The sequence below is a fragment of the Lissotriton helveticus genome, chromosome 8 (genome assembly GCF_964261635.1).
Source record: "Lissotriton helveticus chromosome 8, aLisHel1.1, whole genome shotgun sequence".
Taxonomy (NCBI): Eukaryota; Metazoa; Chordata; class Amphibia; order Caudata; family Salamandridae; genus Lissotriton; species Lissotriton helveticus.
This window is the reverse complement of record NC_136069.1, coordinates 836,908,236-837,052,414: the sequence shown is the minus strand read 5'-3', so window position 1 is coordinate 837,052,414 and position 144,179 is coordinate 836,908,236.

Sequence of the window (144,179 nt, the reverse complement as noted above, 5' to 3'; positions counted from 1 at the left end):
GCTTTGTAAAAGCATGCGTGGTAAAAACATGCGTTGTAACAACGTACATTCATCAAATGGATATCCTGGAATTTCAAAAAAATATTTCTGAAATACCAAATAAACTATGCCTTTGCTGTAGAATAACTTATTATGTGAAACAAACTAAAATTATTGATCTGTTTGTAAAAACTGAAAATGATGACAGACTAGTGTGGAGAAAACTAGCTATTTATCTCATTCTGGAAAACAGATGTTATTTGTGATTATCTTTCTTTAAATATTTTTTTATTCAAGCTTGAAAAATACAGCATCATAATGAGAAAAAACAAAATGTATAATCATAGCTTCACATTATCAGTGCCCGAAACTTCAGAAAAAAGAGCAACAACAGAACAACAGAGAAAACAAAAGATGATAATCAATAAAGAGAAAGAGCATTTTTTGTCTTAACATAGAATTACGCATCAAGACCCTTCCACTAATCTCCAAGCCACCCCTCCAGTGGGGCCCAGATTTTCTGACCCAGCTCCCGCCTTCTTCTGCCCCACCTCTGGAAAACAGCTGACTCTAAATTGTAAAGAGCCAAAGTCCTTGCTCTCCAATTCACAAAGGTGGGAGCATCTGGACTAATCCACTCTGATGTTATACAAAGTCGCACTAGAGACATCAAAATAAAAAGGAGGGAGGATGCGTACCTTGATCTCTCCAATGCACTGTTGCCCTCACAACCAAAAATAACAAGCTCTGGGGAGAGAGCAGCCGGAATGTTAAGTCTAGTATTAATAAACAGTTCTACTTCCTGAAGGAATGAGGTGAGACTAGGACAGTCAAAAAACATATGTACATCATTGGCGGCCGCCAAGTCACACCTCGGACAACAATGAACCCCTCTTCCTCCCCATTTAGAAATTTTAACCGGAGTATAATAAAGATCAAATAATGCCATATAGCATTGAGAGCGTAGGCTTCCTGATATTAAGACACTGTTTGATCATTCGAAAGCCTGCGATATATCAAGCCCTGCCTTGCCCAACTTTAACTCCCATTTAGCATTTTGAACAGAGAGATCATCAGGGAGGCCTGCTAATAGGTGCTGATACAGTGTTCCAATTCTCGAACGCCTCAAAATCAGTTCCATAAATAAATTCTTATTAAATAAACTAGACTCTTGACCCTTCAATTTATCAATAAAACTTCAAATCTGTAAATGTTTGAAGAATTCGTGAGAGTTTAAAGAGAACTTGTCCTTTAAAAATAGGAAGGTGGCCATGGTCCCTTCATACCCTAAGCCACCCAAAGATGTTATTCCCTGCAACAACCACCTGAATGTAGTATGGTCCTGAAAGATATGGGGCAATAATCTAGCTGCAGCAAAAGGTGTATAGTAATTAAGGTTGGGGATAGACCATTTGTGCCGGATCTTACGCCAGACTGTGTACATTGCTATAACGGCCTTAAACTTAGTTTTTTTGTAATAACTAGGTTCCAAAACCCGTAGCAGAATCCCCTCGGCATCCTCCCCAAGCCCTATTTCAAATATCGAGGGACTGCAAAAAGATGGCAAAAGTGCTCTATCCCCAAACAATGGTGTAGCAAAATGCTGAAGAAAAGCTGACCAGCAATACAGCACCAGATTTGGCACAGACCATCCTCCCCGGTTGCGCGGGTGATGCATCTATTTTGCCGCCCTTCGGGGTTGACGATACCCCCAGATAAATCTATTACAGCATCTCTCAGCATAAGCTAAGCTGGTTTGGGAGAATTCCAACGGGATGGTCCTAAATAAGTACAAGAACTTCGGCAAGACCAGCATTTTCAAAACATTCCCCATACCATATATAGACAGATGCAAATTGTCTAGCCTTACCAAAGTAGTTTTAACAGAATCAATGATAGGTAGAATATTCATATCAGGAATCTTTTCAACTGTAGATGTAATTTTAACCCCAAGGTATACTGCATCCTGGACATCTGGAGCTTCAGAGGGACCCATGGCTGCTGATTGGATAACCTGGGTTTTGGTGAGGCGCTAGGGGGCGCACAGCGGAATGGCTGTGTAATCCACAGCTCCGCCGGACGACCGCAAACGCTATGGTCTGTCCCCGCTTTCAACCCCAACATTCTGCCTGATGGTCGGGTCTTCAGATGTTGGAAAGTGCCGAGCATCGGCGGGCGGAAAATGAAATAAATGCTCCCTGGTGAAGAGGTGGAAAACAGCGATTACCTTGGTGCTGGACAGCGCAGAGGACGAGATGGCGGAGTGCGGGATCACTGACCCGATCACGTCCGTGGCGGCTGCATGAGGGAGACACAGATCGCGACGGCATTAAAGGCTTGAGGGTGCAAGACACGTGTGCGGCTGCGGCGGACTGTCCTTTCCCGCACGATGGACCACAGGTGACTTTATGTTTCGTGTCCGCTGAGCCCGGCCGTGCAGTAAGCAAAATGGCGGCGCCCACAGGACTGAAGCCCGGCAAATGCATTTGTTGGCACCGCGTTATGCCAGAGGCATAAGAAATCAAATGCTGCAGCACCCTTCCTAATTATTGCACGACACTAGCGGCGATTGCACTATCGGTGAACCGATGCCGACTGCCTCATAGCAAACGACTCGAGCACTACAGGACGCAAAAAAAATACATAAATAAATAAATAAAGAATAAAAAAAAATGGAAAGTACAGGAATAAAACGGCGCAAATCTGCTGGCGAGACTGTGTTCCCCTGACACTGCGTAGGCTGAGAGGAGGATTGGTGTCATTGTTTGCCTTCGCTCCTTTGCAGATTCCACTTCTAAAGACGGTCCCCAATTGAGTTGTATAGGGGAGTCTTCTGCTCCTCCCTCACTGACCGGACAATTCCGGAGAGGTCGAGGTACTTGAATTACTCTCGCGCACAGGGACCACGGCGGTGTCCTTCACCTTCGGGGACAAAACGGCGGCGGCGGCAAGAACCACCAGGGCATCGGGACCCGCGATGAAGGCGACTACCCCACAAGCAGTGGCGATGGGGAAGCCGGACAAACAACAGCAAAAACTATCTTTTGACAATAAGAAAACAACCAAACCCTCGGAGAACATGGCGGAAAACGATGGGGCAGCAGATCCGGCGCCAAGCAGCAACATGGAGAAGATATTGTTAGCTATCCAGGCGAATTTACAAGACATTAACGGCAAGCTAGACAACTTGACCTGCAGAATGGATGGCATGGCCGCAAGGCAAGAGAAACACGGAGAACGCCTGGACACAGCCGAAACACGCCTATCAGCTGTGGAAGATGAGGCGCGTACGTCGACCACCACATGTACTGGTATGGAACGCATCCTAGAGGTGATTAAGGCGAAGGAGGAGGAATTGGAAGCGCGCTCGAGGCGCAATAATGTGCGCATCACAGGCTTACCGGAGACGACCAACACTGGGCGTATGGAACTATACGTGGAAAACCTGTGCAAGGATCTTTTCGGAGCAGAAGCGCTATCGCCAGTTTTCATTGTAGAACGTGCACACAGATCCCTGGTGCCTCGTCCGCCACCTGGGGCAACGCCGAGGCCGATAGTGGCGAGGATATTGAATTACCGCGACAGGGATACCATCCTACGACTTGCACGCGAAAAGGGGAAAATCACCCACCAAGGTAATTCTCTGGAATTTTATCCGGACCATACCGTCGCAGTACAGCAGGCTAGAAAGGAATACACGTCCGTCAAGGCCAAACTCAGGGATCTCAACATCAGTTATTCCATGCTGTACCCGGCCAGACTACGCGTTACATGGAACGACAAGGCGGTGCTGTTGCCCTCTCCTAAAGCAGCTCAAGACTTCGTCAAAAAAGTTGTACAAGAACGAAGGAACACTGATCGTGAGGGACAGCGCCAGGACTCGGACTAACTGTACCGGTAAGGACCACCAGAGATTTGCGGTAAGACTCTTCCTGCTTGCGGGACAACTGTGCGCGATTCTGGGGATCGTCATTAACAGTGAACTATGGTTTGATATGTGACAAAGGGTGTGACGAACTAATTGCGTCAGCGAACATGGCATGACCTGGGTAGCCACCTGAATCACCTCCTGGATCTAAGTATGGGGGTAACTAAATAGACTTGGGGTGACTGCCGGGAAGCCGTATCACACAATATCCCACACCTAAGATTGCTCTTGAAGGCCGCAGACACTGGAGCCCCGGCGCGCTGTTCTGGTAATTATCATTAGCCTCTTTTTTTGAACTGTACGATGCCGAGGAAAGGTCAAAGGCCTATTCTCACTCCGTTCACTAGCACGCCATGAATACGCCTTAACTATGGGTTATTGGGACGCAGTCACCTGACGGATGGGGGCTACTGTGATATAATGTACTATAACACGATTTACCTCACGTACATATATGCTCCCGACAATATATGCTGATGAATGTATGTTGTGTAGTTGACTCGATGGGTGCGATGTATTGATTATCACTGACACTGGCGAGTAGCCCCAATTTTGCTTATCGTACTACTGTGTATGTGACAAGGACTGGAAGACTGCTTTTGTACCTGCTTAAAGTCCATACTAAAGTTGATTCTAACATTGTGGGGAATTGCGGGCGAACAGACACTACAAACGTGTATATGACTTCTGTTGAGGGTGTCGTCCACACCCGATACGTTGGGTGCAGAGTTGTGCCCCAAGCGGTCCTCCACAAGGGTAACACCCAACACAAGTTCTATTGTATGGGTAATAGTTTGAATTGTTCTGGTTTGAAGGGTATGTCTTCAGAGGGAATATGGCTTCGGCAGGTTTGGGTTGCTGGAGTGGGTGGGTTGGGAGGGAACGTGGGTTTTGTTTGTATAGAGAGACCAAAAGTTTTGAGTCGTGTCATGACACTACGTCACTTGTGGCGAGGGACTGATAAATCTGAATTCTGTGATCGCATAGCGATGGGTTCTGATTTCACCTCTGATTATTGTTTGCTTCTGGATAGTTCACTACGGCCTTATAGATGACTCAGGGCACTGGACATACAGGTAGAACACACCTAAACTTCCTCACATGGAATATCAGGGGCTTCGTTCAACCGAAGAAAATAAGGCAGGTTTTTGCCTATTTAAACAGATGGGACATAGATGTAGCACTGTTGCAGGAGACTCACATTGCACCTAACACACACCAACGTATAGGTAAACGATGGGCGGAGTCGTCTTATGGAGCTTCCTATTCCTCTTATTCGAAGGGGGTACTCACACTGATCCGTAAGGGGGTAAACTTCACATCACATAAGGTTATACAAGACCCCGCTGGCAGATATGTGATAGTATCCGGCACGTTACGTGGACAGCACATAACACTCCTTAATGTCTACGGTCCAAATACGGATGCACCAGAGTTTTTTCAGGAACTATGGGGACACTTGCAAACATTCACGAACACGCATATCATATGTGGGGGAGATTGGAACGTGACGCTGATGGACGGGCTAGATCGATCCCCCAACTCTTCGGAACAGCACAAACAAGCACGGACGACACTAGGACATATGCTGAAGGATCTGTCGTTAACTGACATCTGGAGGCATCGGAATGATAACACACCAGGTGCCACCCACACCTCAGCGTTTCACAGCAGTTGGTCACGCCTGGACTACTGGTTAGGCACGGATAGTATTGCATTATGGACACGGGGAGTGCAGGTCTTACCGCGCACACTGTCAGACCACAATCCTGTCTTACTACAACTCATGCTACCACATTACACGCCCCCCCGTTTCAATGGAGGTTCAATTCCCAAGCTCTCTCTGATATTGTTTATGTAGACACAATAAAAAAGGCAATCAAGGAATATTTCCAAATAAACTCGCCGGTAATTGAGGACCCGGGCCTATTATGGGACGCCTTCAAAGCCACAACAAGGGGCGTATGCATAGGCACTACTATGGGTATCTTAAAAGACATTAGACGACAGATTAAGCGCTGCGAAACACGCATGAAGGAAATAGAACTGGCCTTTGAGGACACGCAGGATATTGCATTATTAGCAGAACTACGCCAATTGCATACAGAACATCAAACGTTTGTGGACGATGAAATAAAATACCTAGACCGCAAACACACTGCTAGAGCCTTTGGGGAGGGGGGCAGACCAGGGGGGACCTTGGCAAGGAAAATATGCGAGGGAAAGAGTCACTCGGCCATACTTCGCATTAAATCAAAAGATGGGGAACCGCAGACACAATCCACTGACATTCTAAATAGCTTTGCTGACACATTTGGTACACTTTACAAATCACATCCAATAGCGTCGTCAGACGAGATTCTTCAATACCTGGACGATGTAGCAATAGGTTGGTTGTCGGATGAACAGAGGGAGCATCTAGCGATGCCCATCAAAGTGGAGGAGGTGACTGAAGTGATTAAATCACTTCCCAACGGCAAAGCGCCTGGTCCCGATGGGTACACTAATGAATTCTATAAACACTTTTCTGATATTATTGCGCCTTACATGGTAGACATGTTTGGTACGTCTTTCGAGAAGTCCATACTCCCACCCACACTCCGCGAAGCGATGATCATTGCCCTTTTAAAACCGTCCAAGGACCCGGAGGGTTGTGACTCCTACAGACCACTATCGCTCATTAATGTTGATTCAAAAATACTCGCGAAATTACTGGCGGTTCGTCTATCCCCACTGATGACACACCTGGTCCTTCCAGACCAGACTGGATTCATCCCCACGAGATCGACGTCCCACAATACGAGGTCCTTATTTGCTCTGTCCCACTACCTACAACCATCCGTAAAAGCCGTGGCGGTCATGATCGATGCCGCCAAGGCGTTTGACTCCATTGAATGGACTTACATGATCACGATTTTGAACAGAATGGGTTTCCCCAGACGCTTTGTCCAATGGGTTTCATTACTGTACACCAAACCGTGCGCTAGAGTCCGAATAAATGGCTACGTATCTGAGCCCTTTAACGTGGAACGCGGCACCAGACAAGGTTGCCCTCTATCGCCGTTACTTTTCGCTCTAGCACTGGAACCTTTGGCATGCATAGTGCGGCAAAATTATAAACAATCCGCTCTGAGATTCAAATCGAGACCACTGCATATATCTCTGTATGCAGACGATATGTTGCTATACGTACGCGATCCCGCCATGCATCTTAACGACTTACTCAGAGAATACATAAAATTTGGTGGACATTCAGGACTGGCAATCAACTGGCCCAAATCTTTTATCATTCCCTTAACGGATACCACCACTCCCTTTGACACTGACTTCCCACTGGAATGGCAACATGATCCCATTCGTTATCTAGGGGTAATGTACCATAGGGATCCAGAAGAAGTAATAAGATCTAACTATGGGGTAGCAATATCCAAGCTAGAGGACAAAGTCCAGCGCTGGATCCAATTGCCACTGTCCTTGGCGGATCGCATAGCTGTCGTGAAGATGAATTTCTTACCCAAACTGTTGTACCTCTTTAACAACATTCCCATCACACCACCTGGAGAGGTCTTTCGCCGTGTAAAATCACTAGTCCTGAAACTAATTTGGGCGGGCAAACAGGCTCGCATAGATCTTCAGACTCTGACTCTTCCATATACACGTGGAGGATTCGGAGTGCCGGATTTCCTTCTATATTACTTATGCGCCCAAGCGCAGTATGCAGCTTACTGGTATCATGAGGTACCATACCTCACCCATACGGCTATTGAAGGGGGAGACGCAGATCCTATTCCCTTAACAGCAATCATAACACACGCTAGACCACCACTACATGCGAAGGATATCAACACCATAGACACCACCGTGAAAGCCTGGCGTAAACTTTGTCACTTGGCGCACAAGCTCCCGTTGTATGCACCAGCGATGCCTTTACACCACCATCAGGCGCTGTCAGTAACGGGCGAAAAGGTGGGTATGTCCCTCCTACAGAAAGCTGGCATAGACAAAATGGGGGATTTATTTCAAGAGGGCACATTTTTAGACATCGAACACCTAACATACATTCAGAACAAGACCCCCTTATTCCGTTTCACATACTATAGATTAACTCGCGCGCTGAAAGAACATTATCCCACATTCCCCACAGAACCAGACAGCCTGACCCCACTACAGATGATTATCACAACAAAGGACTTATCGCACTTAGTGTCTAGATTATACACGACAGCACAGGCTGAGATAGCGCAAACCGCCGAGAAGGCTAGGACACGATGGGACATGGCACTGGAGAATCCGTTAACTGATGTAGAATGGCAGCAGACCTGTGCAATGACACAAATACTCACCCCTAATGGGAACTTAAGAATCATACACTATAAATTCATCCACCAGGCATACTATACACCTGCAAAAATGCTTAAGTTCGGACTTCAAGACGAAGATAGATGCAAAAGGTGTGGCAGAGAAGGTGCAGACTTTACACATCTGGCATGGTTCTGCTCTAAGATACGAGAATACTGGGTGGACATCACTAATACGCTCACTATCATGCTAGAGGCGAAAGTGGAATGCACAATAAAAACGTGCCTACTTGGTATTGTACCACAATTCCGAGCAGCCAAACGTAGATTCTGTGTAGTATCTCTGTTACTGGCCAAACGACAGATTGCGAAATGTTGGCACAGTAGGAAAGTGCCCAAGAAGTCTACGTGGCTCCATGACATGTCCGGTTGCCGAGATAAGTTAATGACCTACGAGGAACACCTCCCTGCACGATCTAGACCTAAGAATTTTTGGTGTTTCTTAACAGACTATATAAACTCACTAGACATGGATGCAGAAGGATAGACTATCCATCCATACAGTCATCTGGAGGGAAACATCATGTGTAGGTCGAACCTCTCTACTTGTTTGTACTGTGGGAAGAACCCAAGCTGATTGCAATGTTCCCAGATCCCTATTGTGATGGTCTCCGTTTCAGGTCTCTAGGTTGAGTTACTTCTCTACTGTTTGTTATTTACAAAATTACGAAATGTAAGACTCAAGGTAATGCGCTACGCCACAAGGCCTAACGAGGTTGGATAAGGGGCGGTATAAATTGATATGCTGATAATATTGTTCTTGCTGCTTATGATTTTACTGTTGCTACATTGCAGCCGGCCCCCGGGTTGTAGGCTCATGGCTGTGTATAACTAACTAATGCTAATAAAGGTCTTACAAAAAAAAAAAAAACCTGGGTTTTGGTGACATTAAGTTTGTATCCAGATAGCTGGTCGTACTGCTCTGCTAAATTCTTAATAGCTATAAAGGCTGATGCTACGTTGCTGGTTAAAACTATGATATCATCAGCGTAAGCCAGGACCTTATATTCCACCATATTGACCCTGACTGAAAGTATGTTCAGTGAGTTCTCAATTTGACTTAAAAAGGGGTCTATATACAAGGCAAACAGCAGAGGCGAACAAGGATACCCCTGCCTAGTGCCCCGACTGATGCTGAATGATCTTGATAACAGCCCGAGACAGAAATAGCAGCCTCGGGGGCAATATAGAGTGCTTGGACTGACTGAATGAATTCGGGGCTGACACACTTCCACTGTAAGACTGCCCATAGGAACCCCCAGGCGACCCTGTCGAACGCCTTTTCGGCGTCCAACAGGATCGCACCGAGGGGAGAGTGCGTGACTTGGGCCCAATCAAGAAGTGCAATTATCCGGTGAACGTGGTCAGCCGTGTCCCTACTTTGGATAAACCCGTGCTGACGCAGGGAGACTAATGGGGAGATAACCGAAGACAATCTAGTTGCCAGGATTTTCAAGTATATTTTATTGTCTGAATTAATCAGAGATATCGGCCGAAAAGAGGATGGATCTAGTTCGGGTTTCACTTTCTTTTTAATTAAAATAATAGTGGTTTTGCTCCATGTAGGTGGTATATGGCCAAGCTGTTCCCCTCTGAAAGTTGCTAACATATCATCCTGAATCTCTGATCGAAACACCCTATAGAATTCCAAAGGAATACAATCAGGACCGGCAGCTTTCCCATTAGCTAATTAATTGAGCTAATTAATTGATTGCCAACTCGATCTCGCTCCATTCTATAGGGGCAGAAAAAACTTCATTCTGCTGAACAGTGACCTGGAGAGTGTTAAGATCCTGTAGGAAAGCCTCGGCTTCCCATTCTGAGTTAGAGTCCCTGGCTTCCTCTGTATATAAAACACAGTAGAACTGCTGGAAAACCTCCAGAACTCCCTCAGATGTGTCCAGAATATTCCCCAGAGAATCCTGAATTCTAGTAATGCGATTAGCTAACCCTCTCTGCTGGATTCTCTTAGCCAAGACCCTACCTGATTTCACCCCAAATTCAAACATCATCGAGCGGAATTGCAAGTACTTCGCAGCCAGGTCTTGGCCCAAAAACTCCAACAGAGAGGCCCTGATCCTAGCTACCTGTGACTGCCCTCTGGTTATATCTCGACCCTCCTTAATAGCACAGATGAGTTGAGCCTCTGCCAACCCCAGTTCAGCAATCCTCCTGTTAGTTTGATCCTGTATAGATCTCTGCCGGGAGTATGACAAGCTCCTCGTTTCCCCCCGAACTGCTGATTTTAGCGTATCTCAAACCATGGTACAGGTGGCAGACCCTCTGTTAATATTCAAAAAATCTACAATCCAATTTCTCATATGATCTATATATGGTTGTTCCAGTAACAGCTTCCTCTCAAATGTCCAAGTTCTTGGAACTCTTGTTATGTGAATAACAGCACATTCAATAATAAGAGGGTTATGATCTGATAAGATCATAGGAAGGACTGAGATAGATGTAGCAGCCACCAGTTGCTCAGACATGAAACAATAATCTAACCGAACATCTTGTTATGAGGTGCCGGAAATGTGTGTAGCCATCAAGATGTTTAATTGTGTTAAGACCAAAGATCTATAAGATAATGTTCTTGTACCAATACTTGGAGAGCCCTTAAAACTTTAGGCTTTTTACCAACATACTTTCACCCCCCCTAGATTAAAATCAGCAGGCAGATTAATGTTCAGGTCACCACAAAAGCAAACGGGACGGGGCCAAAGAGCCAGCTCGACATTTAAATGATGCAATACTGCCGGATCATCCAAGTTTGAAGAATAGACTGTACAAATGGTTAGGGATCTACCATTTATTTGTACCTCATTAATTACCCATCTACCACTATTGTCTTGGGCAGTCTTCCTACAGAGCCCTGAACCCCGTTTTAATAGAACCGCCACCCCTCTGATCCTAGAGGTCTGGCGAGAGCACCCAATTAAGTCATACCCCGGAATTTTCAGATAGTCACGGTCACCCCACGCCACATGCGTTTCCTGTAAACAAAGTACCTCCAAACGCAATGACTGTTCAACTCTTGAGAACAACGCCCTTTTCTTGCCATCATTCAGTCCACAGATATTCCAAGAAACTATACGTATTCTACCCTGAGCCTTCAAATCTGAAGAAAAGAAAAAGTAAGCTTAGTAGACCAGCAGTCATGCCCCCTTGACAAAGTACTGACTGAGAAAAAGAAAACAGCAGAGCAACATTAAGCCTTCCAAAAATTGACAGTCTGTTGCTGATGGCCTCATTAACCAATATCTCATAATAAAAATGTGTATTCAAACTTTTTTTTTATTTTTCCCACACAACCCCCCTTCCACCACCACCCCCCCAAACCACCCCCCTGAACTGTGCCCACCCCAAACCTACACCCCCACGACCCCCTACATTGGGCATCAGGACCTAAGTCCCTGTGAAGGAGAAGCTGTCCCAAAACACAGACCCCCCGGCGACCTCACCACCATAATCATTCGGGAGGATACAATCCGAGAGAAAAGAGGAAAAGCAACAAAAAAAATCAACAAAAAACATCAATCACAGAACCACAATCCTCTAAGCTCCAAAACCATAACCCTCCCAGTAATTGAATCCCCTAAAGACCCCCTGACATCCCTAGAAAAAGGAGAGAAAAAAGAGAGGGAAGACAGGGCTTAACAATCATCACAGTGCCTCTTACGACTTAAGAGAGTTCAAAAACTCCTTAGCCTGAATTTCAGAAGTAAAAAATCTGGTCGGGCCCTGAGAGATGATTTTCAGCTTGGATGGAAAAAGTAAATACGCTTGAGCCCCTTTTGATTGAAACGGTGCTATTAGCTGAAGGAGCTGCCACCTCCGCTCAACGGTAGCTGGACACAGATCAGGTGTAACAAAAAACTGGCAGCCCTTGCCAGTCCGTTTCTTATCCGGCCGTGCCAAGTCATAAATCCTCTCTCTGGCCAAAAAGTTGTTAAAGCATATCAGAATAGTACGTGACGTGGTTTATCATCTGTTTTGCCTGACCCTTTCCTTAAGTTGAATGGAAAACAATGGGCCCGTTGAATCTCAAGGTCCCAGTCCCACTGCTTGACCTCAGAGAATGCTTCCGTAAACAAATCGACAATTAACTTTCTGATGTCCGACCCCTCAAGCTCCTCCGGGACTCCTAAGACTCTTAAGTTATTGCGACGTGCCCTATTTTCAAGGTCCGCGAGCATCCATATAATGTCTTCCCTTTGGGTCTTAATTAAGTCAGTAACACCCTTTTGTGTGGCCATATCATCCTCAAGATTAGAAACCCTCTCTTCCACTACCCCTATCCTAGCGGCGATGTCTGAGCAAGTCTTAGCATTGGATAGAATTCTGAACCCTACGGCATGCCCCTGCGTGCAAACACTTTCTTTCCGGGTCTCCTCGCGATGGGCCATGATGGTTTCATAAATTACTGCAAGAGTCATTTCCCCTGCGGGAGAGTGGGGAGGAGCTGAGCCGTTCTCACCCCCTACAATAGGTGTAGTGGCAATGTTACTCCCCGGTCCGGGTTGAAGAGACAATGAATAATCCCAATCCAGTGATCCAGCATCATGACTAGAAGATATAGCCCCTTGATCTGCTTTTCGAACTGTACGGGGGCCAGAGTATGAAGTCATTTCATCACTAGTACGGCAGTCCCCTTTTCACTATCGTCATCAGTCCAATCATTATCCTCGCCAAGATCCTCCTCGAAAGAACCTGTGTGGTCAGAAAGGGAGTAGTACCTGTCACCTCCTGCCGCATCCTCATTAGAGTTTAACCCGCATTTCTGTAAATCTTCAAAGTCAGGTATATCCACAATTGTGCCCAAGATTAGCTCCTTTGGTGGTGGTAGCAGTGATGGCAGTACTATGGGCTCTGATTCAATAGATGCTAATGGGGTCACTACAATGTCCCCTGCAATCTGCGATTGGACTACAGGTCCCAGAATCTATTGGCCTGTACAGTGTTAACTGTGTTTTCATTAGGAATTGTGCTTGGCCCTCCTGAGTGTGGCACTACAACACTATCAGTCACAGCCACCCCTTCAATTGCTGGAGATGCCATAGTGCAAGGAGATGAAGCCCCCAAGTCCCTCGTTCCTGTACCCAGGGCCGGCACAGAGGTACTTACAGATTTTGGGGGGGTGTCTGCTGTAGCCACTTGAGTTTTCCTGATTTTGGCAATCTGATTGGCCTTATCCGGTGGTTTGTTGAACATAGTTGGCACCAGGGGCGCAACTAGGTCTTAATTTGGGGGGGGCAACATGGCAAATGAAGGGGCGTGGCTAATGTTAATCAATGGGGCGGGGCTAAAATGGCAGATAATCAGGATCGATTAATGCTCAAGTCAAGCGGAGAAAACATGCAACCCTAAAATTACCCCCTCGCACCCCAAAACCCATTACCACCCTGAACCCTGAAATCATCCCCCTAGAGCCCCAAACCCCATACCCGAGCTGATCCCTAAACTTACACCCTTACCCCCCAAAACCCATACCCACCCTGAACCCTAAAATTACCTCTGGCACCCCAAAACCGATACCCACACTGATCCCTAAAATTACACCCTTGCCCCCTCAAATCCATTACCACCCTGAACCCCAAAATTACCCCCCTAGCACCCCACAACCCATACCCACCCTGAACCCTAAAATGACCCCCCTGCAGCCCCAAAACTCATACCCGCGCTGATCCCTAAAATTACCCCCTGGCACCCCAATCCGTAACCCACCCTGAACCCTAAAATTACCCCTGGCACCCTAAAACCCATACACACTCAGAACCCTAAAATTACCCCCTGGCACCCCTATCCGTAACCCACCCTGAACATTAAAATTACACCCTGGCACCCTAAAACCCACACCCACCCTGAACCCTAGAGTTACCCAATAGCACCCCAAAAAATGGACACTACAAACTTACACTACATTTGCATATTCAGAGGGAACTCTCCTCTTTGACGTTTCCATGTATGTAAGTCAAAAACAACATTCACTTAGAGTAACCTAGATATGCAGGCAGTAGGTAATGCTGTGCTTAAGATTGCATTAAAGTTACTGAAACTTGCATAAAGAAACGGCTGCCTGCTCTTCTGACACTATTCAGTTCAGTTGGGCTGATCAGCAGCACTGTGTCCTGGCATCCAGCCCCTCCCGAAGATCTCACAGTGTGGACAGGTGTGGGTCAAATCTTTCCTGGTTTCTCCTTGCCAGGGCCTCCTCTGCTTCTGCGTCGTTGGTGCCCTCGGGTTCAAAAATAGAAAGATCCATGGCCCTGTTCACCATTTATCTGGTGAGCAGCGCCCTGGATGTGAATTCCCTCCAAGTGCACAGACAGCAGGGGGAAAGTGATGTCCAGTGCAGGGGAAGCTTTTCCTTTGTAAATTAATTCCTGCTGGGGGCATAACCCAGGGTTTGCTGTCTGTGCACTTGTATGGAATACACATCCATACAAGTGCACAGACTGCAAACCCTGGGCTATGACGCCAGCAGAAATTCCTTTACAAAGGAAAAGCGTCACCCGCACTGGCCGTCCCTTTCCACCTGCTGTGTGCATCTTCCCACTCCCACCCCATGCTGAACACATCAAGTGCTTAGGTGAAATCCCTGCCTTCAGGCAAGGATATCACCTCGGCCTAGTGAAGGAAAACAAGAGGTGGGGGCAGGGGGTTCACTGAAACTGTTCAGAGGCTGGCTGGCTCGGGCTGCTGGGCCTCTCAGAAAGCATCATAAAAATTACATTCTCAGCTCTGATGCGCAGTCATTTCAGTGCGTGTCAAATTAGACCGGGCTGAAGAAGACGACGGGGGGGGGGGCTGAAGCCCGGTGAGCCCAATGGGTGTTGCGCGCCTGGTTGGCAGAGTCCTCTTTGAGCGCACCGACCACCGCCGCATCCACAGGGGTCGTAGCAGGAGATGAAGGTCCTATACGAGAGCACTGATCCATCGTGATTGCTACCGCTTTCACCTTCGCACTCTGGAGAACAGAAGCCGGGTACCGAAGAAAACCCAGCCCGCCGCAGCAGAATCCAGCGGATGACTCGGCCTCGAGCAACAAAAGAACGCCAAAACATCCCAGTCCTCGCGGGTGAGTGAATAAAGGCCAAACTCACAGGAATGATTCAGGGGGTCACAGGGTAGAAGATTCATAACATGATGGTGCGCCGAGCCGGGAGAGAGTGCCTTAGGATGCTTGCTCGGCCGAGAGTCAGGCCGCCATCTTGCCCCGTTATTTGTGATTATCAAATACAATTTGATTACTGCATTTCAAAACTGGACCACAAATGTATGCCTTCATGCACAATTCATAACAATTTGGAAATGTATCCGATGCCCCCAGAATTAGGGAATCTAAATTTATATGAACGTATATTAATTCACACTGTACATCCTTTTCAAAACATTATTAGAGTACAACCAAAATCTGGAAAGTTACAACCTCAGGAATTAGTGCATGCACTAAATGGAAAAGTGGTTTTCCTTCCATTAGATTTTCAGAAAAAAAAGCGTACAAAACTCTTGGATTCAACCGAAATTTAAAAGAACCTTTAGTTGTATAAGTCAATGGAATACCAACAAAAGACAAACAGATTTGGCAAGAATTAATTATTATTGGAACTATCATAAACCCATTTCTTACCTTCTGAAAAACAATATACACTATAAAAATGTGGATATTGACTACTTGATTTCTGCTAGTCAGCTCCAATTTACACATTAAAAAGCAATTGAACAGTTGAAAAGATGAATCATGAAGATTAAGAGCAAATCTATGAACTCCTTACCTGACTTCACACTTGGCCCAGAGCAGCGGCAGCGGTCACAGCCTGTAACCAGGGGCTGCAACACCGGGGCAGCGAGAGCGAGGGCTTCTTTGCCGACACCGCCAAGAGTCACCACTTGTAAACTACTCGCGCCGCCACCCCAGGACTACATTTCCCGGCAGGCTAAGCCGCGGCACGCCCTTTGAACCGCAGAACAGCGTCAGGAGGCGCATTTAATCAACGCGCTCCCCGCGTCGCGGGACGCCGGGCGAAGCCCGGGCAAAGGGCGGGCAGTCTGTGGCTGTCAGAGGCTGTCCAGGGCTGGGCTGGGCCACCCCCCTTGGCTGGATATAACTTAGGAACATATCTGATACTCTCCAGCATATCAGGTCAGTGGAAAGATTTGGTTACGTCTCCCAATCCCCTGAGGTTATTGGTGATTTACAGCCAGAAGAGAGCCAGTTGTTGTATTTTGACATTGAGCACAATCTGACCACTATACATTATGGGAAAAAAAACACTGGTAGTATCTGGGCCAAAGGATAGGCAGAAGATGGCTGCAACTACCTCCACTACCCCACTGCCAAGCTTAACGGCCATAGACAAATGCTGCAGAAGACCATTGGTGTTGTGGCAACAGCCATACAGAACACTGAAAGACGTTTTTCGCTTCCACCAAGCATGCCCCCACTTATGCAGCAACAAAATTCATTTGACTATCTTCTTGCCGCATCATATGCAGGGCTTCCCGGAGCTGGCCACAATGAGCTTTGTATAACTCAGGACATTGTGCTCACAGACCATCCTTTGACAGGAAGCAGACTGTCATCAACTCCCACCATGCTCACGACAAATATGATTATGAGCCAAGACTCTTTACCATTGTCAGTAAATGACTCTGAACATTTAGAAGGCATAGATTTGTGCCCGGACCCTGATATGTCAAGTATTGATAGGGAAAAGAGTGTTTGTACACCAGTATGAACCAGGGGGCAAAAGGCCAGGTGCAAACAGAAAAACATAGTTATTGAGCCAACAACAAACAAGCAAAGAGGCAAAGGTGGGCTTAAGCAACGGAGGAGGGCTCCCGGATCTGTATGGCAGAGAGGGGACAAGGGGGAGGGACAATCCAATGACATACCTACCCAAACTATAGACGTAAGTGCAGTATTGGGGAATGAAGGTTTTTGGGGTAGGATGGAGACTTTGTTTTCTACACTATTAGGGCCCATCAGCCTACAAATTACATCTATCGAAAATAGGCTGAGAGTGATAGATGAATGTGTAGCAAAACTGGGCACAGGGCATAATCCAGGAAATAAAACTAATATGGGTACAATCAGCGGAACCAAGGCCAAAAACAACGTGGCCAACACAAAAATAGATGCCCACAATAAAGCCCCCCAACCAACACCGAGACCAAGTACAAGCAAAAACTCAGCAAATGCACAACCGCCAGCTAAACGACTTCCCAATCCTTGCGTGACAACGGTAGTTAGCCCAGAGAGTACCATCCCAACTGCTGATAAAAACAAATGGGCACCTGCTGGACAAGCCAACAAGGATGCCCATAATCCCTCAGCAGCCAAAACGGGCCAAACCCCGGTAACTAATACGAGACAGATTCCGGCCCGCATTAGTCTACCTCCAGAATGCGGGGCCTATGTTGCAGTATTAGTTAATGTCCCCAAACTAAGGAAGGATCAAGAGGAAAACTCCACAAGCCTCAAAAATAGAATCCTCCATTTGTTTAGTTGGAAATTGTAATTTTCCACTGGAAGTATCAAATGAGATTATCCAAACTCAAGGAGTGGGGTGGGTAGGCCCGTTGAGAAAAAAGTTTGAGGGCGATTGCATAATCATAAACTTTAGGTCTCCCCACTGGGCCCAGAATACCCTCGCCAATGCCCCATTGCCCTCACCCTGGGAATTTAATACTACCTTGCTCCCTCTGGGCTATTTTTATAGGCACCCAATGGATCCAAACTTTAACCCGAGGAACAATTCTACGATGTGTCAGCAGGATACAAACTACAACATTGGGAATATTAGGAATAACTCCCCACTGTATTATCAGGACCCAAACCCAAATTTTAGGAATATTCCCTCACTGTGTCACCAGACAATATACCCAGCCCAACCGATGTCTTACCCACGTTTCCCTATTCCGCCCCAGTACAATTCAAGAGAGAGACCCAACCCAAGGTTCAACCAAAACCAATATATGCCTCAGAATGAGTTAAGGTATATATATAACATTCCAACTTACAACCGGTTTGAACAAGCTTTCTCAAATTTAGAAGATCAGGACTGACTGGGGAATGGGGAAAGTTATATCACATCTGAAGAGGTAAATTATGAAAATGAGGTATACTCAATGGCCACCAAAGCTAAAATAGTTCAGGGAACAGTAGTATACGATCAGATTCCGTTAACTATAGCTACAATTGATGATGCAATTCCAATACTGTTTAAAGCAAAGATGAGCACAGATAAAGGTGTTAGGAGCAAGTTAGCCAGCTCTTTGCCTTATCCTGACCTGTCAATCATCAGCTGGAACGTTGCTGGGTTAGAATCAAGATTGTCAGACCCGCAATGGGTGCAGCTGTTGGATGACAAAGATATTATTATGTTTCAGGAGACATGGGCTAAAGGAAATTTGCACATAGAGGGCTATCATTGTTTCAGTGTGACTGCACTGAAGCCTGACTTTGGACGTGCAGTGGGTGGGTTGTTTATCGGGATTAAAATATTATCTGGTGGGACCATTAGAGATCTATCAGGAGGAAACCCGAACATACAGGTCCTTGAATTCAAAAGAAAGACCCGGATTTATTTAATACATTTTTATAATAATGATTTTTGTAGCGCTCTCTAAGACTTTACGGATCTGGAATCAAATTCAGACATAGAGGAGAAGATAGGGATCCTCATTGGGGGGGATTTTAACGCAAAAATCTCAAAGAATTATCAGTCTGAGGGAAAAAACTTAGATCAAGCAGAACAAAGGGGTATTGAACTTGAAAATATGCTAACTGAGCATATCCTTGATAACGCCTTAGATGTAGGTCATACCTCTAGCACCTATCGTGCCCCCACGTTTAGAGGTAGAGACTGCTCTTCAACCATTGATTTTATTTTCATGTCCCCTCACTTAATAGACCGAATAACAAAATCCATAGTATTGGAAACAACTTTTGGAGACCACAATCCTCTCATAGTCACCTTGCATCTAGGGCCTAACCCAGTATATGCTAATTTAAATGGTACCAGGGACATTACACCCTCGGTAGATGGCCTGCAATTAAAATGGAGGGGAGTTGACAGTGGGGCTATATTAGAAAATGTGAAAAAGGAACATTCCCACCTAATCTCCTCCTGTTTATCCTCTAATGGGAATTCCCTTAGGATAATAGCAGACTTTGGCAAATTACGTCTTGTTATAAAAACTTGTCTATCGGTCCCATTGCCAAAGAAAGAGAAAGACCCGAGGTGGTTTGTCCCCGCCTGTTCATTGGCAAATAGGGCATTACGTAAGGCACTAACCAATAAACCCAGATGCATAGTAGAGGTACAGCTGGCCAGGAAACATTATAAACTTAAAATAGCTGAACGGAAAGCTGCATTACTGACGGAGCAGTGGGAGTCACTGGTTGGAAGTGCAAATCAGAAAAGCAGTGGCCCCTTCTGGACTGCCGTCAGGAAAATGCGAGATATGGGCAAACAATTAAACTCAATTAGCTGTAATATAACCAGCAGTGTTTGGGAAGCCCACATTTCAATAATATATGCTTCACCAAGAGAGCTAACATCAAGCTTTGTTCCTCGTCAACTGTGTTGTTTGCAGTTTGGTCTCCATGAGGTAGAAATAGCCATCAACCAGAGCCTTGGCTACAAGGCTCTGGGCACTGATGGACTCCCCATTGATGTTATTAAGTTTAGTCCGGATTTATGGGCACCGATTCTTCTTAATGTTTTCAATAGTCTGCCTTTTGTGCCCATGCCTGATACTTGGTCTATGAGCACCACAGTCCCAATTTTTAAAAAGGGCGACAGATCAGACCCGGCCAATTATCGTCCTATCTCACTTTTGGACAACACTTTAAAATCCTGGGGCGAGTCCTTTATAACAGGATCTTGGAGTGGATAGAAGATAGCGACTTATTGGACCCCTGTCAGATGGGATTCAGGAGCAGGGTGGGCACGGTGGAACAATGTTTGAATTTGAAGCTAATAATCGACAAGTATAACATTCCTCGATCGTCCCCTATTTACCTTGCATTCATGATCTTTCATCCGCTTTCGATCTAGTCAATAGATCCAAACTATGGTCCATCCTTTTGTACTATGAACTGGACGAAGCCCTTGTTAATTTCCTGGCCTATCTCCATACTGACCTTAAGGCAGAGGTCAGGATTGGACAGGTAGGGAAGTATCGGGTCCTATAAAAATAGGTAGGGGGGTAAGACAGGGGTGCGTTCTAGCCCCCCTGCTTTTCATCATTTATATCAATGGCCTAGCTAAATCTCTAAAACAAGTGACTACAGATGTGCCAACTATCCAGGGACAACTATTACCTGTTTTACTATACGCAGATGATGCGGTTCTGATGAGCCGCACACCTAATGCCCTCCGTTTACTTATTAAAACTTTTGTTCACTATATGGAGGGTTTAGAACTGCGTGTAAATTAAAAAAAAACTTTTATTATGGCATGTGGGCCTGGGAGGCGGAAGCTCAATACTATACATGTGGGGACAGATAAATTAGAATCTGTGAACACCTTTCCGTACTTAGGTTTGGTTTTCGCTGCGAACGGCTCACGGAATGGGCATTTGGCCCACGCCATGGGCAAGTTCTCGAAAGCCACCAATTCTATTTTGAGCCTGTCACGCCCAAAGAAAATAGGCGCCATCAGAGCCATTTAAAAAATTTTTAGGCTACAGTGTGTACCTGTAGCAACATACGGGGCAGAGGTTTGGGGTCTAGGGACAAGTCCCAGCATCCAACGAGAGGAAAATCGGTTCTGCAGAAGAATGCTGGGCGTCCCTATCTCATCCTCTGAGCTCATTTGTCATAAGGAATTAAACCTTCCCTCTACATGTGATTTTATCAGAACTAGACCTGCTCTATTCTGGATTAGGATCTGGAGGAACAATTCAGCTGCCCTAACACAGGACATCATAAAAGATTGTCTTAAATGCGAAAAGGGCTTAGCTATCCCCTGGTTCGCGGGAGTCTCAAAGACATTGCACACCGTGGGCATGGGAGATCTTTTCTCTGACCCACCTAGGGTCGAGCCTAAAGATAAAAACGAGGTCAAACAAGCTTTATATACATTTTATAACTCAGAGAGAATGGGAAGGGAAATACTTAAACCCACTGTTGCGACATACATGGGGAATGAACTGTGTAGACAACCACTTCCATCCTACCTCACACTCCCCATGACCAACTGGGAAAGATCATTGTTATTCCGCCTCAGGGCGGGCTCTGTAAATTTTTTATTGGGATTTCCTTTGGGTTATTGTCACACAGCACATTATAACCCATGCCCGTGCGATGGTATAAGTACACAGAACGATTTGCACTTTTTATTTTTCTGCAAATTTTATTTAAAGTATATTAACTGGTTTTTAACTCCATATTTTAGAAAAAGAAGACCCCTCTCTTTAGGGGAGTCTTATTTTATGTTGCTTTCACTGGATACAGATGAACTAACCTTTCGCACAAGCACTTTCTTAAGACTGATATCTCGCGTACGCAAAATGATGGAAAATCCCTGAAAATGTGATCTATGAGAGCTGTAACAAAACATTTTCTTGATTATGATAACTGTAAATTGATCTATTTTATGAAATGGTACTGTTTGTTTTTATGCTGTACTTTTATGGATTTTATGAAATTCGAATAAAGGTCTTTTGAATTGAATTGAATTGAATATGAAGATTACAGTATACACCCACTGCACTCTAGATATATGATGGGTGATGCATTAGAGATCTATCAAATGTGAGAAGCTACATGACCGCCATTTAGTTTGTGGGAATACAGTTTACAAGCAGAATGTTACTTACATTTATTTACAACTGGGAAATCTGGGAAAGGAGGCCAATATGATGATTGTCCTGTACAAATTTCTTCTGAACACCGTGCTACAGGGTTATATTCAAATGACCCACAATTTTGACAAAACATTCCTCACATTTTTACTCTATTTTATGAAAGTGAACTACCCATTACTTCTTATGCTATTGCACATGTCATGCAAACTAGAACTGAGTTCACTAACCTAACAGCTAAATAATTTCTACAGAAGGTGCAAAGCAGTGACGAAAACCTGGACTATAACTTGATGAATATTATGGCATGAATATTGGTTTAGAAGACATGCTGAACTAGGTTGTATTCTGAGAAATTTAGGATCACTAACTTGGTTTGCGACTTTAAGTTGTTCTGAATACCTATGGGATGACTTATACACGTTTCTACTTAAAGTAAATGATAATCTTTCAAATGTTGCCTTCAAGACAACTGCTGGATTATGTTCTTTAGATCCAGCAAATGTTTGCCGATTGGAGAGGAACTTGATTTCTTCACAAGAAAAGAGTATCAAGCAAGAGGTGCACCACATACTCATATGCTTTTGTGGACTAACGATGCACCAAATTTGTATATTTAACTATTTATTTTTATTTTACTTATTTAAAGAGTTTTCTATAGATATTGCTGGCAAGACCCGAAAGTTATCAGAGTGCTTAACAGACAATTGATTGTCAGACATTGTCAAAGTCAGTGTTGGATAAACATAGGATTCAGAGCAACAATTTCTTTGAAGTCATATTGGATACAGATAACAAACTATAGAATAGAGTCTTTATAAAGCCAGATCACAGTAATTCCTGGAGAAGGATAGACAACGGACTGCCACTCAATGAGGAGGTTTCAGTTGGGATTCAGGTTGTGGGATGGGCATCAGAGGCTGAGGTGCTGATTGAGGAGAATGTCTTTTATTTGTCTTCCAAAGCTGATGAAGGAGGGATTCGTCCTGACATTTACTTGGAGGGAGTTCCAAAATTTTGGAGCATTGTCCAGGAAAGAGCATGTTAAGGTTTTTTGTTTGTGTATTTTAGGGGGGATAAGAAGCATAGTGTTGGAGCCCCTTAAGCATCATGCCTGTCCTGTCTTTGTGAGTTTGGCAGCAAGGTAGGCTGGATTCCCTATGTGAAGAGCTTTGTGAGTGAGTCAAGCACTTTTATAGTAGCAGCAGGCTTCATCCGGAGCCATTTTTTATTTTTCAGGGAGGGGGAGATGTGATCGTGGTATTTGATTTCAGTGACCATCCTTGCTGCTGCGTTGAGTGTGGCTCTTAATGGAGGTAGGAGCGATTTTGCGGTGCCAGTGAGAGTGGCTTTTCATAGTCCAGTTATGAAAGAACCAAAGCTTGCGTGGCAGTTATTAGATCATTCTGAGGGAGGAAAGGTTTGACTTTATATAGGAGTTTTAGGTTGTAGAATGCATTCTTTTCTGTATTCTTTATTTGTCAGTTTATGCTCAGCCTTGGGTCCAGGGTGATCCCCAGGGTTTTGACAGAAATGGCTGAAGTCAGTTTGCAGTTTAGAGGATCAATCTTATTTGTCCATTCTTGGACTTGGGTGGTCTGTCGCTTGTTTGTTAGGAGGAGGACTTCCATCTTGTCTTGGCTGAGTTTCAGGTGGTTGTGTGTTAACCAGTTTTGGACTTTAGTGAGTGTAGTATTTAGTTGTCTTAAGTCTTCTGGTGAGGATATTTCTAGGTAGAGCTGGTGGCTGTCAGCATAGCGGTGGTATGAGATGTTAGCTTGATTGAGCATGGGGTGAGTGTTTTCATGTAAATATTGAAAAGTGTAGGTGAGAACACTGAGCCTTGGGGGACACCCCTGGGTATGGCGGAGATCTTAGAAATTGCATTGTTTATTTGTATTTGTTGGGAGCAGTTATGTAGGTAGTAGGCAAACCATTTCAAAGTTAAGCTGTCAGCTGAGATGGGATTTTGGAAGCAGATTGTGGTTAACTGTGTCAAAGGCCGCTGACAGGTCTAGAAGGATGAGTTGGCAGCATTTATCAACGTCTAGGGATATATGTATGTCGTCTACTATATCAGAATAGCTGTTTCCATACTGCAACCCTTCCTGGAACCTGATTGGAAAGAGTGAAGAAGTTTGTTGGAGTTTATGTGTTGTCTGAGTTGGGAGAGAACCTATTTTTCAAGAATTTTTGCCATAAAGGGAAGGTTAGAGATGGTCCTGAAGTTGTTAAGGTCCTCCGGGTCAGCATATGGTTTTTTTTGCACAGGGGTGACTTGATCTACTTTGAGACAGTCAGGCATGACGCCATTATTGAGAGAACTGTTTATTATCTTAGTCCGGAGAGGGGGTAGAGTGTGGTTGAGACTTTTCGCTAGGGAGGCCGGGAGAGGGTCTATAAAGTGGGAGGAGGACTTGGTTTTTAAAGTCATCTTTGACATGTCCTCCTCTGTGAGTGGGTTGTATGTCTTCCAGGTCTTGCAAGTTGTGGGGCATCCTAGAATTTGGTTGCATTCTGCGGGTTCAGGGAAGGCGTCTGATGTTTTGGAGTTCGTAGGGAGTGAAAGGGGAGAGCTATTAGTGGTTGGCTAGAAGTGGTGGGTTAGGGAGAACGTGATCTCCGTGACTTTATCGTTGAAAAATTCTGAGATATTGTCATAGTGTTCTTTGGAGACATGAGGATTCTTTTTCCCTGGCTTATTGGATTCCTGGCTTATTGGATTGTTTTTTATGATGTTGAAGAGTTCCTTTGGACTGTTTTTTGCTTTATCCAGTACTCTGTGGAAGAATGTAGCTTTTTCCTTCGCAATGTGTCTTTTGTAGTTCCTCTCTCAGCTGTTGAAGATGGATTGTTTCTCCAAAGTCTTTCTGAAGCCCGAAGTTGTTTTCTTGAAGAGTTGAGGTCTTTGTTGAACTATGTTCTTGAGGGGGTATTTCAGATTTTTGGGAGTTTCAGAGGAGCTAATTGGTCTAGGATAGTTGTTATTGTTGAGTTATAGTGAGTTGTAAGTTCAATTGATGAAAGGGTAAGGGGAGGAAGTAGAGACGACATTCTATTTTTTAGATCAACTAGGGGAATCTGATTTATGCTGCAAGACCATTATATAGTGTTCTGGGTGCAAACTTGGGGTATTTCTGTCTGGTAGAATAAAGTCACCTAGGATTATGTTATTGTTGCAGGTTAGTGAGCAATGCGTTGTCATTTCTGATAAGTGTTCGCCGAAGGAAAGTGTGTTACCTGAAGGGTGGTCGAGGATGTGACATTTCATAATTTTGTTGTTATTTAATATTATGTTCGTGGAGAAATATTCAAAAGTGGGGTAGGTGAAGGTGTCTTATTCAAGTATGGGTATGTTTTTGTCTTGTGGATAATGACAAAGCCACCACCGGGAGAAGCCAGGAGGGACTAGTAGGTTGAGGATTGGATGTGAGGAGTCTTTTAACCAGGTTTCTGTAATGAACGCAATGTCAATGTGGTGGTTCTGGAAGGTTTCAGCCAGTTCAGTTGCATGTTTGGTAGCGGATCTGCAGTTGATAAGCATGCAGTTGATATTTCTGCTGCAGTTGTGGTTGCGATCAGGTGAGGCCAAGGGGATATTGATGTGATGTGTTGGTGGTCTAGCGATTCTTGGAGTGTTAGGGTCTCTCCTGAATCCAGTGATCACCTGAAAATCGGTGCGAATGACACCACAGGGTGCACCAGAGGGAGCTGCTTCTCAAGTTGATTGCGTTGCTGCTCGAGTAGGTTTTCTACTTGAGTGGCAGCCTTCTGATCCTGAACGGTTGCAACCACTCGCGTTGGGGAAATCTCGCAGATGTCCTTCTAGCAACCAAAAATCATGCTAGGGGATGCCAAATCTCAAGCGCGCTTAACAACTTATTGTTGGTCAACCACATGCAAGAAAAAACTCCACCATGTGGCTATTGGAGAAATTTGGCCGGAACTTCGTTATATATGTAATGCAGAGTAGCCAAAACTCTGCCTACTCTGCTGGCAAAGTGGAAGTTATTACTCACCCTTAGGAATTACGTGGCTTAGTTTAGGTTTGTCATTATCACAATGAAGAGTTCTTAAAAGCTTACCTGAAATAGAATACCTTACTCAATTTGACCGAGACTACAAAAACATTGTAAACACAAATCTGATTGGCACTTACTACCCAAATAGAAGCCCTTTGTTAGATAGTTTATCACCATATGAATTTGCTGAGTTCTACACTTATCGCAATAATTTTTCTGAAGATATCAATGCTGGTAACTGTTGTATTCAAGGTGCAAATGTATGTTTAATACGCCATTCAAAAGCAACACTAATTCATCACTTCAAACTCAGTTGTGAGACTGTAGATAAGAAAGATTTCTATTTCTTGGCACTGTACAGCCTATTAAACTATGGCGTAAAGAGGAAGACATTGTATGAATATTTGCATATTATAAAGCTGCTTTTGATGCATATAAAAATTAAATTACTGTTCCCCACTTTCAGACATACTTAGAAATGTTGGAACAAGAGATAGCACAAGAAAAGCAAATTAATACTGAACCACTGCATGATATTGGAACAAGTAATAACCCTTCCGCCTCAACACCTGCAGACCGACTGTGTCAACCAAAAATTCATAATGAGGCTACTGTTGTGATGGGTGAGGTTGAACTTGCTATGTGTGAAGTTCAGCACGATCTACACAATCTTGATTACCTCATATTAAAATTAAACTCAGAACAACTTCAAATTTACAAACACATTTAACAATCTGTAGATCATGGACTTGTGTATGACACTGGATTATGTCAATGTAGAATTATAATCCTACATTTGAATGTATTTCAGGTCAAGCTGGAACTGGGAAAAGCTTCCCAATAAAAGTAATAACTGCTTACATCCATAAATGAACCAATTCAAATTTATCATGCGTGGTTACTGCTCCAGCACGATTAGCAGTACATAATATCAAAGGAATTACATTAACTTGTCTATCACTACTATCTGTGGACCATGATAATAAACTAGAATACTTAAAATGAAATAGTGATACTTGTCAAGAACTCCGTCGAGTTCTAAAAAAATTACAAGTTTTGATTATAGATGAGGTCAGCACGGTTTCCAACTTAATGTTGGCTTTTGTTCACTAACGGATGCAAGAAGCACTAATAACATCTTATGGCCTTCTCTTTGGAGGGAAACGTTTTTGGAGACTTATTACAACTTACTCCGGTAAAAGGTTATCCAATTTTCAAAACAGTTTTCCAAGAGAAACTCAGAATTATCTTGGGAGTATAGGCAATGTTAACCTTTGCTTGCATTTCTTTCATACAGTGAAGTCACACATAATATGAGACAAGCTAATGATGAAGATTATGCTAAAAAAAGTAGAAGATTTTCACCTTGTAATTTGAACACAAGATGCTAAAACAGTTCTTTTAAAAAGAAGTATTAATACTTTATTTCCAAGCATTCAATCTCCTTCACAAGCAATCAATTACATTTTTTTCGAAGTATTACCTATAGTTTGTTTGATGCCAACTTTACCATATGTTCTGATTTAAATATGCAAATGCTACATCTCGAGATACAAGAAATTATACATCTACCTTGTAAAGATACCCTGGAACTTTCATGGAGTAAACATTCCTAAAACCTCAATCATTATCTACATAATTACTAAATAGGGAAAAATCAGTCTCATGCACAGCAAGATTGGAAAAAGACTTACATCGATCTAAAAATGGTTGGGTTCGTTTACTCCGCAAGTTAGATGTGGAACAGAGACTTGTCAATGGAGTTCTGGGGTGTGTGCTTCATTTTTTGAGATATCAATATAATAAAGCTCTTGAATTCATTGTTGTACAAATTGACCATGTAGAACAACCAACAAAAACTAGTTGTGGATCAGCAAGGTTCTTAATTATCAACGATTTATATATCCACAGAGAGCAGTTTCCACTTTGCTTAGTTTATGTTTGTACAGTTCATAATTATCAAGGACCAAACTTGGATTATGCATTAATTAGCATTGGATATAATGTTTTTAAAAATGGTATGGCTATTGTACTTTATCTCTCATTAAACAGGACTATATATTATAGACTTTGACAACACAATAATGGATGCAGACAGTTCCTGTGTTGGCAAATACAATCATTTAAGAAGAACTTACACTCCTTCTCTTGGTGAAAATCCTATCCTTTCTAAACCTAAAATGTTTTTCAAAAGGAAAAAGAATGAGGAAAACAATGACATTGAAGTAACTGAAGGACCTTCTAGGAAAATACATAAAAAATATTACATGGAAATAACTGGATACCAGTTTATAAACGACAATGGCATTAACTGTTATAGTAATGTTACAGTAAATCTACTTCTCTACTTACCATCTGTAAATTAATTAGTACAAGAACACACCCGTAAATGTTTATGCAGAATCTTAAGTACTCTTCATGCCCTACCTCAGTCACAAAAGCATGTGTGATACTCTACTAGTATTGTCAGAGATATTGTGTACAAAGAGATGTGGATACAGGTAATATTCAGTTCTCAATACATCGACAGCAAGATTATCACGAATTATGTGTGGCTGTTCTACAAATATTTGCTAATAAAATTCAGCCAAATGTAAACTTTTTTATTGCAAGTTACTTTTGGGAACATGAATGTTTACGTTGCTCGAAACCTACATATACCATAACTGAATTTGAAAGATTTGCTTTCATACTAATCCCTGATTGCAAATTAGTGCCATTTAACAGTTTAATAAGTAATGCTGTACACTCGTACATTTGTCCTAACTGTAGATTACAGGGAGTGTGCTGCTTTGTTTAACTATGGTCACACAATAGATAATTTGATGATTTAAAGAAGCTCTGTGAATAATAGAAACATGTATATGTTAAATTCTAACTTCACTGCCACACACATTTCTGTTTCTGGTCGGGCTTTTAGTTGTTGCACCATTATTTTCTATCATAATGGTGAAGCAACCCTTTCAGGTCACTATTACAATCTGTTATTTAAATGCAACAGAGGATGGACATAATATGATGACAAAAATGTAACATTTAAACACAGACTGCCCAAAAATGTAGACTACATGTACCTACTAATTCTACATCCTACATTTTTATTTCACAAACAGACTTTTTCACTAAGGTAGAAAGGTGTTCTAGAGTAAGCATTACATCATTCAATAGAAATGTAATTATGTGGCTTTGCATGGTTGATACATTTTTAAGAAATCTACAGATAATGTTAATATGCCTGTTTAGATAATATTTGTTCTTATGAATGAGTGAACATGTAAACAGTAGAAGCACAGCATTTATGCGTTTTTTCACAATCCATTATATTTGTCGTTTTCCCCAATGTGTCATGATGGCTACAATATTATGCTCATCGTTATCACTATCATTATCCTTATATAACGTTATTGTTACTCCTGTCTGAGAAACACACAAAAAATATGTTTGTTGGTATACTGTTTGAAGTAAGTTGATAAACAGCTGTTTTATGTCTGGAACCATTGAAATATCACCCATTACTTCAACCTTCTGTACTGCTTCAGAAATAAAAACACAAGGTTACCTACATTATAAATCTTACCTTTCACTCACCATTCTGTGCATTTTCTTCTCCACATATATGTCATTCCTGTGGAAAATGTGGTTAGTATTAGCACCAGCTCTTTTTTATTAGAAATATGCGGGTAGTTCTGAAAATAATCTTTTTTTCTTCTTTTATGTGTTTTTAATGTTTTTTTTCTTTCTTTTCATGTCAACAGGCAGAACAAAACAAACAGACAGTCCCTAAGTTAAAGGCAAAAAGAGAAATGTGGGGAAAAATTCAACAAGAATTAAGGGTTTTGGAGAGGACAAGTGTGAAATGACAAGTTGTCTCACAAACCTTCCTCCTGCCAGTGACGGTCACCCAATGGCAAAGCAGACAGCATGTAGCAGTACTGACAAACTGTTCCACTATGGGCCTGATTATGATGAGGTTAGGAAAGCATTCCCACCTAGGGCCTGATTCTGATGCGGTTAGGGAGGTCTCCTAATGGCATTTGCTCCTTTCTAATCGGATCGGGAACGACCCAGGGTCCAATTATGATGCGGTTAGGAACATATGCTCCCATTGAAGTAAATGGGAGTCCAACCAAATCGTATCTGGAAGCATCCGGATGCATTGTACTCCGTCGGTCGGACTCTCCCGATCCGAGTGGGTTGGAAACCATTTCCAAACCAATTCAGTCGGGAAGCTTTCCAAGCCGCATCAGAATCAGGCCCTAAATCCCTGTCCTGTGTCAACCTGTGTATAGGGATTATACTTCCAGCTGAAAGGATAGAAACCGGAGCTGAGGACGACTCTTGTGGTGGAGTAGCATTGGAGGAAGCAGAGGTAGATGGTCTTGCTGCATTCTCCTCATTAGGGGCAGATGCGGTTTGGGCAGCAAATCCCTGAATCTCCCTTTCCCTGTTCTTTGCGCTGATACCCATCATGCTGAGAGCAAGGACTTAAGGTGCCTCTTCATACCCGTTGTCTCAAACAAATATTGCTGCCTGGTTCCTCACGATGAAAGCATTTTGTGCAAACGTTAAATGTTACATGGTGGCTTTTTTTCCCCCTTGGTGACAGGTTAAAAAACTGCCACATCACTGACTCATGCAGTCTACTCCTTGTTGTCATTCTTCGTCATCGTCTGCACCCAGGACTTCCTCTTATTCCTCGCCCCTCAGATTCATGTGCCTGATCATTACAAAAAACAGTGGTCCTTGTTAAAGCAAATGATTCCAAACAAACAGTAAATATAGAACGCAGTCAATCTATACGATTTATCCAGCCGGATAGAAAATGTAATGCAAATAAACTGAATTATCTGTCATAGGACAGTAGCAATATCCAGTAGGATACAGTCCTGTATCCAAAAGAGTACATAGAACTAGTGTGACAAGGTGACAAGGTGACAATTTAAACAAAATCATAAAAACCCCAAAATGAAGTTCAAAACAATCAGGCGAAACAGAGTGTTACTAAGGGGAAAACCCCACAACCTATCAAGTATAGGGAAACAATTATTGAAAAACTAACAGGGTCATAATGGCGAGAAACAGTAAGATGTGCAAGTATGGGAGTTTTAGTGAGTGGGAATATTGAGAGACGCAGAGTGCAGGTGAAATCACAAGTGACATGTATTAACCAGACTTGAAAATGCTTCTGGAGTGGAGGACGAACATACTGAGTGATGGACTGAGAAAGAGCAATGGCTTTGCTAGAAGGAAGTGGAGAACAGGCAAGCCATGCAGGGGGTGAAAACGCCAATACATTAGTGGCAACGAGGTGCAATAATACTTGTTAGCCCATGAGGAGCTAACGCAGTAGTTCCGGGGAAGAAAAGGTTACAATTCCTAGCGTGGCCAACGCGGTGCCTGTAGGAGAGAAAAGGGAAGGTTGGGTTTCTCTAGTGAACCGCGTGAAATACGGCAAAGTGGAAGTGGCGGGGAGTCGGCAATTACCTTGGCGAATGCTACAATGAGCATTGGGGCGAAGGCTTTCCTGGATTGAAGCCTGTTGCCTGTGGAGGGAAGCGAAATTGGGCTCAGACTGAGGGCTGGTATTAAAAACGAGAGGGGTGGCAAAAGAACTGCTCCTACCTTAGGAACGCTGTGTCCAGGCTGGGCCTGTACGGCGGGGTTCCCGAGTGGCGTGTTCGGCGGGGTTACTGGGTGCCGTCGGTGAATACCACATTGTGAACGTCGGTGCCGTACGGTGACCCGCTACCAACGTGTATGCTGGGCGCGTGTCGAGGGCGCAATGACTCGGGCATCTGGGCTCAGTGGAGGAGGGTTAAATGGTTGCGGTCATGGAGGGACGGAGGAATGGAACGTACCCCGGAAGGCAGTCAGTTGGACAGGAAGTGTGTTAATGGCACCACGGCGGCCATTTTAGGTGTGGGTTGCGAGAGAGAATTTGTTTAAGGATGCATGCAAGGAGCGGGCATAACCATAAAGGTTTATTGTACAAGGGAATTTGGCATTGTTTGCGGGTCGCAGATGATTAATTGTATTAAAGAAGCATGCAAGGAGCGTGCAGAAACATTTAAAAATTATTTCCAGAAGAAGTTGACATTATTTACATTCAAGTTAAACTGATGGTTCATGACCTCATTCACAAATTGCCGTATAGTTAGGAGGGAATCATAGTACACAGCAATATTATTCTAAAATGTGGGAGAAACGTATGAAGGGGAGCCAACAGATGTAAAGATCAGGATGTTACAGAAGAGTAGTCCAATCCTCACTCCTGTTCAGGCCATTTTTTATACCTTGAGTGCGCAAAATCCGCTTGAGCTCCTCTTTGTTCAGTAGACTTCCGATGTCCGCACCTCTGGGGGAGGTTTAATCTGGTTGATAATTGCCCATTTGATATCGTTCTCGGTGTGTCCTTTGCTTAAGAAATGTTCCACCAAATGTGCATTCAGCGTTTTGCAGCGTTTTGCAGCGGACGCGGCTTCGATGTTGGCATATCCTCATGTGTGCCTTTTGAGTTGTTTGACCTATGTAAATTTTGTCACACGGACATTGTATCACATAGATTACATGACAGGAATTACAATTCGTGAAACTGTTGGATTTGATATGCACATCATTAAAAATGAAATCTTGCGCTTCAATAGCAAATTCGCAAACACTGCAGTTCCCACACTTTTTGTGCCCCATCAGGGGAGTGAGCCCCCGAAGTTTGGTTAGTGTGGCAGGTGGTTAGGTGGTGGGGAGAGCTGCCCTAACTAGGTGGTCTTTTATGATACAGCTCTTTCTAAAGGCAAACAAGGGACAATCAATATTCATGTGCCTGATCAGCCATTCTCTAGCCTCCAGAAAATACAGCACCTCATGAATCATAATAAGTCCTTCCACATATGTAAGTTGGAGACAAATGATGACATCAGGAAATAAACATCCTCTTTGCTGTTGTTTGTTGTAGTAGTATCCAATTAGAATCCTTTTTACAATCATGAAGTACAGCGGTACCATCACGGTAGCTTCTAGGTAGTATGCGGTACCAGCAGATATTAGAAACATCTCAATTGAACTGATATTTTCAGCAACAAACAATAAGACATAAGCATTACAAAAGACAGGGTTGCAAAATTCATTATACACTATATATATTTACATACATTTAAAAGTAAGCTATATTTAGATGTGGTCAACATAAATAGCCCAAAACCAACCAATTGTACATAACATTAGCTAATAAACCAAACAAATTAGAACTAATACAGTTTTTATTTTTAATATGCCTTCTATATCTCCCAGAAACATTATTTCCATACACGTATTGTACATGTTATGCAAAACAGATGTACAGATTATGTAATTCTTTATGTTTCACATACATAACACACTCAAACAATAATAGAGCTTATTCCTTCGATGTTCATAAAACACAGAAATTCCATGAAAAACAATGGTTAAGAATTCATTGTGATAACACAGACCTTGTCAGAAGTGATATAATATGTGAGGTCATAAGCAGTGCATTGTTGAGGTGTAAGACATAGTCAGCTCAAGTAACTATAACTGCTGATTTTTATGGTTTTGTAAGAGTGAAATGTGAGCTTAACTATAATGTCCCTGTAACCTTTGTTTTTTTCTGTGAATTTCTAACGTTTTTTAAGTTCTATTTCCTAAATATTAAAATCCTGTAACCTTTGGTTTGTTCAGTGAATTTCGAAGGTTTTTAAACTTTATTTCCGAACTGTAACATGTAACCTTTGAAAGTGGGTGTGTGAGTGGCTGTAAGTGTCTCTGAGTGGGAATGTGAGTAGGGTTGTGGGTGTGTGAGTGGCTGTAAAGGTCATTGAGTGACTTTATAGGTGTGTACATGGCTGTGTTAATGGGTGCAGGAGTGCGTCTCGTGATGTAGAAGCAGAGGGGAAGGGCCAAGGTAATGAATCGCTGATGCCCTCTTCCCTGTCGCTCTGTGGTAGGTTAACAAAATTGTACTCTGTCTAAGGATGATTTTTAGAATGCAAACGTGCATCCTGGCACACTGATGATTGGGGGATGAAGTCCCCTTGGCTTCAGAGGGTCCTTGCGGGCCAACAAGCCCTCCTGTTACCACCAGTAAGACCCACACAGTGGAATTGCAGTTTCTGAACACAACTACAGCCTGAATGGCTGAAGGAAATTACACCAAATTTGGCAGAAAGCTAGATGTTGGTCCAGAAAGCGTGCTTTTTGTGATTTGGTGTAAATCCGCTCAGTAGTTACAGAGATGTTCAAGTTTAAAGGATATAGATATCTGGAAATCCCAAAATCCTATTAAAGCCCTACTGAATCTTACTTTTTTTTTAAAGGTGGGGCAGGGTAGCAACACTCTGACCCCCTTGCATTTTTAGTGGGTGGAAAATTTGGCAGAAAGTTAGATGTTGGTCCAAAAAGTGTGCTTTTGTGATTTAGTGTAAATGAGCTTAGTAGTTTCAGAGATATTCAAGTTTAAAAGAAATAGATATCTGAAAATCCCAAAGTCCTATTAAAGCCCTACTGAATCTTACATTATTTTTAAAAAGGGGGGCAGGGTAGCAACACCCTGACCCCCTTGCCTTTTGGTCAGTGGGTCACTCTAGGACCCTGCAGGGCCAAACAAAGCATTTAAAAATATATATTTTGGTGGGATCCGTGGATCTGGCTGAAATGTAAAACAATAAAAGAAATCAGCCCAGGAGATGGACTGCTCAGCCCCCTCCCTTTAAATATAAAAAGAAAGAAAAAGAAAAACTGGGGAATGATTAATAATTAAAGAAGCTTGGGTATGGGGGTCATCCCCGGGGCAGAGTAAGCCCAGAAGGGGGGGCCCGTGCGCCCCCTCCTTTTTTGTAAAATGCCACCGGGACCTGGACCACCCAGAGCTGTGTTTTTTAAAAAGTTTTGGCCTGATCCATGGATACCACCAAATATTTTTTTTGTTTGGCCAAGGGGGTCAGGGTGTTTCTACACTGCCCCTTTTTTCTATAAATTTTTTGTGAGACTCGATTCAACCGAGTCCCAAGATGACAGCTAAAACTTCCTGGTCGAAGTGTTGGCAGCCAATCAAATTTCAATAGGGTTTCAGTAGGATTTTGGGCTTCCAGAGACCTATATTTTTAAAACTTAAATATCTCTGAAACTACTGAGACCATTTACAACAAATCAAAAAAAGCACACTTTCTGAAACAAAATCTAGTTTTCTGCCAAATTTGGTGTAATTCCGTTCAGCCGTTCAGGCTGTGGTTGTGTTAAAAAATGCAATCCTGCTGTGTCTGCCTTCCTGGAGGTAACAGGAGGGCTTGTTGGCCCCTAAGGACCCTCTGAAGCCAACAGGACGTAATCCACCAAACAGAGGTCTTTGGAGGTCACGTCCCCATTCTCCACCACTCTACAAAAGCGCCTCCTGGTGCACTGCTGGCTGGGGGATGAAGTCCCCTTGCCTCTTGAGGGCCTCACAACTAAAGTGGACTTCTTCCTCCAACCAGTAGTGTGCTAGAATGCTCATTTGCAGAGTGGTGAGAAAGGGGGCATTGCCTCCAACAACTTCTTAGCAATCCAGCTGTGTGGGATTTACTGAAGGTAACAGGAGGGGTAAATGACCACCAAGGACCATCAGGAGTAAAGTGGACTTCATATCCCAACCAATAGTGTGCTAGGAGGCACATTTGCAGAGTGGTGGAAAAAGGGGGAATGGCCTCCAAATACCTCTCAGCAATCCAGCTGTGTGGGACTTACTGGAGGTAACAGGAGGGGGAGTTTGCCACCAAGGACCCTCTGGAGCCAAGGGAACTTCATCCCCCAGCCAGAAGTGTGCCAGGAGATGCGTTTGCAGAGTGGCAGAGAAAGAGGGCAATGCCTCCAAAGACCTCTCAGCAATCCCACTGTATGGGTCTTGCTGGAGGCAATAGGAGGGCTTGTTGGTCCATTGGGGCCCTCTGGAGCCAAGTCCACTACTAACAGCTATAATTTTGAAATCAGCCTATGGTATTTACTTATTTTTGTCCTTTACATTGCACCAGCATAATGCTTGATGGTTACATCAGAGCACCATGCTTTGATGAGCTCAGTTCCAGGCAGGCCGTAAACTACTTTTGATGTTAGTATTGGTATAACAGGGGTTCCATCAGGAATAAGGGATCTACACTGACTTGGGTATATGATTCTGAGACTGGTTGCAATGAAACATCATCAAGAAAGGCAGGAAGATTGTGAAGAGCCGGTCTATGGTGACTGTCCATTCACTATAGTGATGTTCATACCTTTTTTTATTCTGGTTACTTCTCAGTTCCCTTAGTTCCGGAAACATCTTACCTAAATTCTGACCTGCTCTGTGGAATACAATTTAATACTGTTTGCTGAACAGTTGCCTGAACTCTGTCATGCCTCTGAATTATGTATTAGTTGCTGTGCTTGCCTTCCTTATTTCTCCATGAATTCCAGGTTTGCTATCAACATGGGATTCCACCGTTGCTGTTCACATTTCCTTTCATTTGTGTCTCAGGTTCCCTGCATCCCACAACTAGAAGACCAGGTAAGCATATTCACCAATACCACTCCTTCTCAGAGTATTTCACTGTTTATGCATCATAGTAAAACGTTGTGTTTTACTTAACTTCAGTATATGTTAGCCATTACACTTTTTTTTTTGTTTCATACTGAACTGGGGTTGAACTGTATTAATAATGTAATTAAACTTTACCCGGCCATTTTATTCCTCTCAATTTGGGGATCACTGCCACATTATTGTGGTAAACAATATTGTTGACAATAGTATTATGTAAAAAATATTGTTTACCACAATACCGTGCTCCTATACAAAACCAATTGACCTTTATTTTGGTTCATTAAAACCATAACAGAACACAATACAAATGTATAAAACACATAAAACATATAAAAACATTATAAAATCTTTAGATTAAAAGTGAAAAGTGAAAACAGTGCAATTGAAATGGGTTTAGCTTAAGAACTAGATACATCTCATAGAAATGTAATATCATACTTCTAAAGCTAAATCCCATGGACAAAAAAACCTAATTAAAAGTCCTTTAAATTGGGTTTGAACAGATCCACTATGCCATATGGGAAGTCTAAGAATTAGTTAGGGTATCTTGTGGGTCAAGTGTAACCTAAAGCACATAGTTTAAAATAGTTTATTTCGGGCGTTGCCCATGCATAGCTGTTAAAAATATAAAAACATCAATTCATTAAGGATTCAATCATCTGGACCTTCCCAAAATTGGCAACATTCTAGGCATCAGGGCAAGGGCCAGAATTCATACTAATTTAATTTAAAACGTAATTTCTGCCTTTATTTTAATTAACTATACAGCATAAAGATACCGACAAACTGTGTAAACAGTAACCTGAACCAGATCTAAATGCAAAATCCTAGAAGCCTCTCGAAGGAGTCTCAACCAAGGCGATTTCACAATGGTTTGAGCCAAGTCTGCCAGGGCCTTTAGAACCCAGGTCAAAAAAATAGAACATGTTCAATGTCTTCTCTTGCACAGTTACAAAACTGACATGCTGCTGTCATGGGCAAATGCACATTGCTTGTAAATGTATTAACTAAGAGTGAGCCTAACCGGAACTTAACCCCCGTCGGTGCTGTGCAGGAGAATTAATAGGTGGGTGGGATTTGAAAAGCCCCGGCAGTCCTCAGCACACGCCCACCGTGACGTCTGACGGCTAGGGTATGTCCTGAGCAACGAAGAGGTTAACAAAGAATGTACGGACTAAAGGTGGTTGAATATCATCTAGATAGGGTTCTTTCACCGGGAATGGTTTACGAGCTAAAAAATCCTCCAACTTACCCCAGACTTGGTCTTACGGTGATAATCAACAACATTCCTCTCCCAAAAAGCCTTTTTGGCTATACGCTTTGCATCAGTCCCTATTGTGGTGGGATTATTCCAATAATCTCCCAGGCCAAGATCTGCAAGATGGTACTTTACAGACTTGAACCAGGGAAATGATTGAACTTTACTCAGAGTTAGTACTTCTCCCAGGGTCAATCTATAATGTGAGAGCTCTTTGGAGGACCAAGCCTAACCCAATATAAAATAGGTCTCAACATTGCCAGGCCATCATCTCTTTTTAGGCCAAGGTCAAAGGGTAGAGGTAACACAGGAATACTCTGTGGCAAGGAAAAAAGAGATCTCATGAAATTATTTTCCTTTATGAGAAAGCTACTAACATTGGAAGCCCCCCATATTTCTTCCCTGAATGGAGCTGCAGCCTGGGCCTTTGCCCTGTATACCTCCACTGCACAAGCGATAGATTTGGGCGCTGTTGCCCAAACTTTCTTAATGATCACAGAGGCTGAGTGCACTAACACCAATTCCCTTTTTTTCAATGTGAGAATTCCAGGTTCTACATTTATCAATTCTGATCCCAAGGAAGTCAAATCAATCAATCAATTGCAAGGGCGCTCCTTTCATTGTAAAATTAGCTCTACAAGCTCTATGCTGGTTAAAGATTACAATCTTTGTTTTACTGGTATTGATCACAAGGCCATGGATATCACAGAATTCAGAGAACTTATTTAATACATTTTGAAAACCCCACAGTGTCTGTGACAACAAAAGAGCATCATCTGCAAAAAGCATACAAGAGCCAGCTATCCTTGGGCAATCATGGACACACTCGCTCAATATTTCAACAACACTATTTATATATAAAGAGAAGAGTGTAGGTGAAAGGACACACCCTTGCACCATTCCTCTTCTCACTGGTATGTGCTCTATCAGAGTTCCTAATGTTCCCTATCTGACATGACCATGGGCAATAGTAGTGTTATGAAGTCTTCTGAGTACATCCAATAGTTCATGGTGAATGCCCATTTTGGCCAGGATGGAACCAAAGGAGCTACCTCTAAACTAAAGCAAAGGCCATGCTTTGGTACTTGAAAGCCAAGTAAAGATGATCCCCTGCCAGCCTCCAAAATTTTGCCAGGATTAGATCAAATCGAAAGATTTGATCAATAGTACTCACCCCTGCACAGAAACCAGCCTGCATGGGAGAGAGGATCAAAGCCGCATCAATCCAATCGTGTAGTCTATCTAGTTTCTGTCTGCAAAAGATCATCTGTAGATGGTCGATTAAACTAATTGGTCAATAGTTACTAGAAATATCCCTATAACAATTTTTGCATACTGGTATGATTTCTGCATTTGACCATGTTTCTGGCAATGCCCTTCCTCTTACTATTTCATTTGTTTGTGAGTGAATTTATATATGGACCCTAGATAGAGATTTCCGAATGCTACAAATCCCCTGGGATTCCATCAGACCCTGGGACTTTGCTTGCAGGCATAGTTTTTCATGGCTCGGATGGTTTCATGAAGTGAAAAATTAAGTGAATTAGTCTCTAAATTACTATCAGATTCTGGTTCAAAGACTGTGCTCAGCCTCACCTTGGGCAAGAAATGGGGTAGCGTAAATCGCTGAAAAGTGGTCTACCCATTGCCTGGGTTGAATCACTAACTCTAGAGAGCTATTATCTTTAGGACTACCATTTACAAGAATATGCCAGAATGTCTTAGAGTCTTTACTGTTAGAAGCCTTCATAAGTTCGAACCTGTTTTCATCCATCCATCGTTGTTTGTGAGTAGAAATGAGCAATTTATATATTTTCCTAGCATTGCCGACTACCTCTTGAACTCCACTTTTAATAACCTTAATAAGTTGTCTCTTGGCTTCTTGGCATTCCTTAATAAACCACATTGGAGACTGTGGAAGGGAAGCCATTTTCCCTATGCAATCCTTGGTACAGTAATATCTTACAGTGGCAAATTGAGCTATGTGATGGGCGATTAGTGATAAATTATCATGGAAGTTATCATTTTTTGGAGACAAAAAATTGGTAAAAGCAATACAGATACCTGCTAGATTTCCCTTTTTCAGTCTCACATCTCCCCATTTAAAAATCTTCCTAGTGTTCCCTTAAACTTACGTGGATTTCTGATTTATCTCCCCAGCTGTCATATGACCAGCTAATAGACCCTTCATTCTAAGCTGCAGCCCCTTGTGATCACTGTCTCCATCAAATAATCCTAAATTCCTCTGCAAAGTGTCAGAGGTCAAGATATAGAAGAACATAATCAATACTGCTCAATGTGATTCCTCTGGCAAATGTAGGGGCACACTTCTTGTCTGATGGAAACCTTTCATTACATGCATGAATTACATAGTTCAATGCGAGGGAGAGTAGTTGTATAGCTGCTGTTGACCAGGTCAACAAGGGTTGTCTTATCTAGCACTGCAACTCATCTAGCCTTATCTTCAAAATCATAGACAGATGCTAAACCCTCAAATGGTTCATAGGTAGTATGGAAATCACCAACTATTATAAAAGGACATTTTTTGTTCTATTAACCAGATGGTGGGCAAAGTGCCATTTGGGTGATTGCAAATATGCATTGTACAATGAAAGCTTGTTCGGTGGGCAAACAAGGCCTGCAGCCAAGCTTCCATTGTAAAATGTAGGTTTTTAAACATCCCTTACTGTGCCTGTTACACGTACAGGGATGTATAGGGGACACCATTTGTGCCTCCAGTCCCAATGGCGGAGGGCAAGGGGTGGAAGGAGGACCTGCTAGGGGCACTCAATGTAATTTTCCGTCTGCCTTTTCATGGCGGGTGGACCACCATGAAAGGGCAGGTGGAAAGTGCCATCATAATACCGATGGCGGAACCAAGCCTGGCTCCGCCATCTTTAGGGGATTATGCCTGCAGCATCCTAATGCTGCGGTCGTTCCGCAGGGGCAGAAGTCGTGGGACCGACACCAATGTGCTGTCGGAGTAGGTCTCACTGACATCATAATCAGCTGAATTATGTCAAAAATCATTACCACAACATCTTGCTCCTACACTTATGTTCCAAAAAATTATTGACCCTAATATAATCAGTCAGTCAGTCAGAATATCTTTATTCGACTTATTTTAAGTCATACAAAGAAACAAAAACAATAAAACATACATGCAGAACTTATCCTGCATTTTCCTAGAGAACGACAGTCTAAAAATTCAGATATTTAAAAAAATTTTTTTTAAATAGTGTTATACATGATTAAAAAAGATATTTCATTTCATTTCAGAGAATAAATGTACATAGTAAAACCATAACTTTAAGGCGAAATTTGTCCGGCAGCTTTCGCCCTTGCAGCAGCTACCAGGAAATTAGCGATGCAGAACGTAATGCGGGGATTAGACATGAGTTGTAAGAAGAGCAAAGCCGGTCGCGCCTGTATAAAACCGGCTTCTTTCAAGATGGGGAACAAGTATTTTTTCCTCTGCTCTAAATACATACTACAAAACATGACAAAATGGATTGTGTCCTGCACAGAAAAATGGTCGCAACTACAGGGGGGGGCCAAGTCTGGCTTCTGCCAGCTCTTAAAATGACCCAATTGAAAATGTAACAAATTAAATCTAAACTTAATTAGTAAAAACCTATGATAAGGAATTGTAACAAAACTAAGATAAGTTGCGAGTGAAGATGAGCTAACCAGAAGGCTGTGTTCCCTAACCGCTGGTTTCTGCAATTTATATTCCTCACGGCATGCTTCCTTCCTTTCCCTAAATGACCTTTTTATGAAGTCAATATCCTGTACCTTAATTTTCTCTGGATGCAAGAAAAGTTCCGGACGGCCCAGGTCTGTAAATATTTTAGCTAGATACGCCAGCCATGGAATATTACTATATTTATCCAGAGATAAAACGTCATACAGAATTTTGTGATTTAAGGGGAGATCTTCGTTCAACCACATTTTCAGCCACAGGGTCAAGGGGGATAGACTCAATGTGTCTGACAGATAGGGTAGGCCCACCTCTTTGTGGATAGAATAAGTTGGGGTTGACTGTGGTACAGAAAGCAGGGATCTGATAAATCTGTTCTCTGCTCTCTGTATTAGGTCAAGATTTGCATACCCCCACAAGGCGGAACCATATGTCGCGATGGCCACAGATTTACACTTGTAGATTTTTAATAGAGCTTCCATAGGCCTTGCCCCTAGCTTACCAGCAAAGCCCATGAGGGCTGACGATGATCTAACTACAGCCAGCCTCTTCGCTCTTATCTGTGGACCCCAGGATCCTTTCTGGTCAAACAATACGCCCAAATAGGGAAATGAGGGAACCTTAGAAACAGGGACCCCCCTGCAGAAAAATGATTTTTGTCTTTTTTTGTTGCACTCACGCCCCATTACCATCGTGTGTTACTTAGAGGCATTTACCTTAAGGTCCAGGTTTTCCATAAAAGAACCAAAGGCGTCCAAGAGATGCTGAAGGCCGACACCAGTACGGGCGATCAGCACAGCGTCGTCCGCATACAGAAGTGCCGGAATTTGGACTCCTCCTGCATACGGAACGTCAGCTTCCTGGCCACGCAGGTGTGTACCCAGCCATTGATATAGATGGTAAAAAGCACGGGGGCTAGTATACAGCCTTGCCGTACCCCCTTTAGAGATTTAAACAATGGGGTACATCTACCATCGTTTGTTACGCGGACGGCTGCAAAAAGTTCCTGGTGCAAAGTGGCCATAAACGCAACCAAGGCTTCATCGATACCCATCTCCAGCAATATCCTCCACAGTTTTGACCTATTGACCAAATCAAAAGCCGAGGAGAGGTCCATGAATGCAAGAAACACGGACCCCTCCTTGGCCATGGTATACTTGGAAATGAGTAGATGCAGGTTAATGCATTGTTCAATGGTCCCTTTTCTTTCTCTGAAGCCATATTGTAATTCAGACAGCCCACCGCAACTCTCTACATTCTCCCTCAATCTAAATAGAAGTACTCTACCCAAGATCTTTATGGTTGAGTCCAAAAGGGATATGGGCCTATAGCAAGCGGGATCATCCCGCTGGCCTTTGTTTTTAAAAATAGGGACAATGGTGGATGTGGCCCATGAGGCGGGGGCAGAATTACCATTAGCTGCATTAAACACATTTGTCTAAACCTCCGCCCACAGTTTTGGTGAGTACATAAAAAAGTCAGCAGGGACGCCATCAGGACCAGGTGCCTTATGCTTTGTTGTAGCCAATAGCGCTTTTTCCACTTCCTGGAGATTAAAGGTGATAGGGTGTGCAACTGCAAAAAGCGGTGGGGCATCTTTAGATCCTTCGTCCTCACCCCCGTAGACCTTTTTAAAATGTGACAGCCATTTATCATCAGTAATCACACAATCCAAGGGTTCATTTTTAACTTCTGAGAATAAGGGCTGTTTGATAATCTCCCAAAATCTCCTGCTGTCCTTCAGTACTGCTGCTGAAAGGAGATTTTCCCATGATTCGCGTTTGATGGTGTCCTTACGATTCTTTATGGCTGCCTTGTAGTTCTTCCTTAATCTGGAAATGTCATCTTTTACCCTAGGAAGCGTTTTTAGGGCTACCAGCAGGGATCTGTGGGCTTTTGAGCATGCAGAGTCAAACCAACACTTATGTCCAGGGGTTCCCTTTTTAGGCTTGACTAAAAGATCCTTTGACACCTGACCCCATATTGCCTCATATGCCACTACTATTTCTTTACTTTGTGCGCAAGTGTTTTTACAGATCTCTATATAATCTTTAATTTTGGGGAAGTTTTTTGCGTAAAAATTTTCCGGGACCACTTTGGCCCATTTCACTCGTCTATCTTGATCAGTGGTCCTCAGGGGGTGAGCAGGTATTGCTGTTGTTGGTGGTACTCCCATCTGGGCTCCCCAGGCGACTTCGAGTAATACCGGGTTATGGCCACTATAATGGATTAAAACTGTGCGATAATCCATAGTCCGGATTAGAATGCCTTGTGAGACAAAAATGTAGTCTATCACTGATCCATGTTGGATACCAATAAAAGTTGGCATTCTCGAGCCCCAGTCTGGTTCGTACAGGTCATAGTTAGCGAGTAATTCTTCTAACTCCTGCCCCTCTGTGGTGTGTTCAAAATGCGGGCCCTGGGGACCCACATCACCGTCATCAGTGTCACTACTTCCCTTACAGGCTAAGTTACATAAATGAATGTTAAAATCGCCTAATAAAATAAACTCAAAAGCAAAATTGGTATTCTGACATGCTATATTTAAAATGCTATCCAAATTAGCAATGTTGCAACCTCTATATTCTCTATTCCCTGAATTATAGAAGTTTACATATATGGTCCTGCTAGAGTTGTTAATCACCCTTTCAACCATTAAAATGTTATGTGAGTCAGTGCTAATCTCCCTGTAGGTTCCTTTTAAATCTAAGGAGAATAGGATTACCAGGCCACCTTTGGCTCTTCCCATACGGCTAGGGACAGCAGGTTTGGTGAAGCTAGTAAAGCCATCCAACCAAAAATTGGCGGATGTGTCCCAAGTTTCTTGCAGGGCGATAATGTGATGGTTTGTGACAAAGCTCAACCAAGCATTGTCCTGACGTTTTGCATTTAGACCTGCTACGTTCCAGCTTATGATCTTGCAGGAGTCAGTGGGTTTCCTAGGTTCTTGGGCTCTCCCTAAGTCCCCTTCAGCTGGACGTGGTGGTAATAACCCCTCGTCTCGTATATTCCCACTTCAAAAGGGCTCTGTCTATTCTTGCTAAGCAAGCTCTGTGATTCACAGGCCTCCGTCTGGTTCGGTGACGGGACATGGCCACAGATTAACATCTCTTGACTCTCTAGAGCTTCCTTGTGTGTGGATTCACTGGGGACTTGAGCAATACTATGTTGGCCGCTCTTAGATAATGGCATGTTCAGTGTTTCACTTGCTGAATCAATTCCGAACTTAAGTCAATCACAATTGTTTAGGTCGGATAGGGGGCCATACCTGTTGCCCATTCCCAAACCCCAATCAAAGGGAGTAGCTACCTGACCCCATCCATTGGCTGATGTATTCCACATAGGTTGTGGGATATTTGGGCGTACCAAGGACTGATCATTTCTCATCCGGGGTATAAACCTATTTCCCCAGCCACTGAGCTCGTAGCCCGAAAATCCGGGACCCCGTCCATTTATGATGGATTCGTGTGTCATGGCGGGCCTGACGTTTGGCTCATTCGGGTAATTAAATCTTCCCATCTCAAAGTTAGTCATAGGCTGGAGGCGATCATTAATATATCGAGAACCAGTACCCCCTCCCCAGCTAATGATGTTAGTCGATCTCTTAGATCTAGGGAAGTTGGGGAAGGTGGCAAGCTGGGTCTCGCTATAGAAAAATTTAAGGGTAAGGGGAATTATAGAACCGCTTCGTCGTTGAGGTGGGAAGATATTTGACAGAATGTTTGGAAGGACCTCAGCATTAGGGAAATTTAAGATTACACAATCCCCCTTGAATTTTTTAGGCTTATTCCCAATCCATGATACCCTCCTAGTCATGACGATATCCCCTGCTAATTTGTCAGACCCTTGATATGCCATATGCATATTATTGGTGAGCCTGTGTAGCGCTTTGTCCTTCAAACCCTGGTTGGACTCTATTTTCTCTTGTGATAGGGCAGGGACGTTTGCCAACACTAGCACTACCGGTGAGGCTTCGAGAATGAATTGGGCTGAGTCTTCCTCTTGTTGTGGTCCTGGTATGACAGCAGTTGGGATGGTGGAGAGATCCCCTTCTACTTCCTGCCTAGAAGCGGGTAGTAAAGGAGATGGAAGTGGCTGCCCTTGTACCGCAATCTGTAGTAGACTATCAATTGGGGTATCCTCCACCCCTGTAGCCGCCAGATTAGTGACGAGGGAGGATAGATTCCCCACCTCTTCGGTCAACTTACTATGTGCCCCTCCCAATTTTTTAACCTCGGAAGTTAATTTGTCCAGTTTCCCGATCAAAGGCTTAACAATTGTCCTGATTTTAGTGTCTATCATATCTTGTATCCTATTAAATAGATCATCGTCAATAATGCGTCTTGACTCTGCGTCAACATCCAGCTCCTCATTTTCCCTTTCGCATCTTCGTGGTGGAGTGGACGCTTTTTTTCTGCCTTGCTGTTTCCCCCCCGTCTTGCCTGAAATTTTCTACAGGTTCTCACTGCACGTTGTGCGGGCTGCCGAGGTGATAGGACTTCATCCACTATAACTATCTGGTGGTTGGGATCAGAGGCAGCATTAACTGACAAATCTGCGGTATGATCTGAATCTTCTTCCTCATTGCCTTTATCTTGGGCAGTAGGATCTGATATGTTTATGGATGAGTTTTCTAGCGGTGTGTCAGACGCCACTATACTTAGAGCACTTGTGGTAGGGCTATCTGGAGGCAAAATTGGCGATTGGCTTAAGCCTAAAGATTGCCTTCTCTCGTTGTTTATCTTACTGACCACTGTACTAAGTAAGAATCCAAAGTATTAAGTGGCTCGATGACTGCAGGTACCAGTTTCTTCCCCATGTTTACTACAGGCTTTAGCAGACTATCAGATGTCAGAGTAGTTTACCAGGGTTTAACTTAGATAGAAACGATTAATAATAGCAGGACGGTGAGATGTGCAACACTAGCACTTTGTCATTCAGTTAGGGTTCAGGTCAGCACGTCTGACATGTGCTAGAATATATAATGGCTAGTACAGTACCTTAACGGCTACATGCAGCTGTTGTCAGGGGGGTGGCCTAACCTGGCCTTTTCCGGCCTCTGAGGGCCACAGAGGGCCTGCCCTTTGCCCGGGCTTAGCCCCGGGCGTCCCGCTCGCGTCCCGCGAGGCTGAGGGCTTGCTGATTTTAAACGCCCCTCCTGGCGCCTTGGTCTGGCGTCAGGGAACGCGCCTCCGCCGCAAAGGCTGCCGGGATTTGGAGTCCCGGAGCGGCGGTGGCGTGCCTGGTGATCGCGGTCGCTGGTCGCTGGTCTCTGCGGGTAAAGGTGCGGCGTGGCGTGGGACAACTGGATTCCCCAAGCCTCTCTTGCCCTTCAGAATGCCCTGCCAGGTAAGAATGATTTGTCGCTCCCCCCGCTCCACCGAGGGCTTGCTGATTTTAAACGCCCCTCCTGGCGCCTTGGTCTGGCGTCAGGGAACGCGCCTCCGCCGCAAAGGCTGCCGGGATTTGGAGTCCCGGAGCGGCGGTGGCGTGCCTGGTGATCGCGGTCGCTGGTCGCTGGTCTCTGCGGGTAAAGGTGCGGCGTGGCGTGGGACAACTGGATTCCCCAAGCCTCTCTTGCCCTTCAGAATGCTCCGCCAGGTAAGAATGATTTGTCGCTCCCCCCGCTCCACCGAGGGCTTGCTGATTTTAAACGCCCCTCCTGGCGCCTTGGTCTGGCGTCAGGGAACGCGCCTCCGCCGCAAAGGCTGCCGGGATTTGGAGTCCCGGAGCGGCGGTGGCGTGCCTGGTGATCGCGGTCGCTGGACGCTGGTCTCTGCGGGTAAAGGTGCGGCGTGGCGTGGGACAACTGGATTCCCCAAGCCTCTCTTGCCCTTCAGAATGCTCCGCCAGGTAAGAATGATTTGTCGCTCCCCCCGCTCCACCGAGGGCTTGCTGATTTTAAACGCCCCTCCTGGCGCCTTGGTCTGGCGTTAGGAACGCGCCTCCGCCGCAAAGGCTGCCGGGATTTGGAGTCCCGGAGCGGCGGTGGCGTGCCTGGTGATCGCGGTCGCTGGTCGCTGGTCTCTGCGGGTAAAGGTGCGGCGTGGCGTGGGACAACTGGATTCCCCAAGCCTCTCTTGCCCTTCAGAATGGTCCGCCAGGTAAGAATGATTTGTCGCTCCCCCTCCAAAATAGACAAAAATATAAATGTTCTAATATGAATAGAGTTGAAAGCTGTAAGTGTTAAATATTTCAATATATACATTTTATATCATGTACATTAAATATATTCCACTATTAGCTAATACTAATATATAAAAAAAATTATTTATATAAACACACAAACATATATGAATATGCAAAAATTCAGACAGCAGAGCACAGCACAATTAAAAGTTCCAACTGACTGACAACAGTTAGTAAACCATTTATTTCCAAACAAAGAGCAGTAGGTATAGCACAGTCTTGATCATAGGTGGATCATATAACATTTTGTTGTAATACGTGAACGTGCTTTGTCAAGTCATTCACGTACAGGTGTTATATGATATTAAAAAAAAATCCAACCCCCAAGGTGGTGCATCTGTAGGGTATGTGCCTGATAGTGTATGAGTAACAATTAGTATTGCAAATCCAGGGGGTTGCATCTGTGGGGTATTTGCTGGATAGTGTATGAGTAACAATTACTATGAAAAAGAAAGGAGTTAAAGGAGAAGGAGTCACGCACTTTCACGGTGAACGTGGAAGTAGAGAAAGTGGCGAAAGATGATTTGTGACATGTTTAGGCTTGAGAGCCTGGTTAATTATTAAATGGGGTCTGGCAGTGAAGCGCGTACTTATTCTGGAAGAAGTCTTTTGGGGTCTTGCGAAAGCAAGTCATCTTTAATAATTGCCTCTCACTGCGTGTACTTGCAAGGTCATCTGATTTGCTCGTATGTTAAAAACAGGAACTTTCTACATCTCTTTTTGATTGGTTGTGAAGCATTGTAAGAAGACGTATTACCGACCAATCCCTTTCCTTGCGCATATTTTGAAAAACATTTGATTGGCTGTTGTGTGGTTAACTCTACCTTCCTGATCATAATGTTGATTGGCTTGTTTTTTCTATGTGAGGTTACAATACCATCTCCATGTGCGTAGCCCATTTTGTGATGCACTTTATTTTACGATGCTTTTCAAGAACTAGTTATAGTAGGGTATTTTTAACTTAAACTGTGTATTCTGCTTTTTAGTTTGTTGACTGTCACAATATTTTTTATTCTATCATATTTATGCTGACTTTTCTCCTTTAGCGTGGAGTACTTTGTCCTTTCATTGAATATATAATTCTTCAAACCATCCTTAAAAGAAAAATGCACAATTTTAAAAAATAATTTTATTGAATCTTTTATGTTCATCACACGGTTGAAATGCAAAATATTTTTTTCATTCATTGGTATCACGCGTTGCACCACAATTTTTTATATTATCATAAGCACTCATTCCTTATGTTTACATTATATAAGTGTTGCCCCATAATTTTTATTTAAATGTTGGGCGTTTTTTACTTTCAGATAAAGTAGAATAGAAGTGCTACGACAAACACTTCCTCACTACTTCATCTTTCTTTTTTTATGTACACTTCAATTCATTATTACATTTAACAATCATTTTTAAAAATGGAAACAATTATTAACATTTGAAGACACAGTTATATTATTTTTTTCAAAGAAAGTGCTTGCGAAGATAATCCTCTTGTTCTTCAAGAGTGAAAATTGGGAAAAGTACTACTCAATATAAATACTTTTAGCCCATTTTGACTCTAGAAGATATAGAGTATTTTTCTTTATTTCAAAGTATTCCGTCGTTAGTTTATTTATACTACATTTTTCAATCATTAAGAAATAGTTGCATACTAAAACATAATTGATTTATTAATGTATGACATTCTCGGTTGAAAGTCATCCAACTTCAGTTGAAGGATCATAAAGTTATATATAAATTAAAATATACATTGCCAATATGATCCCTCTGTGGAAATGAAAGATACATTGAAGTTAATGGCAGCGCTGCTAATCATTACTTTGCACGTAGTAATTCCTTAATTAACCTATATTTCTTGTAATTATATTCCATTTCAACTTAATCATACCACATTCTATAATCATTTAAATATTTGTGCTTTGTTTTAAAAAAAATATCAAACATATACCCATTCAGATAATTTACCTCTCTTCGATATTCTTTCTTTCTTTCGTCAAAATTCATCTGAGTCCTCTAGAAGGAAGATAATGTTTAATGTATTTTTAAATATACATTAACAATATGTTCCCTCTGAGGAAGTGAAAGATATTCTGAAGATGCTTCTGCAGCCCCAAATCATTACTTTGCTCGTAGTTTCTTCACCCGTATTCATTCTCTAAAACAAAACTAATCATCCCAGGGATGTGCTTTATATACTTTTTGGTTACTCTATGATTCAATGTATTGCTCCTCCCACTTTTTTCACGTTTTTCAGTTGAGAGGTGTTCTCATCTCCACTGTTTTAGTGTGTCACGTGTTTATGTAAACGTGACTCTTTCCATACTTTTTAACTTTCGTATAATTTCTAAAATGCTTTATTTAAAATTGTTTTTCTCATTAAAGCATTTTTATAGGTTACTTTTTTTAATACGAGTATTAACATTCATTCCCCCTTTTTTTTTACTCGAATACTTGGAACCAGACTGCGGGGGAGCTCACCATGCCGATTCCACCGCCGGGAGTCCCTCAACACAGCCTGCAGCGCCGCCGCCGCCCCGGGACCACAACCCCTGGCAGCCCCAGCGGCGCGGCGCACACACGACGTGCTCAGCAGCACCAGGGGCGCTCATAATCCAGCGCGACCCTTGGTGGAGCGGGGGAGCTCGAATACTTGTAACCAGGCTGCGGGGGGGTTCACCATGCCAATTCCACCGCCGGGAGTCACTCAACACAGCCTGCAGTGCCGCCGCCGCCCCGGAACCACAACCCCCGGCAGCCCCAGTGGCGCGGCGCACACACGACGCTCTCAGCAGCGCCAGGAAGCACTCATAACCCAGCGCGACCCTCGGTGGAGCGAGGGAGCTTGAATACTTGGAACCAGACTGCGGGGGGGCTCACCGTGCTGATTCCACCGCCGGGAGTCACTCAACACAGCCTGCAGCGCCGGCGCCACCCCAGGACCACAACCCCCGGCAGCCCCAGCGGCGCGGCGCACACACGACGCGCTCAGCAGCTCCAGGAGGCGGTCATAACCCAGCGCGACCCTCCGCGTCGCGGGACGAGCCGGGCGAAGCCCGGGCAAAGGGCGGGCCATCTGTGGCCGTCCGGGGCCAGAGGAGGCCGGGTCGGGCCACCCCCCTAATTTCCCCTAAGTCTCATTAAGGTACTGTTGACTCTATTTATTACAAACAATGGGAAAAAGGAAAAGTATGGAAGGGGGGCCAAATGTGTTGACGAAAGGGAAAAAGCCAAGGAAGTCCAAGAAAGCCCCAAAGCATGCGGCGGAAAACTGTATCATGAGCCGTATTGAAGGTCTTGTGGAGGACTGTGGAGCTTTACGTATGCTAGATGACCCGCCAAACTGGAATGCTGCTGAAAATGTGGGGGGAGTGTCAGAAGAGCAAAGGAGGGCTGGTAAACAGTGCAGCATAGTGGTCCCTGATATGTTTTTAGGGATAAAGCAATGTAATCGCGCTCTTGATGAAGGAAATGACACTCTCAGATATAATGAGAATGGTAGCACTGACTTAGAATTGGGAGTAATTTGTCCACCAGTAATTGAGCCCACTATACTTTGTAAAAATAGGTTTTCTACGTTAGCTAACAATGAAATCCTTGATATCGAGAGTGTGGGGCAGGAAAACCAGCCACAGTCTCAAGATATCGCACTAGGAACTAGCGACTTGAAACAGAGGGGGGTTGCCGATTTTCCTACACTGTCTGTTCCCTTAGGGGGTGATAGTGCTGCCTTGACTAGTGTAGTCAACAAATTGTGTAAGTTAATTGAGGGCATGCAACTTAAGATTGAAGTCCTTACTAACACAGTAAATAGAGGTATATTGGGCAGTGGTATATGCCCAAATTGCTGTCTGGCCACTAAACCGAAGACCGATAAACCGCTACCGCGGTGTAAGGAGGTAGCTCAAAGCACTATGATTAATGGGGAGAACAGTAGTGTACAAAGAAAGGCTGGTGTATTAAATAGCGTTGTGGCGGAAGGAGGAAAGGGGCCTCCGCAAGTTGTGTCTAAAGAAACTGTTGGGTACTCAAATGTGAAATCTAGAGAAACACCTGGCGTCTCTAAACTAGCCCCTACTGCAGGTCGGCTGTTTTTGCCACCAGAAGCAAATAATTTAGTGGTTGTTCTCACTGGTGTACCACTGCTGAAAGGTAATGCAAATGAATCTACTGCGGATCTATTAAGAAAAGCGAAATATTGGCTAGATTGTAACCAGTGGGAAAATAGCTTTAAAGTATCGCCCCATATTATCATGGCAAGACGCATAGCTTGGGTAGGACCAAATCCTAAGGAAATCGAGGGCGACTGTGTGGTTGTAAATTTTGATAGAGATGATCTAGCAGGGAAGATATGTAAGACTGCTCACCTTGGGGTTCAGGGGGGCATAAAGGTTTTCCCCCTGGCCTTTTTTTACCCACCAAATAAAGGGAAAACTCACAAAACTGGGACCCCTAGGGATAAGCCAGGTTTCGGGGGTACCTCTACTAGATTCAGTCAATATGTAAACCCCTCAACTAATGGGAGAATACCATCTGGTGCTCAACTGGCAAGGAGTCTGGTAAATGTACAGGGGGGAAGTCCCAATCTTTTGATGCCAAGTGTAGAGGGACGTAATAATCAAATTGTAATTAGGTCATCACCTCCAACCACCCTGGATGAAAATGATTGACTGAATACAGTCACCTTTGACCAGAGTATTAACTCTGAGAATATTAAACCGTGTGGTTTAAGTAATCAAAATATGTCTAAGTTTGGCATCTTGAGCTGGAATATTGCTGGCTTAAATTCTAAGAAAGATGATCCTAAGTGGCTACAGTCGATTAATTCATATGATCTGGTGTGGCACCAGGAGACCTGGGACATGGAGAGGGAATGGTGGCTGGATGACTTTACAGCTTTTTCACAGCCAGCGGAATCTTCTTCCTCTGGTAGAGCCAAATGGGGGCTTCTTCTGCTATTTTCTGTTAAATTGCCGTGGATATATAAAAGGGTCAAAATGGGGACACCCCATTGCCGAGCAGTAGAACTAAGGGATCATAACTCCACTAAGCTTTTGGTAGTACATTTTTATAACTCGGCAGCTTGTTTAATTGGAAATGAAAATCTGTTAATTTTAAAATCTTTTTTAGAGGTGTATAGGGAAAATCAAACCACTTATCATCCCATTATTATTTTGGGTGATTTTAATATACATCAGTGCAGGCAGGATTGTCAGGGGAGATTGAAGAGTGGTGATTTCACAATGTATGCCGTTCCTCATTTTGAGCATAATAAACGAGGGTAATGCCTGGAAGAGGTCCTAGCAGTACTGGATCTCTATTAAGCCAGTACAATCGAATTAAATAATAGGATCCCAACTTTCACAGCCAGAGGATGTAATACTGTGATCGATTACATTTTCTTGTCCCCCCTCCTGTTGCCCTGTGTTTATTTTTATAGTGCAAAATATTCACATTTTAGTGATCACAATCCGGTCATTTTAGAACTAAATAAAGAATGTGGTTTGGGACAACCCACGAGTCATGCAAGGGTGGAGGTCAGTATCAAACCGACTGATCAGGGCAGAAGGTTGAAATGGACTAAGATTATTACCGAAATTTTTGTGGACACTCTTTTCTTGTTGGTAAATGATAGACTGGACATATGTTTAGATGTAACATCTGAGGGCATACCGGTAATTGAGGCCTTTACAGCTATCTGTAAACAAATATCCTTGAATCTAATGGCCCCAGGTAAAAGGGGGCAACAAATGGCCGAGAAATGGTTTGATTCCACATGCTCACAGGCACATAGTAAGCTAATGAGTGCTATAAAACAGATCCCACAAAATAGGACTAAATTGACCATACTTAGAAAGGACTACAAGTTAGCTGTAAGAGCGAGGAAGAAGGAAATCAGAAAGGAAGCTTGAGAGGCCTTGATGTCGGTTGATGTTCTTAAAAATAGTCGCAGTTTCTGGGAAATTGTTAATAAGCCTTTTTTCGGATAGTGGTAACACCGTGGCTGAATGTAACATCACCGAAGCACAGTGGTTAGCCTATTTCGAGGCTATATATGAGATTCCCACATCTACAGATTCTGTATCCTGTGCTGTCCCAAGAGACTTAACTCCGCCTTTGAGCTTTAATGAGTAGGAAGTAGTACTGGCCATTAAGGCTATGTCCAGCAATAAGGCGCCGGGCCCAGATGGTGTTCCAGCCGATTTGTACAAAATGTATCCCGTTTTCTGGGTAAAAGTTCTGACTAAAATTTTTAATACGGCAGCAAAGGGAAACCATCCACCTTCTTGGGCTACATCCATTATAGTTCCCATTTTTAAAAAAGGTAGTAGAGGAGATACCCGATGTTATAGACCGATCTCCCTAATCGATTCTGCTGTAAAGGTTTTGGGGAGGGTGGTCTTAGGAAAATTGATGGGATGGTTAGACGAGAACAAGGTAGTATCAAATTTTCAATATGGTTTTAGAAGTGGCAGGGGGACCCAAGACCAGTGCCTTAACTTATCCCTGTTAATTGGTAAATATACAGTAGCCAAAGAGGGAATACTCCAGCTGGCGTTTATGGATTTATCGTCAGCTTTTGACCTGGTTAACAGGTCAAAGCTTTGGCAGGTTCTCCTAGAGATGGGGATGGAAAAGAGTCTTGTTTATTTTTTAGCTGACCTGCATCAGAACCTTTCTGCACGGGTACGGATTGATCAAGATGGAAACTGCACTAAGCACTTTAGCTCTGGCCGTGGAGTCCGACAAGGTTGCATTTTAGCACCATTACTTTTTACCCTTTATATTAATAATTTAGGCAAGTTTTTAGATGTAGCTAATTTAGATGTCCCCATAATTGGTCAGGAGCGTTGCCCTGTGCTTTCTTAGGCCGATGATGCAGTTTTGATATCTCTCACATCAGTCGGCCTACAGAAGCTGCTAGAAGGATTTGGAAATTTCATGAACTCATTGGATTTAAGGGTAAATATAGCTAAATCACATGTGATGAGTATAGGTCGCCAGAGTAAAAGAAATTGCAGGCCTTTTTATTGTGAAGGATCCGAAGTTACCAGGGTAACCTCTTTTTTGTACCTGGGGGTTCTTTTTGATGAGAATGGTACATGGGTTGCTCAACAAAAAATTAAAGTTAATAGTATGGCTAGGGCAATTGTGGCCGTAAACGGGTTCTCGAAATGGCTGGGGGCGAAACCTGTAGAGGCGATGTTGAACATTTATAAATCAAAATGCATTGCAATTGCAAAATATGGTTCCTCAATTTAGCGGCATAGACCCATGGAGGGTTTGCAGATAGAGGAGAATACATTTCTACGGGGAGTATTATCGGTCCCCCAGTCAACGCCTACCTATGCTGTTCATCAGGAATTGAGGATGGGCTATACAACAGATAAACTCGGGCTGGCTCCAGTCATTTTTTGGCTTAAATTATGGCTTAATCCTGAATTAGATCTTAATCATAGACTAATTAGGGCTTGTCTTATTCTGGATTATGTACATAAGATTAGGTGGCTTGTTTATGTAAAGGAAACTTTGGCAACAGTTGATCGACAGGACCTTTTTGAAAACCCTGAGAAAATTACAATAACAGATTCTATTTGGGTGAAAAAACAGCTTTTACATCTTTGGGCCGTACAAAGAGAAGATTTGGAGTTGATAAAAGTAACGGTAAAAGCACATTATCTTTTAAAGACCTCACCCATGTTGGAACCCTATTTAAAAATTGTTACTAGGCCTTTTCACCGTATGCTTTTAACACGTTTTCGTTTTAATTTAATCTACCTTTCTTTAGGAAGCTCTAAGGGGTGGTGCAGTCTGAAAGAACTAGGGCCCTGCGGTTGCAATAACTTCTCAGTTCAGGACACAATGCACCTCATAATGTTTTGTGACTTTTATAGTGAGATCAGAAAGAGGTTCTTACTCCCAATACTAAAAAGAAAGGGTTTTATTCAAGTAAAGCCAGCCTATTGTACTTACAGTTGTTAAATGATCCGAATGAGATTTTTTATATAGCCAGTTTTCTTGTGGCAGCTGTTAGACTGAGGAATAGCCGTGAGGAAAGCCCACAACTAACGGAGTTTTAGATGACTTGCTTTTTATCCTTTTAAACTATTGTAATCATGATCAAAATTTTAATTACAGTGTATATTGTATTCTCTTGATGCACTGTCACTTTTTGCCCTAAAATGCACTATGTTTGATCAGTACTGTATTGCACCTTTTGCACATAGACTGCTGTGGCCGGATTACATTACATTACATTACATTATATTTTAGGTACTGTATTTTGTATTCTTGCACTTATATGTCTGTATGTTTGTGCTGTACTTTTATGGTTTTAATTTAACCGAATAAAGTGGTTTGATGATGATGATTATGATGATGATGACTTATTATTATAGTAACTTCCCTTTTTTTGTAAAACAATTTTTAATATTCTTCATTACCGTAAACCCCTATTTTCCCTGCCTCCCGTGCAAGAGGTACTCTCTATTAAACTTTATATGCGAGTATTCATTTATTTAATTCCATTACTCTGAGTTTTAATACATTTATTTATTTAATATTTGCAATCTTTCTTTATACACTGCAAGGGATACTGTTATTTGTGTAGAATAACACTATGAATCAGTGTCCATTTGGCAAAATTGAGAGACTGATTTGGTTAGTTGATGTGTTTGCAGTTACATAAGTATGTACACTCTTGCAGTAAGCCAGGCTTTAGGATATGCAGTGCTTCAAACTCCTATGCATTATGCATGTAGTGGTGTAACTACCTTCACATTAGTGCTTCAGGCCTACAATTCCCCAGTCAGTATCTATATACTCCAGCAAACATATTGAGAGTGCTGTTGCGATTTCAAAATGACTCTTTTGGTACCATGTAGTAATTCATTCAGTAAAGTAAAAGTGAACCAATTAAGAATTCACCCAGTGTCTTTACTTATATTAATGTAATCATTCAGTCAATAAGCATGTACTCATGCAGTGAGGCAGGCTTTAGGGAATGGAGTGATTCAAAGTGCTATGTATTATGCATGTAGCGGTGTAATAACCTTCACATTTATGGTTGAGGACTACAATTCCCCACTCACTATACATACCAGGGGTCTCTAACTAGTAGCTTGGGAGCTACTGGTATCTCACCAGTACACTGAAAGTAGCTCTCAGAGGTGAAGCCAAACCAAACCAATCTCAGAGATTCTGTGTATATTAAAGAAGGTAGCACTGCTCATTTCACTACCCTTAACAGTTACAGACAGCGAAAGCAATGGAAGGGCCTGTTCATAACACTCAAACACAAACTGTGGTGGCGTATCAATTAATCAATTAGGGATGTATAGAGCTCGCTACTCACCTGTGAGGGTTTCCAGGCACTGGGGGAGTATGTGGAGGGGATTTGTGCAGCTTTGGTCATTCGAAAAGGCAGGTGTTATGGTCTTCCTTAATCCTTTCAGTGTGGGGGTTTATCTAATGCTGAGGGGGACTTCATTCCAGGTCTTGGCCATGATGTACGAGACGGGTGTGCCTCCTGTCTGGTTATGTGAATGCAGAGGATTTTAGGCAAGCCTGGTCAGCGGAGTGGAGGTTTCTTTTGTGGGTGTAGAAGGAGATTGAGGTATTGGAGTCCGGTGTTGTGGAGGGCTTTATACATGTGTGTGAGCAGCTTGAAGGTCACTGTTTTTTTCGACGGGGAGTAAGTGGAGTGCTTGTTTATGCTGGGTAATGTGGTCTTGTCGTGGGAAGCTGAGGATGAGTCTGGCTGTGGTGTTCTGGACAGTCTGAAGTTTGTGGAGTAGAGATTTGTTGATTCCAGCATAGATGGCGTTCCTGTAGTCCAGCCCGCTGGTGATGAGTGCTTGGGTGAGGGTGTTCCTTGATTCGTGGGGTGGTCTATTTGAAGGTCTTGCTGAGTATGTGGAGGGTGTTGAAGCATGTGGAAGCTGCAGCGTTGGCCTATGGGTCTGTCACATGAAATATGGTTATGCACTTTAAATCTAAGTTGGGGAGACTTACTTTTGTGGTAATACCATTTGTGGCACCCTGCATGTGATGATTTCAATTTTACTTGATTAGAAGCATTTAATATTGATAAACGTTTCCCTAGCATTCTGCTGATAACTTCTTTTTGAATTTTTTGGGGGTTAGTACTGACAATCGTGCTTAGGGTGGTGATAAGGTAATGTAAATACATACCCCCAGCACAACCCCTACACTTCACAAACACCACTACACTACCAAATCCTAAACACGAACCTCTACAGTACATACACACCACTGTACTACTCTAAACCCTAAAACACTATACCCTAAAGTAGACACACACCACTGGACTATCCTAAACCCTAAAACACTACCTTCAGCACGACCCCCTACACTACACAAATACCAATGTACTGCCCTAAATGCTAAATGTACCATCAAAACTCTACTCTAGATAAAGACCTATGCACTACCTTAAACTCTAAATCTATCCCCAGCACAACCCGTTCATTTATTTATATAGATAGTAACTCATAGTTAGTGTTATATAATCACTAATTCAAGTATACAGTTATCCATACAGTTACTCATGCAATCACTGAGTCATATGTATACTTCTTTATATACAAGAAATGTCACATACGTTCCCTTTTATTTTTGTACTTTATTGCACATGTACTATTGAGAGATATATTTGCTCATTACGACACTCATAAAGATGTTAATTCCCCCAAACAATTGTTATAATATGTAGTCTTAACGTCATATACCTACTGAAGCAACTATTCACACATCTTTGGACAGCCACACATCCCCCACCGAGCCACTCACACATTGATTCTCCCATACATATACTTAGTTAAGTAATCAATATGTAATATAGACGTTCACGTAGCTAGTAACCAACTGGTGCAGCAGTTTACACAACAACTGACAAAGTAATAGAAATATTCAGACATTTTAGTCACTATTCAATATATTTAATGAGACAGTATAAATAAGTCAAGTAAACAATCAATCACACTGCTACTAAACCCTTTATCCAGATGTTTTTATATCAACTCATTCTTTAATGCAGATTGTCCTATATATAATACATATTTAAATAACAAACCAAACCACATTCACTGGATGCTGTCATCAGTGATGTCATAAGTGATGTCATATGAGATGTCATCAGTGATGTGATCAGTAATGTCACTAACCATGTTATGAATGATATAATATATATACGTAAAGAGCTGCGTATGAAGGGGCTGTATTTAGAAAAAAAGGAAAAGTCACGCAGGGTGACTTTTTTTTCTCTTTGTAAATATGGAGGAGCCACCGGCGCAACCAGTACATCACAAACAGTGATGTACTGGTGGCGCAGAGAGCTTGTTAATCTGTCACAAAATTTTTTCATTTCTCTTCATTTTTTCATTTAAATATATGCTACGATGCGTAGCATACATTGTAGGAGAAAAATGCCTTTACTGATTGTTTTTATGCAGGAAGGTGTGTCTTCCTGCACAAAAAAAAACTCCAGAAGAGACAGATATTCTTGTACCATGGTGCAAGGGTGCCTGTATCACCCACCACATGTATGCAGTTTAAGTAGCAATGGAGAGGGAAGGACAGACTTCCAACATATTTATGTACATATGCTGCATCTGTGTCTTTCGGAAGTAGCTGAGCACGCTGTAGCTAAAGAGATTACAGTGTCATGGTACAACACTTCCTTATAGTTCTTCAAGCAGGTTATAGTTAGGAATTAGCATTTAAAAAAACATAGAAAATCACTGAAAAAAACCTTAGGTTTCAGGGGTGTTATAGTTAGATGGACATTTCACTCATACAAAACCATTGAAATTCCTCCGTTATAGTTAGTTGTACTAACTGTAACTCTCGCGCCCGCAAACCACTGGTTATGATGTCACATATTACATCATTCATGACATGGTCAGTGACATCACTGATGACATCACTGATGACATCTCAAATGAAATCACTGATGACATCATCCACGTGATAATCAGACACTACATACTCTACACTACTCTACACATACACTACTATAATCTTTCATCACTCACTGAAAAATACAGAGTACCATATTTGAATCCATTGACACACCAATACTAAGTATGGGCGAATTTTGCAGATCTGCGGTCCGCAAATTCACGTGAAATTGCAAAAAAGTCCACAAACTCGCGGATTTTTTTGCGATTTCCAACTACTAAACTGGAGTACTTTTTAGTGGCTAATCAGTAAGTGCTACCTCGTTGGGTAAATGTATAGTACTTTTCCTACACTGCAGCTGCGTAAAGGGACAGAAGATTTGTCTCCACTGACCATGTGTGCCTGTAACTTTGCCATTTTTATTTAATTATGTTTTTTTCTTTTTTTTTTACGGAGTTTTATATAGCTTCAAAATAGCGTAGAGGTAGCACCAGGGATGAAGTCACAAAACAGCCAAATGTAACCTTTAGCAAAATTCTTTATTCTTCTTCGTAAAACTAAAGAAATGGTTTGATAACAAACATAAATCGCCTAGTACTGCAATTGATGTCCCTATGCATAGTAACTTAAATGTGAATGACATTGAAGTACTGAATATTTTAACTTCCCAATATGATCGAACAATTGATGATAATGATGTAATGGAGAATTTACAGCAGTTTCATTTGGATATGAAAGTTAACCCAGTAAGGGGGTTCAAACCCAAATCTCTATTCTTGCCGCAAATTGATTGTGATGCCATTGAGGTTTTTGAGAGGGGAGTTCTCAAGGACCTTAAAAAGATTAGGTATAAAAAAACACCTTTTTATGAGAAAAATCTATCACTCGACCAGATGGCAGCCCTGGAGAACTTAAAATCAGACACCTCCATTGTTATCCGTCAGTCCGATAAGGGAGGGAATGTTGTTGTACTTGACAAAATGCCCGAATTGATGGAAGGACGTAGACAGTTGATGGATGAGACATGTTATAGTGTTTCTGACATAGGGAAGATAACTCAATCGATTGTGAGATATGGTGAGATGCTGATAGAGTGGCGAGAGCAAGGACTGTTGGAATGGGAGGAGTATAATTATCTGAAATGCCCCATCCAAGGATACCCATTTTATATCTGCTTCCAAAACTCCATAAGGACCCTACCAATCCACCGGGAAGACCAATTGTTTCCTCAATAGGGTCCTTACTTGAGAATACTTCCCGGTTTATTGACCATTATCTAAGACCTTATGTGGTCAGTTTACCAGCGTATCTGAAAGACACTACCCACTTTTTGACTATAATTGAGGGAATACATTGGGAACCAGGTTACATCATGGTTACCCTAGATGTATATAGTTCATACACATGCATTCGACATCAATTTGGACTACAAGCTATCAAACATTTCCTTAATAGGCGTTCTATTTCACTTCTGTCACATTCCAGGATGATTCTCACTATGATAGAGTTTTGTCTCAAAAATAATTTTTTTCTATTCGATGATGTCATCTTTTGCCAATCACAGGGCAGAGCTATGGGCACCTGCTTCGCACCCAGCTATGCCAATTTGGTCATGGGCTGGTGGGAGGAGCGAGTGGCCTCCCAACTTGAAGAGTACGATCGCTGTGTCCTGTGGTTGCGCTATATAGATGACATCTTTTGAATCTGGAATGGGGACCAAGAGTCTGCTAGGTCATTTATCAAAAAGTTGAACAACAATGACTACAACTTAGTGTTCACAGAACATATGAGTGAAATTAAAATTGAATTTACAGTGTCAGTTTCTGCTGGCCGGTTCATGGAGGTTAACCCACCATGAAAAGGCCGGCAGAAAGTGACTTGGGGCCCATAGCGTGCCCCTCTTCCCCCCTGACCCTCCGATATGGGCCCTGGGGTCTCCTGTGGTGCCCTCCTACATATCCCTGCACCATGTGACAGGCACTACATGGCACCTGCCACATAGTGAAGGGATATGTGCACTGTGTTTATTTTGTACTGCGGCATCTGCTGCAGCCCGCAGCACACTCCACAATACAAAGTATACAGATTGTGACCACCTTGAAGGCGGTTGCATCCTAATCCCTATGGTGGGACCGCCAACACCTAGTCGGGTGGACGCATTTCCGAAAGGATGACTGTCGGACGAAAGTCCAACAGCCATCATAATGAGGCCCTTGATCACCCTAAAACTCTGTGCCTTTATGTCAGGCGGAATTGGGGATATCAAGAGGTGGACCATTTTGTTCATCAAGCTGATCCTGAGGAGTTCCTTTTCACATTTTGTATGTGAAATCCTGACAAGACTGCAGTAGGAATAATAATATTAACCTTTTTGCAGTTTAACACTTTCCCCACTCTTGCTCTGTTTGAAGTGGAAATAGTAAATTTCACCCCTCAGAAATCCAATGCATTCCCTACTGTTGCGGAGCCTGGAGTGGGAATAGTAAATTGTATCCCTCCAAAGTCCAACACTTTACCTACTTTTGCACTGACTGGAGAAAACTACAAAATTCCCCCCGCCAAAACCCAATGCTTTTCATACTGTTGCACGTACTGTAGTACTGTAGTGAGAATAGTGCATTTTACCACTCCTGAATACAGCACTTTCTCTACTGTTGCGCTGACTGGAATGGGAAAAGTAAATTTCAACCCTCTGAAATCCAACGCCTTTTCTACTGTTGCACAGACTGCAGTAGGAGTAGTGCATTTTACCTCTCCAAAGCCCAAAGCTTTCCCTACTGTTTGGAGTGGAATAGTACATTTCACCTCTCTGAAATGTAATGCTTTCCCTACTTTTGTCCTGTTTGGAGAAAGAATAGTAAATCTCATTCCTCCAAAATCCAATGCTTTTCCTAATGTTGTACAGGTTCTAATGGGAATAGTAAAGTTCACCCCTCAAAGGTCCAACACTTTCCCTGTGCAGGCACTGCCACCATTGTGGGATTACAGACCATCCGACGGGCTCCATGAGCCTGTCGTATTTGTGTCGGACAGTCTCTCCTTATACCGACCATCCGCCCGCGCCATCCTAATGTTGTGGGCAGTCTTGCATTGTCCGATGGGATCACCACAGAAGCACTCGCGTTGGTGGCCCCACCACCACCGTAATGAGGCCCCAAGTGAGGGAAAGGCATTGGGATAGAAACAGCAGGGAAAAGGATGAAAATCCTGAAAAGAAGAGAACAGAAGATTATTTGAGTACATAAAAACTACTATCATAAATTCTCTTTAATAGAAATGTATATTACATGTATATACCTCAGGCATTTGCAAAATTCCTTCCTCTTAAAAGAACACATCTAATCTCTGGCTACTTAAAAACTACAGAGGATAATAAACCTTCCCCACCTGTGGACAGAGAGACATATTAGCATACAAACATCCAAAGAAGAGCCACTAAGAAAAGAAACACTTGTTCCATAGTAATGTGTATGTACCATTTAAGTTAAAGAAAAACAAAACAATAAAAGAAACTCAAAATCCTATGTAGATTGGCATCGATATCTCTGTATGCTACTCCAGAGAGAAGTATCCATAACAAGTTTTGTCTCTCTTTTATCTTCCTTTATATCAGAAAACATTCTTTTCTAAACATCTTTGATTAATTCCTCACAAGCTAGCTGTTCAGTTGTCCAAAAATAAAGAGGAATAGAATGGTGCATTTGAAAATAAAGTCTTCTTCAAACACCTAAGAACACAAAAACAAAAATGAAGGTCCACAAATAGCTGTTAACACGTCTTCACAGCTAAATGCACTCTAATCAAACTACTTCCATGAAAACTGCAGCTTTAGAGTTATTTTTTGCCTTTCAAAGAATCTTTTATTTAGTAACTGAACATCCTTGTATTTCCTCCTGAAATAGCTCCCAGAAATCAAGTCAAGTGACTCTGCGTCTCAAACCCTTTACTACCTGACTTCTTACTCCTCAGCAATCGGCAGGATTATTCGAACTGTGACTGGAACAGAGCAGGGAGAGTGTCAGCTGACATTTCACCCGTGACAAAAATCAGTGGTGAGGAACAGAACAGATGCATTCATGACACCAGAGTCTTCACTCGCTGAAGACTGAATTACGCACGTCGGCAAACGTGGGAGGACGCTTAAATCCCACAGTCTTCCACAGTCCTTGGACTACAATCTCTCATTGACTCTTGGGAATTGTAGTATGGTGAACAAGGGTTCCTCAATAATCGAACCTGGGGTGAATCAGTGTTTTAAGAAGACAATGGTTCCTATGTGGCCAAAATGGTCCTAGAAAAAGATGCAGGAATTTGCGGCAGGAATGAGAACAATAGGTCTGATTTTAGGGATAAGCAATTAATGCTGGAAAACATCATGGGAATTGTAGGTACAACATCCCCAAAACATGTATGACTTATGTTTTCCTTTCTGTCAAGTAGGCACCTAGTGGATTAAATTCCTGACAAGTCTATGCAAGAGTAGGGGAAATATTTCACTTCAAACACATTGCATATATGAGTAACCACATGAATATAGAAACAATATTAAACGCTTAATTAAAAAAAAAAATAAGTATCATAAAATATATGTTCAAAAACTAATAATTTATCTATAAGAAGGGGGATCGCTCTGCACCTGCATATTACAGACCTATCAGTCTAATTGGCGCTGCCCAAAAAAAAAGTGGCAAGACTAGTGCTGGGGAAGTTCCAGGGATGGATAATTGAAGGGGACATCCTTACAGGCAGGGTTTCGGTCTCATATAGGGACTCTTGACCAGGCTTTCAGATTTGTCTTAATCTATTGGAAGGAGGTGGTTTTTTGGGGGGGTTTGCTTTTTGCCGCGTTTGTGGATTTAAAATTCGCATTTGATCTCGTTCCAAGGGAGAAATTATGGAGGGCACTATTGAAAATGGGGAAGCCTCATTGTTTGGTTGACATCTTGGTTAAATTCCATGAAACCACAGAAAGGTTTAAAGTCACTAAAGGGGTTCGACAGGGGTGTGTGGTGGCTCCCACCCTGTTTTCTTTATTTATAAACGGGGTGGTCCAGTACTTTGAAAACGACCCAACTGATGTGCCAATATTAGCTGGCATGAAAGTTCCACTGCTCATGTTCACGGACGACACCCTGCTTATTTCCAAAACGATACAGGGACTACAGCTGGCACTGTCCCGTTTTGAGGTGTTCTGCCGTGAACATGAGCTGGTGGTCAACGTAGGAAAGACAAGGTTTATGGTGCTCCACAGGTCCAAGCCAGTTAAGGCGAGTGTTTATATGGACGGCGCCTTACTGGAGCAGGCAGACGTCTTTACCTACTTGGGTGTTACATTTAATGAGAAATTAAGGTGGAAGCCCCAAGTTGAAATGCTACCTTTAAAGCATGCCCAGTTGGCCGCTACCCTGGTTAAGGAGCATAGGTTGTCCTTAACTAAACCGATAGCCCCAATTGTTAAGATATATACAACCAAAGGTAGTCCAGCCATATTATATGGTGCAGAAATTTGGGGTTTTAGCAACTTATCTCCACTTTCTCTAGCCCAAATTAAGTTTATGATATTGTTAATAGGTTTGCCGCAATGGTCCCCCCTCTTACCACTGTTTCTTGACCTTGGCTGCCTCGCACTTGTAGACGTAGCATGCTACGGACCACTTGCTTTTTGGAGGCGTCTATGGACCACCCTGGAACTTTCATTGTACGCTAAGGCTTTATTGGAAGTGAGGGGGTTGAGTCGATCACATAAGATCCCATGGTTGTCTGCAATAAGGTTCTTGTTGGCTGATATGGGGATGCAGAATCTATGGGAACACCCAGATTTTGCAGAATTTCCCTCGAAAAGGTCGTTTAGAGCAGCTTACTGGGAGGTGGTTAAAATCAAGAGATTCTCCTCTCATATCTCCCAGTCACTGTCAAGGGATTTTCTCGAATTAAAGAATGATACTCTCATGGAAGTATTCTGGGATCTTATTACGAAGCCTCATGACCGTCAATTGTAGTACCAGTTTGGAATAGGTACATTACCCCTACGGAGGTACAAAAGCTAATGGAATTCTGAAAGTAGCAATAAGGGCATATTTTGCCATGATCTCAGTGAAAGCATTGACCAATTTTTATTTGTATGCCCTGTTTATCACCAGTCGAGGAGTATTTGGTTGAAACCAGTATGCTTGACTTTGAACACAAGATCCGCAATGGTTGCTAAGAGAATATTGAAATCAGACACTACAAACCTTGTCGTAATTGGTGTAACAAAGTTTTTGAGTTGGGCATGGGCCTTATGTAATAAAATGGGGGGGGGCAAAGTAGCTGGTCAATTATGAAATATGGGACCCTTTAGTAGTGGATGTAGCTTGAATATTAATGTATTTTGTGGTTCATAAGCTGATTAGCTTTTTGTAAATTAACTGATGAAGATTAAGTCTTTTTGCCAAATAACATATTTAATCTTTTTTAAAGAACTTTTTAACATGTATTTGTATATATATTAACTTATTAATTATTGTTGTTGTGGTATAGTTTTAGACATAGAGTATGATGGTGTATTTTATAAATGAATGAAATCTGTTTTATTTTTGGAAATTCCTGTCTTTTATGATGAACTTAATGAACTGAACTGAATAATTTACATAATTACTATTCAATCAAAAATGTTAATTATTAAGTAATTGTTATTACGTTTTTAATTAATTAACTTTCCACCCTATAAGATTACAAACCTAGTATACCTAAAATAAAACCTAAAAAAAACTGTTCCATAACTTACATATTTAAAATAAAAATAATTAACAATTAATACTTAATTAATTGTTAACTATTACTTAATTACCTTTAATTACCTAAATCCAGCATCCCACAACCAAAATAAAATGAAATTAAATAAGTATTTCACAATGTACATATTTAAAATCCCATTAAACAATTTATTTACAAATAACAATTAATAGTTAATTGATAGTTATCTAATTATTACTGAATTTGCTTACCACCTGTACCCCTACAAACCTAGCATCCAGCATCTACAATATCAGTAAAATAAATTAGTAGTCCATATTTCGTATAATTAAAAATCAATCAAATAATTAGTTAAAAACTAAAAAGACATTGTTAATGAATTATTACTTATCTAATTTCCCACCCTACAACACAACAAGCCTAGCAACCTGTAATTAAAATATAAGTAATGCAAACCAGCACTCTATAAATTACATACTTAATTATCAATTAAATAAATAATTAACAATGGATATTACTTTTTAATCAATTATTACCCAATTAACTTCCCACCTATGACCCTACAACAAGCTAAGTAAAAGGTATTAAATAAGTCTTAATTCTTCATTGCCTAATTACCTTACCCATCATCCTACAAACCTAGCAACCACCTAGAACACTATGAATTACTATTAAAAATAAATAAAATATTCTAAATCACTTAAAATTACAAGCTATATTTTACAAACAATTAAAAACATTTATATAGACAGTAGTACCACATATCAATTAAAACACATTGAAATAATTAAAAAACGATATTTTAACCACTATAGAAATGATAACCATATTAAAAACATCCATGTATTACTTACCTCAAATTTTTTTTATTCTTCTTAATGATATTTGTGGATCACGATATTTGTGTGTCACAATATTTAATTTCCAATATTTGTATCTCTCTATATTTTTAAAACAATAATAAGTCCAAACTCCTCAATTTGGTCCCACACCCAAACCACACCACAGATTCTGAAAGACTGTCTCTGTCTGGACAAGGTCTATAAAATCCCATGGCTGGCATAAATAGAGGAAATACGCCATAGCCTGGGCATGCCTGAATTGTTATGCAACACTAAAAGCCTGCCCAGCTCTTTCTAGAATTGGATTAAGGCGAATTTTTAGACTCGTGCGAACTTTGAGAATGAAAAGAGAGAATAAAAAATGCTCTGTGCGCAATTACACTTTGCCCACCACCAGCCCTTTGACTTATTCTTATCTTGTTTGGATTCCAGTTATCCTAGGTATCTGCTAACACGCCTGAATTAAATCTAACACTGTGCACTTTATGGTGGCGTTTCCTATGCCTGTTTTAGACCATGCAATTTTACCTTTTTGCCCCTGTGATCATCATTCTGCCCACTTGCTCTCGCACTTCCTGTTTTTGCAAATCTTATGCATCTCTGAAACACTGCTTTTTGTTGCCCATTTTGAAATGTGCTAATCTCAGCCAATGCATGGGAGCTTTGGTTTTTAAACAGACCTTACAGACCATAGATGTATATTTTGAACTTACAGACCTTATATGTATATCTGTTGGGCGGTGGTGAAATATCTCCAGTACGCTATTAACTTAAAGAACGTACTGACTTACCTCTTTGTCGAATTGCTGAGAACGGAGTGAATGAGGAATTAATTGGTACTTGTTAATTTGACCATTATCATTTTGTATTTTGTATATTTGCTTTCATGATTGTTATGTAACAGATACATTTGTTTTTAATATGTTTCTCGATTTGTTTAGAACGTCCCATAAGGAATACATTGGTGCTTATAATTTCATTAATTTGCTACCTGTCCCTTTCATATCTATTGTGATGGTTGTTATATATTTTATAAATTAGTTTTAATGCACTTTTATGGTTGTTATCTTCGACCGAATAAAGTAATGTTGACTGACTGTCTGACTTTTGGCATTCACCTTTCAAAACGCTATTGTGAACACCTCCAGTCCAGCTATCTCATCTCTCTCTCTCGCTCCCATTTCCCCTCCTCTCCATGATTTACTTCTGTTCTTCCTGCTTGGTCATGCCCAGGTGTAGCTACGTCTTAGGCAGGGGGGTGGATTGTCTTCAGGCTCCGTCAAACAAGATACAAAAATCTTGACACATTTCTTAGAATCGATTCTGAGCCTGCTACATTTCCTTCACATTTATGTATTTACTTCGCAGGTCACATAATCCACCACCAGCTGCATAATTTCCAGATTTTTTAAATAATGTTTTAGCTCAAATAAATCGACAGCAATTAAAATAAATGCTACACATAAGTTCCTTTGCAATGCTATTTGGTAACTTTTCATTTGCGTATTCAAACAGATACTAATGAGATGACACTTTCGCCCAGACAATACTACTCTGAGCTAAAATGACAAAGCGTGAAATAACACTTGCACAGTTTGTGTATTATCACGACACTAACTTTGCATTTTGTTTCCGCATATTTTATTCTGCCCTGCCACATAATTTGGATCTTTGTTGTACATAACTTCAGTTACCCTAGCCTATGAACTATACATCCTGGTTTTAGATTCCCACACCCTCTGGCCAAGCTCCAGTGCAATGCCAACTTACGAAAATGAGACAGGAAACTTGGTGTACTTTAACTCATGGACCACATTCACATCACGAGGATGTTACATTCTGGGCAGCAATCAGTCCTATGAGATTTACAGGAGTGTTTGTTGTTAGTGACTCCAAAAACTCCTGTTACAATAAACAGACAGACAGTACAATACACGCTACAGACATATTTTAAGACTTTATAAAAATCAGCGCCCTACTCTAGTACAGATAATGTGTACAGCCATAACTATAAAACCAAGCAATATAGTGGTAATACAAGCAATTAATAAGCAAAATATTAAAATAATAGCAACATTGTAACGGTGTTTTAGGAGTTCATTACATTGAATGATGGAATCAGTCTTTCCTCACCAACCCCTGCCTCTTGGCTAAACTGCCTCCGAACCAAAAGTACCTGTCTGTTTTTTTTTGAGGTGGCTTTTCACCAGCATGCCTTAGCCAACAAAAGGCTTGTAGTTGCCAAGATGGTCACATGCTCTTTTTGTGTCTCAGTTGTGCCATTCCTACGTAAGTTGAGAAGTATTGTATTGTATTGTAATTGCACTTATATAGCCCCTACTACCCCTGAAGAGGCGTCAAATCGCTTTTCCGGCGAGTAGCACTCTACTCTGGAACCCAGGCTGGTTCTGAGAAGTCTATGGCCTTCACTGAGGATTATTACAGCTTAGCCACATGAACTAAGCTTCCCAGGAAGTGGAAGAATCCTCTTTACCTAACACTTGTCTGTTCCAAGCTTATATACACATTTCTTATTATGTGGAAAAGGACATGCCTCATAATGAATGATGTCAAATGTAAGAATTAACATGTTAATCTTGTTGCACCTTTACTTATTTCTATCAAACATTATAAATCATATGAATAATATCTATGACTAACTGTAGCACTATCAAACTATAATAAAGCAAATGTTATATGTTGTACATGTGCATTCAATACCAAATGTAAAGCAAGCCCATGTTTATAAATGAAAATATGCATTCAGATCCATGAGTATATGAAATACGATAAGGACACATTAGCAGAAAAAATCAAAGATTATGGATAGGTCATCGTACAAGTTAAAATCAGTGATCAGTAATAGAATGGTTGAGAGGTATAATGATGTTTAGGACAAATCATTAGTGTTTTTGATATAGGGTAATAAGCTATTCGGCAAAAAAAGTGGAAACAATAGTTGTTGGTTGCTGACATCAGTCATCTGGTCTTCCTGACTTACACTCACCGGAGTGGGAATAGTAATTTTTATCTCTCCGCTATCCTGCACTTTTCCTACTGTTGCACTCACTGGAGTGGGAATAGATATATTTACCCCTACGCTATCCAACACTTTCCTTACTGTTGCACACACTGGAGTGGGAATAGTCATTTTTATCCCTCCGCTATCCAGCACTTTCCCTGCTGTTGCACTCACTGGAGTGGGAATAGTAGTTTGTACCCCTCCGCTATCAAACACTTTTCCTACTGTTGCATTCACTGGAGTTGGAATAGTAATTTTTACCCCTTCACTATCCAACACTTTCCCTACCGTTGCAGTCTCTGGAGTGGGAATTGTAATTTTTACCCCCCCCTGTTGGACTTGACCCTTTTCCCGAATTTTTTCGCTTTTCACCCCTCCTATTTGAGGATGTCTCACCCATGGTAGAGAAATGTATAGGCCATGTGTGGTGTGAGATGTCATGTCAAATTTGACGCAATGGTGTACGCACCTGTATTCCCCCCATTGCCAGAATGCACCTTGGTGAAATGTCGCTTTTAAAATGGATGCTATGGCTGTGTGTGGTGCCACCTGACTGGGGTGGGTTAGCAGTCTAGTTGTTCGGTTCCCGGTCATCCCAGCTTTTGGAGGGATAGCCTGGCACCCAGGGTACTCTACTCCTCCCCCTAGAACAGTTAGAACCAGTTTCCCCAGATGCTTCTAGGAGCTTCTGGCACTGTCTGGTAGGTGGGGTGAGGGGTGTATAAGTAGGGGGGCTGTGCCACCATGTGCTCAGACAGAGCGTGGACTTGTGAGTGAGGGGACCTGCTGCCAGGGGGTGCCGCCGCATGGGCCTGTGTGCTGGCCCCTGAGCCCATCTGCACCCCTCCCCTGTCCACAGGGCCAGTGAGAGCCCGCTGCTAGAGTACAGGCTGCTGTACCAGGAGGAGTGCCACGCTACAGGGGATTATGGTTCCGAGGAGCTGCTGATGAGTACCCACTGACTTCTGACCTGGCCTAGCACTGCCTGCCGCTCTCCTGCCCTAGCGCCTCGTGAGCGCTACACCTGGGTCCTGACTGCTCCCTAGCGCCTGGAAGAGAAGAGCGCTTTATCTGACTGCTAAGGAGCACCTTTGACTGTGCCCAGAAGGAGGTGAGGAGCTCGACCGGTCGTCCCTGAAGCCCCTGGGGGGACAGAACACATCCCAAGCGCTAGATGCAAATGACCAGGGAGAAGAGGAGCACGGTCTTTTGCCCATGAAGGTGGTGGGGCTGCCTAGTGCCGTTAGGCGCTATCCTTCATTACACAGTAGTGCTGCCTGGGAGAACTGCTGATTTCAAAAGAGTGGGAGCCCACCCCGCGTAGTGGCAGCGCTTTGTGTGCTTTTCAATGAAAGCGGGTGCCTACCCCACGTTCGTGTGTTTATTTAAGCCTGCGGGAGCCTACCCCGTGGTTTTGATGTTGATCTAACGGGAGCCTATCCCGTATTTCCCCGTAAGAAGAAAATTGCCCGACATCACCGCTGCAGCCGTGCCGCCGAGAGTACCAGGAGTAGGTGCCTACCCCGCTTTGTGCATATTGAAGTGGTGGGTGCCAACCCCGCGTGGTGTTTCTACATAGGAGGGAGCCTACCCCTCATTGGCACAGTAAGAAACTCACCGATATCACCGCCACAGCCTGTGACTGCCGCGCGGGCTTCCCCGTGATGTCAGCGGAGCCACGCTGTGATTGGGTGCCGCCGGGAGCGCCTGAGGCGAAGTCCCACCCCACAACAGGAAGCAGGAAGAAGCCGGAAGGAGGCGGAGGTGTTGCGGGGCTCCCGTGGTGACAAGGGAGCCCCGTTTGTGGGGAAAGACCGGAGCGGGAGCCCACCCCGCTGGTCAGTGCCCCGCGCCGGACAGAGCAGTGGGAAGATTGCTGGTGACTGGAGGGGCCCCGGAGCGGAGCAAGAGGATTACCCGCGCGATGAGAACAGAAGGAGGAAGTCCGGTCAGAGAAGCCCTAGGAGAGCGGGTGCCTACCCCGCCTCCCTCAGCGAGAAAAGTGTCGCAAGGGACTGGCGGGGCTCCCAGGTGGTAGGGAGAGCCCCGCATGCAGTCCGTGAAGTCCCAGGCCCCCAGGAGAGGGACCCGGGGGAAGAGCAACGTCGGGAGGAGAAGGTCACCCGCAGGATCCCCGGTGAGTGGGGCTCCAGCTTTACTGGTGGGGGGTGGAGACGGGGCACATTGTTGGTGCCGCCCCCCCTGTGGCTACACAGAGGGCCCCATGGGGCCCGTGCCGGGGTTACAGCTGTCCTGCTAGAGTGTGGGGGAGATGCTACATTGTGGGCCCCATCTCTTCAATCACTGAGTCCCCGAGGGGGGGACTCCAACTTTGAGGGCCAGAAGCGTAAATAGAAAGCCCTAGAGACTGCGCTAATTCCCTTGAGGGCTCGCACCTGTGGACTGTGGAGCCCGTGGTGGGTTGTCCACACCAGCTGCCCCGCCGGACAGTGGGCAACTGCAACGGCGCAAAATCATTGTTGCGTCCAGAAGAGGGGCGTATGTCTGACCGGAATCTTGTGGGCCTTGTTGGTGCCCTGTGGCAACGTAGGGCACATTTGGTTGCAAGGCAGGGAGGGCACTACCAGGGTAGAGGTTTGTTGAGGGCCCTCCTGATGATATCTTCATGCCTCTAATGTTCTGCCTCACGATTTCTGCCTCCTGTGTCTGTGCCCACAGGTTTCTATAAGGGTTATTGATGCCCTATGACATGCCCAAGGTGTTGGTCAGGCTTTATGCACCGGGGACTTATGCTACCTGATGCCTGTGCTAATGTGATTATGCTAATGTCTTCCCTAAATGTGATACTGATTGCTAATGTCATGCTCATGGTTTAGGTGCCCCATGTTCACGCACTTATGCCAGGGAGGGTTGTACACCTAATGTGATGTATCATGGTTTATGCATATTGAGATGCCTCCTGCAAATTGCCTCAGGTCATGTGAGTGGGCCCAATGCTAATGTGTTTGCTTAAGGTGATAAGACTTTATTTGTATGCCTAATGTTTTCCACCCTAAAGTGGACACTGCTGAGATGTGTAGAAGGAGATTCCTGCACACGGGGAAGGCAGTTCTGCTTATGGGGTTGAGCCCCTACTAATGTTGTTATGCCACCTAGGTGTTGCACTCATACAATGGGATTTAGGCTTGCAGGGCTGAGTCCATGCCTAAGATCCTGTTATGCTTTTTGAATATGTTCCTGCCTAATGTGTTATGTCACTGTGATTGATGCCACAGGTTCCTAGGCCGAATATTACTGTCATGCAATGATGCTTCTGTTGCAGATGCTCCGGCCTAATGCTTAACTCCACGCCCTGATGTTTTGATTGCAGGATTGGGACTGTTGTACTTACCTTTTTCTTCTTTTTCTTTTGTTCTTCGCAATGGTTCTGGTAGAGGCCCGATTGGCCCTGCTATGTAAATAATCCCCCTGTACATTTTGCATGGCGCCAGTTGGCACAGTGGAAAGATTACTGTGATTATTATCCTGTGTTGACATAATACACAAGTTATTTTTCACTCAAACTGGTGTGGACTCTTTTTGTAGTGTGCCTTGTGTGACGCCTGTGTGTGCTGTGTGGATGCTTTGCACATGTTCTCTGGAGTTTGGCCCACCCGCTCTGCACCATGCTACCCCATTTCTAACACCCCCTCTATCCAACACTCTCCCTACTGTTGCAGTCCCTGGAATGGGACTAGTAATTTTTACCCCTCCACTATCCAGCACTTTCCCAACTGTTGCACACACTGGAGTAGGAATAGTAATCTTTACCCCTCTGGTATCCAGCACCTTCCCTACTGTTGCACTTACTGGAGTGGCAATATTAATTTTTACCCCTCCACTATCCAGCAGTTTCCCAATTATTGCACTCACTGGAGTGGGAATAGTCATTTTTACCCCAATGCTATTCATCACTTTCCCTACTGTTGCACACACTGGAGTGGGAATAGTAATTTTTACTCCTTCGCTATCCAGCACTTTCTCTACTGTTGCACTCGCTGGAGCAGGAATAATAAATTTCCCCCCTCCGCTATCCAGCACTTTCTCTACTGCTGCACACACTGGAGTGGGAATAGTAATTTTTACCCCTCTGCTATCCAGCACTTTCCCCACTGTTGCACTCGCTGGAGCAGGAATAGTACTTTTTACCCCTCCGCTATCCAGCACTTTCCCTACTGTTGCACTCACTAGAGTGGGAATAGTAATTTTTACCCCTCCGCTATCCAACACTTTATCTACTGTTGCATTCACTGAAGTTTAAAATGTAATTTTAAAGACTTTTAAATAGTTTAATGTTTTAATTTATAATATAATGTTTTTTTATTAGATTTTATATTATTGGTGTATTTATATCTATATCTATATATTTATGTATTTATTTATACATTTTTATAAATACAATTATAAAACAAATTAAAATAAATAGTTTATTAATTGTTTTAAAGTAAATATATATATGTATTACATTTTATATAGGTATGTTTAAATTGTTTAAATGACATTTATTTGTTATATTTATTAAAATGTATATTAAATCTAATTGATTTTTTAAAGTTAACTTAATTTTCTATATATTCAATTAAATTTTTTATATATATTAAAATCGATATTTTGTACAACTATATTTTTTTACATTGTTATTTTCCCCCCAATATTTTTGTACTTAAAATAATAAATATAGGATTTCGATTTATTTTTATTTTTTTATTTAAAAAAAAAATTCTTTTTTATTAAAGACAAGGAACAGATATCGTTCAACACATTCGCACACTACAATCGATTCAACACATTGTGAGTAACACAGAGACAAAGCTATTCATCGGCATTTGAGCAAACATAGCAGCATGTCTTATAACACATTATAGTTCTGCCTCTACAAGGATTTCGATATTTTTGACATCTATATTAAAAACTTGATATTTGTGTACGGGGATATTTTGGGGGTCGATATTCTGTCAGTGAACCCTGATTTTCTAATAGGGACGAGGGGTGAAAATTTTAATGTGGTGCCTGGTCTTGTTTTCGATCCTAGTCCAACTCTTGCTGCCACTGGATTTTACACTGTACAGCATCCCTGTGTGATACATGTGGCATTTGTTTTTCAGTGGGCTTTCATTGGTTCTTTGACACCTGTAATTCTCCTCTACCTACAAATGTCTCTTGAACTTCAGAAGTATATAACTCAGCGGAAATGTGATAAAAAAAAATTCTGGAGAAACCCAACCACGTAACAGGACAGGAACATACATTTAGAAATTATGGTGTAGTGATGGGGCCAATAAGCAGGGTGATATGAATAGCTATCCATCAAAATATGTTGCCTCCACCCAAAAATATGTTTTATTACAAAAAATATTTTTATGCTAATTATTTTGCAGTTTTACACTCCTTTTACCTACTCCTCTACTATAACCTGTAATTTGAACTCTTTTTCCAAATAATCTGAGAGCAAGATAACAACGCAGTCATTTTCTTACGGCGAACACACATTATTTAGACAGAACCAATATTGACTAGAGGTGGGCGAGCCTCTAAAAGCTTGCACCAAGCTTGACCATGAAGCCTGGCTCTGTCTCAGCTTGGGTTGCTATTGGAACCTCGAGCCCATAGCGGGACGAGCTTTCATGTGGCTTCTACCTACCACCCTCTGTTCTACCGAGGATATTGCATCATGGCCAGATCTGCCGACTTTGAAACTGAGTAACCAGGGAGGATTCTGGGCGTCAGCTCAATATCCTGTTATTCTGGACAAATCAGGTAATCTTCATGTGCCTAAAGAAATTAATATGTCATTGTGAGATGTAACTGATGCTTATGTAAGTACTCCAGTACCTTTGGGTCGAATTTACACTATGTACAAAATGCATAAAGAGGTAAGAACAAAGCATTATAGCACTGCACTGAAAAGCAATTATCAAAAATTATAGTTTTTAAACATGACCATAGAACAATTCCTGCCCTCAAACCTAACGCTGGTGAAAGTGCCATTAGTGAACTAAATGGAAAGGCAGTTGTCTTGTGAACCCTATTTATGGCCTGCATCGTTATAGAGCAACACTATAGTCTATTAAACCAAACAAAATAGTTTTTTGTATACTTGGTATTCTGAACTCATTATTTGAAAGTGCTTTCATGCACAATATGAAACAAGCATTTACAATGCAACGGTTTCGCCTTTGGAAAAGTTTGAGTGTGGCTCAATGGTTAGAGCGCAGGCCCTGATGCAGAGGTCTAGGCCGGGACCAGGGTTCAATTCCCCGCCTCGGCGGGTCTTGGGCTAAAAAATTCCACGGACCTGATAATTCTCGCCTCGGTGCCTATTCCAATCATGGAGTCCCACTCTGCAACTCTGGGCAATAGCTTGCTTAATCTCCACAACGGCCCCCACAACGCTAAGGATGCCTGGCCTCCACCTTGGGGGTGCCCAGGAGTGGACACCTCACAGGGAAAGCCAGGATGGGTTCCACAGCGGTATTCGTACAAGCGCCTTGAGACCCTTGCGGGTGAGTAGTGCGCTATACAAGTATCAATTTATAATGGATACGGTACTGGTATAACATCAGCCACAGAACACTGAATGTTGGAGTATTAATTCGGGACAGAAAAAGGTGGAAGCCCTGGGGCTGTAATATACACTGTTCCCCGGGGGACGCAATAGACATATACTCTAACTTCGTGCGCCCCTGGCGCAATTTGGTAATAAAGGGCTGCAATTGCTTGTGCAGCCCATTCTTTAATACAGATATCCCTAGTACATATGTATTTCCAGCACTATCATAGGAGGGTATCCCCTCATTTGCACTGGGGAGAGCAAATGAGGAAACCCCTTTGCCTCTGCGCCAGCCCTATATTATGGATGCAGGCGCGGAGGCAAACATGCCCTTAAGAGTGCATAGAAAGTACACCACAAAAAGGTGGTGCACTGTCAGCGGGCCTGTGAATGCAGCCCTCCTTTGGAGGAGAACGGAGGTCCAATGAACCTCCCAGACATCTACCTGCAGGCGGCTGCAGTCACTCACTGTACCTGCCTGCAAAGGGATCTCTCTTCAAAGTGCAGGCAGGTTGCGGCCTGCATTGTGAAACACGGAGTAGCTTTTAATCATCCCGGGGGGGACAAGAACACACTGAGAAGATAGCTTAAATTATCTTTCTGTAAAGACTTACTAAACTCCCTATTAACTGCCCTACCAAAGTGCACTGAACACTGCTAAGTTCAGTTTACAAGCAGAGGAACGCTCTGCAAATGGATGCATAAAAACAAAAAACAAAAAACAAAAATAGAGCCATATCACTCATCATATACAACCCCACCAACCTGCCTAACCCCACCACAGGGTTTGCCACGGAGAATAGATATTCAGGACAGCATACATCACTTAAAGTCCACAGTCACTTCTCTCTCCCTGACCCAACACAGATTCTCTTCTGTGGAAACAGACACTTTAAAAAACAAAAAAAGAAAGAACATACTACAGCTCAATCCTTAGGCATGATAACAAGAATGTGGAACTCGCTACTTTTTGTGCTACGGACCAACACTTTACTTGCAGCAATGAAAAAGAACCTTAACCTATTCGATTACAAAAGACTCTAAACTAGACTACAATACTATTCTCTCCCTTGAATTATCACAGTTACCCAACCCATATCTCTCTACTACAACCAAGTTGCTTTTCTCCCAATATCACTCATATATACTTTTCTTTATTGTTTACTCCTCTGTCCTTAACTTGTGGTTAGCTTTCTGTAACACCTTCTTTATCATTAACTAACATCTATTCTCACATATTGTGATTTTCTAGTTTACGTCACCGCCACTAATGTATCGCACAATTAAAGGACTGCCTTCACTTTATGTGCAGGATTTCTGTTGCTCCTGTACCTTTTCCTTCAGCTGATCATCCTGCTGTCTTTTAGAAATGTATCTGCAATTGATCTTACATATACACTTTACAGCTGCCTTATTATGTGCGTATAAAGTTCTTTCAATTGCAAAGCGCACTAGCTCCTTAGGACCATATAAAACAAACAATGCTACGTAATACGGAGAAATTAGGGTTTTAAATTAGCCTCATGTCAGGAAAAATTACTTGCGCAAAAAACGAGGTTGAAGTTTTATGTCCTACATTATCAAATCAGTATGAATGACAAAAATGAAATCTGCTGTGGGACTGATAAACATAAATTGGTATAAGTAATAATGTGTCTGGTCCCCACTTATGGTACAGCACACGAAGGGCTCATATAAACGGGAAGCAATTGGTGAACTGAATTATTCCACAATGCCACTTAAAAACAAAAGCACAGAAACAAACTATAAGCGAACCAGACAGTTAAAAGTATACCTTGACATTCACATGGAGATTTAAATAGATTGACAATGTAAAACCTCAAATTACAATTAAGGGACATACTGCAATACCCCCGACGAAGCTAGGGGCCACATTCCTTGAGCTTGCGTGCAGAAGTGGCATTAAAATTCGGACTGCAGTATCAGGTCAAGGTCGGCATTAGCGAGCAGGACACTCACTGCAAATCTCTTGAAAAACGGTGGACAGAGACCGCGAGAGCTACCATGCTAAACCTTTTACACATTCACTTAAAAGTCCCAGGTTGGTACGGTGCCCATCCTTATATACCCCCTAATGATTGTGGGCATGAGATATCATAGAACATTATAAAAACCTGAGCGCAGCGTTTAGGGCAACATGCATTTATTTGATAAAGCCGATCAACAATCCTGGATGTAAGATGCGTGTAATCGGGGCCTTAAATCGACCAGGTCCCTGGCTCAGTAGTAATTAAAAGCAAACATTGAATCGCGTCATTACAGTGACCTATAATCCTGTCCTTCCTTATGTTTAAAGATGAAAGCACTGATCGAATTCTGAACAACGAACGTACACCCATTAAATAATCCAAGTCAGAGATTTAGTTCATGTTTATACTTAACGTGTTTTACTTAATCTTCCATTCCCTAAGAGTGCTCGTTATCTCGGAGGTTGTATTTCTGTAGTTTTGCTTTATGGAGCATTTTACACGTGTAGTGAATACTTTGAAGTCGTATCAATGTATTTATAATGGAGTACGATTTAGAGTTATGTGGCGAAGGGCAGGGAGAGTTTCTTATAGTGGATGTCGGAGGGTCAAAAAGCTTTGCAGAATATATGGCCATCCACTCCTTGGCCTCTCTGAAAAGAGCACAGTGCAGTGGTCATGCATGCCAATTGTAACTGATTCTATGCAAATGTGTGCAAAGGAGATAAACAGTGGGCAAAACACTGACAAGGTATAAATAAAAAACTGAACTGCTTACAACTGAGTGGGTGTGTTGAGTGTGGTGATCTGAAGCTGATAAGTGCAAGTACATAAAAGGGAAAGTGACAAGATGGTGCTTAAGAGGAAAGGTGTAGTAAGCGATATGCAGATGAAGGGTTTCAGAAAGATGTGAAGAGAAAAGGGGCGCACGTTTCTAACAGACTGCAGGGGAACGTGGTGTGAAGGGAATGGGAGTGATTGAGACAAAAAAAATAAAATAAAATTAAGTAAGGATTAAATTACAGCCTCGTAATTTTAGAACTGAAAGATTTTCAATATTATTTACAACAATTCGTTGTTAAACATTTATCTTACACAGCTAACAAATAGCTTCATTTAGGTGCAGGTCAGTCGATGTGTTATATATCTTCATGCAATAAAAGAAAGCACAGATGCAAAACAAAACAAGAAAAACAGAAAGTCTGTTGGAAACTGATTCATATTGGCAGCCTTAATAACCAGAGAATAGTACATTAAGCGAGCGAATGCAGGAGATGAGTAACAATGGAAAAACGTGTATCGTGAAGGGGGAGAAGAAAACGTTAACTGGGCAAATGGAAGATGAGTGAATGGGGTACACAGGAGGAGTGACTATATTTAAAGGGAATGGAGTAAAAATAAAAGGGGTGCATAAGGATGGTTGAGTATGAAAAGGAATAAGGGATGGTGGGTAGGTAAAAAGAAGAGAAGGGCTGAGAGCAAAGTGGAGACTATGTTGAGAAAACAGGCAGGTGAATATTGCTGGAGAAAGAAAGGGTGGAGTGTGCTTGAGAAACACAAAGGCTTTTCCAGTGGATTCTTCCAGGAGACTCCCGAATGTTTATTTTTGGGGAGAAGGTCTTTCATTCGTCCGAGACAGTTACCCAGACGGTTCCCCTAGTAACTGCACAACCATCTGGTGCCGCCTGCCACCGATCAACCCATTGCTCTTCCAGTCCCCTGCCTCTCTCCCCGTTCTATCCCACCACTACTATGCTTCCCACCTTCTTGCAGTTCTTGCCAAGCCAGAGGCGAGCGTTGTCGAACAGGCACACAGTGTCAGAGGCCTCATAATACTTCACATTAGGGCCGCCGTCCTTCTTCCGCACCGCCATCTTCTAACGAGCGTGGCCGGGCCACAACGACACCTGGTGGGTAGCGACGGCAGCGCGAGCCCGGGGCCTGGGCCTAGCCGCTGGGTAGTATTGCCACCTACCGATAGACAAGGCAGCCGCCTCTGCAGCGCCGTCCGTCTTCTGTTTCTAGAACACACTGGTCTTTCAACACTAGACTGCTTATCTGTCACCCATTTCCACCTATCTACCGCTTAAAAAAATATAATGCTGTACATCATATTAATGTAGACAAGTTTATTTTTCCGAAGCATCAAGCTGCCTTGCATTTTTACGTTAGGTATGCGTGGCTTCTGTATTTTGGTATTTATTCATATATAGCCTTTCTTCTATGGTGCTCTGGGCCTAAGGTACGATCAGGGGGGCCATCTTGGATTGGTGTTCTCTCTATGAAAATACCCGTCTTTTCTTTCTATGTCTTCTTCCACGCCTCTTAGTTCATCAACTTGAGAGCAAATAACAGAATCAAATTTCTCTCTTGCTTGCTTTGCTAGTCTTATTGTAAAGTCATGGTAAATAACGCAGACAACCGTCAATCACAGTATATATCTGGCAGGTCACTGGAAATGAATACCTTGTTAAACAAGTCAGGTCCCGGGCTGCGCTGTGATTGGCTGACGTCACGGGGGTGTCCCAGGCGGCAGCCAATCACAGCGCGGCCCGGGAATGACGTCACGGGGGTGTCCCGGGCCGGCAGCCAATCGCAGCGCGGCCCGGGACAAAGGGGCGGGGCTTAAAAAAGCACCAGAAACGCCCCCGAATCGTGTTTTCGGGAGAAAGCGCGATTGACAGCCTCTGTCTCCCAATGGCTAGTCTCCATTTATGGAGCTAGCCAATTGGAAACAGAGGCGGTCCGAACCTCACTACTGAAAACAAAAGATTTCGATCTGGGAGGGGCTTTGCCCCTCGCCAGGTCGAAACCTAAAAAGGAGTTTTGAAGAAGTAAAATATGTGCCTAAGATCACACAATTTGAACAGGAAAGCTGTGATTTACCAAGGTTTTTTGGATATGCTTTGTAAAAATGAGCCACTAAATGGGTATCTATTTGTCTCTCCTTTTACATTAATTTTTAGTATTAATGTCAAAGCTTCCACATGTTAAAGAAATACACTTTTTGAATTTTGAAGACACTATCATATTTGATGTGATGTTTGCCATATGATTCACTATCAAACATTTTCAGGGCTCTTCTTCGGTACAGGCTCTAAGACTCAAGCAAGACCCTTGGTTCGGCCCTCAATGTTACGTTTTTGGATCACCCATCTCTAATATTGACCTATTTGACTTGGATTCTTTAACATTTAGAAACCCAAGACTGACATCAATGTTAGCACATTAGCCCTAAAAACATAACCGTGGACCTAAAAAAACCAGCTCCTTCATTCCCCACCCATATCAGATACACTTCTTGTTCATGGCAGATGCTGATTTATTTTAGGTCTAACCTATTTTTGACCCGTGAGGGTATCAGAGCACAGGATATACAGAGGAGTACAAACAACGTTAAGGTGCAGTAATATACATACAAACCTGTACAGGGGGATGGCGATGGGCCGGGGTGCAGGGAACATGGGGATACTGGTGATACACAATACTAATGCAATCATATTTAAAGTCGGCAAATAATAGGAATAAAATAGTAAACAGTAGAAGTAAAAATAAGGGACCCGAAAATTCTATGCGGGGAGAGTTGGTGGTCTAATGGAGAAGTACTAGTCTGAGAAACATCAGACTTATGGTCAGGCATATCAGGCATTAGACGAGGAATTTACCCATGAGGAAGGTTTTGGCCTCCTTCTTGAAAAGTGCGAGAGAGGGAATTCTTCTGATGTTAGGTGGGAAGGAGTTCCAGATTCTTGGGGCTGCCCCGGTGAATGCCCTATTATAGGTTCTTTTTTTCTGGAAGAAGGCGGGTTGGAGTAAGAGGTTTCTGGCGGACCGGGAATTCCTGATTCCTCCAGATATCACTATTTTTTGTGTCAGATAAGCAGGGGAGTTTGAGTAAAGAGCCTTATGTGTGATGCATGCCAGTTTCAGCTGAATTCTGGCCTCTAGGGGGAGCCAGTTCAGTGCTTTCAAATGTGGAGAGATGTGGTCGAATTTCCTGGTGCCGGTGAGTAGTCTGGCAGCTGCGTTGAGGCAAGCTTTTAAGGGTGCAAGGGAGATCTTGGGTAGATCAGTGAGGGTGGAGCAACCATATTCCAGTCTGGAGATGACTAGTGCTTGCACTGCCATTTTTAGGTCAGCATCCTCAATGAAAGGTTTCAGCTTCCAAAGATAGCTCAAGTAGAATCTAGCTGCTTTAGCCATTGAGTTGATGTGATCCCGCATGTTACAGTCTAGGTTTATGCCCAGAGATTTAGCAGAGTCCACAATGGTCAGTGGGCAGTTTAGGGCTGTGATGGCCTTGATCCACGTCTGAATCTCAGGGTTGGTTTTAGAAGGGGAGAGTAGGAGAAATTCGGTTTTCTTTGCATTGAGTTTTAGTTGGTTAGCGGCTAGCCACTGGACAGTCGTTTTCAAGGTCTCGTTCAGGGAGAGGATCTCCTCCAATGAAGAGATATTGATGTATATTTGGGTATCGTCCACGTACATGTGGTAAGAAATGTTGGCGGTACGAAGAACTTCAGTGAGTGGCTCTAAGTAAAGATTAAAGAGGGTGGGGGACAGGGTTGATCCTTGGGGGACTCCAACCGTAACCGGAGAGGGAGCTGATAGGTTGCCGTTAATGAGGAATCTCTGTGAACGATTATGGAGGAAGGACCTGAACCAATCTAGTACCACACCATCCAGACGCATCCTGAGGGGTTGAAAAAGTTTATTGTGATTGACCGTGTCGAAGGCGGAGGATAGGTCTAAAAGGATTAGCAAGCAGGTTTTGCCTTGGTCTAGGGCTTGGAGGGCATCATCCACGATGTGGAGCCTAGTGGTTTAAGTGCTATGCCCCGATCTAAACCCAGATTGGAAGTCATCAAGTAGGTGGAAGTTACTGATGTGCTGACTTAGTTGTAGCTGTACACATTTCTCAAGTACTTTGGCTAGTAGCGGGGTATTGGAGATGGGCCTGAAATTGTCCGGGGAATATGGATCCAGTGCTGTTTTTTTTAAGATGGGGAGAACTTGGCCAGCTTTCAAGGGGTCCGGAATTGATCCCTGTTGGAGAGAAGCATTTATTATTGTAGTCCAGCAAGGAACAATGAGTTGGGAGGCAGCAGTGAGGCAGTTGGAGGGTAGGGGGTCATTAAAGTGATTGTTTGGTTTTAGGGTAGAGAGGATTTTGGAGATGGAATCTTCGTCATAATATTCAAAGTCAGATCAACGGGCTTGGTTTTTAGAAGAGGCCATAGGGGGTGGAACGGGAAAAGGGGGCAGGTCAGGAGGGGGTTGTGAGTAGGAGGCGGTACTGAGTTCAGTTCCTAACGCTGTGATTTTATCCGTGAAGAAAGAGGTGAATTCCTCTGACGAAATTAGAGATTTGGGGGATTCTTTTGGTGTTTTAGCCAGTTTGTTGGATTGGTGTTTGATCAGGTCAAAAAGTTTAGGGGGTCTATTCTTGGTGTTGCCCAGTTCAGATCTGAAATATTCTTTTTTTGAATTGAGGATGTGCTTGTTGTAGGAGTTTCTCGCCTGGTGGAGAACTTTAATATGTGTCGCAGAGGGGTATTGTCTCCACTTTCTTTCACATTGCCGTAGGGACCTACGCTCCATGTTGAGGGAACCTGTGAACCAGGGATTCCTGTCTTTGACTTGTGTTGTTTTTAGCTTTAGAGGGGCAAGGTCGTCCAGAATGATTGAGATAGTTGATGAGTAATGCTCATTTAGGTCTCTGACCGCAGTTATGTGTGGAGGTGGTAGGAGGTCAAGCTTGCAGCGAGCCTCCAGTTCCATAAGGTCAAGGGTTTTAGTGTCTCTGGTCCAGCGTTTGGGGATCACTGGTTGCAAAGTCTTAGACTTGCGGGTCCCAGGCAAAATGAAGGAGATGGAGTGGTGATCAGACCAGTCACATGGGTCTATGGAGATGAGTTTGACTGAGGATTCCTTAGAAATGATCCAGTCAAGGATGGCCCCTTTTGAGTGAGTTGGCTGAGAGCAGGCTTGGGTTAGGGCTTGATCAGTTAGTCGGATTTTGATAGCGTTGACGTGGGGGTCTTCAGAGTCATTCCAGTGCAGGTTGAAATCACCCAGGAAAATCTCTTTAGCATTGGAGGAAATCTTAGTTGTGATGATTTCCAAGAGGTGATCAGTGAAGGAGTCGTTGGAGCCTGGAGGGTGGTAGAAGATGTGTAAGTTACAGAGATGTAGTGAGATGCTGCAGCTGGAGAGTGCGAGGTATTCGCAGGAGTCAGTGCAGTATGCCAAGAGTTCAGTGACAAGGAGGGAGGATCGATAGATGCAGGCATTCCCTCCACCTTTCTTGTGGGAGCGTCTGTCTAGTCTAGCGATATTGTAGTTAGGGGGAACTAAAAAGTCCAGGCAAGGGGAGGAGTATTTGTTGAGCCAAGATTCTGTTAGTATAGCTAGGTCTAAGTTTTTGTTCAGGATGAGGTCAGCAATATCAGCGGCATGCTTGACTGCTGAAGGCAATTGATTAAGAGACCAGATAAGGGGGGGTCAGGGGAGGTGACCGGGGTCTGGACGGTCAGGACTACCTGCGCGAGGTTACTTTCCATCACACTTCTGTCATGGAGGGTAGGTGGCCTGTTGGGGTTGATGGTGACCTGTGCTGATGGGGTAACCTGGACTCGTGCTCTGCGGACAAGGGATGGTAAGGGCAGAGTTTTGGTCTTGGAGGATGGCTAGGATTTCGCTTCCCGTAAGGTCAGGAGGGTTAGAAGTGTCGGTGGTAGAGGTGTAGGAGAGTCCAAGAGCACGGGATTCCTCCTCTGAGAGTTGGCCGGGATGTTTACGCAGGCAGAGATGTCTCATAGGTAGCGGGAGTGGGCACTTGGGAGGCTCGGTGATCAGTGGGGGGGGAATTATGTGACTTGAGGTTAGCAAGGGAGAGCTCGGCCAGGTGAAGGAGGTTCAAAAGGTCCTGAATGGAGCTATGGATGCTCTGGGTTAGTTTGGTCACTTTAGAGTGTAGAGTTTTAAGATCAATAAGAGCTTGAGGTGCTCGCGGGCAAAGGGGCCGAGGTTCGTGAGCACTCAAGGCGGCAAGTAAGGGTGGAGGGGAAGGTAGGTTGGTTTGAACAGATTCCGGGGGCTTTGGAGTACCTAGCTCGCGTTTTTGATGGAAAGCATTTGGGGAGGAGGTAGGAGGTCTGGCGGTTCTACTGGGGTTGCCAGTGGGCGAGCTGTACCGATGAGAGTGATCTGTGTTGGGGGTCATAGTATGGTTAGTATGGATTGCGTCTGGGGTCGGTGAGAGCGTGCTAGTCACCCCGTAGGTGGGGGGTGCTGGGAGGGCGGCAATCGGGGGTGCCAGGAATCGTCTATGGTCGAGGTCAGTGGGCATGCTAGGAAGGATGGGGAGAACTGTAGTGGAGACCCTTGGGGGGGTGTGCGGGTGGTCGGGCTCGGTGGACTGGCAGGACAATGTGTTATTGGAGTAGGTGTTAGTCGCCCTATTTGAGTAATGCACATGGTTTCTTAGGAGCATGAAAAGGTCTGCAAATTTATTGAGGTTAATGGTGGAGGCTTGGATCAGAATTATGCCATTTTTATAGAGGGTGATAGTGAGGTCCGCTTGCAGGGTGGAAGAGGGAGCAATAGTGAGTTTGGTGCCATACGGGATGTTTCTGTTAGAGCGAACGTTAAGAAGGTGTGTCAGGGTTTTGCGCCAGGCGGCTGTCCTTCTGGAGAAGAAGATGAGGTCATTTATGCACATGCCATCGCCCGCGTTAGAGCGTAGGTCAGATATCAGCGTCTCAGGGTGTCTCTTTAGGGTGGCGTGCTTGAAGGATTTTGCAGTGGTTTTGGAGGGTTTGGGGGGTAGATCAGCATGTAGGAATTTTCCCCTGTCCACGTCAAGCCAGGACGTGCCATGATCGTTGGGAATTGACACTGATGAGGGTAGAGGGGTAAAGTTCTGAAGTGCCCTGGTGTAGGCAGGGTCAGTTGAGGTAGTGATCTATACTATACACATTAGGTAAGGTTACTGGCATAGAGTGGAGGTAAAATGGTGCCCAATGGAACAGTAGAGAAGTGAGGCAGCGCCATCTTAAGGTCAGGCAATGAGGAGCGAAGTGAGAATGTCTAAGGTGGTCGCCATTTTAAAGTCAGGCATTGAGTGAGGGCAGAACGAGTAGGTAAATTTCATAATCCAACAGAGGCTTAGAGGCTAGCACTGGACCCTTACAGTGCTAAATATAAAGAGCCTAGTGCTTACCACAGAGTGATTTGCAGGTTAAAAGCAGGCGACCTCCAGAAAGCGAAACCGAAACTGCTTTCTGTGTGGGGAGGACAGGCTTTCAACCGATTCTGTGACTGCCATGTCCAGGGCATCATCGTGGAGTCAGCGGGGGGCTCAACGCCGTGGGAAGCAGGTGCCAATCTAGATTGAGGCAGGGGAAGCGGGCGCAGGTATCGTTGCAGATCCCAAGAGGGGCCCGATCATGTCTCCGGCAGCTTCATGGGGAGGGAACGGCGGGAGCTTGGCGCCGTGTGAAGCAGGCGCTGGGCCAGGCTGAGATGGACCCCCCGCAGGATCTCTATAGTTGCAGAGGAGGCTTCTGCACTGCCCCCCGCCATGCGGGCGCCAGAGCAAGAGTTCGCTGCAGGGCCGGTGCAGCCCCAGCGTGTCCCTCTGGGAGTCCGCGAAGGCAGGCGGGCGCCGGAGCAGGAGTGCACCGCAGGGCCGCTGCAGTCCCAGCGCGTCCCTCTGGGAGTCCACAAAGGTAGGCGGGCGCCGGAGCAGGAGCGCGCCACAGATGCCACTCCACCAAGCAACTCCGGTCAGCAGGGTTCAGGACCTCCACGGGGGTGCACACGGGTCACAGGGGCCGCACCAGGCCACAGGCGGTTCGGGTCCCCAAGACGGGGAGAACACAAGATGTCAGGCAGTGAGGGACAGAGGACGGCATCCCGCAAAATGGCAGCCCACAGTCCCGAATCACTCCTGGACCTCGGATCGGCGGCGGAGGATGCTTCACCTCTGGCTCCGCATATTGAAGATGTCTTGGGCAGCGAAGGAGGGACGCTGACAGGGAGCAGCAGAGGAGTTCGGCAGCAGGTAGGAAAATATGACCTGAAATCCTCTCAGTAGATGGTGTTCCTTCTTGGGTGGTGTGCAGTCGGTTCAAGAGTCGTCTGGGACCGAGGGAAGGTTTTATCGGGGATAATACCCAAACTGGCAATCCCCAAACCCGGAGCTCCAGGCGGAGGCTCCTACTCGGTGGCCATCATACCTGTTTGCCAGACCCTCGTAGTCAAATAAATGAAATAAATATTAAATACATACAGATACATGCCCAGAGATGCTTTGGGTAGACCCTTTTCAATCATTGGTCTGTTTGAGTATCATTTACGTTATGCTTCCACTCATGACAGAGTAAAGCATGGGCTAAGGTATCAGCCCATTTTGGCCATTGGCTCTGGTATACCGTGAGTGATAGCAACTTTCCTGCTCACAGGGGCACATCTGCATGAAAAGAAGTGTAGTTCAGTGACAGACTGGTGGGTCACTGTTTTGCTTTCTACATGCTCAATTTCTTTCTTTCTTTCTTTCTTTTCTTAAAACACACTCACTTTTCACAGCGTCAAGTGATCGTACAAAGAAATATTGAAGGCATAATATCTATGAGACAGAACATTGTGTCCAGAATATTGAGAGACAAATTAACAAAGAGGTAAGTGCACAGAGGGAGGTAAGATTTACTATTCTTAACTCTGCTTCTGCAGCTTGTGTGAGTTACTTATGTACTAGTTTCACTGCCTTTAACCGCATATCTAAGTTGAAAGCACTGTTATGTCTTGTTTTTATTGCATCATGATCAGAATGCAACAATAGCTTTTCTCCTGCCTGCGCAACTATCGATTATTTTAGTAACTCCCAGATACCATTGGACCGTAGATCTATCCTAGTCTTTAAATACTGTTTCCCTTGCCATCCTTCTACATAGAATCAAAAGATTTGGAATTAGGGACCAGGCTCTGCTCTAGCTTAAATCTTTTTTGATTCCACCTTTTACCTCTTCATCGAAACCTCTGGATTACGGTGTGCCCCAGGTTTCACCGTTCAGTCCCATCCTTTTTAATAGCTACCTTGAGTCATTGGTGAAACTTGTGGAGATCTGGGGGCTGCTGGTGGTCTCGTATTCGGATGACACCCAGCTCCTCATGACCTTCCATTTAAACGTTGCAGTAACCCTGAGCTCCTTCAAGATTTATTTAAAGGCAGAGGTGAATTGGATGGAGTGAAGATTCTTTAAACTGAACGCTGGAAAAACTGAGATCCTTTTCTTCAGTATCAAGTCTTTCTTGGAAAGTAGCCTCTGGTGGCCACTTGAACTGGGTCTTGCCCCCCTCCCCCAGGACTGCTGGCTAAGAACCATGGCGTGAGATTCAATTCCAACCTTACTTTTGAGCCACATATCAAGTCCTTATCTGCTACTTGCTTTGCCACCTTTAGATCTCTCAGACGGATACTTCACCTTATTCCTGAGGACAAACGGAAAACTATTGACCATGCCATGGAGGAGTGTGGCTCACTGATTAGAGTGGCAGACTCTGATGCAGAGGTCTGGCCCGGGACCAGGGTTCAATTCCCGACGCGGCAGGGTCCTGAGCCCAAAATGTCCACGGACTCGATAATTCTCGCCTCGGTGCCTATTCTAATCTTGGGGTCCCACGCTGCAACTCTGGGCAATAGTTGCCTAATCTCCACTACGGCGGCCCACCCGCTGCGGGATGCCTGGCTTTCACCCTGGGGATACCCAGTAGGGGTTATCTCACAGGGAAAAGCCAGGACGGGTTCCTAAGGCAAGCGCCTTGATGCCTTCGGGTGACACGTGTGCTATATAAGTCACAATACATTTACATTTACATGCCCTTGTTATGGCCAAACTGGACTACCCCAAAAGATTATATTTGGGCTTGTCAGCTTTCTTAATCCAATGCTCCAAATAATCCAGAATTCCACCTGACACCCACCTGACACCTAATCTTGAAAATTGCCCCCTGCTCACCAGTATCACCTTCGGGATCATTACTGGCTCCCTGTCACCAAGAGGATCCAATTTGAGGCACTTACCTTCTGTCAGGATCGTCAATAGCACAAGATAATATCAACGCCACTAACCTTTTCCTTGGGGCCAGCGGGGAGGATGGTAGCTGACATTTCCCCCAGTTCCCTAGAACACAACCCCCAACAGAGGAAGAGAAAACCTACTGTGCGAGGTCGTGCCCGGAGGAAAAGGGAAAGGGAGAAAATAATAAACTAGACTGCAGGTGCTCTTTTCATTCTCTGGCCTGGTCTATGAGCCCGGAATGCGCCCTTCTGGATTGCACCTATGTAGGACAGGAAAGAACACAACAGGTATAAAGAGCCACTCTCAGTAGACATATGTAAAGTTTCCGCACTCACTCTGTTGTAAGCACAGCAATATATAACAATCCCACCTTGTAGCACCGATCTCCGGACACCACGAGGCTGCTGCAAAAGGAATACCCAGTACTTCAAATCATGCTGCGTGGGGAGAAATAAATACTGTGAAACAGAAACAATATCTCCAGATAGCAGTACTAAGCATGCTACTAGTCAGTGCTTATGTTCGGCTGTTTGTCCACTTCAAAATGGTGTACACAAAATCCCTCCAGTAACTAATAGCGGTAACTTGTACACTGTGCTAAACAACCGGGAAAAGCTTGAAGAGGGGATGATTGCTCTCAGCTATCTACTAAGGTGCAAATAAATAAACATTGGAAGAAAGCGCTCCAGGGCGTCTTCCTGATTCACGAATCGGAAATAAACTATGCAAATGCGCCGCTTTGCAAAGAAGCGCTATGGCGTTCTCAAGAGATTTGCTGGCGCGGAAAAGAACACACAGTACGAACAACATAGGGAAGCGCTCCTGCGCTCCTTCCGAATACCTGCGCCTTTCCTAACTTCACGGCCTGAGGCATTACTGACACAATATCGAGGGAAAAAATATCGACCTACACAAAAATCGACGTTGGAAAATCGGACGCAAGAATATCGACAGCCTATCTACAAAATTGTAAGTACAAAAATATCGAAACAAAAATATCGAAGTTAAAAATATTGTAATTAAAAAATATTTTTTTATTCCAACTCCAGAGGGGACAACAGTAGGGAAAGCATTGGACAGCGTAGGGGTAAAAATTACTATTCCAACTCCAGAGGGTGCTACAGTAGGGAAAGCGTTGGATAGCGTAGGGGTAAAAATTAATATTCCAACTCCAGAGGGTGCTACTGTAGGGAAAGTGTTGGATAGCGTAGGGGTAAAAATTACTATTCCAACTCCAGAGGGGGCAACAGTAGGGAAAGCGTTGGATAGCGTAGGGGTAAAAATTACTATTCCAATTCCAGAGAGGGCAAGTAGAGAAAGCGTTGAATAGTGTAGAGGTAAAGATTACTATTCCAACTCCAGAGGGGGCAACAGTAGGGAAAGCGTTGGATAGCGTAGGGGTAAAAATTACTATTCCAACTCCAGAGGGTGCTACAGTAGGGAAAATATTGGATAGCGTAGGGGTAAAAATTTATATTCCAATTCCAGAGAGGGCAACAGTAGGGAAAGCGTTGGATAGCGTAGGGGTACAAATTACTATTCCAACTCCAGAGGGTGCAACAGTAGGGAAAACGTTGGATAGCGTGGGGGTAAAAACTACTATTTCAACTCCAAAGGTTGTACAGTAGGGAAAGCATTGGATAGCGTAGGGGTTAGAATTACTATTCCAACTCCACAGGGTGCAACAGTAGGGAAAGCATTGGATAGCGTAGGGATAAAAATTACTATTCCAACTCCAGAGAGTGAAACAGTAGGGAAAACATTGGATAGCGTAGAATTTAAATATAACATACTTATAAAAAAATTGTATTTAAAATAATAAATAATTTACTTTTTTAATAACTCTACATCATTTACGAATACCCATTAATAATTATTAAAAACATAATTACAAATGAATAATTAATTAACAATAAATTAACAATAAATACCAATAAATATTAACTAATAAATAATAGTCACCAAATAATAAATGTTGAACAATAAAATATTTTTCATTGCAAAAAATAACCAATTATTTAAAATTAATACACAATTAAAAAATATTAAACAATAAAAATATTTTTCATACCAAATAATACTTTTTATGAAACATTGATTACCAATTAATTAAAAATAATTTCCAATTAATAAAAAATAATTACCAATTAAAAAAATTACCAATTAAAACAATTATTTACCAATTAAAAACATTAATTACCAAATAAAAAAATGAATTATCAAATAAAATAATTAATTGCCAATTAATAATTAATGAAAAATAAAATATTTACCCATTTCAATAAATAAAAATAAATCATTAATTAATTATAATTAAATTACTTTCCACCCAATTCCCCTATAAACCCACAACCCGCTACAGAAATAAACACAAACATTAATTAAAACTAATATATAATTCCTAAAAATTAATAATTAATTTATTATATTTAAATTACTTCCCACCCTATTCCCCTATAAACCCACAACCCGCTCCGGTACTAAAACATAAAATTTACTCAAAAATAACATTATTCATATATAAAAATAATACACATATAATTTAAAACAAGTAAAATACTTAACAAAAAAAATATTACACATACATAATAAAAAACATAACAATAATACAAATATCGATATTAGTAACTACGATATTACTTACATCGATATAACAAAAATAGATATTACTTACCTTAGGGTCGATATTCTGTCCAACGATATTCTTGACCTCGATATTATGAACCTTCGATATTTCCAACACGATATTTTTGTAGGTCGATATTTCAAACTCGATATTTAGACGGTGCACCCGGCCTGAGTCCTGGATCGGGGGTCGGTTCCTTCGGCGCTTCTCACGGCAAGGAACGGGCTGGAATCGCGGCAAGTGCTTCAAGCTGAATTCCGGCGGGGAGCACCTTCCGCCATCTTCATCCTTCGGACACGGATTGTCAAGCACCTTCCTCATGAGGAGGAGGTGCTTATGTATGGGCTGCCCCTGAACTGTTTCTATCGCGCCCCACTGCCTGCTGGGAGTTGTAGGATCTCCACCTTTTTCTCAGCCGCCACCCGGGTGAGTAAACACAAAAGCGGCGTGGATGAGCCTGTCGGGTTCATACCTGATGGGTGATTGCTACACCTTCACTTTTAGCGCCTTCACTCATAAAGGTCCTCTTTACATGAGGAACATTTTCAGGCACTATCTTCAACCCAGAGCTCTGAGGTCTAATAATCTCGAACTGCTCCAAGTCCCCTGTATAAACAAAGTTAGAAGGGGTGGGTGCCCTTTCACTTACCTGCCCTCCATGTTGTAAAATGCACTGCCAGTCAGTTTGCTGCAGTCCTTTGGAATCTACTTTGCATCATAGCTTCAAGAGTCTTCTTTTTGACACTTGTCTCATGGGTGTATAATCCAATAGCTTTCCCTCTTCACTTCTGAGCCAGCCACTAGCACCGGGACACCTCTTCAGAGGTAGCTGTGCACTCTATAAGTGCCATGAATAGAAGTGAATAGAATCTTCTTGATACAATCCGTTTTTTTCTGCATTCAGCTTTCAATTGCTTTTGTCACAAAAACAAGTGAAGCATTTTATTTACTGTCACCCATAACTGGCTCCACTACAGTAAATGAAAGGTATGATGTTAAACCTCCATACACCTTCCTTCTTTATTTGTTTGACGGTCCTGTGTTGTGTGCATAGCATTAGTGTGTGAACTGGTATGTGCTAGAAGCCTCCCATGGCTGTGCTGCTGCAACCCTGTTCGCGTTAGAAGCAGTGCCTCACAGTTTCATAGCAGCACAGCAGACGCTGTGTAACACTCATTCAAGGGTATAACACAGGACCCTGCAGGCCCTGTAGCACAGACCCCATCCCTTTAGGGGGCCCCCATCCCATTTAAAAGGCCCCAATTGAGCCCAAGACCAATGTATATCTGTGAGATATGGGAGACTCAGGGGGAATTTCTTTCAGAATAAGGTCCTCTACTGCAGGTAGTAGTTCAAGGAGCAATATGCCACTCAAAGGTTTAAAAACCGATAGGGGTCTGAGACCATTCCGGTTGGAAACCCCTGTATATGGGTTTTTACAAAAGAAAAGATTCAAGACATCATTTTCTAAAGAATTGAAATAGTTCCATTTTCATGCTAATTAAAAAAAAAAAATCTTCAGGAACGTGGGACAGACCTTTCCTTAATAAGGCGATTTCAGTATTTGATAGTGCATGATTGGAAAGATTAAAGATAGGTATTGTCTCAGGTTTAGTAGGCATAATATTGGTCACTTAGAGTTCCCTAATTGTTGTGGGCCCCATTTGTTAATAGTCTGTTTTGTCAAAAGTTCTCCAGACTGAAAGTTTGGTGTTTGGCCTTGACCTCATCTCCTCCTCATGTCTGGGTGACCCTTTTCTAAAAAAGAGGTGTTGTTGCTACTGAGGATTTATTGACCTGTGTTGGAGCCGTAAACAAGGTCGGACTCATCCAGAGAGCCCCTTGAGGAATCTGGAAATGTCACAAATTTTAGTTTTTTCTATCTAGTCTAGGATCTCTATGATGATGTATCCGTTTTTGTTGAGTTTACAACTTGTCAAGCAGATAAAGGTTTGTTCTTTCTTTTGAGTAATTTGTAATATTCTTTTGAATTTTATTAATCCTTTTATTCTGTTCAAGTATGTTGAAATGTGCAATAATCTCGTTGAGTTTCTCTATTGCTGCCTTAGGACCAGCAGTGGTATCATTTTGTAGAATATGTTTCTCTGGCTGGCATTAATTTACAGTTATGTTTTGCTATATTCCACTCACTTATCAAATCCTAACATTAGCCAGTGTAAAAAGGAGATTACTGTCATGAGATCTTATCTCTTTATCTACTTTCTGTATGCTTTTGTATATCACTATCTTTAGTTATAAAGCCCTCTTTAGTGTATCAAATTGTTTCAGCCATGGTCCTCAAAATGTTCCCTATGCCCACATTCTTGGAGTGGGTAATCAAGTGATACCCAACTGGGACTGCAGGTTGGAGTTAATAATAGCTGCTCATGAGGGTTTGGCAGCTGCCCATGCTGGTGTGGCAGTTAGTGTATTTATTGCAGAAACAATATTGGCAGCAGGGTCTTTATAAACAGACTAATTAATGTGTCCTCTGTTATGACATTTGTCAGCAAATTAAAAGTTACACAGTTGCATACCCACCGCAGTCACCACTTTTAGTTTCAATTTACCCATTACAATACGTCTATTAGGATCATTGTGTACAATTTCATACCAATGGTGCCTTTAAATATATCTTAGCAGCTGTTGATTCTTGTTCTTGGTTTCTATGGGTGTAGCCACAGCAGTCAGTTGACCCTCGTATTGTTATTAAAGCGCTGCAAGTCTTTATCAGTACATATTCTGTAGCTGCATTCCACGCGGACCAGGGACTGGATTTCGCGTCTATGGTTTACCGGGATACTATGAGTACCCAGGGTGACATAAAGCAGTCTTTAACAGACAGATATTAGGTTCAGGGCGTAGCTGGATTCATTACCTATATGGTGTTCAGAGAGCTTTAAATAATATGCCTAGATGGTTGTTGGGTGCAGGGACTCTATATGAGATATTATACGGAGTTCCAATATTTGTCCCAGATCATGATCATACTTCTCTGGAACTAGTAGCTGTGGTGCTTATGCCTTATACTTCATCACATAAGGTCCAAAGAGACTTGTCCCTTGTGATCATAACTTCATTCCCTGTTTATGATGGCATTTAATAGTATAAGGTTCCCTATGATATTCCTGGTCCTACAGAAACATTGCAAATTCTATATGTATTGAAAGTTGCTATGGATGACATTGTTACCCTAGGTTCTATTTCTGATGAATGGGATGTTGTAACTGTTCCTAATATGCTATCTGAATTAGAATCATACACTGTGGTTGAAAATGAAGATTTGTATTTGAATACTGCAAATTATGGTGAAATGTTTTTCTATCATCATTATGCCTAGCACTTTTCACATGCAGCTAATACTCCATGTTTTGTTTTTAATTATACACAGTGGGAACACTTTCTGAATCCTCCTGTAGGGAGTTCAAATACATATTTGAAGATGTTCCCTTATTTTTCCAGTCATATCCCTAAAGGCTCGGTTTAAAATTTGTATAAACGTATACCTTCCCCACTTAAGTAAAACATGCTAACGTAAATCAAATTGATTTGACTTCATTTATTTTACAACTCTCCCTACAGGGTTATGAGTATTGGAAAGATGATGTTGACACAGAAGGGCATGTGGTAGTTCCATTTCCATTTGGCCTCACTGCGGTACAATTAACTTTGAAAAAATATATATTGGGCTACATTGGGCTAAATATATGTTAGAGCCCAAATGTAGCCCAATGTAGCCCAATGTAGCCCAAAGATGGCCACCAGAGACAAAAAAAAACAAATGTAGCCCAAATATCAGCCAGATGTAGCCCAACTATAGCCCAATGACAGAATGTCCCAGAGTGTTCTAAAGAACAACTAGAGCGCTAACAGTCTTACTTATGACAAAAGTATGGCACACCTCAAGTCATCTTGATTGGAATAAAGTGGTAACACTTAATACATTTAATTTGAAAAGGAACAAAATGAGGTGTTTCATTTTGCCATAGAAATTATGATTAGTGCTGAAGAAAGAAAAATTAGGGCACATTTTGAGTGACTTCTTTTTTTTCGTTTTTCACGGGGGGAGCACCGGGTACACGCACCAGGGAGCGTACCGGGGAGCGTACCATGGGGAAAAATAGTGAAAAAAATTATATAATCATAATAATAAATAATAAAATAATAATTTTGAGTGATTACAGGTAGGGTAGCTCTGAAAAGAGCTTTTGGTTCTGTGGCTGTTTTAGGTACCTACAAGTACGTCCCACACACAGCCACACGCACTCAACCCCACACCTCCACACCCACACACTCCCCACACACACCTCACACACGCACACCTCCACCCACACCCAAACACCCCACACCCCCACACCGACACCTTACACATCCACACCCACACCCACACATCCCACACACACTCACTCACACACACACCTCACCCCCCCAACACACACACACGCACACACAGATACCTCACAGACACACCTCACAGACACACCTCACACATCCCACACACACACCTCCCCCCCCCCCACACACACACACACCTCACAGACACACCCACACATCCAACACATACACACACATCCTACACACATACCCCCCACACCCACACACACCCCACACACACCTCACACACCCATACCCCCACCTACACCCAAACACCCCATACACCCACACCCACACCTTACACATCCACATCCCCACCCACACCCACATACCCCACACACCTACACACACCTATGCACCTCATCCCCCCTCAGACACACACACACACCTCACAGGCACACCCCACACATCCCCCACACACACCTCACCCCTTCCACACACACACACACACCTCTGACACACACCTCACACTCACACACACACGCACACACACGCACACACACACACCACACACACCTCACACACACACACACACACACTCCTCTCACACACACAACCACCCCCCCCACACACACCCACACACACACCCCACACACACACCCACACATCCTACACACACACATCCCACACACATACCCCCCACACACACGCCCCACACCCACCCCCCCCCACACACACCACACACACACTCATTATTTTTTTTATTTTTTTGAGGGGGCACCACACACATACCCCTACACCCCCCCACACCCCCCCACCATACCTCATACACCCACACCTCCACCCACACCCGAACACCCCCACACACCCACACACACCATACACCCCCACACCCCCACCTACACCCACACACCCCCCAAACCCCCACCCACACACACCTCACTCCCCCCCACACACACATGCACCTCACAGACACACCCCACACATCTCCCACACACACCTCACCCCCCCCACACAAACACACCTCTGACACACATCCCACACACACACACACACACACCCCACACACACACCTCACACACACACACCCACACCCACACACACACACATTCCTCACCCCCACACACACCCACACACACCCCCCCCACACACACACACACCCACACACACACACACCCCACACACACACCCACACATCCTACACACACACACCCCACACACATACCCCCCCACACACACACCCCAAACCCACCCCCCCACACACACACACCACGCACACACACACTCATTTTATTTTTATTTTTTGAGGGGGTGCGCGCCCCGGTACACGTATCGGTACACGTACCGGTACGCGTACCCTGGAGAAAAAAAGAAAGACAGAGTTTTTTAAAAATGTAGCATTTTTATATAAATTGGAGGTAGTTCTGAAAAGAACTGTTTTTTTATTCTTATTGTTGTTTCATATTTTTTTATTGTTTTTTTTGTACCCCGCGACTTTAAATTATTATTATTTTTTATTTATTTTGCCTTGGGGGTCCTTGTGGGACCCCCTGAGCAGGCCTAGGGGGTCAGGGTGTTTCTACTCTGGCCCCTTTGCGAGTTTCACACCTTTGTTTCACTGCTTTCTTGTGCCTTGGTTCGAACAAGGCACAAGATGGCTGCCAGGGACACCCAGTATGCAAGGGGAATTAGTTCCCCCCCTTCAAACATGCACGGGGACTGCGTTGCAGAGAGGTGTAAAAAAGGGTGTGGCCTCATTACACCTCTATGCAATGCAGCCATCTGGCGCATACTGGAGGCTCCTGGTGGGCTAGTTGGCCCCCAGGGACCCCCATTATGCAAGGGGAATTAGTTCCCCCTCTGCAACCGCACCAGGCGGCTGCGTTGCAGAGAGGTGTAACAAGGGGCATAGCCTCTTTACACCTCTGCAATGCAGCCCCCTGGCGCATACTGGAGGTTCCAGGTGGGCTAGTTGGCCCCCAGGGGCCCCCAGTATGCAGGGGGAATGAGTTCCCCCTCTTCAAACATGCACGGGGGCTGCGTTGCAGAGAGGTGTAAAAAGGGCCGTGGCTTAATTACACCTCTCTGCAATGCAGTCCCCTGGTGCATACTGGAGATTCCTGGTGGGCTTTCAGGTCTTATATAGTTAGGAATTAGCATTAAAAAAAACTTTGAAATTCACTGAAAAAAACATAGGTTTCAGGCCTTATATAGTTAGGAATTAGCATTTAAAAAACCTTTGAAATTCACTGAAAAAACCATAGGTTTCAGGCCTTATATAGTTAGGAATTAGCATTTAAAAAACCTTAAGTATATGTTTCAATAAGTAAGGTTATGTGTGTATAACTGTGTAGATGAGGAAATGGGAGTGTGATTGATTCTTTGCATAACTGATTAGGTTTGTGAGTAACTCCATGCATGAGTGGCACTGTGTGAGTGTCTGTATAGGTGTATGAGTGCATATGATAGTGTTGTATTGATGAGTGTCTGTATGTATGAGTGATTGTATGGGTGAATGAGTGGATGTGTGTGTAGACTTAGGAATCAGTGAGTGTGTATGTAGTAAATGGTATTGGTGTGTCAATGGTTTCAGGAATGGTAGTCTGTATTCAACACTGGATGTATCAAGGTTAGATTAGAGTGTGAGGAGGTGCATTATATTATAATATGGATGATGACATCAGTGATGTCATCAGAGATGTAATTTGAGATGCCATCAGTGATGTCACTGACCATGTCATGAATGATGTAATATGTGACATCATCAGCAGTGGATTGCGGGTGCGCGAGTTATAGTGAGTCCAACTAACAATAACGTGGGATTTTCATTGGTTTTGTATGAGTAAAATGTTTAGCTAACTATAACTGGTGTGAAACCTATGGTTTTTTCAGTGAATTTCAAAGGTTTTTTAAATGCTAATTCCTAACTATAACAAATGTAAAACCTATGGTTTTTTTCAGTGAATTTCAAAGGTTTTTTAAATGCTAATTCCTAACTATAACGATTGTGAAACCTATGGTTTTTTCAGTGAATTTCAAAGGTTTTTTAAATGCTATCTACTAACTATAACGATTGTGAAACCTATGGTTTTTTCAGTGAATTTAAAAGGTTTTTTAAAAGCTAATTCCTTTGTATATCGAGTTTGTAACCTACGATTTTTAAAGTGTTTTTTTATTAGTTGTTTTTTATAACTATTAATTATTATTATTTTTTTTTTCAAAAGTTATTTTTTCAATGTATTTATCATGTTTTTTTTTTTTTTATCATTTTGTCTCGGAGCGCTCAGGGTGCGCGCACCGGTAAGCTCACCCGAGAGCGCAGCGAGAGCGCTATTTCCGCGGGCGTAAAAAAAATGATGTATTTAAACTAAATAATAATGCGACATTCAGTACCATACTTATAAAAGTAGTATTTTTGATTTTCTGAATTAAAATTATTTAGCATTACCGAAAAGCTAGCAAAACGTCATTTAGGCGCGCCGCGTAAGCGCCCCCGGAAGCGCCTACGTTTGCGCCGCGTAAGCGCCCCAGGAAGTGCTACGGTGCGCGCAGTGTAAGCGCGTCAAGTCATGTGACCTTCAAATAACTCTTTTCATTGGTTGTTAACAGTTTTTTTTTACAAATAATGAAAACCCCACCCATTTCCTTCACTTCTTCTTTCACTTTGGAGACAGCAAGACCTGTTATTTTCTGTTCTTCATTTTTGTGATTAGAATGGCTGCTAGACCCACCAGTAGCAGTGAGGACTCAGATGAGTTCATTCAGGAAGAGGCTCCTCAGCCCAAGGTAAAGGAGCACTTCATTTGGAAGTTTTTTACCATACCACAAAATGAAAAAAAGGTTAATGCTCCAAAGGTGGAGTGTAAAATCTGCCAAACTGTGCTTTCTCGGGGAGATCCTAGAAGGAAGTATAGTTTTGGCAACTCAACGATGATTCAGCATGTTCAGAGGAGGCACCCCCAGAACTATGCCCGGGAGAGTGTCAGGGCCCTGGCACGAAATGCCCCAAGGGATGGTGCTTCACCATGTACTGGAGGACCAACTACATCATCCGTGAGAGGGAGACCTGAGCAGCTGATTCCTAACATTCAGCCTGTTTTTGATGGCATTAGTATAAAATGTAAGGACTGTGATGAACTCCTTTGTTACGGAGAACAAAGTATCATGAACATTGTACGTACAAGAGAAAACCACCGCTGCCGTCCCCAGCCCTAATTTTACTCTTTTTTTTGCTCCTGTAGAGCAGTTTGACATTCCCTGTTTTTGTTTTTGTTCACAAAGAAAACCTAAAAAAGAAGAAAAAAAACAGTTCTTTTTAGAACTACCTCCAATTCTCAAAAAAGAGCTGTATTCTTAACAAATTCAAAAGGAGTGAGTGAAGTGGAGTGCAGTGAGAGAGGAAAGGAAAATGAGTGAGGGAGCAAAAAAAGGGACAAGAGGGGAAGGGAAGTGAAGTAGGGGGATTGAAAGAAGGTGAGTATGGGAGTATGGCTGAGTTATAGGGTGTGAGCGTGACAGAAGAGGAGTGAGAAACTAAGGGGACGGAGAGAATGAGGCTAATAGAGAGAGAATGAGTGTAGAACTAAGAGGACAGAGGGAGTAAGACAAGGAGTTAGCAAAGTAGAGTAAGGAGAGTAAGGGAAGGGAAAAGAGTGAAGGAGTGAAAGAAGGGAAGAGAGAGGAAGGAAAGTAAAGGAGAAGGTTTGAAAGAAGGTGAGTGTGGGAGTGTAGCTGAGTTATAGGGAGTGAGCGTGACAGAAGCGGAGTGACAGACTAAGAGGACGGAGAGAATGAGGCTAACAGAGAGAGAAAGAGGGAAGGGGAGTGTAGATGTAAGAGGACAGAGGGAGTAAGAGAAGGAGTTAATGAAGTGGAGTAAGAAGAGTAAGGGAGGGGAAAAGAGTGAAAGAGCGAAAGAAGGGAAGAGACAGAAAGTAAAGTAAAGGAGAAGGTTAGAAAGAAGGTGAGTGTGGGAGTGTAGCTGAGTTATAGGGAGTGAGCGTGACAGATGAGGTGTGAGAGACTAAGGGGACGGAGAGAATGAGGCTAACAAAGAGAGAATGAGGGAAGGGGAGTGTAGAAGTAAGAGGACAGAGGGAAGGAGTTAGTGAAGTGGAGTAAGGAGAGTAAGTGAAAGGAAAAGAGTAAAGAAATGAAGTAAGTGAAGAGAGAGGAAGGAAACTAAAGGAGAAAGTCTGAAAGAAGGTGAGTGTGGGAGTGTGGCTGAGTTGTAGGGAGTGAGCGTGACAGAAGAGGAGTGACAGACTAAGGGGACGGGGAGAATGAGGCTAACAGAGAAAGAATGAGGGAAGGGGAGTGTAGAACTAAGAGGACAGAGGGAGTAAGGGAAGGAGTTAGTTCAGTGGAGTAAGGAGAGTAAGGAAAGGGAAAAGAGTGAAAGAGCGAAACAAGGGAAGAGAGAGGAAGGAAAGTAAAGGAGAAGGTCTGTAAGAAGGTGAGTGTGGGAGTATTGCTGTGTTATAGGGAGTGAGCGTGATAGAAAAGGAGTGAGAGACTAAAGGGACGGAGAGAATGAGGCTAACAGAGAGAGAATGAGGGAAGGAAAGTGTAGAACTAACAGGACAGAGGTAGTAAGAGAAGGAGTTAATGAAGTGGAGTAAGGAGAATAAAGGGAAGGGAAAAGAGTGAAGGAGCAAAAGAAAGGAAGAGAGTAGAAGAAAAGTAAAAGAGAAGGTTTGAAAGAAGGTGAGTGTTGGATTGTAGCTGAGTTTTAGGGAGTGAGTGTGACAGAAGAGGTATGAGAGACTAAGGGAATGGAGAGAATGAGGCTAACAGAGAGAGAATGAGGGAAGAGGAATGTAGAAGAAAGAGGATAGAGGGTGTACGAGAAAGAGTTAGTGAAGTGGAGTAAAGAGAATAAGGGAAGGGAAAAGAGTAAAGGAATGAAGTAAGAGAAGAGAGAGGAAGGAAAGTAAAGGAGAAGGTCTGAAAGAAGGTGAGTGTGGGAGTATGGCCAAGTTATAGGGAGTGTGCCTGACAGAAGAGGAGTGAGAGACTAAGGGGACGGAGAGAATGAGGCTAACAGAGAAAGAATGAGGGAAGGGGAGTGTAGAACTAAGAGGACAGAGGGAGTAAGAGAAGGAGTTAATGAAGTGGAGTAAGGAGAGTAAGGGAAGGGAAAAGAGTGAAGGAGCAAAGAAGGGAAGAGAGTGGAAGAAAAAGTAAAGGAGAAGGTCTGTAAGAAGGTGAGTGTAGGAGTATTGCTGTGTTATAGGGAGTGAGCGTGATAGAAGCGGAGTGAGAGACTAAAGGGATGGAGAGAATGAGGCTAACAGAGAGAGAATGAGGGAAGGAAAGTGTAGAACTAACAGGACAGAGGCAGTAAGAGAAGGAGTTAATGAAGTGGAGTAAGGAGAGTAAGGGAAGGGAAAAGAGTGAAGGAGCAAAAGAAGGGAAGAGAGTGGAAGAAAAGTAAAGGAGAAGGTTTGAAAGAAGGTGAGTGTGGGGGTATGGCTGAGTTATAAGGAGTGAGCGTGATAGAAGAGGTGTGAGAGACTAAGGAAATGGAGAGAATGAGGCTAACAGACAGAGAATGAGGGAAGGGGAGTGTAGAAGTAAGAGGACAGAGGGAGTAAGAGAAGGAGTTAGTGAAGTGGAGTAAGGAGAGTAAGGGAAGTGAAAAGAGTAAAGGAATGAAGTAAGAGAAGAGAGAGGAAAGAAAGGAAAGGAGAAGGTCTGAAACAAGGTGATTGTGAGAGAGGAGTGAGGAAAAGGGGAGTAAACGTAGGGATTCAGAATAAGTGAGGCAAGCGCAATAAGGGAACAGAGGTGTAGGAGCATCAGAGAAGAGTAGTGAGATTAAGGAAAAGAGTATAGTGAAAGTAAATTTTGTACATCAAACTTACCTTATAAGTAATGTAAACTTAATTACATATTATCATTAAAATGTATATCTGTAAAAGACAAAAAAAGTTAGAATATTTATAATATATATATTTTACAATACAAGAGACAAAGTAGGAGATTAAAAGTCATAAAAGGTTAGTAAGAGATAAAGTAGAAGTGAAGGACTCAGAAAGAAAAACAAAGGAATGGTGAAGGTCAGAGAGAGTTAAAAAGAAAAAGAGAGAGAGCAAATTATTAAAATGATAATGACATGGATACATTCAGTGACAGTGAACAAGAGCAGGAGAGAGAAATAAACTGAAGGTGAGTAAGATCCTAAAGGAATATGCATTAGGAAAACTAAAGGCAGAAAGGGGAGTTATGAAAGGGGAGTGAGTCACAGAGAAGCAGGAGTGAACAACGGTGGATTAATGACAATGAGGCATGGAAGGTGAGTGATGGTGAATGTAGGGTTGTAAGACAGTGAGGAGACAATGGGAGTAAAGGTAACAGAGAGGGAGTGAGGGAAGACAAGTGAGAATATGAGAGAACAGAGGTGAGTCAGAGAAAGAGTGACTAAACGGCAGTAAGGTGACTAAAGGAAGGAGAATGACTGAGGGAGCAAAGGAAGAGAAGAAAGGGAAGAAAAGTGAAAAAAAAAGGACTGGGAAAAGGTGAGTGCGTGACGAGAGAAAGAGGAAGGGTAGTTAAAGATGATGAATGAGGATAACTGAAGGAACTGAAGTAAGGGAACAAGGGTGAGGGAGGGTGAGTGAAGGAGAGTGAGGTTGATGAAAAATGGAAAATAAAAAGAGGATAAAAGCAAGTGAGCTTGACACAAAGGAAATGAAGGAGTGAGAACATAGAGGTAGTGAAGGAAAGAGTGGCAGAAAGGAACTGAGTAAGAGAGCAAAGAAAAGTAAGTAAGGGAGTGTGGGTGAGTTATAGGGAGTAAGCGTGACGGAAGAGGAGTGAGAGAGTGAGAGGATCGAGAGACTGAAGCTAAGAGACAGGGAGTGAGGGAAAGGGAGTGAGGATGTGAGAGGACAGAGGAAGTGAGAGAAGGAGTGAGTGAAGTGTAATAAGGTGAGTGAGAGAAGGGGAATTATTGAGGGAACAAAGAAAGGAAACAAGGGGAAAGGGAGTGAAGTAGAGTGACTGACAGCTGGAAAGTAGTGGATGGAAGAGAGGGAAAGGGCCGTGAAGGAGTGGTTAATGAGAATAAGTGAGGAAAGTGGAATAAGGGAAGGGAGGTGAGGGAGAGTGAAAAAAGGCCAGTGAGGGTGAGTTAAGAGAAGTGATAGAGGGTGGAAATAGGTAAGTGAGAATGGGAAAATAATATATATTTAATAATACAAAATACAAAATAATTTCAACAACATGTTACATGGTTTATTTTTGCTGTTCTCAGAATATATTGAATTTCACTTAAAACAGTGACTTCAATAGTACTCATCATATAACAGCTGGCAAAAAAAAACACAATCAAAATGATTGTGTTTAAAAAAAAAACATAAAATCTTTTCTTAAATAATGTAAAATTTTGAAAAAACATATCTTAACTCACTTTTGATCCATCCACTTTTACACAAGGCCAAATAGTATATGGAAAGTCCTTTTCTTTGGAAATTAGTCCAGAGTATTCTTAATTTCTCATTTACCCGACTTTCTGAAAGAAAAGCTCCAACATCTTTTACAATATGAAACAAGAGTTTTATTTCCACCTCTAGCTTACTTTTTATAAATATTTTGTATAATACTCACAGCACACAATATATGATATACATATACTATCTCTATGAGAACTACATGTTTTTTATTATCTTCATCACTCTCATTCAGAAAGTAATTTTGAACAGCAAACTAAGTTACATTAACTGCTGCAATCTTCATAGGCCAATTACCTTCCCTAAAATTTCGGTTGTAAGAACACTAGGTAAGAATTTAGTACGTCAGAAGGCAAACGTTGTTTGAAAGTCAATTGAGTATCATTACAGTGTTTCCAACCTTTTTGACATTTTAAATAAGCTGTGTAATGTCCTGATGTTGTTGAAGGACCATCATGATAAATAATTGCTGCAGTTGTAAAGGTTCTTCCTGAAATTGATAATTGAGAAGCCACAATTTTTTTTATTAATGTTGTCAATTTAGTTCCATCAGGTCTACATCGTTAGAACATTAAAATAACATACTGTCCATATCTTTGTAAAAATAAAGTTGATAGCATTGCTGATTTACATTGACTGCAGACCATGTTTTGATATGCTTGTCCTACTAGATTATTAAATGACACTCATTTGCAGTCTGGTAAAGTCAAATATATAAATCTTTCAGTGTCTATTGTAGTACTACTTGAAAAGGAGCAATTGTCACAGTCATGCTGCCATTTATAAGAAAGGCCAAAAAGATTTTCTACATCTATACCTTCATCTTGCAAAACAACAAGCATATACATTAGAAATTCCTGGCAATCTTGCTGAATATTCTGTGAAAATTGATTTAGACCAGAACATGTCTAAAACATTTCGAATTTCAGAAACACTTTGTATTTTTGTTCTATCACTGCTACATTTCTCTAACACAGAATTTAATAAACAACAAAATGTTTGAGCACGATTTTCAGCAATCTGTTCTTGTACAGTTTGGAGAAAAAAAACCATTAACCACTACATTAGCATAGCAGTTGACACCAGAACTATTTTCAAACTGAAATCCAACAACATCTTTATCTGAATCAATTTTGTTTCTGCTTACAATTACTGGTTCATCTTTGCTACAACTTCACTACAATTTTTCTCATTTCTTCTTTTTCGGCCTCCCACACGCTTTTCAAATAGAGGATATTGAGGTAAATTTGGAGCATACTCTCTTCTTAACCTATTATATTCTTTTACACAATTTAGATCTGCATTAATCTTTGTCTCATCAAAATCAATCAAGTACAATCCTGATAAAGTTCTGACTCGAGATAAAGCAACATATGCCATACCCTCCTTGAACACAGAATTTCCAATATTCACCAAAGCACTATCAACACTTAAGCCTTGAGATTTATGAATAGTCACTGCATATGCCAAAGAAACAGGAAACTGTTTTCTGCGGACATATAAATCTTTCACAAGCAAAAATCGGGCAGAACAACGACTGATTTGTTGTACTTCTTCAATACCATCAAATTTAATTTTTATAAATTCAATTCCATCTCTATTTCGGTAATTCACAAAATCCACAACATGACCCATTGCTCCATTTACTAAACCTCTTTTCACATGTAAATTACGTCATAACATTATACGACAATTTAAAGATGCATACAGAGTATTTTCCATACCAGCAGTTTTAGATATTGTCTTCTCTAAAGAATCCAATTTAGATTTCAACTTTTCTGACAAAATAATAGTTACTCCTTCATGTTCAATTTTATCAATAGCTTCCAGTTTTACAATCTCTTGATTTTCCAACTTTAACATTTTGTTGTTGAAGATTGAACATTCTTGCAGAGTTGGCATCAAGCATATGACAGATTTGTTTTCAGGAATTTTCTTAAAAATATTCTCTGGGAGAATATTTTCATTTGGAAACAAATTTGAAATTAATCGTCCATGTAAGGCTTCTTTGCCATGCTCAGCTAGTTTTCCAATTCTTACATCTTGTACAATATTTTTATAATCTTCATCCTTTGCCTGTCGCATATTTTGAAGCAGTTCTGCATATTTGAAATTTAACCATATGTTAACATTTCCAATGCTTCCTAAGCACTTCCTGGTATCTTCATGCGTAAGCATTTTAAATACTGGCTTCCTTTCACTGGAGTTAGTTGCAGTAGATCTCCAAAAACAATGATGTGTTTGCCTCCAAATAACACATCATAGTCTGTTTTAAGAATTTCTTGCATTCCAAAATGCACAAAAGCAAGCCTTACATTTGACACCATGCTTACCTCATCAATGATAAGAAGTTTCATTTTCTTTAGGACTCTTGAAACTTCACAACAAGCTTCTCCAGATAGCTTGTGGTATTGTAATTTGTTATCATGCTCCACTGGCAGCATCAAAAAGCGATGTAAAGTAATCCCTTTAATGTTGTGTGCTGCCAACCCAGTTGGAGCAGTAACAACACAAGAGAGCGATGACTCCGTTGTTTTCTGCAAATATGTCGCAATCGCTTTAATCAGGAAACTTTTCCCAGTTCCTGCTTCTCCACTCACATATAGTCAGACAGGTACAAATGATGTACATGAGCACTCTTTTTTCTCATGAGATAAACCATGCTCAATGTGTTCTGTGACTTCGTCATATATTTGTCTCTGCTCAACGTTTAGTTCTTTTTCCAAATCTTCTAAGTCAACTCCATCCTCCTGAGCTTGTTCCATGGCTCTTTCAACTTCCTCCATGACAGTGGCAGCTTCATTTTGTATAATTGGTCCTCCTAGTAGATCCTGACTCAATGAAGCGGAACTCTGACTATCTTGAGAACTGTCTCTAGCAATCTCTGCTGCAATTGTAGCTTCTTGCTGTATTTCCTCGTTCAACATTTGCAGATAATTTGAAAAAACAGGACATTCTATCGTATCCTTGGTTGCATTGAACGAATCTTCATAAGTAAGAAAATCTCCAAGTAGTTCCTCTTCTGTACGCCAAGGCTTAAAGAGTTGCAAAAGAGCTAAGTAATAACATTCCCTTTTGTCTGGAGAATCACAACTCAATTTTCGATGATTAATCAAATGGCCTTTTCTTTGTTTCACTAGACAGCCTTCACAACCAATTACAGCATATACACCTTTATTGATGTCTTCTGTGACGTTCTTTTTAAAAATATAAGTTTGCAGAACTTCATAGAGACAAACGTTCTAAAGGTGAGTATTTCTATTTGGATAGTATGTATCCAACATGTTTGTCTTCAAAATATCTGTACTGTCTGGTTCTTTCACCGCCAAATACTCTATTTCTTGTACAGATTTTAAAACTCGGTTTTGTGTTGCAGCAAGACCAAGACTCACCCAAATGATGGTTCTAGATTTGGCATATAGACTTGCTGATGACAACCGATCAGAACATTCATATGCTCCAATTTCTTGATGCGACAACATCTTCAGACTGTAACTGTATAATTTGTTGCTTAGACTCTTTTCATGTGAAATTTCCTCCCACATTTCCTTCAGTTCCGTCTTTTCTGATTTTGTGATGTAAGACGTCACATATCGAGCCACAGCAATAGAGTTGTCAGCCACATATTGAATATCCATGTTCGTATTCCACATGAACAAAATGACTGGGTTGTAGTCATTTATGAATTTGGGTTCCTCATTTCTTCTTAGGTTGTATGTATTTTTGGGTGATTTTCTTGTCACAGTATGTCGCAGAGAAGACATAAAATTGTTGACTCTTCCTTTCGACGTTACTGGACGTGGAAATGCAAAACGACATTTCGTGTAGAACTTGTCCTTGGATTTGTATTTTCGACGACAGTATTTCCCACAACGATGGGTTTGAAAGCGTAAAACTTGATGTCTTAAATTGTTTTCTTCTGTACTTTTCGGAGCAGCACATGTAGAATACTGCTCAATGAAACTCATCACTTTCTCATCTGAATCTGTTCTAAATTTTGGTGCATCTTTAATCCATAGCGGCATATGTATATGAGGAGCACCTCTTGCTTGATACTCCTTTCTCCAAAAGAAATCCAACACCTCTCCAAGCGGAGGATTTTTTTTGTTTGTAATAAAAGACATCATAGCTTCAAACCTATGATTGAAATACCTGCATACATTAACTGGATCCAAAGAGCAAAGTTCTCCAGGTGTCTTGTATTCAATATTTTAAATGTTTTTATTTGCCTCTCGTAGAAATTCAAGTAAGTCTTCCCAAGCATACTCAGCACAGCTAAGAGTGAGGAACCATGAAGGAGTTCCTAAGTTTCTTAGCATACATTTCAATTCCCCATGACGACGGTACCAATACTCGTTAGTACCACGCTGACATGCCATGAGATTATATAGCTGAGATTCCAAAACACTGTCTTGCAATTTTACTTTATCCATAAAATCCCTTGCCGAAACATTTTGTAGATGTGTTCCACTTTTCAGTATATGGTTTACTGCATAGGAAAGTCCAGACAAGTCACTATCAAACAGTAGATGGAACAAATATGGAATGCATTGATGAAGCCTTGGATCTTCTGCATATAATATTGAAGTCAGGTATTCAGATGCAGTAATTTGAACAGGTCGGTCGTCATATCGTCCACCTTCACCTGTTGGAAATATTTGTGGAAAACAACGAGCTTCCAAACTTTCTTCCCATACACTAATGGGACTTCCTTTGGCTTTTTTCATCTGAAACAAGTCAATAGCATTCCCCATTACTTCTTTGGAATGCAATGGATGAACACTATAATGTTAATACATTTCTTCACTTCTAGAGACATCAACTTTTTCTATTTGCCCAGCAAAGACATCAGTGTTGTCTTGTACAGTTGTTTCCTCTTCTCCCACATACACATTTTTATAGTACTGATTATTTTTTATCAAATACAACGTTGCCTTTTTGACTTTCCTAACATCCACTAATTCTTGCCAGATTTTCTTACTTTTTGTCGGAACACCATTAACTAGAATAACCAGAGGTTCCTCTTCTACTTTTTCGACACCAATTGTATCAATATTTTTCTTAAAATCTAGAGGCAAATAAACAACTCTTCCCTTTAATCCTCTCAGTAAATCTGAAGGAGGCAATTTCCCTGTCTTAGGCTCCATGCGAACAATAGCCTGAAAAGGATGCACACATTGAATCAGAATAGACTCATAGGTATTTAAATCCATCAATTCAGAAGTAATGTCTACCAACTCCAGATTATTATGAACAGCTCTAGCAGGCATTCTGTTTTCATTTAATTTATTATAACAATATTTACAAATACGTTGATCAGAGCCCAAATCAAAACAATTTTCAACCAACAAATAAGTTGCAAAATCCTTCTACTCATTATTATTTATCTTTTCGCTTTTTACATATAAATCAACTAATCTAGTCTGATGCTTATAATGAGTTTGTCGACAACACACACAAGAAAAATTAGGCCTTTCACTTGAATTGACCTTAAACTTTGTAATTTCATTTTCAAATTTTTCTGTATTCAAAATCTCTACAGTCTCTTCTACATTACCTTCTATTACTGTATCAATTTCTGCACTGACCTCTTTTTCACCAAAGTAACAAAACTCAATTTCATCACAAATGTTTTTGACATCTAATACAGTTCCATGCAAAAGAGCACTGTTTAACAGTTTTAGTTTAAGTGCTGGACTTTTTGCATAATACAACCTTCTCACTAATTTCCTCACTTTATTATGATGCACTGCTAACATCCTAAAATGGTGAAAAACACTCTGACATACCTTTCTTGAAAGGCAAGCCAGTGTATGCCCTTGCAAACCTGTTTTTCTCTCACTCTACAAGGATCTAACTCTTGTAAAATGTTCATTTTTTGTTTCACACTTTTCTTAGTATATGTCCGTAAGAAAGTGCGAAACAAATCAATTGAATCCTGTCGCACACTACAAATACTACTAAAATTCCATGTATACACTGGAGCCTTAGGACATCTCCCTAAAACTTCATCAGCCTACACCTCTTTTGTATTTCTAGGCACAATCTCTTCTTTTTCAGCCGGACAACCGTCTTTCACCTCATATGCTCGACCACTGGTGTCAACTGCATGCACCAAATCATTATCCTGAAAGTAACTTTCTTCATTAAAAAATGGCTCACAACTTGAACCATGCTTCCATTCTCCAGATAAAACATCACAGAAATTAGTCCGATTAATTACTCTCCTCCACTTACATTTTGATTTGAACACATTGATTACCTTATCGAGTGTACGAATACTATTCATTACTAAACTAAACAATGTATTTTTCACTTTAAATGCTTCATCCACAATCTTAACTTTTTTTTCTTGTAAAAAGCGGTCTTTTTTTGATACCTCTTTACATTTTTTAATAAATTTGATACTATTCTGTTATAAAACATTCGTCTACGAATTTCAATAAATTGATTTCTCCTTCTTTTGTTATAGAAAATATCATCTCCTTGTACAGGTCTAACATTTCTAGAAGGACATCCTGTCTTCTTTCTAATTACAGGTGTTTCATTCTTCCTTGCAAAAAAACTTTTTTTTCCTGACATTTCAGAGGTCCTGAGAAAATTTTTCGTTTGCTTACCAGGAGCATTTTTTTTTCTCTGAAGATTTTATTTTGGTTGGTTCTTGATTTTGTTTTTCCTTAGACCTTAATTTTCTTTCATAAACTTTTTCACGTCTTTGTTTCGAAGGCATTTTTTTCTTTGTTTGTATAGATTATTATACTCTGTGGTAAACAAAAAATAGCATATTATAGACCTCTACAAACATATTACATAGTAATTACAATAAGTAAACAATATCAACACTAGTATACAACAAAAGGCTGATTTACATTACATGTGCTTTGCTTTGAGTCAAAAACGATTTACTAATTAATGTTATGTCTTGCTTATATATAGGTGGCCTGTTTTTGGCCTGTAGATACAGTGAAATAATACGAGCAGAGACACACATACTGCTTGCAGAGACAAAGATGGTAGATTACATGTAACATTCTGGTCATGTGCCTAAGATCACACTGATAGGTGAATTAAGCTTCACTCACAGTGCGATCTTAGGCACATGAGCAGGATGTTACATGTAATGAAAATTAATGTTATGTGTTGCTTATATATAGGTGGCCGGTTTTTGGTCTGTAGAGACAGTGAAATAATATGAGCAGAGACACACATACTGCTTGCAAAGACAGACACGGTAGATTACATGTTACATGCTGGTCATTTGCCTAAGATCACACTGTGAGCCAAGCTTGATTTTAAATGGATCTGGGTGAATAATATGCTTAGTTGTTGTCTTTAAAAATATGGAAGTACAAGTTTTTTAAAGACATGGTAGATTACGTGTAACATCGTGGACATATGCCTAAGATCACACTGATGGGTGAATTAAGCTTCACTCACAGTGTGATCTTAGGCAGATTAGCAGGATGTTACATGTAATGAGAAATGAATGTTATGTGTTGCTTATATATAGGTGGCCTGTTTTTGGTCTGTAGAGACAGTGAAATAATATGAGCAGAGACACACATACTGCTTGCAGAGACAGACATGGTACATTATATCTAACATTCTGATCATGTGCCTAAGATCACACTGTGAGTGAAGCTTGATTCACCCATCAGTGTGATCTTAGGCAGAGACACACATACTGTTTGCAGAGACAGACATGGTTCATTATATGTAACATTCTGATAATGTGCCTAAGATCACACTGTGGGTGAAGCTTGATTCACCCATCAGTGTGATCTTAGGCAGAGACACACACACTGTTTGCAGAGACAGACATGGTTCATTATATGTAACATTCTGATAATGTGCCTAAGATCACACTGTGAGTGAAGCTTGATTCACCCATCAGTGTGATCTTAGGCAGAGACACACATACTGTTGGTAGAGACAGACATGGTACATGATATCTAACATTCTGATCATGTGCCTATGATCACACTTTGAGTGAAGCTTGATTCACCCATCAGTGTGATCTTAGGCAGAGACACACATACTGTTGGCAGAGACAACAGGTACATTATACGTAACATTCTGATCATGTGCCTAAGAACACACTGTGAGTGAAGCTTGATTCACCCATCAGTGTGATCTTAGGCAGAGACACACATACTGTTGGCAGAGACAGACATGGTACATTATATCTAACATTCTGATCATGTGCCTAAGATCACACTGTGAGTGAAGCTTGTTTCACCCATCAGTGTGATCTTAGGCAGAGACACACATACTTTTGGCAGAGACAGACATGGTTCATTATATGTAACATTCTGATCATGTGCCTACGAACACACTGTGAGTTAAGCTTGATTCACCCATCAGCGTGATCTTAGGCAGAGACACACATACTGTTTGCAGAGACAGACATGGTACATTATATCTAACATTCTGATCATGTGCCTAAGATCACAATGTGAGTGAAGCTTGATTCACCCATCAACTAAGCATACCTTTTTACCAGAAAACATTTTCTATAGTAAATTGTTTTTCACACAAAGCACAGCCCTTTTAAATGACACTACAAAGCAAAGCAGAAACCTAACTCATTTCCAAAATACATTTCCAATATGCAGTATACAATTTTTAAACAGCATTACAAAAAAACATAACACACAATGCAAGAATAAAGAAGCACAATTTGCTTCTTAATCTTCCCTATACTGCATACAGCAGTGTATCTTCATTAAATGAATCATATATCAGATAACACACAGGCACAGAGTAAAGTGAGACACAAGCAAAGAATACTCTTTAAGCTGATTGAGGCAAACTGTTACAAGGCACAGGTGACATTATTGAAAAATGTGAAAATGTTTTCGCTTATTTCAAACAGAAAGGCAGTGTGATATTTCACCAAAATTTAAAAAGCAGACTTTTTTTCCAGAAAATATTTCCCATACTAAATCGTTTTTGACACAAAGCACAGCTCATTTAAATGACCACTACAGAAACAAAGCAGAAACCTAACTCATTTCCAAAATACATTGCCAATATGCACCATTTTATTTTTAAACAACATTACAAAAAACATGACACAAAAAACAAGAATAAAGAAGCACAAAATGCTTCTTAATCTTCCCCATAGTGCATACAGCACTCTATCTTTATTAAAAGAATCATTACTCACCTTTAAAAATGCTTTGAAAGATGTAGAACAGTGTCAGTCACACTCAACAGATTTTCTTAAGCAGAATCTCTGAATAATGCTTCTTTCACTGGAGCCTGAGAATAATGGCACAGATTCTTACTCATTTCAGACCCATATTCTTGTACATAACCAATCAAAATTGTTCCCACACAAATTCAAAACCAAACTGCACATTTTAATTGGTTGTACATTTCAAGACTATGAAACTTACATAACATTCACCCATACCCCCAGTGCTCATTCACCCTGTAACCATGGTAACTCCCTCCTAACCCAGCACACAGTTCACAAGTTCATCATACTATGTTGCAAAACAATACAGCAAGGGTGTTTGACCTCTCAATGTACTAGCTAATCAAGTGCAATGTTTCTTTAAATGACTTTTTCTCAACCATTGAAATGACTTCTTTAAAAAAAAAAGCATGCACCCTAATTTTCAGTGGTGAATTTTAAGAAAGCACCAATCATTTCTTGTTTTTCAACTGCACTGAATCTCATCCACTTTTTTCATAATTCCTACTTTCAAACTGCCATTTCATTTCCACAACTCATCTGACTAGAAGCACATCTACCTTCAAGATGCCAAAAGTCTGGTTTGTGGGTCATAGCTATGTCTTCTGGAGTGAAAACTTTGCAAGCAACAGAGGGATTTACAACCTTGATTTACCAAATGTGGACATTGTGTGGATTGGACAGAGAGGATTAAGAAGTCACCAATTGATACCATTGATAAAATCCTTTATGTGTCTTCCACACCCTGACCTTATAATTGTGCACTGTGATGGAAATGACTTGGGCACTTTGACTGGGGTAGGTCTGGAAATGCTTTTAAAGGACATCTTTGGGCAATTGATGTCACTTTTTCCAAAAACTGCCTTGGTATTTTCTAATATATGCCAAAGGCAAAAATGGAACAGGTCCAACCAATTTTTGTCCACGGATTGAGAAAGCAAGGAAATATGTAAATAAATGTGTTTCTGCTTTACTCAGAGACTATGGTATGGGTTCCATTTACCACAACAACTTGCGTTACAACATGCAAGGCATCTATAGGAGAGATGGTGTTCATTTTACAGATGAGGGGAATAGAGTCTTCCTCTTGAATTTGAGACTCTGCATTGGTACCTACTTATAGGTACAAAAAACACCCACATAACACAACAGCTCTTTTCAGAGCTAACTTACCTCTAAACACTCTACCATATTTTTTTACTGTATTTTTTTTACCCTGTTTTTCCCCGTGGTGCGCTCAGGGTGCTCGTGCCGGAAAGCGCACCTGAGAACGCACCCAACGCTTACCCCTTCAGGGTCCTTCTAAGCCTCCCTCAAAAAACCTAGGGGGTCAGGGGGTGTCCACCCTGCCCCCTTTTAATCATTTCCCCCTTTTTTTTTTACCTCAGGTGTCTCGATTTTCCCGAGACACAAAATGGCGGACTGTCCGGACTGTTAAGAATGTTGACAGACATCATACAGCCAATCAGCTTTCCGCTCGCGCACTCCCATAGCGCGCCGGGTGCGCTCCCCGGTACGCGTACCGGTGAGCGCTCGGAGCGCGCCTATTGATATATATGTTTTTTTGAAGTTGCCTTTCATAAAAACCACTGGAGCAATTTCAAAGAAATATAGAAAAGGCCCTACTACATACCATTACCTATCATTTTGCCAACTTTGGTGTCATTCCATTCATCCGTTCAGGCTGTAGCCGTGTCTACATGTCCTATGGAAAATTGCATGGGGAAAACACATTTGAAAGTATTGAAATTTAGAACCAATCAAAATTTTACTTTAGTTTGGAATTTGTGTGTGATGAAGTTTGATTGGTTATGTATATATCTTAAATGTGAGGAAAACACAGCCATTTTGTGATACCCCTGTCTGAGGTACTTTTGGGAGAAATTTTGGGTGCTCAATTGCTGGACTTAGAATAACACAGTAATAACTCTTCTACTTTCAAAAAGGTGAGTTGTTAATTTGTAAGGGGAACTATGTTGTACACTTTAAGATAATTTGGAAAATGTTTTCTGGTAGTTATTTACAGTCCTTCTGTTATAATTATGGATTAAGATAGGCTTCATCACATGCAGTGCTTTATATTTCTAGTTCCTGTCTGATACTATACACTGCCCAATTAATTTTAAAGAACTAAATACTTGATTAAGCTACTTTTATGTTATGTATTACTAAAAACGATAATTGAACGTGATTACTTTTTTCTGCAATTTACAGCAAGAAATTTGAAATTAAAATGAATCAAAATGAGGAGACCAACAAAATTTCATTTGAAATTTCAACGATATTTATTGAAATTCAAGATGACACGGATAATTTTTGGGATGAATCTCTTGACGAAGAATTAATCGAATGTTTGGATAAAATAGAATCATAATGGCACACTTTTAATGAGGACATTCCTGATCATATGATTGAAGAGGAAATTCCAGATGAGGACATGCTACAAGTTCTATTAAATTATGAAAATTCTGAACAATAAATTAATATTTACAAATTCTAAATTAGTTGACATATTCATTTTTATTTCTAATTTATGAAGTAGTAGCGAAGTGATTGTATTGAAGTGAAATTTAGACTCTGCATCGGTACCTACTTATAAGTACTTAAATCACTCACATGACACAACAGCTCTTTTTAGAGCTACCCTACCTCTAAGCACTCCAAATTCTTATTTTACACTATTTTCTTTCAATGTTTTTCCCTGTGGTATGCTCTGGGTGCGCGTACCGGAGAGCGCACCTGGGAACGCACCCAGCGCTCACCCCGCGAAAATTTAAAAAAATTTAAAAAAAAAAGAAAAGTTTTTTTGCCTTTCAAAGTCCTTCTACGCCCCTCTCAAAAAACCTAGGGGGTCAGGGGGTGTCTACCCTGCCCCCTTTTAACCATTTCCTCCTTTTTTTTTAACCTCTTGTGTCTCGATTCTACCGAGACACAAGATGGCGGACTCACCGGACTGTTTAGAATGTTGACAGACATCTGAGAGCCAATCACCTTTCCGCTCGCGCACTCCCGTAGCGCGCCTGGTGCGCTCCCCGGTACGCGTACCGGTGAGCGCTCGGAGCGCGCCTATGGATATATATGTGTTTTTAAAGTTAATTTTTGAAAAAACCACTGGAGCATTTTTCACCAAATATAGCAAAGGCACATCTGCGTACCAGTCCCTACAATTTTGCAAAGTTTGGCGTAATTCCGTTCAGCGGTTCAGGCTGTAGATGTGTCAGAACGTCCTATGGAAATTAACATGGGGAAAACACGTTTTGGCACCCCCCTTTTTTCTTTGCCCCCACTTCACGAAATCCCCTGAAGTTTGCAGGGAAGGAGCGGAGCAGAGCTGGCCAGAATTTTGGAAAATTACACGCAAATTCCTCAACCGGCGCCAAAGTTATTCCCAATAGAATGTTGCTGATTTCCTATGGTAGCTAGGTCCTAACTATAACTACCTACTGGCGATATATATATTTACATACATATAAATATATATATATTTATTTATATATATATATATATATATATATATATATATATATATATATATATATATATATATATATATATATATATATATATATATATATATATATTCACTGAAAAAACCATAGGTTATAGACCATATATAGTTAGGAATTAGCATTTAAAAAACCTTATTTTACTCACACAAAACCATTGAAATTCCATATATAGTTAGTTGCACTAACTATATATCGCGCACCCGCAATTCACTGCTGATGATGTCACATATTACGTCATTCATGACATGGTCAGTGACATCACTGATGACATCACTGATGACATCTCAAATGACATCACCGATGACATCACTGATGACATCTCAAATGACATCACTGATTACATCACTGATGACATCTCAAATGACATCACTGATAACATCTCAAATGACATCACTGATGACATCTCAAATGACATCACTGATGACATCACTGATGACATCTCATTTGACATCATTGGTCACATCACTGATGATATCATTCATGTGACAATACAATGCATCTCCTCACACTTTTATATAACCTCTGTTACACCCAGTGTTAAATACAGAGTATAATTTTTTAAACCATTGACACACCAATACTAGTTACTACATACGCACTCACTGATTCCTATGTTTACACAAACACTCACTCATTCACCCATACAATCATTCATACATACAATCACTCATCTTTACAACACTATCATATGCACTCATACACCTATACAGACACTCACACTCTGCCACTCATCCATGGAGTTACTCACACACCTAGTCAGTCCTGTAAAGAATCAATCACACTTCCATTTTCTAATCTATACAGTTAAACATAGAGCACCTTACATTTTCAAACATATACTAACACATACTTACTCTCTTATACAATCATTGATACAAGTACACATTGATCTGCACAGAGTCACACACCTCCCAGCCAGCCACACACACACTCAGTCTCCCATACAAATACTTGGGCAATCAATCAATAACCCATATAGTTACTCATATAGCTACTGATCAACACATGCAGCAGTTTACAGAACAAAAGACATAATGATGCACAAATTAAGACAGTTTAGTCACTAACCCATGCACTCAGTGAGACACATTTAATCACTCACTCATACATTCAGTCATGCACCTACTAAATCCTTCGTCCAGACACTTATACATCTACTCATTCTTCAATATGTAAGACATATTTTAACTTTACAGAAACATACAGTCACTGGATGTTGTCATCAGTGATGTCATCAGTGATGTCATTTGAGATGTCATCAGTGATGTCATCAGTGATGTCACTGACCATGTCATGAATGATGTAATATGTGACATCATCAGCAGTGAATTGCGGGTGCGCGATATATAGTTAGTGCAACTAACTATATATGGAATTTCAATGGTTTTGTGTGAGTAAAATAAGGTTTTTTAAATGCTAATTCCTAACTATATATGGTCTATAACCTATGGTTTTTTCAGTGAATTTTCAAGGTTTTTTAAATGCTAATTCCTAACTATATATGGTCTCTAACCTATGGTTTTTTCAGTGAATTTCAATGGTTTTTTAATAGCAAATATCATAAGCTGTCGAATGTCAAGTACATGGTAAGTAAAAACATTTTCGTGTTTATGCACACTGATCTGCTTTGAATGCTGCCCCCCCTCCCCCTCATTTCTATTAGGAGTACTGTCTCTTTGCAGATAGTGAAGGGTAGTTAACGCAGGCCTTTGCCCCCGTTGTAATCCGTCGTGCCTGCTTCTCTCTCCATTTGATTGATTGTTATCCAAGCATTTACTGTTTTAGAATTGGTTCTCTTTGGTTCATTCTCTATTTACAAACAAGCACAGAGTCGCAATACTCTGTTTAGTCTTTGCAAATAGTGAAAAATCGTGTAAAAAAACAAAAGGAATCGAGCAAAATCAGTAGGCCACTAATGGGATCTCTTTTTGACCTCGCTAAAATAGAAACATTAGGAACAACCCCTCATGAGAAATACGAAACTAGTGAGATGAACTGAGCTCCACACCATGATGGCTGCAAGACAGCTCGGCTCCGCCACCCACCCCGCCCAAAATAACGATAAACTCTATGCAAATATTACAAATATATACAACACACCAGCAAAGTAACAGGGTAAAACATTTTATTAAATAACTATTTACATAACTATTTTATACTTTTTGGTGCCCGATCCGGCTAGCTCAATCGATCGAGCATGAAACTCATGCACTCTGATAGTTCAAAGTTTTGAGGAGTGCTTGTAACACTGTCTGAAGCTTATTTGCACTTGCTACAGCTTCACTATTCTCAATGTAAGTGGGGGCTGTTTGAGGACGTGACTGCATTTGAAAACAATGTGATGCGGTGCCACCCTGAACCGCTTGACGGAGGCCCCCGAGGGACGGTGTGATGGCGCGGACTCGGAGGGGGCGCTTGGCTCCTGCCCCCTCCCCAAGTCGTGTTGCCCTGGTGTGGCCTGAGATCGCCCCCGACATAGGTGGCCGGCTCCCGGGGTCAATCGGAACTTTTTGCCTTTTGGTGACTCTTCCATTCTTGACCTTGTCCTACAATCCGTTTCACCTAAAGACACGCTGTAGTGGGGCGCCCCTTTACCGTTTCAGTTGACATTCCGCCCGCTTTTGCTACACTGTGCCTCTTCCGCTATTCAGCTGTTTACCGCCCGCTCTTTCGACTACAGCGTCTCGCTCACCATGTAGTTGAGTTGCTCCCGCTCTTGCGATGCAGCGATAGGCGGCTGCCACAGGACTCTCAAAATGGCGGCCGGCTCTTCAGATTTGGGCGTGGTCCACTAAAATGGCCCTGCGACACCTTGGAACTCGGACGCTTGTCTGCTAGGGCTTGGGCTCCATTCTCGAAAGCGTCCCCTCAGCCTTGAAGATTCTACAAAAGTCTTGGGGGCCCCCGACTCCCGCAGGCTTCTGGTGGGGAGCGGCTGCCATGATTGCTCGTGGAATGGCCACGACGGAGCTACGAGATGGTGGTGCTCTCATGCTGACGCCAGCTTCAGTCTGAAACATCCAGAAACACTGTAGACTACCAATTCGATCAGTTCCGGTAGCGCCCCAACGTGACCCGGTAGAGAAGAACTTGCCCTCCCCTCTTTGACTGATGGTTCTTGTTGCCTGTCCCTTCTGTTGTCATTTAACAGAACTATTTAGCCTGCTGAAAGGGGTTGTGTTCCGACCGCTGGTTGGTGGAGACATTTTGACTATATTCTGGACCTGCGTTGTCGCGTAATGCGTCATATGACGCGCCGCGTTAGCGCATCCAGAAGTGCTCCGGTGCGCGAAGCGCAGCTTCCCGGAAGCGATCCGGGGCGCGGCGCGCAGCGCGTAACGTAAGCATAACAGGTCATGTGACTTGTTAATAAAACTTTTCACTGGTTCATTTACTTTTCTTATTCTAATGATGAAAGGCTTGGTCATATGACCTAAAAATTACGCTTTTTATTACTTTCGAACATTATTTTTTCTTAAACATATGTTATAATGTTCCAGGCTAATGTACTTTCCCGGAAAATTTACAACTGTTCTGCAAGTAAAATATATTCCTTTTTCGAGAAAAAGGGCGTTTCTTCGTCCCATGACGGAGCCGTTGAGCAAAAGAGGCTCGGCCTGCTGTCTTAGTCGCCGATACGCCTTAATATCAGATTCTTATCGATCACTTTATGTTGCAGGAGTAGAAAACACAACAGCCCTTGACCATTTATCTTTACTGCGTTCCTGCGTATTATACCTTTTACCCTTCATGTAATTGGACTGCTTTATTTCACTTGCCTTTTACTGATTCTAAAACAGTGACTATTATTAAAAACTTTACCAATGTAAATACTACTACCATGTTTTCTTTTAAAAACCTTTATTGTGAAAATGTCAGTATACAAATACGGGCCTATAACCACGTGGGCCGGCCACGGAGCAAACTGTAATCGTATATGATGAGTAGACATTTATACTGTAGAGGAACGTAACGGGCGGGCCATTAGGTTGCAAGAACTAAGGTGTCTAACAGTTGCGGAATCGGTGGACGTACATTTTATAATTAAAATACGACAGGGCCAGTTACAATAAAATTATCTAGATATACATTTGCGGGCAAGTACCATGGGTGACGTTAATTCGAACTTTCAATAGTACAGTAATCAATAACACATCAGAACTTAATATCAATAGGGATGTCGAAATATTCAATCAATTCTCGACCCCGCCCGCCATGTGCTTCAAAACTGCATACGTATCTCGTGCTATCAAGGTTGTGCAACCAGTACACAACAAGGAGTTACGAGTCCCATTTATTCCGGCGCCATTTTGGGCGAGGACGGGCAGGTCCAGGATATAGTCAAAATGTCTCCACCAACCATCGACTATGATGATGTTCATATGCTGTATTTATTAGAGTAACACTCATCTGTCCACATGAAATTAATTTGCCACAATCTAAACATGTCATTTTAATCTTTCCAAAGTTCTTCTAAATATTTGGGACCGTTTCCCTTGCCTCTGATGCTGTCAGTGCCACTTCTTTGGTGAATGTACTGGCAGATCGGGGGTTCTCCTCCAAATCTCTCTTTTGTGCAGCACTATAATTAATCGGTGCCACCTCTCCATATGACGATGCATGGTATAATTACCATAACTATATTTTTTTTCGGTTCCTCTGGAGAGTACATCGTGGCAGATGAGGCAGGTAACGTACCGGGCATTTACCTTTTTTGCATGTAGAGGAAAGGAAAAAAAATTCGAGCGTCCGAGTTCTAAGGTGTCCCAGGGCCATTTTAGTGGACCAGGCCCAAATCCAAAGAACAGGCCGCCATTTTGAGAGTCCTGTTGCAGTCGCCTGTCGCTGTAGCATCAAGAGCGGCCGGAACTCAGCTGAATGGCAACTGAAACGGTAAAGGGGCGCCCCACTACAGCAGACGAGCCTCCACCTGGGGAGGCCCGTTCACGCCGCCTCCCCCCCCCCCTTCGGGCACCCCACGCCGTTATTCGGAGCAGCATTGTAGGATGGCCACACCAGTGCGGCAACTTGCTAGACACCACCTCGGTGCCAACCGAATCTCAGCGCCTTGTGGTGTCTTCCATTCCGAAAATATTGTTGTGCTGCCTTCGGCCTATTCGCCGCAAGTGCGCACGCAACTCAGCTGCATAGCGAGTGAAACACCAAGGGGCGCCCCACTGCAGCCGAGGAACCTTCATCTTGGGGGCGACGCACAGCATCACATTGCTTTCCAATGCAGTCAGATCCTCAAACAGCCCCCACTGACTGACGCCGCCTCACAGGCCAACGGGGCGCCCCACGCCGACTTTCGGCGCAGCATTGTAGGATGGCCACACCAGTGCGGCAACTTGCTGGACCCCACCTCGGTGCCATCCGGATCTTGGCGCGTTGCGCTGCCTTTGGCCCTATTCGCACATCGGTCCGCTACTGACGCCACCTCACAGGCCAACGGGGCGCCACACGCCGACTTTCGGCGCAGCATTGTAGGATGGCCACACCAGTGCGGCAACTTGCTGGACACCACCTCGGTGCCATCCGGATCTTGGCGCGTTGTGCTGCCTTCGGCCTATTCGCACATCGGTCCGCTACTGACGCCGCCTCACAGGCCAACGGGGCACCCCACGCCGACTTTCGGCGCAGCATTGTAGGATGGCCACACCAGTGCGGCAACTTGCTGGACCCCACCTCGGTGCCATCCGGATCTTGGCGCGTTGTGCTGCCTTCGGCCTATTCGCACATCGGTCCGCTACTGACGCTGCCTCACAGGCCAACGGGGCGCCCCACGCCGACTTTCGGCGCAGCATTGTAGGATGGCCACACCAGTGCGGCAACTTGCTTGACCCCACCTCGGTGCCATCCGGATCTTGGCGCGTTGTGCTGCCTTCGGCCTATTCGCACATCGGTCCGCTACTGACGCGAACTCACAGGCCAACGGGGCGCCCCACGCCGACTTTCGGCGCAGCATTGTAGGATGGCCACACCAGTGCGGCAACTTGCTGGACCCCACCTCGGTGCCATCCGGATCTTGGCGCGTTGTGCTGCCTTCGGCCTATTCGCACATCGGTCCGCTACTGACGCCGCCTCACAGGCCAACGGGGCACCCCACGCCGACTTTCGGCGCAGCATTGTAGGATGGCCACACCAGTGCGGCAACTTGGTGGACACCACCTCGGTGCCATCCGGATCTTGGCGCGTTGTGCTGCCTTCGGCCTATTCGCACATCGGTCCGCTACTGACGCCGCCTCACGTGCCAACGGATTTTCTACGCTTTTTATACCCTATGCCGCATAACAGGTCATGTGACTTGTTTATAAAACTTTTCATTGGTTCATTTTACTTTTGGTTTCCTAATGATGGAAGGCTTGATCATATGACCTAAAAATAACACTTTTCATTGGATGAAAACTTTTTTTTTTTCCCAAACGATGAAAGCCCCACCTTGTTTCTGGATGTTTCAGACTGAAGCTGGCGCCAGCATGAAAGCACCACCATCTCGTGGCTCCGTCGTGGTCATTCCGCGAGCAATCATGGCAGCCGCTCCCCACCGGAAGCCTGCAGGAGTCGGGGGCCCCCAAGACTTTTGTAGAATCTTCAAGGCTGAGGGGACGCTTTCGAGAATGGGGTCCAAGACCTAGCAGACAAGCGTCCGATTTCCAAGTTGTCCCAGGGCCATTTCAGTGGACCAGGCCCAAAAAGGAAAGAGCCTGCCGCCATTTTGAGAGTCCTGTGGCAGCCGCCTATCGCTGCACCGCAAGAGTGGGCGCAACTCAGCTGAATGGCGGATTTTGGCACAGTGTACCAAAAGCGGGCGGAATGGCAACTGAAACGGTAAAGGGGCGCCCCACTACAGCAGACGAGCCTCCACCTGGGGAGGCCCGTTCACGCCGCCTCACCCCCCCCTCCCGGGGCGCCCCACGCCGTTATTCGGAGCAGCATTGTAGGATACCAAAACCAGTGCGGCAACTTACTTGACATCACCTGGGTGCCATCCACATCTCAGCGCGTTCTGCTGCCTTGGGACTATTCGCACAACAGACCTCTACTGACGAGCCACCCCCCGGGACGCCCCACGCCGTTATTAGGAGCAGCATTGTAGGATACCAAAACCAGTGCGGCAACTTACTGGACATCACCTGGGTGCCATCCACATCTCAGCGCGTTCTGCTGCCTTGGGACTATTCGCACAACAGACCGCTACTGACGAGGCCACCCCCCGGGACGCCCCACGCCGTTTTTCGGAGCTGCATTGTAGGATACCCAAAACCAGTACGGCACCCAGGCAACATCACCTGGGTGCCGTCCAGAACTCAGCACGTTGTGCTGCCTTGGGACTATTCGCACAAAACACAGCTACTGACCATTGTTGCTTCTTTTTTCCTAAAAATGTTTAAATGTTTTTACTGTTTTTGTTGCGTTGTATATATTTATAAGTTATTAAAGTTTTATAATCCTACTACTTTGTTGGAGTGCTATATATTTTTTATGTGACACATAATTGTAAAAACTTTGATGTACAAAGAGGCATCCCTTGAATCTTCCGCTTCAGGCTCGGTCCCTTCCCCAATCACAATACAGGATGGTTTTCAGATAGTAGGAATGCGTGTGGTGTGACGGATCTCATCGGGTGGGGGCCTTGATCTACTGTAACTCCTTTGAAGAGGGGTGATTCTTTACAGCTGGGGCCATAAACTACATCTGCAGGGCTAGGTGATAGCCTGGGACCGGCCTGGACAATCAGACACAGAGTAAAAAAGGAGTTTCAGAGGGTGCGGTAGTGAATAGGGCGAAAGGGAGGTGTCGGGCGGGCACAGGGTGTGATTCTCAGGGAAGAGCAGCGCAGATGGGGGAGGTTTATTGCCCATGCATAAGACAGAGAGCGGGGGTGACCAGTGCCTGGGGGAGATGCTTGCGAGGGTGGGGAGCCATGCTAAGGATCGACAGCGTGCAGAGAGTGGGTCTGGTCAAGGCATCTAAAATGGCTGCCGTGCACGACAAAAGTGTGGCATTTGAAAAAAGGCAAGATGGCGCAGACAATGTTTATCAACACTTCTTGATTTCCTTCGAATCGAACGTTAACAGACGTTATCTCTCCCACACTACCGGTCCCCCTCGGCTTAAACGCCGAGATGGTAGGGACTGCATCCCGTGGAGATAGGCCGAGACGTCACTCAGCAGAAAAAAAAGAAAAAAAAAGTCTATAAACATACAATAAGTAAAAAGTCAATCATTCTTGTTTCCTTGTAGTACGCTCCCCAGTCTGCTTCCCGTTACGCGAACCGGACGCACACCACGAAAAAAAAATGTTTTTTTTTTTTTTTTTTGCCCCGCGGAGCCCTTTTAAAGCCTCCACATCAAACCTAGGGGGTCAGGGAGGATCTACTATGCCCCCTTATGATCATTTGCCCCTTCGCTTTGGCCTCCTCTTGTCTCTCGATCCTACCGAGAGACAAGATGGCGGCCGCTCCGTACTGTTTGGAATGTTTACAGACACCGGAGAGCCAATCAGCTTCGCTTCGCAAAGCTCCGTAACGCGAAAAGTAAGCGAAACGGAGCGCTACCCGGGACGCTGTCACAGATATATATCTTTTTTTAAACGTTAATTTCTCAAAATCCACTGGAGCACATATATTGAGACCCAGCAAAGGCACATCGGGCTACCGGTCCCTACAATTTTGCCAAGTTTCATGCAAATCCATTCAGCCGTTCGATTTTTTTTTTTTTTTTTTTGTTTGCCCCGCGGGGCCCTTTTAAAACCTCCACATCAAACCTAGGGGGTCAGGGAGGATCTACTATGCCCCCTTATGGTCATTTGCCCCTTCGCTTTGGCCTCCTCTTGTCTCTCGATCCTACCGAGAGACAAGATGGCCGCCGCTACGGACTGTTTGGAATGTTTACAGACACCGGAGAGCCAATCAGCTTCGCTTCGCAAAGCTCCGTAACGCGGAAAGTACGCGAAACGGAGCGCTACCCGGGACGCTGTCACAGATATATATATTTTTTTGAACGTTAATTTCTCAAAATCCACTGGAGCACATATATTGAGACCTAGCAAAGGCACATCGGGCTACCAGTCCCTACAATTTTGCCAAGTTTCGTGCAAATCCATTCAGCCGTTCGGGCTAAAAGTGAGGCCAACCGCCCTATGGAAATTAACATGGGAAAAACGCGTTTTGGAACCCCCTTTTTTCTCGGCCCCCCCTTGACGAACCCCCCCCATATTTTCAGGGGCTGCTCAGAAACAAAATGTTCCATTTTCCTGAAAATTTCAGCCAATTCCGTCCACAAACGCCAAAGTTATTAGACATAGAATTTTCAAAAATCCCATAGAGAAAAAATCCTAACTATATATACCTACTGGCGACCGCCAGTAGGTAATATATAAATATATATATATATATATATATATATATATATATATATATATATATCCAAGCTCCACTCGCACCAGCCTGTTGCACTCCAAGGCGGGTGCCTGCCAGTCGGGGGTGCACCCGACAACAATATCCGCTTCGACAATCCCTCCCCGCAATCCTCGGGAAATAGGAAGCAGCACTCCAAAGATAGGTTGTCACAAAAATATTTATCTCACAAAAGCGCTTTCGGCACTCGGCCTTCCTCAGTTACGAGACAGTGAAATATTACAAGGATCAATCATTTAAACCTCACGTTGCGTGCCTGCACATCAACATCAAAAGAGGACTCTGGCTTGAGACGGCGTCCGCCATCTTTGAATGGGTACCCATTCAAAGATGGCGGACGCCGTCTCAAGCCAGAGTCCTCTTTTGATGTTGATGTGCAGGCACGCAACGTGAGGTTTAAATGATTGATGCTTGTAATATTTCACTGTCTCGTAACTGAGGAAGGCCGAGTGCCGAAAGCGCTTTTGTGAGATAAATATTTTTGTGACAACCTATCTTTGGAGTGCTGCTTCCTATTTCCCGAGGATTGCGGGGAGGGATTGTCGAAGCGGATATATATATATATATATATATATATATATATCCTCGCAGCTTCTGTAAATGGCGTTTGGACCACCAAGCAGCAAGTAAGTATTCCAGGAAGATTTATTATCTCTTCATACGGTTTACTTAGGCATGACGCGTTTCGGTTAACAAGTAACCTTGATCACATAGCGACAATGCAGTACACTTCCACATTTAAATACTCATTTTTTTCAAACATTGCTCACCACGTCGTGCTAGATAGTGAAAACATACTTCTAAAGGCAAAGTCTCTGAACATTTGAGTATGCAATTTTAAACTGTGCATAGAGCATTCATTAATATCGGTCTCGTTTTTATTTACAGTACTCACTTATTTCAGCATAAATGCATTGATACCGCTGTGCAACATATCGCTATAAATAACGAATAAATATATGTAAAATAATACATTTCATCTATTCCACATCATTTTCAGTTAAGAGACTAGGCCGTTAAAAAAAAGATTCTTTCACTTTTTCTTAAAGATTTACAGGCACCATCTCAACCTTATTGAAAGACTATATTTATATTACCTACTGGCGGTCGCCAGTAGGTATATATAGTTAGGATTTTTTCCCTATGGGATTTTTGAAAATTCTATGTCTAATAACTTTGGCGTTTGTGGACGGAATTGGCTGAAATTTTCTGGAAAATGGAACATTTTGTTTCTGAGCAGCCCCTGGAAATTTGGGGGGGGGGTTCGTCAAGGGGGGGCTGAGAAAAAAGGGGGGTCCCAAAACGTGTTTTTAACATTGAGTTTTCCATAGGGCGGTTGGCCTCACTTTTAGCCCGAACGGCTGAATGGATTTGCACGAAACTTGGCAAAATTGTAGGGACTGGTAGCCCGATGTGCCTTTGCTAGGTCTCAATATATGTGCTTCAGTGGATTTTGAGAAATTAACGTTTAAAAAAAGATATATATCTGTAAGCGCGCTCCGGGCAGCGCTCCGGGCAGCGCTCCGGTTCGCGGACTTTACGCGTACCGGAACTTCGCGTAGCGAAGCTGATTGGCTCTCCGGTGCCTGTCAACATTCTAAACAGTCCGGAGCGGCCGCCATCTTGTCTCTCGGTAGGATCGAGAGACAAGAGGAGGCCAAAACAAAGGGGGAAATGACCATAAGGGGGCATAGTATATCCTCCCTGACCCCCAAGGTTTAATGTGGAGGCATTAAAAGGGCCCCGCGGGGCAAAAAAAAATAAATAATGTTTTTGTTTTTTTGCGTGGGTAGCGCCCGGTCCGCGAACCGGGAAGCGTTCTGGGCAGCGTACTATAATGAAAAATGAATGATAGACTTTTCAAATACTGTATGTTAATTGATTGTTGCTTTTGTTGATTATTTTTTATTTTTTTTATTTTTTAAGCAATTATTTATTATTGTGATTGTGTTTCAAAATTTAATAACATTTCTAACATTTAACTAGTTTATGAATTACATATAAAAATGATTAAAGACTCAAACAATTTTTTTATTTTACATACAATTTTATTTTTCAGATTGTTTTTCAAAATTTAATAGAACGTCTAGCATTTGACTGTCCGATATGTCCTCTTGTTGAGTGAACATAAGTTCCCACATTTGACCGTCATCATAATGGAGTAAATGATCGACAGATTCTACACATTGAAGTAATTCATAGTCCCGTGACTCATCCATGAATTCTAAGTCATCAATGGGTTCCATAACTTGTTCATTGTTGCTGTCCAGAACAATTTCGAAGGAAACATTCTGCTCACCTTCCATTTTATTGCTGTAATTTGCATAAAAAATAAATATATCAGTAGTGATAGGACACTGTTGGGTTTAAGTTCAGACAGGTACTTGTGAGTTTATAACAGAGAAGTAATCTATGGGCACTGTATGGTTTCAGGCGTGAAGTAGTACTATTAAAAAGTGCCTGTGAAGAAGCCTAAGTAAATTCATAATTATACCACAGAAACATAAATCAATCCATAATTATAATAAAGAAGCCTTTCTCAATGTCTAACTCTTACAGAGGGATAGTATATAACTATCTGAAAATGTTTTCAAATTTATAAAATAATATCTCACCTTCTAAAAACAAGTTTAAGTTGTGAGTGAAAATGATCTTGCAATGTAATTCAGGAAGTAGTAGTCAAAATGGCTATGTTTCTCTCTCTTTCTTTATATATATTCAGGTACATAACCAATCAAATGTCAGGTAAAAAAAGTAGAAAATGAAAGTAACATTTTAATTGGTTGTCAATTCCAACGCTTCAGATGTGTTTTGAGAAGTAATTTACCTCAGGGTATTTAGAGAGGTCTACAGGCTAAATGGCTAAATGGAATTCCAATCAAATTTGTGAAAATGGTAGGGATTGGTATGTAGTATGAGCTAATCTATATTTGGTGAAATTGTCTCCAGTTGCTTTTCTGCAAAGTACTTTCCCACCTTTTTTGATGGTGCGCTTCCCAGGGAGCGACCCGGTACGCGAACTGGTGAGCGCCCCGGTTCGCGAACCTTAAGCGTTACGGGAGTCCACCATTTTGTGTTTTGGTCGAATTAAGATACAAGATGGAGGGCAAATAATGTTCAGAATGGGTAGAAGGGGGCACGGTAGACTTATTTTGACCCCCTAGGTTTTCTGAGGGTGGCTGAGGAGGCTTATATGTGCGAAAAAAAAAAAAAAATTAAAAATTTCGCGAGGTTAGCTCCCGGTTCGCGTACCGGGAAGCGCCCTAGGGAGCGTACTTTGTTGAAAATTAGTGAAAAATGTTAGAGTAAAATAATAATTGTGAGTGATCAGATGTAGGGTAGCTCTGAGAAGAGCTTTTGGGTTTATGGTACATTTAGGTACTTATAAGTAGGTACCAATGCACAGTCTTAAATTCAGAATGAAAATTCTGTTGCCCTCATCTGAGAAGTGAACTCCATCTCCTCTGTAGATATCTTGCATGTAGTAACGCAAGTTATTGTTGTACAGGGAGCCCATTCCATGGTCTCTCATGTAAGCTGAAACAGATTTGTTTACATGCTTCCTCGACTTCTCAATTTGTGGACAAAATTGGTTTGACCACCTCCATTTCTGTCTTTGGCATATATTTGAATATACCAAGGCAGTCAGAGGAAAAAGTGCCATCAATTGCTCAAAGGTGTCCTTTAAAAGCATTTCCAGACCTACCCCAGTCAAAGTGCCCAAATCATTACCTCCACAGTGCACAATTAACAGGTCAGGTTTTGGCAAATGCATAAAGGTTTTCACCAATTGTAACAATTGGTGACATTTTAATCCTCTGTGGCCAAACCACTTAATTTCCACATCTTGTAAATTGAGGTTAGGTAAATTCCTGTTCTCAGCATACCTGTGAGCCCAATAGATGTAACTATGTCCAACAATCCAGACAGAAAACATGGTGAGAGAAGGTTCTGCTGCAGTCAGATGAAGTGTGGCAATGAAATGGCAGTTGAAAAAATGAGAGTTTAAAATGAAAAAAACTGTGGAGTTTCTGTGTTAATGAAGCAGTAACAGTGATTGGTGGATTTTGATTGCTGAAAACAGAAAGTTAGGGTGCATGGATGAGTTCTTTGAAAGATGTATTTTGAATGGTCAATAAAAAGTCATTAAATGAAAGATTGCAGTGGATACGCAGGTGCACTGAGAGTTCAGAGTTCAATTGCAACATTGTTCTGTGAACTTGCAAACACCAGAGGTCTTCCAAGAGGTGGTTGCCATGCAGAAAAGGCATGAAATGGCAGAGGGGGGAAGGGTTTTCATTTGAAAAAAAGTGAGGGAAGAGTTTTGATTGGGTGACATGAGAGATATGTGTGAAGAATTACAGCATTTCTGTGCTTTTGATAGCTGCAGACTCTGGAGTGCATACCTTTTGCTCTGCTGAAGACAAATTGGTGTGTTTCTGAGACTGTTTTCAAACTCAAAGTATTTGCTAAGGTGAGAAAATATTTCTTTAATTTAGATAGAGAATAGTGTGCTTTAAGGAGAAAATTATGAAGAAAGTTGTGTTTTTCAAATGTTGCTTTGTCTCAAGTGTTTTACAAATAGATTTTGTTTCTTTGAGAAAATGTAATTGGAGAAAATGTGAAGTATTAGTACTGACAGGGTGTTTTTCTGCATAGGAGCTGTGGAGTCTTTTCAAATTATGACTAGAAAATCGTTTTTGAGGAAAATTAATGGTTATAATATTTCTGACAAGGACATAATGGTGTATGCTTCTTTATAATGCAATTGACTGTCTCTGATGTTATTTTTCCCATTTTAATGTAAGACCTTTCTCTGTGGCGCAAATTGCTTGTAAATATGCTCCCACCTGTGCATGGCAAATTTAGATTTTGAATGTTTGTGTTACATAGCCATGTTAAAAGTGATACAAACATGCTGCAAAGGCAATCAAAAAACGCTTTTATGTGTCTTAAGGACATTTTAAGTAATTTTCCCATGTGCAGTGTTTTGAAATTATGATTTGAAAATCGTTTTTGGGGAAAAGAAATTGTTTTTAAATTTATGACAAGGACATAATGGTGTATGCTTCTTTATAAGGCAATTGACTGTCTCTGATGTTATTTTTCCCATTTCAATGTAAGACCTTTCTCTGTGGTGCAAATTGCTTGTAAATATGCTCCCACCTGTGCATGGCAAATTTAGATTTTGAATGTTTGTGTTACATAGCCATGTTAAAAGTGATACAAACATGCTGCAAAGGCAATCAAAAAACGCTTTTATGTGTCTTAAGGACATTTGATGTCATTTTTCCCATATTACATTAAAAGACCTTTCTCCGTGGGGCACATTCCTTGTAAATATGGTTACACTTGTGCATGGTAAATTTAGATTTTGACTGTTTGAGTTACATAACCATGTTAAAAGTGACCCAAAAAAATTGCAAAGGCTTTCAAAAAACACTTTCATGTGTCTTAAGGACATTTTAAGTCATTTCCCTGTGGGCAGTGTTTTCAAATTATGACTTGAAAATCGTTTTTGAGGTAAAGGAATGTTGTTAATTTTTATGTGCGCCATATGCCCCCAAATTTCTTTTTCAGGGGTGCAGCAGGGTGTTCTTGAGACACCCCTGCACCTTTGGAAAAATTCCTAATTTGCGATGAGCTAATTGCTAATCGCAAATTGCACCTTCATTCCTATGGGCATCCTGGAAATGAATGGGTAATTTGCAATTAGCAATTTGCTCATCGCAAATTAGGAATGGTAAAGAATCGCTATTTATTCTTTAAAATTCGCTATTTTGGAAATGCAAAATAGTTTGATGATACATATGGCGGTTGATCTCTAACAAGATAAGAAGCTTAGGGATACATTTATGATGACTGGCGCAATGAAGTGGACATCACTTACTTCATTGGTAGAGCTTTACATGTATTATCTCCTCTGTATTCTTCATCAAGCGTAACTTTAATCTGCAATCCTGAGTAGGCCTCACCTTAAACAAACCTCTGGATAGGCCACACCTTATCGTCATCATGAAATAATCATTTAAAATGCTAGGGACAGATTTATGATAGGTGTATGCCTCTTTTGCGCCACTTACAAAACACTGCCCATGGGGAAATGACTTAAAATGTCCTTAAGACACATGAAAGTGTTTTTTTAAAGCCTTTGCAATTTTTTTGGGTCACTTTTAACAAGGCTATGTGACTCAAACAGTCAAAATCTAAATTCACCATGCACAGGTGGGAGCATATTTACAAGGAATGTGCTCCATGGGGAAAGGTCTTATAATGTAATATGGGAAAAATGACATCAGAGACAGTGAAATGCCTTATAAAGAAGCATACACCATTATGTCCTTGTCATAAATTTACAAACCATTCCTTTTCCCTAAAAACGATTTTCAAATCAAAATTTGAAAACACTGCACATGTGGAAATGACTTAAAATGTCCTTAATTCAAAATTTGCTATTCCTTATTTTGCGATTGCACTGAAGGATTTGCAAATTTTGCGATTCCTTAAATGCAATGTATCAAACAAAAAATATGTAAAAAATGACATTAAGGATTTGGAAACTACCACCAACTTCTAGTTTGTGGTAATTTGCGAATTCTTTCAAAAAGCTTTTTTTCCAAAAAACAAAAGGTGCCATATGACGCCAATACATGCCCTTAGGGCATGTATGTGCGCCATATGCCCCCAAATTTCTTTTTCAGGGGTGCAGCAGGGTGTTCTTGAGACACCCCTGCACCCTTGAAAAAATTCCTAATTTGCGATGAGCTAATTGCTAATCACAAATTGCACCTTCATTCCTATGAGCCTCCTAGCCCATGGAAATGAATGGGTAATTTGCAATTAGCAATTTGCTCATTGCAAATTAGGAATGGTAAAGAATTGCTATTTATTCCTTAAAATTCGCTATTTAGGAAATGCAAAATAGTTTGATGATACATATGGCGGTTCAAGATAAGAAGCTTAGGGATACATTTATGATGACTGGCGCAATAAAGTGGACATTACTTACTTCATTGGTAGGCCTTTACATGTATTATCTCCTCTGTATTCTTCATCAAGCGTAACTTTAATCTGCAATCCTGAGTAGGCCTCACCTTAAACAAACCTCTGGATAGGCCACACCTTATCGTCATCCTGGATTAATCATTTAAAATGCTAGGGACAGATTTATGATAGGTGTATGCCTCTTTTGCGCCACTGTGCGTCACTTTTATGATGCAGCGGCGGTGCAAAAGATTTGCTATGAGGCGACAAAATTACAAATTGATGCATTTAGGCAGATGTGTCATGGTGTAAAAAAAACGTGCCACATGAAACTGATGCAGCAGTGATGCAAAAGATGCACCATGTTGCAAGACAGGCCTCACTTGGGACATATGTATCAAGCTAATTAGCATTCGCAAAGATCAAAATTCTGCAAATTTCGGCCTTTGCGAATGCTAATTAGACAAATGGTATGTATCAAACAAGTTTGATGCAAAATAAGGAATAGCAATATTTGCTATTCCTTATTTTGCGATTGCACTGAAGGATTTGCAAATTGTGCGATTCCTTAAATGCAATGTATCAAACAAAAAATATGCAAAAAATGCCATTAAGGATTTGCAAATTACCACCAACTTCTAGTTGGTGGTAATTTGCGAATTCTTTTCAAAAAGCTTTTTTTCCAAAAAACAAAAGGTGCCATATGACGCCCATACATGCCCTTAGGGCATGTATGTGCGCCATATGCCCCCAAATTTCTTTTTCAGGGGGTGCAGCAGGGTGTTCTTGAGACACCCCTGCACCCTTGAAAAAATTCCTAATTTGCGATGAGCTAATTGCTAATCGCAAATTGCACCTTCATTCCTATGGGCCTCCTGGCCCATGGAAATGAATGGGTAATTTGCAATTAGCAATTTGCTCATTGCAAATTAGGAATGGTAAAGAATTGCTATTTATTCCTTAAAATTCGCTATTTAGGAAATGCAAAATAGTTTGATGATACATATGGCGGTTCATCTGTAACAAGATAAGAAGCTTAGGGATAGATTTATGATGACTGGCGCATCACCAGGGATGTGCCAGTCATCCTGCGCCGCTGTTCCGCCACCCATGGTGTGCTGCATTTACAATGCGGCGCAGCATGGGGCAAAAATGGCACAGATGCGTGACGTATCTGTGCTGTAAAGGTGGCGCATTGCTGGAGTTGTATTGCAAGTGTGATGCAGCTCCAGCAAGGCTCAGAGGTGCCCCATCTCCACAATGTTGCGTCAAGACCTATGCCTGCTTAAAGCAGGCGCAGGGTTTTGACGCAGCTTTCTCCTATCTGATTGTAAATGCGGCACACCATGGGTGGCAGAGCAGCGGTGCACGTTAACTGGTGCATGCCTGGGGATGTGCCATTTAACATAAATCTGCCCCTTTACATTTAAGTATGTGCAGGGGACACAGAGTCGGTGAGGCTTATCCAAGGTTAAGAAGAGATGAGTCCTGTTCACTGAAAAATTAGACATAGGCTTCACCTGCTCAGCATCGCTGGACATGGCTAAATAATATCTGCAAAATGTTACTCTTGTTAAACAATTTTACTATTATAATCTCTGAGATTTGTCTCTTACTCTGCAACATCTCATTGTTGTAAAGACAACATCAACATGAGCGATAATCTGCAATCAGTTGATTTTGACCTCATCATTGAACTTGTAATTGAAACATCAGTGGATGTTGATCCCTTGGATAATTTAAATCCTGAGGATGAAGAAGAACGTGATGAGGATGCAGATTTGTCCGAATTATATGACATAGGGTGGGAAGCTGACCTGCTTGAGCCTATGGAACTATAAATATTTATTTTAAAAATTTATAATAAAAAAAAAGTAAAAATGTAAACCGTTTAATTTAACAATAAAGACACCTTCAAAAACAGGTTATGTGTAGTGTCTTCAATAAAATATTAAAATATGCTCATAAAATTAGATCAGATTCACATATAAGATAGCACAGGTAACATGATTATAAATTCCATTTCTTTTCTGCTATTTCTGTATTCTAAAATTGCCATGCACTAAAAAATCTTATATGTAAAAATGTAAAGTAGTGTTTTAAGTTTTTGATTACTGTTATTGATGAACTGTTTGGTAATAGTGGTTAATAACATTTTTTAATATATTTTACCACAGATTCAACTGCAGATCATTTCAACATTTCACCATGCCAACGAAAGAAAGACTGAGAAAGGCTGCAAAACGTCAAAGACAGCAGGTGATTGAAAAAAAGCAGCAGTCCTCTAACAAAAAGATTTGTCAAGTCAACAAGAAAGCACCGGGTAAGAGTACAAAAACATTCATAAGAAATATTTGCAGTAAAAAAAATATTACTACAGAAAATGTTTCAGTCCAGAAAAAGAGAAACAATTCAAATGGAAAGGAAAGGCCAATCAAAAATGTTACTGCTAGAGCAAGAGATAACTCTGTGCATGATAGTAGAAGGAAACAACAGTTTAGGGACATTCGTAAACGAATGTTCCGCAACAGGATAATTGGCAATTTGTTAAAAAATATTAAGAAAGGTCAACAGAAAGTGGTTTTTTATAAGAGAAAAAAAAAAGTTGAGAAAGTTATTGATCAGGCATTTGAAATTAAACATAAGTTATTTATTTTGATAATCAATAGAATTAGGAAGCTAAACAAGGCAATTTATGATTTCAAAAGAAATAGTAGATGGAAGAGAATAGTTAATCGTAGTAATTTTTGTGAAGTTTTTTCTGGAGAATGGATGCATAGTTCATGCTGTGAGGCATTTTTTAATGAGGAGAGTTATTTCCAGGATAATGATTTGGTGCATGCAGTTGACACCAGTGGTCGTGCTTATGAAGTGAAAGATGGTTGTCCAGTTGAAAAAGAAAAACTTGTGACAACAGAGGCAGAAGAGGTGTTAGGTAATGAGGTTTTAGGAAGACGTGCTAAGGGTCCTGTGTACACCTGGAAGTGTAGTAGTATTTGCAGTGTGCGACAGGATTCCATCAATTTGCTTTGTGATTTTGTACGGTCATTTAATAAGAAAAGTTTGAAGCAGAAAATAAGGTTGTTGCAAGAATTAGATCCTTGCAGAGTGAGAGAAGTGACAGGTTTGCATGGTCATTCACTGGCTTGTCTTTCCAGGAGAGTATGCCAGAGTGTTTTTCATCATTTCAGGATGCTAGCAGTGCATCATAATAAAGTGAGGAAGTTAGTTAGAATGTTGTATTATGCTAAGAGTCCAGCAATTATGCTTAAAAAATTATGTGCTGCTCTTTTGCATGGTTCTGAAATAGATGTGAAGAATATATGTGAAGAAATTGAGTTTTGTTACTTTGGAAGTAAAGAGGAGAATGTTGAAATTGACCAAGAAGAAGCGGGTAATGTGGAAGATAGTGTACAGGTTTCCAGTACAGATAATTTCCAGAGGGAAATTGCCACGTTTCAGGTCAAATCAAGTGAGAGGCCCAATTTCACTTGTGTGTGTTGTCGACGCACTTATTATAAGAATCAGACTAAGTTAGTGGATTTATATGCAAAAAGTAAAAGGGAAAATAATAGTGAATGGAAGGATTTCGCAACATACTTGATGGTAGAAAATTGTTTAGATTTGGGATTGGATCAACGTGTGTGTACTTATTGTTGCAAATTAAATCAAAACCAGATGCCTGCTAGAGCAGTTCATAATAATCTGGAATTGGTTGAGATTCCTTCTGAATTGAAGGATTTAAATACTTATGAATCTATTTTGATTCAAAGTATCCATCCCTTTCAGGCTATTGTAAGAATGGAGCCAAAGACAGGGAAATTGCCTCCATCAGATTTACAGAGAGGATTAAAGGGAAGAGTTGTTTATTTGCCTCTAGATTTGAAGAAAAACATTAACACAATTGGAGTAGAAAAAGTGGACGAGGAACCTCTGGTTATCTTAGTTAATGGGGTTCCGACAAAGAATAAGAAAATATGGCAAGATTTAGTAGATGTTAGGAAAGTTAAAAAGGCAACATTGTATTTGAAAAAAAATAATAAATACTATAAGAATGTATATGTTGCAGAAGAGGAAGTAAGTGAGGAAGAGGATAGCGATTTGTGTGCTGGTCAAATTGAGAAAGTAGAACCCTCTACTAGTGAAGAAATATATGAACATTATAGTGTTCATCCTTTGCATTCCAAGGAAGTCATGGGGAATGCTATTGAGTTGTTTCAAATGAAACAAGCCAAAGGGAGTCCCATTAGTGTTTGGGAGGAAAGTTTGGAAGCTCGGTGTTTCCCACAGCTTTTTCCAACAGGTCAGGGAGGAAGATATGATGAGCGACCTCATCAAATTCCTGCTTCTGAATACCGGACTTTGCGATTGTATGCAGGAGATGCTAGGTTTCGACAATGCATTCCTTATTTGTTTCATCTCCTGTTTGAAAGCGATCTGTCTGGACTGTCATATGCAGTGAACCACATCTTGAAAAGTGGTATACACATGCAAAACATCTCGGCAAGTGACTTTATGGATAAAGTCAATGTCCAAGACAGTATTTTGGATTCTCACCTGATTAATCTCATGGCGTGTCAGCGTGGTACTAATGAGTACTGGTACCGTCGTCATGGTGATTTAAAATGTATGCTGAGGAACTTAGGTACTCCCACATGGTTCCTCACTCTGAGCTGTGCCGAGTATGGCTGGGAAGACTTACTTGAATTTCTACGAGAGGCAAATGCTAACGTAGAAAACATCGAATTCAAGACACCCGGAGAACTGTGCTCTTTGGATCCAGTCAATGTATGTAGGTACTTCAATCATAGATTTGAAGCTATGATGTCTTTCATCATGAATAAGAAGAATCCACCTCTTGGAGAGGTGTTGGATTTCTTCTGGAGAAAAGAGTACCAAGCAAGAGGTGCTCCTCATATACATATGTTGCTGTGGATCAAGGATGCACCTAAATTTGGAACGGATCCAGAAGACTCAGTGATGAGTTTTATACAACAGTATTCTACGTGTGCTGTTCCAAACGCAAAGGAGAAGAAAAGCCTAAGAGAAAAAGTTCTGCGTTTCCAAAGCCATCGATGTGGAAAGTACTGTCGTCGTAAATTCCGAAACAAGGACAAGTTCTACACCAAATGTCGTTTCGGTTTTCCACGACCGGTGATTTCTAAAGGAAGAGTAAACAGTTTGATGTCTTCGCTGCGACATAATGTGATGAAGAAATCACCTAAAAACACATACAATTTGAAGAGGAACGAAGAGTCCAAGTACATCAACGACTACAACCCGGTGATTTTGTCCATGTGGAATGCTAACATGGATATACAGTTTGTGGCTAATAACTGTATGGCTGTGGCTCGGTATGTGACGTCTTACATCACCAAAAAAGAGAAGACAGAATTGAAGGATATGTGGGAGGACATTTCCCATGAAAAGAGCCTCAGCAAGAAGTTGTACAGTTTCAGTCTGAAGATGTTGTCGCATCGAGAAATCGGAGCGTACGAATGTTCTGACCGGTTGTCTTCAGCAAGTCTCTATGCCAAGTCCAGGAGTATCATTTGGGCGAGTCTTGGTCTTGCTGCAACGCGTAATCGAGTTCTCAAACCTGTGCGGGAAATTGAGTATTTGGCGGAAAAGGAGCCAAACAGTACCGACATTTTGAAGACCAACATGTTGGATACATATTATCCAAATCGAAGCAGTCACCTCGAGAATGTTTGTCTATATGAGGTTCTGCAAAATTACATATTCAAGAGGAACATCAAAGAAGATACTGAGAAAGGAGTGTATGCTGTAATAGGAAGTGAGGGATGTCTGGTCAAGCAAAGAAAATGCCACTTGGTAAACCATCGAAAATTGAGTGGCGAATCTCCTGAAAAAAAGGAGTTTTTCTATTTAGCACTTTTGCAACTTTTCAAGCCTTGGCGTGCAGAAGAGGAACTGCTTGGAGATTTTCTCTGTTACGAAGACTCTTTCAATGCCGCCAAGGAGACCATAGAATGTCCTGCTTTTCCCAAATATGTACAAATGTTGAATGCGGAAATTGAGCAGGAAGCAATGATTGCAGCCGAGATTGCCAGAGACAGTTCTCAGGACAGTCAGAGTTCTGCTTCATTGAGTCAGGATCCACTAGGAGGACCTGTTATCAAAAATGAAGCTGCCACTGCTATGAATGAAGTGGAAAGAGCCATGGCACATGCTCAGGAGGATGCGGTTAACTTAGAAGAGTTGGAAAGACAACTCAACGTTGAGCAGAGGAAAATATATGACGAAGTTACCATGCAAATTGATCATGGATTAAGTCATGACAAGAAAGAGTGCTCATGTACATCGTTGAAGCCTGTCCGACTGTATGTGAGTGGAAAAGCGGGAACTGGAAAAAGTTTCCTCATTAAAGCAATTTCATGCTATTTGCAGGAAAGGACAGAGTCATCGCTGTCTTGTGTTGTCACCGCTCCAACTGGACTGGCAGCACATAACATTAAAGGGATTACTTTACATCGTTTACTGATGCTGCCAGTGGAGCATGACAACAAATTACAATATCACAAGCTATCTGGAGATGCTTGTTTTGAAGTTTCAAGAATCTTGAGGAAAATGAAACTTCTTATCATTGACGAAGTAAGCATGGTTTCCAATGTCATGCTTGCCTTTGTGCATTTGAGAATGCAAGAAGTTCTCAAAACAGAGTATGATGTGTTATTTGGTGGCAAACACATCATTGTTTTCGGAGATCTTCTGCAGCTGACACCAGTGAAAGGACAACCTGTGTTCAAAATGCTCACGCATGAAGATACCAGGAAGTGCCTAGGCAGCATTGGCAACGTCAATATATGGTTAAACTTCAATTATGCTGAACTGCATGAAAATATGCGTCAGGCGAAGGATGAAGTTTACAAGACTATTCTACAAGATGTTAGAATTGGAAAAGTGACCGAGCATGGGAAAGAAGCTTTACATGCACGATTACTGTCAAATTTATATTCAGAACAAGATGTTGTGCCTGAGAATATTTTTCTGAAAATTACTGAGAAGAAATCTGGAATATGTTTGATGCCAACTCTTGCAGAATGTGCCAAATTCAACAACAAAATGTTGCATTTAGAAAAGCAAGAGATTGTGAAACTGGAAGCTATTGACAGAGTAGAGCATATGGGATCAACAATTATTTTGTCTGAGAATCTGAAAACAAAATTGGATTCATTAGAGAAGAGTATATCTAAAACTGCAGGCTTTGAAAAGACTCTGAATGTGTGCTTGAACTGCCGTATAATTTTAAGAAGGAATTTACATGTTGAAAGAGGTCTGGTAAATGGATCAATGGGTAATGTTGTTGATTTTGTAAAATACAGAAATAGAGATGGAATTGGATTTTTAAAAATTAAATTTGATGGCATTGAGGAAGTACAGCTAATTGGTCGTTGCTCTGCTAGATTTTTGCTTGTAAAAGACTTATATGTTCGCCGTAAGCAGTTTCCTGTTTGCTTGGCATATGCGGTGACAATCCATAAATCGCAAGGTTTAAGTGTAGACAGTGCATTGGTGAATATTGGCAGTTCTGTGTTCAAGGAGGGTATGGCATATGTGGCATTGTCACGAGTTAGAACTTTATCGGGATTGTACTTGATTGAGTGTGATGTCACAAGCATTTGTGCGGATCTAGATTGTGTTAAGGAATACAATAGGTTAAGAAGAGAGTATGCGCCACATTTGCCTCAATATCCTTTGTTTGAGAAACGTGTGGTAGGCCGGAAACGAAGAAATGTAACCAATACTGGGGAGGTTGTAGCAAAAAGACGAAAAGTCGATGAACCTGAAATTATAAGCAGAAACAAAAAGAATTCTGTTGAAGATGTTGTTGGTTTTCAATTTGAAAACAGTTCTGGTGTCAACTGCTATGCTAATGTAGTGGTTAATGTTTTGTTTTCTCTAGAAAATGTAAAAGAAGAGATTGTGGTCAATTCTGATCAAAGATTTTGCAGTTTGTTAAATTCTGTGTTAGAGAAATGTAGCACTGATAGAACAAACATAGAAAGTGTGTCTGAAATTCGAAATCTGTTAGACAGATGTTCAGGCCAAACACAATTCTCTCAAAATATTCAGCAAGATTGTCAGGAGTTTTTAATGTATATGCTTGATGTATTGCATGCTGAAGGTGTAGATGTAGATCAGCTGTTTGGGCTTTCTTATCAATGGAAGCATGACTGCGAGAACTGTATGGTATCAAGTACTACTAGTGTAGACTCAGAAATATTTATATATTTAACTTTGCCAGACAGTAAATCAGTCTCCTTTAATAAGCTAGTAAAAGCAGCTGATCACAACATGGAGTGTAGCCAATGTAAATCTGAAATGATGTCCACATTATTTATACGAACATATGGCCAGTATGTCATTTTAATGTTCCAACGATGTAGGCCTGATGGAACAAAATTGACAACTTTAATTAAAAATTTTGTAGCTTCGCAGTTGTCAATATCAGGAAGGACTTTTGTAACTGCAGCAATTATATATCATGACGGTCCTTCAATAACATCAGGACATTACACAGCTTATTTAAAGTCTAGAAATGGCTGGTCATTTTGCAATGATTCTGTTTTAATTTTCAAAAAAAAATTGCCGTATGACCTTAAAAACTCTTACCTGGTGTTTTTAAAACCAACATTTTAGGGAAAGAATCTCGGGATGTGCTCTGTGGAATTTCAAGAAGTTCTAATGGCTCCTACACGATTTGGCCTTGAGGATAAGTGTAGTTCAGAGACATAACTTCTAACCATAAGACTGGACGTCATGGAGAAATAAGTGCACTTTGAATGAGTTCAGAAAAACTATTTCTTTTTATAAGCTAATTGAAGCAGCCAATCAAAACATAGAGTAGAGGGAATGTAAGTCTGCAATGCTGTCTACTGTTTTACATTGCTTTGTGATTAAAAGTGATGTAGAGAATTAAATAATTGTAGTAGTCATAGAGGTAGTGTACGTCTGCTTCATAGTAAGCAGTATCAGTGTCATAGGAAATGTAGAACATGACTGAGCAAGAAGGGGAAGATATTACTATTCCAGGATTGTGAAAATGATCTTCAACATTTTAATTCTGAAAGTTGCAGAAATGCCAAATGACGGGATTGGCTTACAAGAAATCCAAGAGTTATAAATGGCTCTGACAAGATTTGGCTTTGTGGAAACTTGTGGTAGAGAGCAAGAAGTAATTTATTGCATGTAACATGTTTTTAAAAACGATGGAGGTTTTCTTTCAGAAAGTGGCGGGCTGAAAGTAATAACAGCACAACAGAGTGTAAGCTGTTCATAGGACATCCTTTGACGTCATGGAAAGTAAGTTAACTTTAAGGAGTTCTGAATTCTGATTTGTTATGTTGTATGGGTTTTTTAAACACAATCATTTTGATTGTGTTTTTTTTTCCCCGCTGTTATATGATGAATACCTTCAAGTCACTGTTTTAGTGAATTTTGATACATTCTGAGAACAGCAAAAATAAACCATTTAACATGTATAATTAATTCTGTCTGTTTGCATTTATGATGTATATGTAGAACTGTGTAGGACGCATGGAGAAGGTGAGGCTTCTGTAAGTGTCAAAGTTGTTGCATGCAGTGCTGCACTTCTGCGTACTCTTTCATATGCTGGACTACATCTGCACAATGAGATACCTAAGCAAAGGAAACACAAGTGATGTGATTGTGAAATGAGCAAAAGAAATTGCACGTATTTC